A 144,179-nucleotide genomic window follows, 5' to 3' on the forward strand; every position below is an offset into this window, starting at 1 on the left:
AGATAAAGGTTTATCCCATAATTGAGCGTTTATTACAACAGGGAATTTTAGTCCGTACAGCAAGTGTAGCCAACAGTCCCATCTTTCCTGTGAAAAAGAGTGGTGGGAGGGGATAAAGGCTGGTACAAGACCTTAAAGGGGTTAATAAGGTAGCAGAGAGCCAAATTCCCGTAGTGCCAAATCCAGCTGTCATTCTTATGCAGATCCCACCAAATGCAACCCATTTCACTGTAATTGACCTATGTTCTGCTTTCTTCTCTGTACCTCTTCATCCTGACTGCCAGTACCTATTCGCTTTTACATACAGGGGTGTACAATACACATGGACACGATTGCCCCAGGGTTTCATAGACAGCCCCAGTATCTTCTCACAGGCCTTACACAACTGTTTACAATCTTTTCAACCTGCCAATGGATCTGTTCTACTACAATATGTGGGTTAAATACTTGGGACATTGCCTAACCCAGCGGTTACGACATCTTACAAATGACAGAATTCAAGCCATACAGACCATGACACTGCCGCAGAACCACCAGCAAATCTGTACCTTCCTAGGAATGTGTGGATACTGCAGAATGTGGATCCCAGGTTTTTCTATTTTGGCCTTGCCATTACAGGACTTAGGACCTCATTCAGAGGCGGTCGCAAGAAGCGATCGCTCTCTCTGAATGAGGGCGGGCGCTTCTTTTTTTTTGGTGCGGCTGCCTGGTCGCAAGCTAAGCTGTGGGTTACCACCCATAGCTTAGCTAGCGACCAGGGTGATGGTCGCGATGGTGATCACCATCGCGACCATCGGGGCTTGCGACCAGACCCTAAGGTTGGGTCTGGTCACTCGAAAGCCCCAGGGAGCTTTCTGCTCTGATGGAGATCACTGATGATGTCAGTGTGGCTGCCCACAAAACGGTAGGCGTTTTGGAAACCACCACCCCGGCCCGCCTACAAAAATGGGCGAACTGTCGATCAACTTCGACAGCCACCCCTTTTGTAGCCAGCTCCGAGGCGAGAGAGTTTCTCTCTCGCTCCGGGGCTTACGCACGCGCAGTGCAGCCGCTGGGCGTGCATAAGCCCCGGAGCAAGAGATGGGAGTTGCCATAATGCGGCCGCTGCGCGTGCGCAGGGCTACCCATTGACCCGGTTGTGAATGACCCCCTTACTCTCTTCCTCAAAGCCTGATCGTGTCATACACACAGAGGAAACAGAGCAGGCTTTCCTTAACTTTAAGGATAGTCTGACAAGAGCACCTGCATTGAGAATACCTGATTATGAAAAACCTTTTGATTTGTATTGTATGGAAGCTATTGGTTGTGCAGCAGGTGTCCTCACACAAAAACATGGTGATGCCAGTAGGCCCGTAGCATACTGCAGTGCACAATTGGACACTGTGGCAAGATCACTCCCAACGTGTTTAAGAAGTGGAGCAGCAACGGCTCTATTGGTCAGTAAGAGTGAGGATGTGGTATTAGGCCATGATATGATTGTCTATACTCCCCATGCTGTATCTGCTTTGCTAAACTCTGCCCAAACCAGGGAACTAGCCCTAATAGCACCTGCAAACATCACCATCAAACGGTGCAGTACATTAAATCCAGCAACGTATTTACCATATGTGCAACAGGATGCACAAAGGGTGGAGAGAGGTGAGTCGCTTGTGGAAGGTGAGTTCAGCAGGTATATTGATGCACATGATTGTATGGAATATCTTAATCAGACCTTTACTGCAAGACCTGACATACGGGATACACCTTTAGAAAATGTAGATGTGACATTTTACACGGATGGGAGTTGTCATGGACAAACTGACACTGGAGAGTTATGTACAGGTTATGCTGTGGTAAATGACGAAGACATCATAGACGCCGAACCTTTAGGTCCACCTCACTCGGCCCAAGTGGCGGAACTGGTGGCATTAAGGAGAGCGTGTGAGTTTGCAGAAGGTAAATCTGCTAATATCTACACTGACTCTAGGTACGCCTTCGGGGTGGTACATGATTTCGGTGTTCTATGGTGTCTGAGAAATTTTATGACAGCAGCAGGCACATCAATCGCACATTCCAGACATATAAAAGGACTACTGACAGCGATCCAATTGCCTAAGACAGTGGCGGTAATTAAGTGTAAAGCCCATACATGTGAGGATGATCCGGTGTCACTGGGCAACAACAGGGCAGACGAAGCTGCCAAGTGGGCGGCAGGGTTAAAAGTGAATGTGCCAATTAACCAAATGATGTTTCAAATGATTGACATGCTGAAATTAATTGAGATGCTAAATTTGTGTTCCATCCAGGAAAAGGCAGTCTGGAGGTCCAAGGGATGTGGGCAAGAGTCTTCTGGAGAGATGGACAAGGTAAACCAGTGGCTCCCAAGACATACTACCCAAGCCTGGCAGAGGCAGTGCATGGTCACTTGGGAAAGCAAGGTATATGCAATTTGGTGAGAACATACTGGTGTGCACCGGGTTTTTCTTCTCAAGCGGAAAAGAGAACAATGTCCTGTCTGACCTGCTTGAGAAAAAACATTCAAAAAACAATCCCTTCCAAACCATCCCACATTCCACTGACCGACGGACCTTTTAAGGTAATACAAATTGATTTCATCCAATTACCACCCTGCAGGAATCTCAAGTATGTATTAGTGTGCACTGATGTGTTTTCTAATTGGGTTAAGGCATACCCAGCTGCCACTAATACTGCTGCGTTTACTGCTAAGAAAATTGTTCAGGAGTTTGTATGTAGATACGGTATCCCTAGAATTATTGAAAGTTATAGGAGTACTCATTTCACAGGTGATGTGTTCCAAAACATCTGTAAGTTGATGGGTATTAATAGTAGACTTCACACCCAACTACCGACCGCAAGCCAGTGCCAAGGTGGAGAGGATGAACTGTGCTATTAAATATAAATTAAGTAAAATCATGGCGGAAACTGGACTAGGTTAGCCAGAAGCACTACCACTTGTCCTTCATAGTATCAGGACAACTCCTAGACCTCCTCTCAATCTGTCCCCCTTTGAAATACTGTTTGGTAGACAACCTCATTTGATTATAAGTCCGCAGGAAGATTTGAAAAGTAACAACGAGGTAACTGTAAGATATTTTATAACAATGAGTAAACAGTTAAAACAGCAACAGCAGAAACTGAAATTGTTGTCGTATGATATGCCAGAAACAAACTGTCATGATGTTGAACCTGGAAAATTTGTTATGATCAGAAATTTCTTGCATTCAGGTTGTTTGACAGATCGGTGGGAAGGTCCGTATCAGGTGTTGCTGAGGAGTACAACTTCATTGAAGGTGGCAGAGAGAGATACTTGGGTCCATTCCACTCACTGTAAGAAGGTCAACCAACCGGCGGAGAGACAAGGCGGAATTGAGGCAGATAATGTAGACCTGTCAATTGCAAACCTGTTCCGGGAGGGTTAAAGGTTACAGTGAGATACCTGAGCTAAAGAAATCTGTAGATCCTTGTTTTCAGCAATGGATTGGTCTGCTTTAGTTATCTTTGTGTTTTCTCCCAGAGACACATTATTGATGGTTAAGCCTAAATTAAATTAATTGTAAAATCAGAGTGTGATAGCATGTTGTTTGCTATCAAAGGGTGGACTGTCGAAGCCGGATAATTGGCTGAGACAGAGGGCCTAATTCAGACCCGCTCACGAGCGCTGAGCGCTCGCAAGCTGGTCGATGTTGCCCAAGTGCGCATGCGCAAGATGGAGGCGGCTCCGTCGTGCGCATGTGCGAGACCCGAATAACGACGGCCAAGCCGTCATTATGGGTCTCGCACCAAAGGGGGCGTGCTGTCAATGGTGATTGACAGCACGCCCCCTTTGGAGGGCGTGCCGGGGGTGTGGCTGCCCAGACGGAGGCGTTCCCATGGGAACGCCTACCGTCTGGGGCCGGCCCCACTGACATCACTAATGATGTCAGTGGGAGTGCTTTTGGCTCTGATAGAGCCAAAAGCACTCCAGGGCTTGCGGCAGCGAGACCCTACCGCAAGGGTCTCGTCGCAAGCCCGATGGTCGCGATGGTTTTGACCATCACTTTGGCCGCTCGCTATAGCTGTGGGTGGTCACCAAAAAGGAGGAGGGACGGCCCCGATTCAGAGCGAGCGCTCTGTCAGAGCGTCCGGCTCTGGATCAGGGCCAGAATCTGTTTAAAATTAAATCTGTATGACCCCATTTTGCGAATGGCAACAAGACGCCATTTTGCGACTGGCCGCCCAGCGCCATTTTAGCGAATCTCACACATTATAAGTACATACGGCGATGCTATTATTTAGCGTCGTGCGATTCCCATGCAATAGAAAGATGTTAAAAGTCCTCATTATATAAATACAGACAGTTACTAAAACATATAATATGATCAACCCTGCAAAACACGTACCACGGTGTACTCCACAAAACACGTAGTCGCACATCGCTAACTAGCGTCTTTTCTCAATACCCCAATACTTACACACTGCACACTTACATAAAAAGATTCCCTAGCATTAAGGTTAATATTTAAGATTTTATTCATTATCAGTAATGTTGTGAAACACATGTTAGTTGATATCTAAGGTTTAGTATATGATAAGCAGACCGTGTTCGGTGTCATTCTAAACCACTGTGTCTTTGCAGATTTCCGGTTTCATCGGTGAGGAGATCGCAACATGTGTCTGCAAATTATGGATCATAGAGAGTTAGGCATTAAAATGTATCCTGTAATGCAGCCAGTTTAGATTTGTTATGCAGTGGGAAAATGGACACTAAGAGCTGTTGGAGGCTGGATTGTGACCATACAAATTGACCTATGAACTGTACTGTAACAGAAGAACCAGGAAGAAGAACCAATGGAATCATGCCAACCTATTGTATTGTATTGCCTATCCCTGTAAGAGTATATATGCAGGCTCTCTGAAACTAGATGCTAGTCATCCTTTCTTTGCTGTTGACAGAGGTTTCATCTTTGATGCCGGGATCTGGAACCAGAGCGCGTGCGTATGTAACGACTGTACCTTGTGACTGTATAATTTGTTTGCGCTCATTGTATTTAGATCACAGTGTGTAACTATCTGCTTTTATGTTGAATAATAACTTTTTGTGCTTTGGAACCACAATCAAAGTCTGAAAGCAATTATTTCTTGTGCGACTCATAATGCTAAATAGCAACAATTTTAGAGTGTATAGATAGGTAGGAATCGATAATACAGTCACATACACATTAATACAGTCATCACATAGTCTCACACACACACATACTGTCATCACATAGTCTCATACATACATACAGTCACACACTTGTCACAAATATACATACAGGCCTGATTCAGCAGTGCACGCAGGACCCATTCTGCGAGTGCGCAGAATGGGTCCTGCTAACTTGCTCGCAGACTAGCAGCAGACTGTCAATGATTGACAGTCTACTGCTGTTCGTGGGCGGGGAGGGGGTGACGATGCCCTCCATTTCCCAAAACGGAGACGCGACGCTGCCATTGCGGGGGAGGGAAGAAGCCAGGATCTCCGTCAGTTGACGGAGCTTTTCTGGCCTCTTCCTCTAAACTGCGGCGGCCGGCTGCAGGTCCCCATGGGTTACCGCAGCCGGCCGATGTCACGCAGATTGGACAACGCAGCTCGGCTAAGTAATGCACAGGAGGAGTGATGCCTCCTGCTGCATTACCATATCTGCAAGGCCTGCAATTGCAAAGCTGCACGCAGGCAGCTTTGCAATTACGATCCTTGCAGAATCAGGCCCACAGACAATTGTGTCCTCCCTTCTACTTACCTAACTCTGCAGCTGCTGCTCTTCCCTTCAGTTCTCCCATCCATGCTGCTCCTGGCCCTGATTTCTGGCAGTGCCATGTAGCCCCGCCCAGGGGCGTAACTAGAACTTTTTGGGCCCCATAGCAACATTTTTAAGGCCCCCCCCTAACTTAGGTCTTACACAATAACCACAGTAGTTCCCCTAAAACATTAAATGCCCACTGTAATGGTGCCTCTTATGCAATGCCCACTGTAACGGTGCCCCTTACGCAGTGCCCCCAGTAGTGAGCCCCCAGTAGTTGCCCCCAGTAGTGAGCCCCCTGTAATGTCCCCAGTAGTGAGCCCCCTGTAGTTGCCCCCAGTAGTGAGCCCCCTGTAATGCCCCCAGTAGAGAGCCCCTTGTAATTGCCCCCAGTAGTGAGCCCCCTGTAATGTCCCCAGTAGTGAGCCCCCTGTAGTTGCCCCCAGTAGTGAGCCCCCTGTAATGCCCCCAGTAGAGAGCCCCTTGTAATTGCCCCCAGTAGTGAGCCCCCTGTAATGCCCCCAATAGTGAGCCCCTTGTAGCTGCCCCCAGTAGTGAGCCCCCTGTAGCTGCCCCCAGTAGTGACCCCCTGTAGCTGCCCCCAGTAACTGCCCCTTGTAGTGACCCCCTGTAGCTGCCCCCAGTAATGAGCCCCCAGTAGTGAGCCCCCAGTAGTGAGCCCCCTGTAATGCCCCCAGTAGTGAGCCCCTGTAGCTGCCCCCAGTAGTGAGCCCCCAGTAGCGACCCCCTGTAGCTGCCCCAGTAGTGAAGCCCTGTAGCTTCCCCTGTAGTGAGCCCCCTGTAGTGAGCCCCCTGTAGTGAGCCCCCAGTAGTGAGATCCCAGTAACTTCCCCCCACATGCGCGCGGGCGCGTGCGCACACACAAAACAAAAAAAAAAACTTACCTTATCCCCGCTCCTGTGAAGCCGCCGACCGCCCCGTCGCCCGCTCCTCGGCACTATGAGAGTGACGTCATGACGTCACTCCCATAGTGCACTGCGGGACCCGGAAGACGAAGCTCATTCCTGAGCTCCGTCCCCGGCGTCCGCTCCTCGGCACTATGGGAGTGACGTCATGACGTCACTCCCATAGTGCATTGCGGGACCCGGAAGACGGAGTGAGCTCCGTCCTCCGGCTGCCGCCGGGGGTTTGAGTAGGAGTCGGGCGTCCACTGGTAACACAATCTCAGCGGGCGCCCGGCATATGGAAAATGCAGGGGGTGCGATCGCTGGGCCGGCGGGCCCCTTAAGCCGCCGGGCCCCATAGCAACCGCACCCCCTGCACCCTCCATAGTTACGCCACTGGCCCCGCCCCTACTCGGACTCCGCCTCCATCGTTTCTCTCTTTTTCAGATGACAGCACTTTACTAAATACTGTAGCTGCGATCAAAGGCTTGAAGGGGGCTTCTGAGAGAGGGGTCCCCGGGGACACTTACCCCCTGTGCCCTTCCTTAATCCGGCTCTGGGGATAACGCTATAGCAGGGAGACACACAGTGTGGGGTCCCGCTGCCATAACATTAACCAGCCCCTATCTGGTCAGCCCAGGGCTGGAATCCTTAGCGGTGTTGGGACTTCCCAGGGCTGGATCTAGGGGTGTTCGACCAATGCGGTCGAACATGGGCGCCACCCATAGATGGCGCACCCCTCCCCAACATCCTGATTTCAGCGGGACAGTACCACTTCGGTCCACGGGTGGTGAAATCGGGAGGTTGAGGACCCCCACCGCCGCAGCATTTTGGTGGTGCCGGACACCGGAGTCTGAATGGATGCTGCGCACATGCGCGTGGCATACATTCAGTGATGGGAGAGGGCTGGGGGAAGCCCAACTAGTGAGGTTCCCCCCCGCCTGACGTTATTTGGAGGCGTGCCATGCGGGCACGCCTCCAAATAACGCCACATAAGGGGTGTGGCGTATGGTAATTAGGCCATGCCCCCATTTTTTGTCATGTGCGATGTTAGGGTGCACTTTGAATAGCTGGCACAGGGTGCTCAGAAGCCTGGAGCCGGACCTGGGACTTCCCCATCACAACCAGAAAAATATTGGGTCCCAGGGATGACTAGCCCTGGGCTGAAAGCCCAGTTCCCTTCACCATATGCTCCTTTCATGGAATAGACAGTACGTTATTGACCTGCTTCAATATTGAAAGCAAGTTGGCCAAAAATACAGCAGCCACATTGCATGCTCTGAAAAAAATGTGTATCTTTGCCTCTACGCAGAGTTGCTGCATCTATGCGGTTACAAGGTTATTATTAGCAGATTTAATTGCGCTAAGTGCTTTACCATCTAAGTTTGCTCAGTATGTTATAATTTGCTGATCCTTCTGCATAATTTTCACATCACTTAATATGAAGTTGAAATTGCTTCACTACAGGCAACACTAAGACAGGGAAATTACAATTACAATTTGATCTGTGTATTTCTAATATAATACATGGATTTATTGTCACATTAGTAGACATCAGTAATAAGTTGATATACACAGTACTAAAGAAATGGCTACTGTGATTTCTTATACAATATATGGATATGATGTTACATTGTCAGAGATCAGTATTTATTTAATGCTACCTCATATATCATGGCTGCAAAAACCTCTGGGTGGTATTCAATAAGAGCCTTTTAATGTTGTTTGTTAACAGTTATTCATACAGCATAGACATATTCCACAGCGCTTCACAGAGAATATTTTGGTAATTCACATCAATCCCTGCCCCAGTGGAATTTACAATCTATTTACTAAGCCTTGGATGGAGATAAAGGGAATTAATTTAAAGTATCAGCCATCAGCTCCTAACTACTTCCCTTCCCCTGTCGGGATTGTAGCCATCGGATGGCATGGGGTTCCCCCCCAAAAGCATAACCAAACAGTGCTGTCTTGGGTATTCACAGAGAGAAACAATGTCTGGTGACTGCGGCTCTTGGTGACCTGTGGGCTATCCACTGCTAATGCCTCCACCCCGGTCATTACATTTTTTCTCCTCATGTTGGACTACATCTACAACACTTACAAACCCCTTTGTGATGATATCTGTGGCTGGGGGATGACCAGTACAGTGGGGCTTTATAATGGGTGTGACTGTGATATAGGGTGGTGAAACCATAGCTGCCTTCTTTGTCTGACATAGCATCTCCGCTGCTGTCTTTGGAATTGATCCCTGCACATTATACATTTGGGAAGGGGAGCTTTGGATGAAATTGCATTGAAGACTTAAGTTTTCTTTAAATTATGCAAATATTTTTTATAATGTTTTGTAATGTGCAGAATGAATTTGAGGGTGATTGTGGCCAATGTGATTATAAATAACTCTACAATGTTCAGTTCTAGAGTACTATTGATATAAGGAAATAGTCATACTAAGAGCTCCATTTAACAACGAGACATAACCCCTTTATCACTCAGCATAGCCGTTATGTCCACCTTTCAATATTTAACAAACAGTAGTGAACTATGATTACCGCTGTTCAGGGCCGGATTGGCCATCTGGCATTTGCCAGAAGGGCCGATTGTCTCAGGGCCGGTTCGAGGAGGGCGGAAGTACCCCCGTCCTCCACCCAACAAAGCCGGATACAGGGTAATAGCTCCGGGATAGGGAAGGGGTGGCTTCAGTGGGCCGGGAAGAGAGGGGGGTGTGCCATGAGGACAGGCCCCCGTGACTCATGGCACGCCCCCTTGAAACTAAACCACACCCCCTCCGCGAGCACGCGCACACAGAGATGATGTACAGAGCTGATGTACAGCCCCAGTCCATCCCTGCTGCTGTTTGTCACTGTACCACTTACACCATCTATAGAAGGCGGTAGTGATATGGTCCATAGACAAACATAGGGGTCATTTCCGGTTGCCTGGAAATTAGCCCACACCATGATGACCAGAATTGAAATAGCATATAATTCTAGAGTTGCATGTTTTTAAGATCCCCTCAGTGTCACAAATGAAATAATTAGCACCATGAGCAAGCCAGTAATGAATTTATTTGTGCACCAACTAGGTGATCTGGAAAACATGCACTGTTATGAGTGCACTGATATAGACCATCTATAGGGTAAATTATTAATACTGTATGATAATACATCCAGTATCCAGTACATAAGGAGACCAATCTGTATATCTATGACCAGGGCACTGCAAGATTCTTTTTCTGCCCCCACAGATTCCCAAACTTATGCCAACGATCTGGAATGGAGCCCACATCTTAAATAAAAACATTCAGCTCAGACAGGATGGCCGTACTCCCGCATATAATGGTCCTGTGATCGCTGGTCCTGTATATGTCAGAATTTTTTATACCTTCATATGACATATAGCTGGTTAAGTGCTGATTATACCCTATTCATGGACTGGCCACACTTGCTTTAAAATTAAGCATTTGGAATCCCCTCTCTAGAAATCCTGCATTTTCCACTGAGGCCCCATCCATCAACAGCTTTTCCGGCTTAAGCAAAGTCTTCCAGGCAATGCCGAGTGCCCGCTGGGTGAAACTCTTATGAACATGCGCAGACTGGCTGTCGCGAATGTGCAAGACACAGCAGCCCATTGCTGCCAGTAATAAGCTTCCAGCAACAGAGCGGAGAATGTCGCTGAGGAGGGTCATGTCACTGGACCTCGTCGGAGGGGAAAGTAATGTTGAATACCAGTGACATATTTTTTAATATCAATGCAATAGATCCGGGGAGATGTACTAAGCCTTAAAAGTGATAAAGTAGAGAGTGATAAAATGCCAACCAATCAGTTCCTGTCACTTTACAGGCTGTGTTTGAAAAATTACAGTTAGGAGCTGATTGTTTGGCACTTTATCACTCCACTTTGTCACTTTTCAAAGCTTAGTACATAGACCCCTGTATGAAATATGCAGCTGATAATAAAATTTGTTGTTAAATGTGGCTCTAAATGTTGTAGTCTTTGCTTTCGCTTATTTTGGGAGTTTTGAAAGAAACAAACCTAAAAGTCTGCCTGAGTGGGACTAGACTACAACCACTGCATTATTAAATATTTACAGCTAACCTTTAAATGTTTAGATTGAAAAGATGTTTTAAAAACAGTGAGTCACCGAGACACATGACATGAGACATTTGCAGTTGTCATTCCATTTAACCCATGACTTACAAAAACATTTATTTACATAAAACAAAGCTTAATTAATAGCCACACATTTTTTCATCCGAACATTTTAAGTGACCATTGCAGGGGGTGCAGCCGCAATGCCGGGTCTCTCACCCCTCTAAGGCCCATCGCACCGCTTTGCGAAAACAGCAAACTAGAGGCCTCTTCTGAGTGACTCGTGCCATCCAAGCATGCCCAGAAGAGGCCTCTTCTCTTTTTTTTCTCTTCTTTCTAGAGCAGAATTGGGTTCCTGAGAGCCCATTGCCACGTCCTCCCCTAAATTTTGCTATGGGACCTAGCTATGCACAGTTCTGTCTCTTATAGTTATAGATCTTGCAATTTTACACACTGTTTTAGGGAAACTTGAACTAGTACATAAACAACTGTGACTTAGGGGTTTATTTGCCTTGGATGGAGATAACGTACCAACCAACCAGCCTGTCACATGGCAGTTAGGAGCTGATTGGCTGGTACTTTATTTCCATCCAAGGCTTAGTAAATAGATCTGTAAATACTGAATCACACTGTGTGTAATATTTGACATTCTATGGTTCTTGTTGGTTCTCTTTAACTACTGTGAACTGCACTAGAGATTTATTCCTCACACATTCCTCTTAATTTGTCTCTGAAAACATTTTAAGGAATAGTTTAAGTAGAGACACAATGAATTTCTTTTTTTTAATCACTTTCTCACCTTTGTACATTTGCTTTATTTTAAATATTTAGCTTTTTGCAATCCAATCTTCCTTGGATTCTTATTTAATAAATGTTGTTATTAATATAATTTACTCCAAACTAGGAGCATCACTGACCATAATAAGACCAAGGATGAAGTACTAAAGAATTACCATTAATAGGTTTCGCTGTGTCTGTATACTGTATTGTGCAACATAAAACTCTTGTTTTCCCTGTTTTATAAAAATTGGAAAGTGACCGTCCCATGACCATATATAAATATCCCAAGTTAAAAATGAAAGAAATTAAAGTTTGGTAAAAAAATAATAAAATAAAAATAGTGTGACACATATTGCAGAGAGATATCCGTAAAGCTGGGTACTACACACTATGCAATATGTTGTTCATACAGCCGGCGGGTGACATATCGCATAGTGCATCTGTCCATTTGTACAGATGAAATGTCTGTGAGCGACATCATTCACAGACATCTCAGGTGGGCCCTGCAGCACAGCTGATGCCGATATATCTTGCAGATATATCGGTACTCTGCCTCTGTGTGTACGGGCGACCCGCTGACCACCCGTACAGTGGCTGCAGCAACCGTTAACACTGACATCACAACTGGGTGGACAAATGTAAAGGGCAGTTGTGATATCTGGCCAGACATATCGTGTGGCTGATTGGTAAGTGTGCATAGCTTACCAATCAGATGGCAGGACAGTCGGTTGGTCAGCTGGTGGGTCAGTCAGGTGTGTAGCCAGCTTAACTCCCAGCCACCTTTTACACAGAAACCTCGCATTAGCCAGTCATGCCGTATAGCATACCTCCCAACATGACCCTCTCTAGGAGGGACACAATGCTCTGGTCCTGGACTTCCATGGTAAGAGGTGGGGCTGCAGCGCAGTTCAAAATTCAAATAGGGGAGTCACACCAACTGTCATTTCACACACTGCCAAACATCACTGGCTGGGACTCACTTGCAGTTGGTGTGACTCCCCTATTTGAATGTTGGACTGTACTACAGACCCAGCTCTGGAGCTGCCACCAATCATAAGTTACCAGGGAAGTCCAGGACCAGAACATTGTGTCCCTCCTGGAGAGGGTCATGTTGGGAGGTATGGTATAGAAACGCCCAAACTGTCTGCCCCCTGTTGCACAGAGACCGTTACAGGTATTGTGGATGCATGACAGTACTACTACCATGCCTACTGCAGGGTCTCTGAAACCTATGGGTCTGAGGTAGACTTAGAAGTAAATTGCGGGGTACATTGCTCAAAGGAACCATGCACAGAACTAATATGTATACATACAGAGTTGGGCAGAAGATCTCAGGGCGCTCCCGCTTGTATGTGTATGGTACATACTGTACACCTGGTTTGTTATACTGGGTGCAGAATATACGCCTATGAGCCGTGGGATTAGCATACATCTCTGAATCAGGTCTTAAGTACATAATAATAAGAATTGTGACAAAAGGCCGCCCATTGTTCTTTTGCCAAATTTTGTCTCTTAGTGTTCTTTCAAAAGCTATTAAATAAGCTCAAACATCACCCTCTGTCATATTTTGCAAGAAAAATAGCACATATTGAGCTGGAGCATTCCCAGTGGAAACATTTCCAGTCACTGCTGTCGCAATTGTGCACCAATTGTTTTAGGGTTTTGCGGTCTTGGTGCAGTTGTCTCCAGTTCTCCTCAACGTCTCATTCTTGTTTCCTTCAGAGTTCCTCAATGTCCAATTGCAGTTGCCTCCAGAGTTCATCAAAGGCTAATTGATGTTGCTTCCAGGTCTCCTTGATGGCCTCCTGCTGCACCCTGATGGTTTGTAGCAAGGCCTTAAGTGGGTCCTCCATGTTATCTCTTTGGCAATGTGGGTAGCGCAATCCAGCTCTCCTAAGCATCCCACAATGACACCACTGGTGAAATGGATACATTGATAATGTATATCTCAGATTGGCACTCATAATGAACAAGTTCCAAATTGCTTTGGATTCATTAATTCAGTCCAGGTTAAGAAAATGTCAAAAAAGCGAATAAGGAGCATATTTTGCTACTGCTATCACTTTGTTTCCAAGTTCGGACCTGGCGAGCATATTGCGGATGTGCGCCCATCGGTAATGTGATCACTTTACTTACTGCTTTGGGGGCCACCATGCTATAGCGCATATATGGCCATTGCTAGGGAGGGATCCTAAGAATCCCTCTCCCGGAAAATTGGGCAGAGACTTTCCCAGAGGCTACAATGGCTAAAGTCATCTGAAGATGGCATTAGCTGCATGGGCCAAACTCCTCAATGCGCCTGGTAAATCTCACAAATAGCAGCACCCATAGGTTTGTGCTATCAAAAACGGAACACTGCAGCAGATATCTCTGGTATATGCTGCAGTCCCACACTAGATACATCTGGGGATATCATCTAAAAATGGGTATTTTCTGGGTATATCCCAAAAGTTTCTTTTGATAAATAGGCCCCATAGAAATGAATAAAGACACATAATTAGCGATTGTGGAGTGTATAAATACTAGTAAAAAAAATCTCAAAATAGTGATAGCAACTCACTGCAACTTTGCTTGTTTAGATGACACAATGTTATATTTAAAAGTGGAGCACACAACAATTTGCATGAACAGAGAGACTATAGTCATAGGGCGGGATGCACTATGCGCAGTGGCGTAAGTATAATTTGGTGCCCCCGTCACAACCGCCAACACTATAATGTACCGTTTTGCAAGCAGATACATCCGCAGTTGCAGACAGCATATAGGCATGCCATGGAGGAGAGAAACAGAGAGTTGTGGGTGAGGGGGGCGTTGGACGTGTCGTACTGACAAAAAAAGCTGCTGAGGAGTATCAACACCAATTAGTAGGGACAGGTTATAGACAGACGGAGGCGGCAGCTGATGGTCTGAGACTGAGCGCTCCACTAGTGTTTAGTGGCTTCTCAGGTGTTGGGAAGGATTCCATGTATTGGGCGGCCATGACGGTACACTCTGGGCACATAGTTACAGCCCTAAGTGGGGTGAATATATTGTGGGCAATAGAGGAGGTGCCCCTTCAGTGCTGGAGCCTGGTGGCAGGTGTCTCCCATTGTTCTGCCCCTGACTATGCGGAGAAATGTGGTTAAACCTCCGAAAATACAGTTTTTGAAAGTTTAACTGCATATCCCTCATGCACTAAACTCCGGAATGTTAAACTTTCCAGAGCTTGGTCCTGATAGGCATCTTTAGATAGTGTTGGCTAATAGAAACCTTTGGGCTTCTTTTCTGAGTTTTTCCAGAGAGGGATCCAAAATGATCCCTCCCAGAGTGCCCAGCAGCTCTCGCATGCGCTGGCCATGGGAGACTCTGGGAGGGATCATAAACCTGGAAATCCCAACACCGCATAGGACACCTCTTATAGGGAGAGCTGTAATTTGCTTAAATGACCATGCATATGGCGTTACTAAATGCTGGTACGCATCTGATCATTGGTTGAATGCATCGTATCCAAAAGGCGATGCTTGATGCACCTCGACCCATAGTAACATTGTTTACTCATCATTGGCATTAACAGGTATGCATGATCATTTAAGCAAAGACTCATTTTGCTTAAATGATCATTTCTGACTCCTTTTCACAGTGTGAGAATAGCAATACTTCTGCTTTCATTATTTTCCGATTGGATCAAGTTCGCTCTACACTGAAATTCAATTCATTTTAACATTTCACATTGGACTGTCCCTCCTCTCCCAGGTTAGCGGAAGTTGACTGACTGTTAGGACACTACAGAAAGGAGTCTGCTTCTGGCAGCAATACAGCTGCTTTACTAAACGTGGGAATGCTGGTGGATATTCTTTGCCAAAGTCTACTCAGGCCGTTATTATGAGCTATGACGGCAACGAAGCTCAGTAACTTGCCATGTGTATATACTAGTAGGTCAGCATGCACAGACGTCTTTTGTCTTGTTCACGTTTGCACATGTTGAGACACATGTAGATATACATTGAGCTTACAGTGAGTTTAGTTATCTTCTGTGCATCTGCTTCCTGTACTTGTGACCCACCCACCATTCACATTGAACGCTCTATTATGACAGACAACTTGAGTTATTATAGTTACTGTGCGAGTTATACAACCACCGCTAGGTGGCGCCAGTTTGTGTGTGCGTTTTGTGAAGGGACAACTTGAACTGTGTCTGTGTGCTTATGAAGAGAAAACTTTACACAGGAGACACACTCCTAATTGTCTCTTCTTAGTGGTGTGAACCAGAGGCATCACCGCTGACAACGGGAGAAAACGAGTATCTTGTATTACCAACAACCTCGGTGCCTGCCTGTGATCACGGAAAGTTTGTGGACAAGTTTCTCTATAACTACTAAGGACAATGCACTGGGTAATGGAAAAGGCTGTGTTGACATATTTACATTATATATAACTATTTGTCACTTCTGACTTTCTATGATGTTTGATAGATAGATAGATAGATAGATAGATAGATAGATAGATAGATAGATAGATAGATAGATAGATAGATAGATAGATAGATAGATAGATTAGATAATATATGTATATAATGATTTTACTTATACGTAATATTTGTTCACCTAATCTTGTTTTATTGTATACTCTTATACCACATTTTAATATTTATGAATCATATAATATATACAGATTTGTTGTAGAAATGTATGATTAATATGTGATCTGACATAACTCTCTCTTTGTTATTATATAGTATTATATTGGAATTCTCTTTAATGTTGTGTGCATTAAATGGTGTGTGTGTGTGTGTGTGGGGGGGGGGGGGATGCCTTTCTCTAAGTTTATCACAGGTACTTTCTTCCAATGGGTGCAGCTCCAGAATTCTAACCTCAAATAGACGTGGCTACTTCTCTGATTGTAGCTAGACCAAATATGTGTACATTAAGCTGCCTACGTATTCACTTATTTTGTTAGTCTGAACCTTTAGAGCCAAACAAGTCTATGTATATTTAAAAAATATTTTGTAAAATAAATATAGACTTGTTTGGCTCTAAACGTCCTGAGTGCGCGGCCTTATCCTATCCTTACTTTTATTTTTGGGAGGATTGCACACCTCTCTTTGCAGACAGCTGCACCAATTTTTGTTTCTACCTGAGATATGGAAACTAGTGCCATCACATCTTTCTCTTTTATTTGTACTGCTGCTTTACTCAAGGTCTGACTCAATTAAACGGCACTGAAATAAACATTTACATTTATATATCTCATTATTTTTATTTATTTCAATTTATTTAATTTATTTTACAGTTGTTGTTATATTCGCTATTTTAAACTTTTGAAACAAGGGGAGATAAGGATCAGTGACAAGACAATTAGACACAATGTAATCTCATCAAAACAGTTTGACACAATGTATTATTATCAGCACTTGGTGTGACTGGTGTCTAATAGCAGTTGACTTGTGATGTAATCGTGACCATACACTGGCAGATCCGGCTGCCCAATATGTGTGTAGCCTTTTACAAGTGCTCATCCTTTATGTGCATGTTCCCGTGTGGCCCAATCAAGGCAATTGGATACAGACTGTAGTCATAGTCTAGACCTGGGGTCTTCAATCTTGGCCCTCCAGCTGCTGTGGAACTACACATCCCAGCATGCACTGCCACCTTTTTGATATAACGGCATGCTAAAACTATGTGCAGTGCATGCTGGGATGTGTAGTTCCACAGCATCTGGAGGGCCAAGTTTGAAGACCCCTGGTAGACTCCAGCCACATTTAACAGCCTCAGATAGTTTTTTTACATAAACATGCGGAAGCTATCATTTCCACATTTTTTATGTAGTCCACTATTCAGCAATGGGTTAATGGAGAAGATAACGCCATTATCTTCTCCGTTCATTCCCATCTCGCCAGGTACCGCACTGTAGGGATCAGCCATTGATCTCTACAGTACTTTAACACTTTTGCTATTTAGTGAAGCGCAAAACGTTAAATTACTCCAAAAATATTTACTTTATATAACGCCATCTCAGAATGGCGTTCTATGAAGAAAATCCTTAAATATCCCAAAATCTGCAGGGACATAGGGAATTTTTCCCATAAGTCCCTGCAGAATCTTGAAACTCCACCCAGTCTCCGTCCCTGGTTTAAGGTGACTGCCGACTGGTAAGTACATGTCCAGCCTGTCTAAACTGCCTAAATTGATTAACATGTGTTCACATACTTCATATTATGTATACATTTATATTTCTCTGTTTTTACATTTCAAAAGTATATATACATTTTAATTATAAAAGCACATAAATATAAATGTATATAATATAAAGCCCGTGTACACATGTCAATCAATTTGGACAGTTTTAACAGGCTGTAGAGTGACTTACCTGTTGGCGGGCACCAGGAAGTAGGGATGGAGACTGTTCGCAAGCGCATGACTGAGCATTTGCAGAAGCAGGAACAGAAGGTATTGTTTTCTGAATTCCGAAAACAGTGCCTTCTGTAACATCGCAGGGACAGCGTATTAACGCAACCACTATTCCTGCATAAATGTAATAATTGATAAAAAATCATGACGATGTTGGCAGGTAATATTCTGGGCAACATCGTCACTGTTGCTGAATAGACCCCTTAGTGCTATAAGTTGATACTGCACATTAATTACCTTTTCTTAAACACAATCAAACTACCCATTTATTTTTAAATGTAAACTATTTATAAAAATGTACTAAAACAAAATACTTTATGGGAATGAAATGCAATGAAAGCTTCTCAATTCTCTATCAAACAGGTGATCATGTCCTGTATGTGTCTGGGAGGGCTTCATCTCTCCATTCAAAGTCTAGATTTTTCATATCACAACTCTCAACAAATGGAAAAGGTTTTAAAGGACTTCAACACAAATTACCCAGCAATAACCTATCTCCACAGCATCGGGAAGTCAGTGAAAGGTAAGAGCCCTAACACAACTTTTCTGTAGTTTTTTATGTGGAAAAATTAATTAAGCATCATAGGATGACCATGCACTGCACAATAATCCTCCAAACCAGCCATCTACATGACTGGTTTGAAGGATAATTGCTCTGTGTATGTGTCACACAACAGACTCTGCCTCCCTGGAACGCTCCTGCTGGCCATTACAGTAAACAGAAACAGCTTGAGCCCAGGTAGCTGCTGATGTTTTGGCACCTATTCCTGGGCTCTGTGCTGCATGGGTGCCGCCATGTTGGACTAATGAGCTGACTTTGGTTTGTCCCAATCACAGAAGGGTTAGCCTCCACCTGATCAGAGTCACCAATGACTGATTAGGGTATCCTATTTAAACCCCTCAGTTGCATCTGCTCATTGCCAGCACAACTTGTACCTTACCAGTTCCTGGCTCCAGTGTCAGCAGCTCCACTTCCTGCAATCAGCTGTATCTGCTGTCTGGTGCACACTCCATTGTGCACGCTCAAGTTCTGAGCTCATCAGTTTCTGTTCCAGCTTCAGCTTCTCCTAGCTTCTGTCATTTGCAGTTTTTAGACTGCTAATCATTTCCACCCTGCTGTACAGTTATTCACTGCTACCCAAGGCAGTGCCCAGGCTGCTATTCATCTCCAGGTTGCAAAACCTGTACAGGTATCCACTGCTGTCCTGAACAGTTCCCAGACTGCTATTTATCTATGTTTCCGAAACAAATAGACTTCAAGTATGACAGGGTATTTTTGTGGTCTCCAATCCCAGTAAGCTAATTTGAAGTTCTGATCTCCAGCTTTACATTAGAGTTCTGTTGCAAGCCAACACAATTTCTGTACATATGGTGCTAAATGTAATAGGTAACAGGTTTCTGAGAGTGCTGAGCTGTCAGCGAGTTTGCAGCCTGATTAATTTCCCTTAATAAACATTTTTGGAAGAGGGGTTTTTTTTGTCTTCTAATTTTGTATTTGTTTAAATGCTTTTTAATTTACACTAGCAAGATCCGTGCTGACGGTCATTATCATAAGCAGCTCAGATCTTGCACCTGTCCTTCAGTGGCTGCAATAGATATGGCTTCAGACAGGCATAAATGTGTCTGTGTCCAGACACAGCTGCATTTGTGTCAACACTTTACTGTACTTGGCCTTTGCTTGTCTGCTCCATTCATCCTCCTTCTTGCCTCTGTAAAAGAGGAGTGTTAGATGCATATGTGTTTGACCTGTTTTCTGGTGCAAATTTTACATTTGTTTTTAATTATAAGATTTTTTTTTCCATTACTGAAAACAATTATTCTATCATTTCAATTCTATTTAATGAGCCCCTTACCTAAGACCTATTACTGAAACGTTATTCTGATCATCCCATGCTGATATCTTCATAATATCCATTCTCATCTATGGAATAAATGGTGAAACTGTCTTATGTGTTATCATTAGTTAAAGTGAGTTTTAATTAAATCATGTTAGTAAAGTGTCTGCAGAAACATAAGCTGCACCTTGAGGTTAATTATTAATACTACAGTAGAAGGAAGTACAGTAGCGCTATGTGAAGGCATACTGTCTGTTGTTCTTTCCAATGTGTTCTAAACTAGTTTGAAACCATCCTCTCTCTCAAATACCGTGGTTGTTTTATACGTGATCATAAAAAAAGAAAATCTAACCTATATAGCTTTTAACGCTATTTTAACAATTATACACTATTTATGTTACTTATGTATTTATTTAAATTATGATCTTGCTATAGTTTGTATGTGTATTGTCAGGCAACAATATTCTGGGTGTGGATAGCTAGCTCACTTTTTTCTTTTCTTTTTAAGTGTCTATTGAAGAATTGTTGAAAATTTGAACCACAAGAAATGTTGATCCACATATGATTTTGGCCCTCATTCAGACCCACTCGCAAGCGGGTCAATGGTGGGGCTGCACGCGCGCGCTGCGCCACGCGCAAGCCCAGTAGCGAGTGAGAAATTCACTCGCTTCGGGGCTCGCTACAAACGGGGCGGCTGTCCATGTTGATCGACAGCTCGCCCCGTTTTGTAGGCGGAGGGGGGGTGGCTGGACAAACGGAGGCGTTCCTGAAGAAATGCCTACCGTTTGTGGGCGGCCCTACTGACATCACTCGTGATGTCAGTAGTGAGCTTTCTTTGTCTATTTGAGCAGGAAGCTCACTGGGGCTTGCGGCAGATGAGACCCTACCATAAGGGTCTCGTCGCAAGCCCTATGGTTGCGATAATCGCGACCATCACCTGGCCGTTCGCAAAAGCTGTGGGTGGTCGCTTTTTGCGAGCACCTCTGAATGAGGTCCTTTGTGTACAAACCATATAGCACTGCAACCAAGGAGTGGTATAACTTACAATCAACATATCATTATATAAATTATGGAAATGAAGAGTAGAGGGCAATCTATTTTTGAGGGGTTAAGGTGGGGGTCGGGTAGAGGACAGGGAAAGGTAGAGGACAGGGAAAGATGAAGAGAAGAAAATAAATGGGTGGGAGGGGAGTGGAGTAGTTGGGAAAGTGTGGTTAAGGTGAGGGAAGGCTCCAAGTCTGACAGTAGAATTGAGCATGTCATTGTGCTGTGAATGCCAATCTCAAGTTACTATGCATTGTCCAGAGTTCCCAAATTTGATATAATGACACTGAGGAGTTCATAATAAAACATGTCACATACATGCAATGGTAGTTACATTAGTCTTTTGAGGACTGCTTGTAAAGAGGGAGGAGAGGGGGGACTTCCAGTCTGCCACAGCAAGTATGTCTGATTAGTTTGCTTTGATGATGGAAGATGTCAGGACATTGGACCTCATTCAGAGCCGCTCGCTATTTGCGGTCGTTCGTTCAAAAAAAAGGGGTGGCTATTCAAATGAACCGTTCGCTCTTTGCGGTCGAAATTTTGAAAAATACGCCCCCCTTGCCGCTCGCACCATACGTCATGTCCGCTATTTATTAGATTAATCGAGTACTTCGAACAGCGTATGAACTGCTCGCTATTCTTGTGGTTGGTTTTTCCTACCACTATATTGCGAGCAGTTCTGACTATAAAACAACCAGGTGACGTGGTCAATGACGCTGCTGTTTTAATTATGCACACCCATAAAACGCCCGTTTTGACCTTTAAGCACGCCTGCGTTCTTAATTCCACTCCCCGTTTTCAAGCTCCTTCTCCTGTGACCACCCACATACGCCTCCTCCTGTCACTCAAAGTAGCAGGCATTCGCTATATAGCGAACAAACGATTTTCGGCCGCTCTGACTGGTTCGCGCATGCGTATTACAATCCGTACGCATGCGCAGATGAGCGAACATCGGTCAGAACGAACGAGCGGCCGCTTACGAGCGGCTCTGAATCAGGCCCATTGCCCCCATTATTCCGCGGTATCCGATCATTAGGTCTACAGTAAAAATGTAAACAATGTTTGGGTAGACAATGGAAGTTAGACAGGCAATAGGTCGACGGGGTCTGAAGGTCAACACACTAAGAGTAAGAAAGTCGACAGAGTCATTAAGTTGACACACAAATGGTCAACACAATTTTTTTTTTAAGGGTTAAGCACTTACTCCGATGGTACGTGCATACCTTACCATACCGATGTACATGCATACCTTATCATACCGATGTATGTGCATACCTTACCATACCGATGTACGTGCATACCTTACCATACCGATGTACGTGCATACCTTACCATACCGATGTACGTGCATACCTAAGCGAAAGTTCACAATGCATTCGCTCGCTGCGCATAGACAGCCAAGCAGAGTGAGTGACAGGAGAAACCGTTTGTAGGTGGTAACGGGCTGGCAAACACAGGCGTGCCTGAGCATCTCAACCGCATTTTAGAGGTGTGCATAATTAAAAGACAGCATCATAGTACCCGTCACCTGACTTGTTTTTACACTGAAGTGCTCGCAGTGCTTGCGGCAGGGTATGGTCAACCTCAAGCGCTGTGATAGCATCCGATGTACCGATAGTTGCATACACTTCCTGGACATGACGTGCACAAGTGGGCGTCTTAAAACAGGCTGGTGGGTGTCTGCATACACTTTGTGATCGCTCTCTAAGAAATACTGGGCCTACGCAATTTGCATACACATCGTGCGAACGATTGCATCTAGCGAGCGCTTCTGAATCAGGCCCACAGTGCCAATGTATGTCTTTGTGCCCTACTGAACCCTATTTTGCTACACGGTGCCCAAATTATGCACGCTGTGACCAGTGGCGTAACTAGGGCAGAGCGAGCGTGGTGCTTGCCCTGGGCGCCGTGGGACCGGCGGCGCGCGGGGGGGCGCCGCCGGCCACGGTCCGGCCCGCCCTAGTTAGCCACCAGTGTAGCGCCGACCGCAATGAGTGCGGTCAGCGCTACACATTTACACAGGACCGGCGCTAGGCTTCCAGTGCCGGTCCTGTGCTGCACACCTGAGCCCGTTCCCTCCCCCTGAGCGCTTGCCCAATAGCGCCAGGAGGCGGGCTCAGGCTGTGCATAACACACGTATCGCCGCCAGCGCTGGCGGCGATGCGTGTGTTAAACAGCAGCCAATGAGAGTCAGATAGACTCTCATTGACTGCTGCAGCACCCACTGCAAGAGCCGGACTTCCGTCCGGCTCCTGCAGCGGGTAATGGGACAGACGTCATGACGTCTGTCCCATTATGCTGAGCGCGCCAGCCCGGGAGGACTGGCGGGCGGCGGCGGGAGCGGTGTTGCGGACTGGAGGAGCAGCAGCAGTAGCGTGGATTCAGGTAAGTATGTTTTTATATATATATTTTTAAAAACCTGTCAGCACTACTGGGGGCACAACGGGGGTGGCTACCACTGGGGGGACCTCTACTGGGGTGGGGGCACAACGGGGGGGGTTGGCTACTACTGGGGGCACCATTATTAGGAGGACCTCTACTGGGGGGGCTATTACTGGGGGCACCATTATTGGGAGGACCTTTACTGGGGGCACCATTATTAGGAGGACCTCTACTGGGGGGGCTATTACTGGGGGCACCATTATTAGGAGGACCTCTACTGGGGGGGGGCTATTACTGGGGGCACCATTATTGGGAGCACTTAATCGGGAGGGGGAACCTCAACTGGGGACCACTACTTGGGGGGGGGAACTACTACTGGGGGCATTATAAAAGGGGCCTACTACTAGGGGCACTGCACTGGGGGGACTACAACTGGGGGCAATAACAGGAAGGACCACTACAGGGACCACTGGATAGGGGGGTCACTACTGGGAGCCTGCATCAGGGGGACCACTCCTGGGGGCACTGCATGGGAGGGGGGGGACTACTGCTGGGGGCACTATATAAGGGGCTTACTGCTAGGAGCACTGCGGGAACCACTACAGGGGGCACTAGATAGGGGGGATCACTACTGGGTGCCTGCATAAGGGGGACCACTACTGGGAAACCTGCATGGGAGGGGACTACTGCTGGGGGCACTATATAAAGGGCACTGCATAGGGGAGGGGGGACTACTACTGGGGGCACTATATAAAAAGCACTGCATAAGGGGATACCACTACTGGGTGCACTGCATTGTGGGGACTGCTACTGGTGGCACTGCATAAGGGGGAACACTACATAGGGCACTGCATTTGGGGGGACCACTACTGCGGGCACTGAGTAAGGGGAACTAATTGGGGGCTGTATAAGGGGGACCACTACTGGGGATACTGTATAAGGGGCACTACTATAGGCCTGCATAAGAGGGACCACAACTACATACTTGGGGTACTGTATAAGGGGTACTACTGGGGTTAAGGTGCATATGGATAGGAATGTTCAGCATGAAAATAAAGGGGTGTGTCATGTTGACACGCCCCATTTTTAAGTGACCACGCCCATTTTTTTTTCCGCATGCGCCGAAGGCACGCGCACATATCGGGATGTGGGGGGGGGGCCCTCCCTTTTCAAATTTGCCCTGGGCTCCAAATACCCTAGTTACGCCACTGGCTGTGACATTATGCCACAAACAGGTGTCCAGGTATGCCACACTGTGCCCCCATTATGCAACACACAGTATAGTCACAGTGTCTAGGTATATCACGCAGTGCCCACCCCTCTCTTTAGTTAATCCGGCACTGGCTCCTGCATTACAAAGTATGTGAAATTCAAAGGCACTCCACTAAAATCATAACGGTAAGTTACTTGAAGTGTCCTCTGATTAAACAAAAATGTTCTGAAATTGCTTTCCAAAGATGATATCCCACTTTCTTTACCAGATTATTATTAATTACCAGTTATTTATATAGCGCACACATATTCTGCAGCGCTTTACAGAAATATTTGGCCATTCACACCAGTCCCTGCCCCAGTGGAGCTTACAATCTATATTCCCTACCACATGCGCACACACTTACACATTAGGGTTCATTTGTGTTGGGAGCCAATTAACCTACCAGTATATTTTTGGAGTGTGGGAGGAAACCGGAGCACACCCACGCAAACACAGGGAGAATATACAAACTCCACACAGTTAGAGCCGTGGTGGGAATCAAACCCACAACCTCAGTGCTGTGAGGTAGTGATGCTAACCATTACACCGTCTGTGCTGTCCGATGCACTTTTCCTCAATGATGTGTGGTCATAAGAAGAAAAAAGGGAAACCAAGAATGTGTAGTAATTCTTTCATTATATGAAAGATCTGCTGGTTCGCTGTGTGAGTATGGTATGCTGACATTTAAAGAAACTGCTATAAGATTTCTACCACATATATACTAGTGAGTTGGATACGCCTCTTGCTACCTAATTGTTTGTGTGCTGCTAACACTATGGTGCTAATTGCCTGTTACCACTGCGAGGAGATTGCAAGAGATAACTTTGTGCATAAATATTTCTCTCTCTATAAGTGAGCACGGTATGTTTTGGCCATCAGAAAATTAATCCTATTATAAATAATATCAAAGAATTACTACATATTCTTGGTTTCCCTTTTTTTCCTCTTATGAGAAAAAGTGCATCAGGTGAAGAAAGTGGGATGTCATCTTTGGAAAACAATTTCAGAACATATTCGTTTATCCAAACAGAGGACACTTCAAGTGACTTACTGTTATGATTTTAGTGCAGCGCCTTTGAACTTCATATATTCACTTTGTATTGCTATTTATTTGTACTCTTTTTAGGGGCAGGTTATTGTTGTTGTTTGGGCTGCTATATTGCACTTCTTTTTGACTTCATCTAATTTTTTTTTAAATATTACCTGCTTCCGCATGCTTATGCTCCAAGCCCAGCCTGCCCATGGACGCCCCTTCTGGAGCTAGGTGCCTATACGCTGAGCCGTCCTTGCATTAGGATGAGGTCCTTTATTCTCTGCCAGAAGTTTGTGACATGTGTTGAAAGGAGCCAAGGTCATTGCATTTCCTTCAGCATCTGCCCATTATATGGGATAGATACCAGTGAGACAAGAATGTGTGTTTTCTTTTATTTTTTGTGTAAATCAAGTTATTAGAGATGTGTGCCGACCCCCGTGTTTTTGTTTTGGTTCTAAATCATCATCTTGTTTTGTTTTTGGCAAAACCACCCCTTAAGTGTTTTTTTTCGGTTTTGGATTTCTTTAAAAATTGACAGACAAAATCATGTAACTTGGACTTGTTTTGTATACTATAGTATCATTAACATCAATAGCATTCATTTACAGTCAATTTTGACGACCTCACAGCACCTGAAATCACAAGGGAAAGATTTAAATTAAATCCAAAACACGCAAGATCCGTTTTTTAGATTCGAGTTCTGAACTTGGCGAGAAGACCCAAGTTGGGACTCTGTTGTACTCTGAACCCCAAATTGATCCGAGCTGGGACTTGGTTCGACTCGAAACCCCAAAGTTCAGGTTGTTCGGTTTTCAGCAAAACCGAACCGCTCATTTCTATTGGAAATATCCCCCTATATCTCAGCCATTTCCAGATTTGCAGTATATATTTCTAAATAAACAGTGGAGATAAGGCAAGGAAGTGCTGTGCAGGCAACAGGATTCAGATGTTAATATAATGAATAGGTCTAGCTATTTGAAAGAGCTGTAAGAATTGATAAAATATTTTCATTGGGATAAAGACTTATGCTGGCCAAATATCAGCAATTAATTGGGGCAATTCACCGTTCTGCTGATACCTAGGTCATGTGATCGGCAAAATCCAACACGTTGGACAATCTCGATTTGCCAATTCCGACCCAAAAAAGATTGGAGTCGGGGATTTTTAACATGTTCTATTTTGTCCATCGGCGATCATCGGATTCAGAATTGGCATTGTGGAAACGGGGATTGGCCTGCTAGATGTATGGCACGCATTATTCTTGGAGCTCCAACAATTGAAAAAAGCACAAACATACTGGAAGCCATGTAAAAGTTGCACTCTACCTGCCACGAGGTGAGAAAGGGATGAAACCTTCCAGTCCCTCTGCATCTTCAACCTTCCCCCACGTGCATGCCATGATACTAGGGGAGGGGCAGCATGGCAGTACCCCCATCCAGCAGCTGCAGAGAGGAGCAGACGACAAGGGAATGGAAAAAAAGTAGCCCGCAGCCCCCCAGTGTATACCTGAGGCTGCTCAGAGGAGCAACCGCTGGGGAAATGTAAAGTCGTGATGTTGTGATTATCCGATCATCGATAGTCCAATATATCGATAACCGATATGATCAAAAGTGATATTAATGTTATGTGTTTCAAAAAAGAAAATTACATGTTTTTTAATAAAATTGTGTTGAATGAGTTCAATCATAAAAAAAAAATGACAATGTTGGAAAAAATATTAGCCAGTTAAGTGGTTACATGAGGTAGGTCAATGTTGCCTTGGGAGCCAGAGGAAAGATGAGAGGGTTGTGACTTGATAATATTTTGACCGAAGAAGGAGCCAGCACTGTACAAAATAGGAAAGCTGAGTGGAAAAATAATAACCCTAATATGTTATAAAAGACAGAATATTGTACCTTCCAAAATCAATGCAAAGTGTAGTTATGGAGGAATTTTAAGGCATTGGAGGGGTAGAGTTTGACATAAGTAGAGCAGCCTGGATAACACGTTCATCTTGATCATTTGATTCTTCCAATCTTGAAGAGATCTGTTTTTATTTTGGGTAATAACCAGCTGCAGCTCCTTACAGACTTGGCTGGTTCTGTAATTGTGTGTAATTGTGTGATTCAGTGCATGCAGACAAATTAACAAGCTGGCCTCTAGGGACTGCATTGGCTACAGCACCTGGAAGCCACCTACGGCTACCGTCCTAGCAGGGTAGTAACCTACCTTGGGTAGCACTCTCTGGTATCGCAGTCCGGACTGGCAGTCCCAGGGGGTGAAAACACCTCCCCCTGGGACTCCCTGTCCATCATGTGATAAACAGGGAGCTCTTCCAATGGGAAGTCACTGCCCCTGCTAGGCAGTCCCTGTGGGTGACGGATGTTACTGGGGACCATAGGTAAAATCTGCCATTGGAATAAGGTCAGATACCTCACAAAAGATGGTGATAGTGTTTTGTTAAGTATATCCGAGTCAGGTTGTCAGTATACTATTTAAAAGGATAATATTGTTTTGGTGTACATTGTATGTTCTGTGAGCTGAAGCAATTGATAACTTCATCTTTCTACTTCAGGGTCCATAGGGTATCCACAGGATACCTTGGGGTATAGGTGTGACGTCAGTCGCAGGGCACCAAAGAGTTAAGCTTTCAGCCTCCCAGGATGCACTAGGTCCCCCTCCTATACCCCGCCCCCGGGCCAAGGCACCTCAGTTTAGTTTGGTGCCCGGCCGGAGTCGGGTGCACCTGTTGGAGTGGGGGCTAGAAGAGCCCCTGAAGCTTATTCTTCATGCAGCTGTGGCTGCACATCTGGATGAACAGCATGGACAGTCAGTCCTGACGTCCATGCTGTCTTCCCTACACCCCGCCGGTACCAGAACGCCGGTACTGATCCGGGGATGCTGGTGGGCGTCTGGGGTCACAGCTAGCGGTGACCCCAGATGCTCCGGACCATGGCCGGATTCAAGGGGGACAGAGGTAAGCAGCGGGGTCCCGCGGTGGGTCCCCGCTGATCACATGGTCCTAAGTCCCCAGGCAGGGGGCTCCCTGGGGACTGGCTGCAGCGTGGAGCCAGGCGACCAACCTGCGCTTCCACTACCCCCTGGGACAGCGGACCGCAGCAGAGCGGTAGCGCTGCGGCGTCCCAGGGGTTAAATGCATGCCAGGGGAGCGCGCCTTCCCTGTCTCACAGCCGGCGCCTCCCCCGCTGCACACAGCCCTCTCTGCATGCTGCCGACTGGTCCTGTGGCAGCGCTCCTCCCCCAGGCCAGCCTCCTCTCTGCTCCTCGGCGGCCATCTTCTCCAGAACGCATGGTGAACGCTGCTGGAAGCGCTGGACGGAAGCATCGTGATCTGGGTCCCCCCGCATACCTCTCCTCCGCTGTGGTCAGGTCTGTGTATGCAGCGCTGTGTCCTACCAGGCCCTGTGTCTGTGTAGTTGAGTGATCAGCGCTGTTAGTGCAGGAATTGTTATTTTTCTGCATTGTATGTGACTGTGCTAGCGCTGCTGCCTGTAATCTTTTCTTCTCTAAACTGTCAGCTTTATTACTGTCCCTGTTCTTTCTGCTAAAGCCCTTGCGGTGCGGTGCTGCAGGGTGGTCTCTCGCCTATTTAATACTTAATTGGTGAGAGAGGTCACATACGTGGGGCCATCATGTCTGAAAGTGATTTTCCCCTCCGGCTACAGTGTACCACGTGCAAAGTACCGTTAGCGGAGGGGGAGGGTAGCGCGGAGGGCCTTTGCCGGCAGTGTTTGTCCATGGCGCGGCCTATTACGGTTACAGCACCGGTACAGGAGCCGCCCTGGGCTTGTTTCGCTCAGGCGTTAACAGCGTTAGTGGGCCAGTTAGCTCCGCAGCCCGCGTTTACTCCGATGGGTTTGTCCCAGCAGTCTGTGGTGTCGTCACCCATGCAGGGGTTCCCACGACAATTGGTGGTACCCCACAGTCTCCCTATTTCCCCGCTCCCGGGTTCTCAGGAGCCAGCGTGGGTTAACTCCCTGACGAGTTCTGTACAGCACTTGTCGGATGTGTTGCAAGGGGAGTCTGTGATGCGGTCTCATAAAAGGCCGGTGGCGTCTCTGTCCGCTCCTTATGAGGATGACGAAGGGACGTCTGATGATGGGGAGATTCTAGATCCTTACGATCAGGAACCTCTCCATACTAAGGACGCTGATGCTAAGTCCAAAGTATATATTCCTGGACTTATTCGGGCGGTCCGCACAGCCTTGGTGATTGAGGACGAAGTTCCCCCAGCGGCTAAATCTAAGTATGCCTTTTTCAAAGATGTGAAGGGCGATGCCACAGTCTTTCCTCTTTCGGGTCAGTTGGTGGACCATTTAGAGGAGGCGTGGAAACAACCTGGCAAAAGATACCAGCCGCAGAGACGCCTGGCGGTGGCTTATCCGTTCGCGGATAATTATTTTGCGAAGTGGGAATCCCCTCCACAGGTGGATTCTCACGTGACCCGTCTTGTCCGTAGTGCCACATTGCCGATGCCATCCATGTCCTCCCTTAAGGATGCTACGGACCGCAAGGTAGAAATCTGCCTGAAGTCCGCTTATTCCCTTGCTGGGGGGGCAGCACGGCCGGCTATGGCCATTTGCTGGGTTGCCAGAGCGATGGAGCGCTGGGCGGATTCATTAGAGGCTTCTTTTGAATCCGACTGTCCGGCCGATCAGGCGGAGTTGATTGGCAATCTCCGTGATTCGGCCACCTACATCAACGAGGCGGCTCTAGACATTAGTACTCTGGTGTCTAGAATTTCTTCAGCAGCGGTAGCTGCTCGTCGCACCTTGTGGCTGCGATCCTGGAAGGCGGACGCAGATTCCAAGAAAGGTCTGGAAGCGTTGCCGTTTACTGGAGAAGTTCTCTTCGGTCCGGATCTGGATAAGATTGTGGCCACGCTGGCGGCAGCCAAATCTGCCTGTCTCCCGTCGGCCGCTGCTCCTTCTGGTTCGGGACCATCGTCCTTTCGGTCATCTAGGGCCCAGGGCAGGCCCAAACCACAGTCGTTTCCTCGACAGGCTGGCCCTAAGAAATCGGTCAAGCCCCGGAAGCAGGCATGGAGTACCAGACGTCCGGCCCCCAAGCCAGATGGCAAGCCTGCGGCCTGACGGTCCGGGCCTCCCTTTGGGGGATCCCAGGGTGGGAGGCCGCCTGCTACAGTTCGCCCAGTGTTGGTCGACCACTACGACAGACACTTGGGTTCTGGAGGTGGTTTCCCACGGATACGCCCTCTCCTTCCGGCACAGACCCCCGGCTCGCTTCTTCACCACGGGTCTCCCATCAGACCGGAACAAGGCTACGGAGCTGCGGAAGGTATTGCACACTATGCTCCAGGCTGGAGTTATAGTGGCGGTTCCATTCTCCCAGAGGGGCCAGGGTTTCTATTCAAATCTATTTTTGGTACAGAAACCCAATGGGTCATATCGTCCGATTCTCAACCTCAAAGCACTCAACAAGTCTTTGCGGGTCCCGAAGTTTCGGATGGAGACCCTACGGTCCATCATTCTGGCGCTGGAACCTGGGGACTACTTGGTGTCATTGGACATACAGGACGCTTACCTGCATGTCCCTATTCTTTGGCGCCATCAACAGTTCCTCAGGTTTGCAATCAGCAGCGACCACTTCCAGTTTCGGGCGTTACCTTTTGGCCTGGCAACAGCACCACGTGTTTTCACCAAGGTGATGGCGGTCATGGCGGCTTCTCTGCGGCTGCAGGGAGTCCGCATGTTGCCGTATTTGGACGACCTGTTATTGGTGGCAGGATCTCCAGAGCTCCTGTTACGCCACTTGGACCTGACCATTGCACTGCTGCAACGGCACGGCTGGCTAATCAACTGGCAGAAGTCCACTCTAATCCCGTCTCGGAGGATTCTGCATCTTGGAGCCTTATTGGACTCGGGACAGCAAAGGATCTTCGTGACGGAGGACAAGATCTCTGCTTTACAGTCAAGGGTGCGCAGTTGTCTGCACAGCCGCCGGGTGTCCTTACACTCGGCGATGAGGTTACTGGGCTCCATGGTGTCGGTGTTCGACATGGTGGAATACGCCCAGTTTCACTCCAGACCTCTGCAGCACCTGATCCTGTCCAAGTGGAACGGGCTGACTCAGTCTCTGAAGTCCCAGACGATTGTGCTCACCCAGGAGGTTCGCCTGTCCCTTACGTGGTGGTTACAGACGACCCACCTCAACAAGGGACGTCCGTTCTGGGTTCCAAATTGGGTCCTGTTGACAACGGACGCCAGTCTTCGGGGCTGGGGAGCAGTTTCGGGTCCACACTTGTTCCAGGGCAGGTGGACGCCGACAGAAGCGGAGTTTCCAATAAATATCTTGGAACTCCGTGCGGTCTTCAATGCTCTCCAGCAGGCACAGCGGTTTCTCCAGGGTCGCCCGGTGCAGGTCCAGTCGGACAACGCTACCACCGTGGCCTACATAAACAGGCAAGGAGGAACTCGCAGTCGGGCGGCTCTCGTAGAGGTCTCTCGGATCCTGGTTTGGGCGGAGCGCAATCTTCCGGCCATATCAGCGGTCTTCATCCCGGGAGTGCTCAATTGGGAGGCGGACTTTCTAAGTCGCCAGGACGTTTATCCGGGGGAATGGTCCCTGCACCCGGACGTTTTTCAACTACTGGTGGACAGGTGGGGTCTTCCAGAAATCGACCTCATGGCGTCCCGGCACAACAACAAGTTGCCGGTGTACGGGTCTCGCACAAGAGACGAAGGGGCGTCTCTGGTGGATGCTCTGTCCGTCCGGTGGACGTTCCGGTTCGCATACCTGTTCCCTCCGGTCTCCCTTCTTCCACGGGTAATCCGGAAATTCAAACAGGAAGGAGGGACGCTCCTGTTGATAGCTCCCGCGTGGCCCAGACGGCACTGGTTCTCAGACCTTCAGGGTCTGTCCGTGGACATTCCTCTGCGGTTGCCGCTACGACCGGACCTTCTGTCTCAGGGTCCTTGCCTTCACCCAGACCTGACTCGGCTGTCTTTGACGGCGTGGCTGTTGAGACGGCCATGCTGAGGTCCCGGGGGTTTTCCAGCTCTGTGGTGCGTACCATGTTACGAGCTCGGAAACCGTCTTCCGCGAGGATATACCATCGCGTGTGGCATACGTTCTTCCAGTGGTGTCGACCGAGAGGTTATGCACCGCGGGAGTTTCGTCTGTCTCGGATTCTCGCCTTCCTGCAAGCGGGACTAGATCATGGGCTTCGCCTTGCTTCTTTGAAGGTACAGGTTTCGGCCCTATCTGTCTGGTTTCACCGTAGGATTGCTACAATCCCGGATGTGCGCACCTTTATGCAGGGTGTTCTCCGCATTCAGCCGCCCTTTGTTCCACCTGTGGCGCCTTGGGATTTGGCTGTGGTCCTGAGGGCTCTCCAAGGACCGCCGTTTGAACCACTGGGCTCAGTGGATCTTAAATGGCTAACAGCTAAGACTGTTTTCCTTCTGGCCATTGCTTCGGCCAGACGTGTTTCTGAGTTAGGGGCTCTTTCTTGTAGACCCCCTTTCTTGGTTTTTTATGGGAACAGGGCAGTGCTCCGCACTCGGCCCGAGTTTCTTCCCAAAGTTATTTCCCAGTTTCATATTAACGAGGAAATAGTTGTTCCGGCCTTTAACTCACCGGGTCTTTCCGTGGGTGAGGCCTCTTTGGATGTTGTGCGGGCCTTAAGGACTTATGTTGACCGCACTTCTTCGTTTAGGAAGTCGGACGCTTTGTTTGTCCTCTTTGGCTTCCGTAAAAAGGGTTGGCCTGCTTCAAAGCAAACTTTGGCAGCCTGGATCCGTATGGCTATTTCTGAAGCTTATCTTCATGAAGGCCTACCGGTCCCTCCTTCTCTGAAGGCTCATTCCACTAGGTCTGTGGGTCCTTCGTGGGCAGCTCGACGTGGTGCCTCGGCAGTTCAGATCTGCAAGGCTGCTACGTGGTCTTCTGTCCATACCTTCGTGAGGTATTACAGGTTTGACACCTTCGCCTCTCAGGATGCTTCCTTCGGGCGGCGGATTCTCCTTTCTGCACAGGAGCGTCCCCACCCTTAAAGGATACTGCTTTGGGACATCCCCAAGGTATCCTGTGGATACCCTATGGACCCTGAAGTAGAAAATATGAGATATGGTAAGAACTTACCCTTGTTATCTCTATTTCTACGAAGTCCATAGGGTTCCACAGGACTCCCGCCCTGTCGCACCTGTGCTGCAGATGGGCTTTGCTCTGGTCACCGGTTTTCCGTCTCCCTCTGGTGAGAATGTGATTCTTGTATGTGTCCAGATCTTTGTTCTCTCTCTTCCTTCTCCTCCTCCGGCCTATGGCTTGGTAACTAACTGAGGTGCCTTGGCCCGGGGGCGGGGTATAGGAGGGGGACCTAGTGCATCCTGGGAGGCTGAAAGCTTAACTCTTTGGTGCCCTGCGACTGACGTCACACCTATACCCCAAGGTATCCTGTGGAACCCTATGGACTTCGTAGAAATAGAGATAACAAGGGTAAGTTCTTACCATATCTCATATTTTTTCTGGGTTGCTTTTGTAGCCTGAAAGTGAGCCTAGGAATTTAACCCCTTGATTTGGAAGGGAAGATTATGGATTCTGATTGAGAATAAAATGTAATCTGCATATATGGAGATTGTGTTCTGTTTATTCCAGACATGCCAGGGCTCATGCAAATTTTATTATAAGTGGTTTTATAACTACTGTTAAAAACTTCTACCATGTGTGGTTCAGCCTAATATCCCTTACAATTATGAAAATTACCTGTAACATTGTAAACTGTTTACAAGCTTCTTGCTGGCTGCCATATACATCAAGGAAGAAGCCTATCAAACTGAGCTTATTACCTCCTGTCAGACTACTCAATCTACAAACACAAATCCTTTGTACTGACATTGTGAGTTGCTGTGTCGTTCATCTAGTGTCTATGACTTTGTGTATGCATGAACAGGTCTATGTTTTAGTGGGATGTAGTTGGCATCCTGGCGGTCAGGATGCCGGTGCCGGAATCCTGACAACATACAGAATCCCAGCTCCAGGATTCTGACCGCTGACATCTTGACGTTAAGTATTAGGATTAGGGTTAGGTTTAGAGTTAGGCACTAAGGGAAGGGTTATGATGTGGGCAGGGCCGTAACTAGGGTATTGCGTCCACTACCATGACACAGGGCACCGCAGAGCAGGGGGCACTGCTTGGGCCTGTCAATTTTCCTGTTTATTATCATTCTCACTTGTAGCTTCCTCTTCTTTTATCCCCAGCATCTCCTGGCCTCCCCTATATCTTCCCTGGCTCTTCCCCATGAAACCATGGCCCTTTTTCAGGTGTACTATCTTATGTCCATATATAAAAATTTGCGGAGGGGGGCGCCAATGCTCTCTCTGGCACAGGGCACCAAAAAGTCTAGTTACGGCTGTGGCTGTGGGAGGAAGAAGGTTAGGGATGGGCTGCGGGGGAGAGGGAGGGGGAGACTTAGGTGTAGACTGCGGGAGGGGAGAGTTAGGATTAGGCTGCAGTGGGGGGAGGAGGGTTAGGTTTAGGCGTAGGGTTAGAGTACTTACCTACAGGTGTCGGTATTTCAAACTAGTCGTGGTTCCGGCGTCGGTAATGTGTGCACCAGGATCCCGTACCCAACCTGTTTTAGCAGATGCATATTTCACAGTAATCACAATTTGACGAGTATGTTCTAATCATTAGACCTGAAACGGTCAGGGCTTATCATAAAATGTGTGTTGCTTGACCAGACTATGGGTACTGTATAGCAGATCTGGATAGCATTTCAGCAGATTTAGCATGCTTAAATGTTAGTAGAAAGGCGTTTGCTTTCCTAATGTATGATGTGGCCCATTGCAACCAGTGAGAAATATTATAATAATTTTGGCTGTAAAAGTATAAAAAAATAGAAATGAGAAAAAAATACTGGCACCAGCATACCATGCAGACTCCCATTGTGTTGGACAGCATACACTCACCTACGCTTCTGAAAATGAGCATTTCTGTTCTTTATGTTGGTTGTCTTTGTGCTGTTTATTTTCTTGCACTGATCTTCGGATGCCAGATACACAGGGGCAAAACCTCTGATTTGGCATTGACTTAGTTTCTTTAGTCGCTTCAAGGCAAAGTAGTGCAGATTGACAATGGAGCCATTGCATGGTTACTTTTAATCCACGTGAACAAGAGCATTGACTAATAACTATTCATTCTGTAATATTGATAATAGCCATAAAGAACAAAAGTGACACTTACCAGAAGCAACTGATTTCAAATACCTGGAATGAATGATCTGTTGTACACAGGTTCTGGCATAAACAGCCTTTCACTGGCTTCATTTCTTATGAAAATAGAAACTAATGTTAAACGTATTTAAGTTAGTCACTTGTGATAATTTTCTATGAAAAGGAGAAACTTTTGCACATGTCTGTGTGACCGTACCGCCCCTATCTCTCTGTTTGTGGAAGTACCTGGTGCCAGAGATTCGTACACATGGCCTGATTCAGACCCGGACGCTATTTGTGGCCGCTCGCTGGCTAAAAGGGTCCGGCTATTTAAATCATGTGTTCGCACTGCGTCGCGTCCACTAACTAATAGCGAGCGGCCGCACTATGCGCTCGCACCTGTATAAAGACGCTCCTTTGCCACTCGCAACACACCTCATCTACTGGCAATTGTAGGATTAATCGGGAACATCGAGAGCCATCGGAGTTGCTCGCAGCGCTTGTGGCAGCCTTTTCCCACCACAACATTGCGAGCAGTTCAGGCTAAAATACAACCCAGTCGCGTGTGTAATAACGCTACTTTGCTAATTATGCACACCCATTAAACTCCGTTCTGACGGTCGGGCACGCCTGCGTTCGCACATCCACACTCCTGTTTACAAGCACCTTCCCCTGTTACCACCCACAAACGGCACTATCTGTCACTCAAAATAGCGGCCCGACTGCGGGCTACGGGACTAGCGCTTTCACATCGCAATGACTGGTTCATGCACGCGCATTGCAACTCATACGCATGCGCAGATTGCGAAAAATCACTCAATTCGAGTGAGTGCAGCATAACGTTCAGGTCTGAATCAGGCCCACAATCAGATGGATCTATGCATACATGACACTTTGTGTAGCCCACACCCACAACATGCCCTCACTCAACTTAGGGCAAGATTCAGAAATGGACTCAAAGCTGATGTTTACACAGTTGAGCGATTATCTGTGCATGCATCTGAGTCACACTGCGCATGCATCTGAGTCACACTGCGCATGCATCTGAGTCACACTGCGAATGCCTCTGAGTCACACTGCGCATGCATCTGAGTCACACTGCGCATGCATCTGAGTCACACTGCGAATGCCTCTGAAGGTGCCCACACACATACCGATGTGTTCCCGATCAGCCGATGTACACGATGTCCCCCTGAACTCTCCCCGGGAGCTCCCCGGCAGTCCTGCACACGATTTGGTATGAAAAAGCTGCCAATGTGACACAAGATCTATCGTGGCTCCTAACTACTCCAATGCATCCTGACTCGAGATTGTCAGATCTGCCCTACAGCATGGCACATTTGAAGATGCGATGTGTGACCTGCGGGGACGTGCATCGCATCGTGATCGTGAGTGGGGACTCAGGATTTTGGCCATATTTTACACGATCTGTTGTTCCAATGCGTCGGAATCGGCCAGATCGGGTAAAATATCGCTATGTGTGTGGGCAGTTTTAGTCACACTGCGCATGCGTCTGAGTCACACTGTGCATACATCCGAGTCACACTGCGCATGCATCCGAGTCACACTGCGCATGCGTCTGAGTCACACTGTGCATACATCCGAGTCACACTGTGCATACATCCGAGTCACACTGCGCATGCGTCCGAGTCACACTGCGCATGCGTCTGAGTCACACTGCGCATGCATCTGAGTCACACTGCGCATACATCTGAGTCAGAATGCGCATACATCTGAGTCACACTGCGCATGCCTCCTAGTCACACTGCGCATGCCTCCGAGTCACACTGCGCATGCATCCGAGTCACACTGGGCATGCGTCCGAGTCACACTGCGCATGCGTCCGAGTCACACTGTGCATGCCTCCGAGTCACACTGCGCATGCGTCCGAGTCACACTGCGCATGCCTCTGCATCACACTGCTCATGCATCACATTTCATTACCATTGTCGCTCACTGTGATGATTTATTTGCAAAGTGAATATTGACAGGCAGGAACTGTTTTTGGGTAGCAACGAGGAGGTGGGGCAGTAAAAATGGCTCTGGCATCTCAGTTCCCGCTGCCATTTTGTGCAACTATAGGGTTACTCAGAAGTCTGATAGCAGTCACTTGAATTTGCGCAGCTGCTGGTGGGCGTCTCAATACAGTTCCGAGTGGCTGTGAGATTTGCAGATTTTCGCACAACCGCCCTGTACAAATTTGCAGCTGCAATGGCATTGCTGTATATCTTTGGACTAGGCCCCTAGCCTCCGTACAAATGCCTATAGCCATCCAATTACACCCCTACAGCTGCAAGTGGAGATGCGATTGACGTGTATATGGCTCAGAATCGCCAATTGCGTACACTTAGCTATAGAGCAGTGGTCGGGGAACAGGGGTAAATTACCCCACATGGTGTAAAATAAAATTCCTGGGGGTAATGGATGGACAGTCGGGCATGCATATGAATCATTGCATGCCCATCTGTCCGTCCATTATCCCCAGGAATGGAGGTCACTGGCGCCGGGTGCAGCGGCGCACCCACTGCTCCCGGCGTCAGTGACCTCCAGCCCGGCGCCGCAGGGAGGCTCTAAGCCGGACGCCGGCTGAGATGTTATTACCAGCGGGCGCCCGGCTCCTTCCCTGCAGCGCCGCGTTAGCTGGATGCTGGAGTTCTCTTCTAAACTCCAGCTTCCGGCTCTCTCCATGTGCACTATGGGAGAGACGTCATGATGCCTCTCCCATAGTTCCGAGAAGCAGCCGGGCAGACAGGACGGCGGCGGGAGCGGGGATTAAGGTAAGTGTTTTTATTTTTTACAAGCGGCACTATAGGGGCATAACTATGGGGGCACTACTACAGGGGCATTATATGGGGGCAAAACTATGGGGGCACTACTATGGGGGCACTACTACAGGAGCATAACTATGAGGGCACTACTACCGGGGCATAACTATGGGGGCACTGCTACAGGGGCATAACTATGGGGGCACTGCTACAGGGGCATAACTATGAGGGCACTACTACAGGGGCATAACTATGGGGGCACTGCTACAGGGGCATAACTATGGGGGCACTGCTACAGGGGCATTACTATGGGGGCACTGCTACAGGGGCCAACTATGAGGGCGAGGGCACTACTATAGGGCCATAACTATGGGGGCACTGCTACAGGGACATAACTATGGGGGCACTGCTACAGGGGCATTACTATGGGGGCACTGCTACAGGGGCATAACTATGAGGGCACTAATATAGGGGCATAACTATGGGGGCACTGCTACAGGGGCATAACTATGGGGGCACTGCTACAGGGGCATTATATGGGGGCACTACTACAGTTGCATTATATGGGGGCACTGCTACAGGGACATTACTATGGGGGCACTGCTACAGGGGCATAACTATGAGGGCATAACATCGGCGTATCTAAATATATTTTGGGGTAAAAGGTAAAAAAGTTCCCTGACCCCTGCTATAGAGCATGCGTAGTGCTAAAATTGCTGCAAGTCTACCTTAGCCTCTAACTGAGCATTAAACATTCCTTTTCACACTGGGGGCCTGATGTATTAAATCGTGGAGAGAGATAAAGTACCAAGTTACCAACCAATCAGCTCCTAACTGTAATTTTTTCAAACACAGCCTGTGACATGGCAGCAAGGAGCTGATTGGCTGGTACTTTATCTCTATCCAAGGCTTAGTAAATAGATCCCTTTATCTCTCTCCACTTTATCTCTCTCCTACACTTAGTACATCTCCCCCTGGAAGAGAGACTGTATACAGTAGACTTATTATTCCTATAGGCATTTAGTGTAGCTATAGTGGGTGCAGGGGGTGCCATTGCAGTGGGGCCTAGAGGCTTAGGTGGCCCCAGATCCTGCTCAAATACTTGTCTACCAAATTCTCTGCTAAGAAATTGGGTCCGGCGTATTGCCCTGGTCTGAAAAGAGGAACTCATCAGTGGAGATCTCTGTCTCTCCCTTTCAGTACAGCACCACACTGATATGATCCATCTCCCACAATCCTGTTTGATGCTCATAGAACATATTTGCCTACTTTTAAATTCTCCTCTCCAGGAGAAGCCCAGAAAGGTGATGCATCTGACCACTTTGGGGGCTGGGTCGGGCTCTTTATGTAATTACGTGGCTTTGCAGGTCCATGGTGAGGGGGTGGGGTTACACAACCCCACCCCCTCCCTATGGACCAGTGATTCCTAGTATTATATCCCCATCCTGTCCACATCACTAGGAAGTGGGCGGGATGCAGAAGAGCCACCCATATTTCCAGGAGTGCGGGGCACGACCTGAAAAATCGGGAGTCTCCCGCACCTTCCAGGAGAGTAGGTAACTGCGTCACAGACACAGCTGAGCTAATCAGTAAGCCCAGCACTATTGGAGAGCAGGCTTCTACTTGCTTACAGGCTTTATGAAGCTGGGGGGCTGGTATTGAGCTCCGAGATTATAACTGTCCCGGAAAGGGGACAGTGTGTCTAAATTAAGAAGATCTCCACTCAAAATGGAATGTCCTGCTTTAGGAAGTATTCCCCTTAGGTAGAAGCAGGTTGGTCCTGCCCCCCGTGCGGCATAATGTGAACTTGAGGCCCTGTGTGGCATAATGTGGCCTGGCACCACTACAATGTGGCATATTGTGAACTGGGGGAATATGAACTGGTGGCACTGTGTGGTATAATGTGACCTAGGGCACTACTATGGGGCATAAACTGAACTAAGGAACTATTGTGTGGTGCATAAAATGAACAACCAATGTAGCATTGTCTCTGTAGAAGCATTGGGGAGGGGCCTACAAAGTTCTGGCTACGCCCCTGCCTATAGGTCTTCTTTTGTAGTGTGTGGGTTTATATTTAATATTACACATTTATCGAAAATTGGTTTAATAATCTGTGCACATCTCTACAGAATATTATTCTATGAGCCTGATGCACAAAAGTCCCAAATGGTCTGTGACTTATTTTTTGAGCTTTGTCCTGATTCCTACTCCTAATAAAAAGTCCCCAGCTATATCTAGAAGAAATAAGTCTCTGTATCAATCTATTCCAGTCTATAAAACTGTTATGCTAGTTTTAACAAATTGTGGTTTATTGTGAACAGCGGCAATAGCTTAGATTTTACATTGTTTCAGAAGTGTGTAAATTTATTTCTTCAGAGGACCTGTCAGGTTTGGGTAAGTACATTTTACATGGTACTTTATGCATGTAGGGGCCTATTTATCATCACTAATGGCCCCTTTATATGTTTTTAGTAACGGCCCATTCATTATTAGGTGCAGGCAGATATGAATGAAAACGTGCGCTTGTTACTGAATATTGTGGATGTGTGTAAGATACTGTTTTTATGCAATAATTTATAGGTATCAGGTGGGAGATAAAAATGAATGTAAAAATAAATAAATAAATAAAGAATATACATGAGGCAGGATAAAATGAAGAAAAAAAGTATATAAAGTAAGATTAAAATGATGAATGGGGTTTTCTTGCGGTGCGGGTATGAGCTTGCCAATGCCGATACACAGAAGGCATGTAGGTCCTGAGGGCTAAACATAGCTGTCCTTAACTGTCCTACCTTGTCTTCCTGGCTTCAGGCAGTTTCTCCTCACTAGCGTGCCGCTTGTGACTGCTCGCGTTGCCGTTACCGGTGGCCGCTGATGTCACTTCCCTCTCCTGAACGCGTTTCGTATGTGGTACTTTGTCAAAACCCTCAGGACCTACATGCCTTCCTTGTATTGGCATCGGCAAGCTCACACCCGCACCGCAAGAAAACCCCAACCAGCAACCCACATGGTCTTAAAAGACTATAAACATTACTTTTATCCATTTACTTTTCATTTTTCATTCATCATTTTAATCTTACTTTATATCCTTTTTTTCTACATTTTATCCTGTATATACTTTATTTATTTATTTTTGTTTGACGCTCATTTTTATCTCCCATCTGCTACCTATAAGATCTACTATATAAAAATGAAAATTTGTCATTCTGGCTTTCTATACAAATCCACAGTGTACAAGTCAAGATCGTGAAATTTTACATACGAGCATATTAAAACACGGCAGAGGCAACTAAAAAAATGTGAAATCGAAATTAATTACTGTTAATTTTTAAATAATTAAAAAACACAATTTTTGCATAGCATTCACCCTCTACAGGTCAGGTACGGAATTAGAAAAGGATTTAGCCGATAGTTTACAAGCCAAGTTCTCTCATGGTTCTACACCTAAAACACCAAAGAAGAATAAAAGCATTGTCCTGTTTGGTTTATTGTTAGATGCAGATTTGGACACCATTCTTCTTAGGCCATCTGCAAGGTCAATAATAAAAATATTAAAATTTTCTTTTTGTTTAATTTCATAATGATTTTATAACATGTATTTTGCTACATACTAAGGAATTATGGAATTTTATTCTGTAGCATATAATCTAAGTCTCTGAACATCATTTACTATGGCTCTCGCATGGAGTTTACAGTATCTTTTTAAATGCTGTATGAATTTATTAGGGATGAGCGGGTTCGGTTTTCAGAGAACCGAACCCACCCGAATTTCGGGGATCCGGGGTGATCCGAGCCAAACTCGGATCTCCCTGCCTGCCCTGGATCCCTCACCCGAGGCAAAACCTTGCAATGCTGCTGTCGGGTCGCGAGGTTTTGTATTGAGCGGGCTTAACGCTGATTGGCTGAGAGAGTCGTCTGTCACGGCTCTCAGCCAATCAGCGTTAAGCCCATTTAATATGCACACAGGAAGCAAAAGAAGATGGCGCCCGCCATCCCTCGCTGCCTGACACCGCCGGCACCCCCCACTGCCGACACCGCCAGCACCTCCACTGGCAGCATCCCCCGCTGCCGACACCACCGCTGCCGACACTGCAGGCACCCCTGCAATGCTGTCCCACATATTCAGGACACCCTTAGCGACCCCGACACTGCCGGCACTCCCACACTGAGGACACCACCAGCACCCCTGCACTGCCGACACTGTCAGCACACATGCACTGAGGACATCGCTGGCACCCCCGCTCTGCCGACACTGCCGGCACCCTGCATTGAGAACCACCCTTGCACTGCCAACACAGTCAGCAAACCTGCACTGAGGACACCGCTGGCACCCCCACACTGCCAACACAGTCAGCAAACCTGCACTGAGGAACCACTATTGATATTAAGCCAGTCTTATTATGAGTCTGAATATGATCAAAATTGATATCTGCATCCATTAGGAGAGATCCATCTGATTTACAGTCAGGCCCATAAAGATGGCAACTATACTGGGATGCAAAAACACAGCTCAAATTTTTATTTATACTTGCTCATGCATTAGCTTACACAACTAGATGGTGTCAACAGTGGCGACCAAACTTTTTCGTCTGCCTCCTTGGTTGCTGGACCGCACTATGGAACGCACAGAGGCTACTTCTGGTTCATTCCTTTGTCAGCCCCTGAAGCTGATTGGATGAATCTTATACACCGTGGAGACCCTGAATGGTCAATGTGTTTTTTTAATGTTTTTTTCAACATTAAGGTTAGAGTGAGGGAGAGGGTTAAGGTTAGACACTTGGGGAAGGATTAGGGTTAGGCTGTCAAAAGGGACGGTTAGGGTTAGGCACTAGGGGGAGGGTTAGACTAGCGTTAGGTTTAGGCACTAGTGGGAGGGTTAAGGTCAGGCATTAGGGAGAGGGTTAGGGTTAAATTACAACCATTTTTATGTCGACCATCTGTATGTCAACTATTGAAACCTATTCATCTTTTTACCCTGTCAAAAATTTTAAAATGCCAAACTTTTGTCTCAGTCAACCTATTTTGTGTTGAACATTTGGTGTCGACCTATTGACTGTCAACCTTTGTACTGTAAATTCTTTATACAACACCCATCAGCTGACCCCTTGAGCCCATTCAACTAAATGTCAGTAATATTTTTTGCTATTCATGTGTTATTCCAATATACTGGTTTTTTTTCAGCTATATTTAAAGTGCATTTTCAGAACACACACACACGAGCTTAGGAAGTAGCTGACAAGGAGCACGCATGATTTTGAAACTGAAGCCATCATACAGTATTTGCATATAGGCGGATTGCGTTTTTAATACTTTTTTTTTATAAACCAGAAAAATCCTATTTATGAGACTTTATATGGTGTGTTTGTGTGTGTGTGCCACTATAGCATATAGTGTTGATCATATTGCCAGCTACAAGTCATAGCATGTTAGATTACAGTGGGTCATAAAGATTCACGTTCTGTAGAAGTACATAACTTTTTTAAAGGATTTTCTAGTCTGTGGAGGTAACTATACAGTAATACCTTGTACAGTAGTTAAAACCCCTACTCTGCTTTCACACTGCGGTATAAGTTACCCTTTAATCACTGAGAGGTGAATTCTAGCCCATTGTTTATTCAGTATAGGAGATATTAATCTGACCTGTACCATTAACTTGATCAATGTATCAAAGTGAGCTTTGTAGTGTAACCCACTTCTGGGCTGCCTGTACTGGGAGAAGAGAAAATAAATACAAGCTTTGTTGCTGGGACCTTTTAGTGTCCTCTTGGAACACAGTTTTCTGGTATGAGTAAGTTAGTATTTTTAATTTCCAAAAAGTAATTTTGTTATATTAATTTTTCTATCTGTACACCCAAATACCTGTATAACAAATAAGGTATTTTTTTTTGGATAGTGGGTGTGATATATATGGATTGTACCTATGGACTCCTGGGCCATCATGTAACTGCAGAGGCACACTATGCAAAAATGTAAATGTCAGGTCAAAGTCCAACCTTCTAATACTGTAGATCCCGAAAATACCTGCTTCATTTAGTGTCATTTGTAGCTGAAGTTAATAAGAATGAGGGGACACAAGGACTGCTTGTATTACTTGTGGCAACTCTGTGAGGGGTATTCAATATGAAACGTAAACTTCGCTGTCGAAGTTTACAAGTTTACGTTTCATATTGGAGCTTTTACCTGGGATAAAGTATCGGGCGCGTGCCCGCTTATCCCCGTATTCAATATGAAACTAACGAGAACGGGAGCCTGCGAAGTGGGATTTGGGTAAAGTTACGAAATTTTCCTTAAAAAAATTGTAGGACCTCCCTAAAGTTGTAAAAACATGGGGGATCACTATGGGTACCCCCGTTTTAGCCTTTAAATGAAAGTTGGGGATTTAAATAGCCGCAGCAGGTGTTTTTTCCCCACATTGAAGAAGTGTTGCAGAAGAGCACTTAGGTTATTTTTTTTCGTTTTTTTAAGTGGTCCCATCAAATTTGGGGTACATGAAAATGGGTACTAGCATATTTTGATGTCCCTAAAGTAAGTTTTTAAAAATTCTGCAATTGTGCACCTGCCGCTATAATTCTATTCTAGAAAACATCTGCCGCATACTTGCAGAATAGCCCTGAACCTATTTCCCAATTTTTTTTTTTCACCCCAGTGGGTAATGGGAGAGACGTCATGACGTCTCTCCCATAATATAGTTTCAATGAACTGCGCTCAGTATTTTTAATGGAAACAAAAGCAGCTCAGTTATAAAAAAGGGGTAATTATACATATGGAACGAGCGCTAATAAAAGGACAGGGACAACCAAATAAACGGACAAACATATAAACAAACAGACAATACACACCACTGAACACATAGGTAATGTTTAAGCTCTTTTGGGGACGTTAGAAGCAGGTCCAGGGAAGTGCACAATAGTAAAGTCAAGTCCAGAGCAAACTAACTGTCCCTACCTTTATCTTCAATCTTGAGCACTGGCAACGTGTGCTTTTCCTGCTGGTGCAACGCCGGGAGGCGTGCAATGTGTTCGTGGGGCAGCAGCGGATGTGCGTAGCGGCACAAAGTGACGTCAGCGGTTCAGTCAGCAAAAGCTCTGCTCCTCTTCCTACACCCAGATAGTGGGGCCAACGCATTTCATACCTGCCGTGGTACTTTTTGAAGGATTGAAAGTCTCTCCCATAATGCAGAGCGCGCCAGCCCGGGAGAACTGACGTGTGGACGGCGGCGGGAGCCGGAGCGTGGATTCAGGTAAGTTTTTTCTTTTATTTATTGTGTCACTTTCAGTGTGTATTTGTCGGGGGGGGACATTTATACTGGGGCACTGCATTGGGGGGGGCGACTACTGAGAGGAGACTACTACTGGGGGCACTGCTTCGGGGGGATACTACTGGGGGCACTGCAGTGTGGGGGCACTACTATGGGGGCACTGCATCGTGGGGGACCACTACTGGGGACTACTACTGGGGGGGACTACTACTGGGGGCATTGCATCAAGTTGGACTCCTACTGGGGGCACTATATAAAGGGCACTGTACAGGGGGGACTACTACTGGGAGCACTGCACTGGGGGCACTGAAAAGGGAGAACCACTACAGGGGGCACTGCATAGGGGGGATAACTACTGGGGGCCTGTATAAGGAGGACAACTACTGGGGGCACTGTATAAGGGGCACTGCATATGGGGGATCACTACTGGGGGCTTACATATGGGGATCACTATTGGGGGCACTGCATATGGGGGATCACTACTGGGGGCACTGCATATGGGGATCACTACTGGGGGCCTCCATATGGGGGATCACTACTGGGGGCACTTTATAAGAGGAACTAAAGGTGGGCTGCATAAGGGGCACTACTACAGGGGGAACTGTGTAAGGGGCACTGCATATGGGGGATCACTACTGGGGGCACGGTATAAGGGGCACTGCATATGGGGGATCACTACTGGGGGCACTGTATAAGGGGATCTAATTGGGGGGCTGCATAAGGGGGAGCACTACAGGGGGCACTGTGTAAGAGGCACTGCATTTGGTGGACCATTACTGGGGCCTGTGTAAGGGGAACTAATCGGGGGCTGCATAAGGGGGACCAATACTGGGGGTACTGTATAAGGGGCACTACTGGGGGCCTGCATAAGAGGGATTACTACTGGGGGCATTGTATACTGGGGGTACTATATAAATGGTACTACTGGGGGCCTGCATAAGAGGGACCACTACTAGGGGCACTACATAAGGGGGACTACATTAGGGGTGCATATGGAAAGAAATGTTCCCAGTGACAAGAAAGGGTTGTGTGTCACGTTGACACGCCCCATTTTTCAATGACCACGCCCCTTGTGACCAAACCCATTTTTTTGTGGCGCACACATGGGGGGGCTCCATTTTAAAATTTGCCCTGGGCTCCAAATACCCTAGTTACACCACTGGTGCATCTGCATGTGTGTACGGGCGAACCCACCAACCTGGCTTCAGGGACCACCGACACAGATATCACAACTGGGTGGGTAAATTTAAAAGCACACCCAGTTGTGATGTCTGACCCGGCATATCAAGCATCCAATTGGTAAGTGTGTATAGCGTTGCTAATTGGCTGTGTGGTCAGCGCTACAGCCGGTCGGTCAGTCTGTCTTTAGTGTGTACCCAGCTTAAGCCTAGCTGAGATCTCAGCTGTATAGCACAACATAGAGCATGGTTTTGGATACAGTGGGGCAGATGTATGAAGCTGTAACATGACAGTTGTGAGCTGATTGGTTGGTCGTTTATCACTCTGCACTTTATCACTTTCCAGAGCTTCATACATCTGCCCCATTGTGTTAAAGAAATACACATGGGTTACTCTCTCAATGCAAATAATGTGGAAGAATTGATATTTACACTCCATAAGTACAGAGTTGTAACAGGACACATCCACACTAAGATATATATTCTAATAAGCTGGGAGAGGTAAGAAAAGAGAGACAGAGAGAAGAGCTATACAATAGGAGTAAATGCTGGGATAAGAGAGAAAAGGGAAATCAGAATAGGATTCTCGCACTTTGGGGAGAGCCATTACAGGATAGCTAGAGCACTCCACCATGCCCAAGGAAGCATATTGCTTTACCAGGATGTAGTAATGCAAAATCTTGCTGCTAGGGTGATGTGTTGGTCAGTGGATATATCAGCATTGTACATACTGCTAGGTTTTCATTTAAACAATGTTAGCCAAAGGTCTAGGATTAAGTTAAGGCTGGGGATTGTGTTCATAAGGACAAATACATCTTTCCAAATGACTTGCATCATGGTGTTGGATGTTCACGCCATGACTGGCCAAGAAGACACTCCATGATTGGCCAAGCCGCTGAGGGGACAAGTTCTTAGTTGTCAGGCCACTTCAGGGGTAGGCTGGGCTGGGTTGCAGGGGGGCAAGCAGCTAGACGCCTGCCTATTGTGATTTAGTAATTCTGTGGGAGCCTCATTTTCAGTAGGAGGCAACCATTAGTAAACATAGTGGGGGTGACATTAAACAAAAATGGAGAAAGAGAAAATATAAAAACACAAAGAGAGGAATAAAAATAAATAAATACTTTCATTGATTAAAAATCTAAATAAATATGATTGCTGGTAGTAACACTAATAATACATAGGGTGAAGCAAAAACAAGCACTTTCAATTTTTTCCAGTAATAAAAAGATTTTCACCCTTGATAAATCAGTCTATGTTATACCCTTTTTTTTTACTTATCAATCGCTATTCATGTGCCAGTATTGTGTACTTGTACACTTTTTAAAAAAATTACCAGCCAGCCCCTGGGTCAGTTACTTTTAGTAGACCTGTCTGCAGGCTGAGATGAAGGAGAAATGGTCTGGAACGAATATCCAGCTTTATTAAATTGTAACAGCACTTCACATGCACAAGTTGTTGGCAGAAGCTTATGGTCTTGATCCCTGCCTCCTAGCACTATAGAGGAGGAGCAGATGTAGGTGATTGGCTTTGCTTGTGAGAGCACACCACACTATTCTTCAGTCATCCTGTGTACTGATATCAGCTTAATGGCTAGTGTACTGTAGCTCTTAGGTTTACCACAATGGACATACAGTAGGAAGAATCTTTAATGATGTGCTGCGGTCACACAAACAATCCACGAACATTCATAATTTTTTTGCTAATCTGAAGTTCTTGCAGTTCAAGAATTGCATGTCAGACACTTAATTATAATGCTTTGTGTATTACCTTTTTTAGCTAGAAGTACGAGGGTTGTCCAAAAAGTAATGCCTAAATGCTCATAACTCTGAAATAATATGCAATATTTATTTGAAACTTTGTCAGTTTATAGTTTAATATGTCTGCTAGCTATATATGTATTTTTCTTTAGGTAGTCCAAGAAATACCATGGAATCCAAGATGAAACAAAGAGCCGTCATTGAATTTCTGGAAAAAGAAGGCTGCAGTGCTACAGAAATCCACAGAAGACTGAAAAAAGTGTATGGTGAGCGTACAATTGACTATAGCAATGTCAGAAGGTGGATGAAGCGTTTTCAATCGGGAGAATCATCCATGTGTGACAAAAATGGTGGTGGCAGACCATCAACTGCAGTGACAGCAGAGAACCGACACAAAGTCGATGCCATGATTCAGAAAGACCGTTGTGTGACCATTAGAGATGTCTGGATGAACTTGAATGTAGCCATGGCACTGTAAAAACACTAATCAATGATTTGGGATATCGTAAAGTGTGTGCTAAATGGGTATCAATTATCAAAGCAATTAACCATGGATTATAAGGCCCAGAGGGTGGAAGTGTGCAATGACCTTTTCACCAACTTTGAAGCCAACCCTGAGACGTTTTTGGAAAATGTCATTACAGGAGATGAGACCTGGGTATTTTATGACCCAGAAACAAAGGCCCAATCAAAGCAATGGAAACACCCAAGTTCACCTAGGCCAAAGGAGTTTAAATCACAGCGATCCATAAACAAAGTCATGGCCACATTCTTCTGGGATTGCTGAGGTGTTATTCTCATCGATTACTTGGAACCAAACCAATCAATCATCAGTGATCGATACATTATTATACTTAAGTAGCTGAAACAAGCCATCCGCAAAAAAAGGTCAACAATTCCACTGTCAAATGTCATCTTACACCACGACAATGCCAGACCTCACACTTCGATGGCAACATCTGCGTCCATTGCCAAAATGGGGTGGGCAATAATGCCACATCCACCATACAGTCCTGATTTGGCCCCTTCTGACTTTCATCTGTTTGGCCCTCTCAAATACTGTCTCCGGGGTGAACATTTTGAAGACATAGAGGTTGTTAAAAACGCCATACGTTCCTGGGTCAAACACCAGCCACTGGAATTTTTCCAAAGTGGATTCACAGCTTGGGTTGAGAGGTGGAGAAAATGTTTGAGGGCAGATGGTGAATTTTATGAGTAGAGTCATTCTGTTACTAAGACTTCAAAGTATTTTACTGCAAATTTTCAAATCTGTATCTATAATAAAATTTGAGTTGTGAGCATTTAGGCATTACTTTTTGAACAACCCTCGTATATGAGAGATGGATGTGTTTAAAGTGTTTTTCTAATACATATGTCATTTAACAATCGGCTGGAAAATGAGATAGTACTTGTTAGTAACTATGAGCTCATTGTGTAAATATTGTTTTAAGAATAAGGAGTGGTGGGCCCAACACACCACAGTGCAAGTTTGCAAATCCATGGTGATGCTTATTAAAATACATTCACACACCTATTAAAAAAAGAAGAAAAAAAAAACATAGGGCCTGATTCAGCAAGGATCACAGTTGCTAATATGCATGCAATCTGCCGATTGTTGCGTTCTGCGAATCGGCCACTGTGATCGGGACTGTGATAGCAGAGGCTATGCAGGCAGGAAGTGCCTTTTGTGGGTGGTAACGAGGGGGAGGTCGGCCAAACGCAGACATGCCAGTGCAGTTCAAAGCCATTGCAGGGGCGTGCATAAATTATCCGCTGCAATGCCCTGTGCAGCCTGAGGCTGAACTTAGCAATTCCTCAGTAAGGTCAGAACTTATGCAAGTGTGCATGAGGCTGCGATGGTACTCGATTGTATCAATGGTTTTGCAGTCTTTCTGAACATTACGGATGTGTGTAAGGTAAAGTGGGCGTCCTTATGTAGTGCTGCTGCAGCATAGTGATTGCAATGAATTAGCATACCATCACAGTTGAACTGCGTGCGTAATCGCTATGGCATTCACAGTTGCGATCTGTAATGAATCAGGCCCTTAGTTAAAAATTTGAAATGCATTAGGACAAATTCCAAATCTGGTGTGTGCAGAATAAATATGAACAACATATTCACAGAAAAAAATGCCAGACAGAAAGTTTCATTCATCACAGAGCGGCGTAAAAAATATGGATTTATATGGGAAATATGCAATTATTTAGTTTAAAGTAGATTGTAACCAGGGCCGCAACTAGGGGGGGGCTGAGGGGTCATGTGCAACGGGCGCCATCCTCCAGCGGCACCGGCCACACACTTCTCTGTGCCGGAGGTCTGCAGATAGAGACCTCCGGCAGTGGTGCGCGCCGGACAGTGGACACTGAAAAATCGGCGGAAGATCCCGCCCTCCCTCCTCCCCTCGGAAGTTAGGGTAAGAGCTCAGGGGGTGGGAGGAGGGGGCCGAGAGGGAGTGAGAGGGGCGGCAGTGCTGCACAGGGCGCACTGCCATCTAGCTATGACGCTGCCATGCAACAGCATTGAAATGCATTGGCATCTGCGTTTTTCTGACCACCATCCCCATCACCACCCACAAACGGCACTAAATGTCATTCACTCTGCAGTCCCGATCGCAATGACTGGTTTGCGCAGGAGCACTGCGATGCATACGCATGCACAGAACGTAACAATCGGCCTATTGCATGTGTATTAGAAACACATATATATATTTATATATATATGTATAATATATATATATATATATATAAAAACACTGTTACTATATAAGCTGTTGCACACAGCGGGGGATTGAAAAGACAAAGGCCCTGATTCAGACCCACTCGCGAGCGGCTGTCCGCTCGCAAGTGGGTCGATGGTCTGCAATGCGCACGACGGAGGGAGCTCCGTCGTGCGCATGCTCGAGACGCGATGAGCGAAGGACTTTCCTTCGCTCATAGTGTCTGATCAAAGGGGGCGTGCTGTCGATGTTGATTGACAGCACGCCCCCTTTGGTGGGCGTGCCTGCCAGACGGAGGCGTTCCCAAGGGAACGCCTACCGTCAGAAGCCGGCCCACTGACATCACTAGTGATGTCAGTGGGAGTGATTTTGGCTCTGATAGAGCCAAAATCACTCCTGGCCTTGCGGTTGAGAAACTCAACCGCAGGCTTCTACTCGCAGTGGCGATGGTCGCGATGGTCAATACCATCGCGACCATCATCCTGCACGCTTGTATATGCTGTGGGTGGTGACCCACAGCTATACGAGCGTCCAGGAGGACACTCCATATTAATGGAGGTGGGCCCTGATTCAGAGCGAGCGCTCTGGTCAGAGCGTCCGGCTCTGAATCAAGGCCAAAGTCTATAGTTATGTAGTTATGGTAGGGGGGCACCAAATTGCTGCTTGCCCGGGTGACAAAAATCCTAGTTTCGGCCCTGTTGTAACTCACGTGAGCCTTTAGACGCACTGTGGTAGAGAAAAATTTTGACAATTATGGTGCTAGTACAGAGTTACATGCAAGTCCATTTTGCAGAAAGATCTTGCGATTTTCTTTAGCATCTTGCATGCTCTTAGCCACTATAAGACACTAAAGGCCATTCTGAGTCATAATCATCTAAGTCGCATCTCCAGTTGCGGCTGAAGGGGCATAACTGGGGGGAAAAGGGGGCATTCACATGTAAGTCAATGTCGGAGTCCCATGTTGAGTTATACCTCTGCAGATTAATATCTTGCACCATTTTTTTGCATGTTCAACTCGCGTAGAGAATTCAGTTTTGTTCTGACAGGCTGGGGATGTGCCACATTATGACAGAAGGTCCACATGCTCTAAGTTTTCCTGTTGTAGTGTGACCGGCCCAACCTCCCATAGTCTGGTACTACTGGTGTATATGCGATTATGTCCAGGTCTATCAAGAACGCACCCTTACTGCCCTTGGCTAACGCTTACCTGACTTTTCCCTCATCTCTCAGAGTAAGGAGTTGCAGGTGTAACCGTGTAAGTAGCAGATGTATCTGCCTATGGAAGCATGCTTGTGCATTTTTGTGTATACAGAAATGCATGTTTTGCAACAAAGAAAAAACTTGTAGATTCAATTTGGCATTGGGCTGTCCATGCCCAGTAGTGAATAAGGATTGTATTGCCTGCTGCACCGTTCTGTAGGAAAACTGAAATATGCTGTGCTGGCACTTAAACTCAACTTGTTATCTGAACAGTACTACAAGTTGGATTGGAAATTCATTAACAAACATTTGGCAGGCTTCACCAAACCAAGGCAGATGTGAGCATTTTAGTTAGTTTATGTAAGCAGGATGGATAGGTGCTGGTGCATTTTGAATACAGTTGACGATACATATTTATTTGTGAGCACACAATGTGGCCAACTTGAATGCGACTCTGAATCAGCAATAAACTTTAATTAAACCTTTTAAAATCTTATTTTAACTTAATGTTTCAGTTTGCCAACAAATAAGCAATAATACACTTGCAAGTAAATTTACACTTTATAAGATTACATGTTTGCCCTGTTATTTATTGGAACATTAAAGGGTATTTGAGAAAGTGCAAAACATGCTGACTTGCAGAGGTTTTCTTTTTGTACAAATGCACCTACAGTATGTGTCTGATTGCACATGGCAAATGAACGCTCTTTTCCACTGCTTGTGGGAGCTACCACAGGAAAATCTTGTGCAACTACGTTCTTGACTGAAAATGGGCGCGGTGTAGTGGAAAGGGTGGAAAATCAATTCAAAGTCCTGCCTACACCCTCTTCAGAACTGGAACCTTCATTTTCTTCTTAAGGGTCCATAGTACTCCACAGGGAGACAATGGGGTGTAGGTGGTACTTGGAGGACCGGACACCAACAGAAAAGCTTTTTTCTATCCCAGGATGCTCCAGTCATTCCCCCTATACCCCGCCCTCAGCCTGAAGGCAACTCAGTTTCGTTGCTGTCCGGCAGGAGTTGAATCACCGGCTGCTTTTAAGCAGCCAAAGCTTTATGTTATTATTTGTTTTATTTTTTACTACAGAGCAAGCAGCGCTAGACAGTCCCCTGGGCATCTGCACTGCTGCTTCATCATCCCTCCGCGGTGCCGCAACTCCAGCCATCGGCTAGGTACTCTCGGCTGGACTCCGGGGGGACTTTGCTAGCAGGGCTCCTCGGACCCCAGACTGCAGCTGGGACTCAAGGGGACAGATAAGGCATCTATGCACAGTATTACCTCTGGTCTCAGGAGAAAGACAAGAAGCGTTTATGTGGACACCGTTTCGTCCGGGACTCCACTAGACCACCAGGGCATAACTTATACTGGCGCAGGGGACAGCTAAGGCCAGGGACCTGGTGGTTGATGTCAGCATAGGGGATAAGGTCCTCTCCCTACGGCCCCTCCCCCATCTCAGGGCGACAATCCACTGTGGTCCTGCCACCCCTGAGCTGCTCCTCCCTCACCCTCCGCCCCCTCAGAGACTCACGGTAGCCATTTTCTGCAACAGCCTCATGTCTCCGGGAATGCTGGGTCTGGTTTCCCTGTATACCTCTCCCAGGATCCAGGTTATACAGCGTTATTTCCTACCAGCCACTGCGGTAGAGTAGTTGAATTTAGTGCCCACTGTAGTTAACTTGTATGCTCTGCATTGTATGTGACTTGTGCTAGCGCTGCTGTCTGTTTCTTTTTCTCAACTGTCAGCTTATACCTTTCCCTTTCCTTTCATTATAACCCTGGAATACTGAGGTATAGGGGGTTCACTGTACCTCACATCTACCTGTATTTGTGAGGGTTGTCACATACTGTATATCTGTGTTGCGCAGTACACTGTGCCATATTGTACCTATATCTGGGTTGCTCACTGCACTGTGCCAGACTGTGTGCTATATTATCCTTGCAGCTATGTCTAGCAAAGGCAAGAATAACAAGCAACCTGCTGCTCTTACTCTGATTTCTTGTAAGTCCTATTTAGCAGGCTTAGCTTCAGAGGATTTCATTCAAGATGGTCTATGTGCATCTTGTTATACGGCAGCTGTTCCATCAGCCCCTGCATCATCTCCTCAGGTCCCCCCCTGGGCTTCCTTTTCACAGGTGTTGGCAAACATTGTGGACCACCTAGCAGTCCCTGTGGTAGCTCCCCCTATGGGATGGCCACAGCAGGGACTCCCTGCAAACCCTTTGCCTCCCCCATGGGTAGACAAAGTGCAGAGTCTGGCGGCTACCTTTAGAGCCTTTGAACAAATGTTGCAAAAGGAGAAACCCTTACCTAGTAAACCTACTAAGCGTGCTGTGTTATCTTCCCAGTCCACCCAGCTATCAGATTCTGAGTTATCATCTGGGGAGGCAGAAGACTCAGACCTCTCTCACTCTGACTCCCCCTCGGGGGAGAAGGAGCCCCACTCTAAATAGAATATACCTACACTTGTGAGAGCTGTAAAACCTATTCTTCAAATAGAAGAGGAAGAACCCACTCCTAAGGCAAAAAGAGATACTATTTAAGCGACAGAAGGTAGTTTTGCCAGAGTTTCCTCACTCTGATCAGCTATCTGATTTACCTAAATGCTTGATTTCTTTTTACCCTCTAGCAGCTACTGATTGCACTAAATGGGAAGTTCCCCCTGCAGTGGATTCCCACCTGACACACCTGGTTAATAAAGCTACTGTACCTTACCTATCCATACATTAACCTGCTTAAAGGAGACTACAGATTGAATGATTGAAACTTGCCTGAAGTCTGTATACTCTCTTATAGGAACTATTACTCTTCTTTGCCAGGGCTACGGCCTGGGTGGCAAAAGCCATTGAGAGTTGGGCAGAGGCTCTAGAAGATACATTTCCCTCTGATGCTTTGAGGGAACTGCTGTCCTACATCTCTCACATTAGGGATGCAGCCTCCTATTTAGGAAAAGCAGCTTTAGATACTGGTCTCCTAGCTTCCAAGGCATCTGCTACTTCTGTCGTAGCCCGCCGTATCGTTTCGCTTCGCTCATGGAAGGCAGACTCATACTCTAAAAAGGTTTTGGAGTCTTGGCCTAACTCTGGGGAGATCCTGTTTGGCCCAGAATTGGACAAGATTGTGACTACCTTGGCAGCTTCTAAGATGGCGTTCTTGCCCACTGCATCTACTACGAAGCCTCGGATGTCATCCTTTTGGTCCTTTCCTCCCCAGGGGAAAGCAAAAGGTCAGTCCTCTCCACAGCAGTCGGCATCCACAAAGGCCTCCAAGCCTAGGACCAAACAGGCCTTGGCTACTAGACGTCCACTTACCAAATCGGAGGACAAGCCTGCAGCCTGATGGGATGGGCCTCTTCCTGGGGGCTCCCAGGGTGGGAAGCCGACTTCTTCAGTTCGCCCAGTTCTGGCATCAGACCACAGATGCCTGGGTACAAGAAGTGGTCTCCACGGATATGCCCTCTCATTCTTGAGGCGGCCCCCCCAGCAGTTCTTTTGCATAAGACCATCGGACCCAAGCAAAGCCCTGCTGCTCCAGAAGGCCATTTAGTCCTTGCTGCTCTTGGGGGTAATAATTCCGGTCCCCTCATCACAGCGAGGGAAAGGTTATTATTCTACCCTTCTCTTGGTTCAGAAGCCCAATGGGTCTCATCGACCTATCCTCAATCTCGGGTCTCTGAGCAAGTTTGTCCTATTGTCCTGGCTATGGAGCCTGGGGACTTTATGGTGTCTCTGGACATTCAGGACGCTTACCTACATGTATCTATAGTGCCCTCTCATCAGCAGTATCTCCGATTTGCTATCCTATAGCAACATTACCAATTTCAAGCAGTGCCTTTTGGGCTTTCTACAGCTCCACGGGTCTTTACCAAGATCATGGCAGTTATGGCAGCCTATCTTCATTGTCAGGGGATCAGACTGCTCCCGTACTTGGATGAACTCTTGCAAGCTCCCCAGAGATCCCTCACCACCATCTACAAGTAACCATTGCCTTTCTACAAAAGCACGGTTGGCTGATCAACTGGAAAATGTCTTCCCTGACCCCTTCTCAAAGAATGGTACATCTGGGAGCCTTCCTGGACTCTCAGGCTCAGAGAATCTTCCTGACAGCAGACAAAATATCTGCACTACAGCACTGAGTGCGCAGGTTACTCCACAGTCGCCGAGTTTCTATTCACTGTGCTATGCAGACCTTGGGATCCATTTTTATTATTATTATTACATTTTATTTATAGGGCTCCACAAGTGGTCCACAGCACCATACTTACAGTACAGAGTGCACAGAACATAACATTACAATACAGTAACCAAAATATAAACAGAGCACAAGTAACAATTAGCAACACAATTCTCCATACACAATACAGCTGGGAAGCTGAAGGCTGTTGTTTTTGAAGTGCTAGAAAAGATGACTGTGAGACAGTAGGGAGGAGGTCCCTGCTCTAGGAGCTTACAATCTAGGGTAGACAGACAGATAACATGAAACATGAGTATGTAGATGGGGACCTGAGTGCAGAAAGTAGGCATGGTAGAGAGAGCGACCTGGTGACACGGTTATGTGATGGAAGGGCATGCTTTGGTGAACAGGTGGATTTTCAGTGCATGTTTTAAGCTCTGCAAGGTAGGGGAGAGCCTGATAAAGTGAGGGAGCCCATTCCAATGAAGGGGTGCTGCACGGGCAAAATCTTGGATATGAGCATGAGATGAGGAACCAGGGTAGAGGAGAGGCAACAGTCATTGGCAGACCGGAGTGAGCGGAAGGGAGTATGTAAGGAGATGAGATTGGAGATGTAGGGAGCAGTAGATTTAGAGAGGGCCTTGTATGTGAAGGTGAGGAGTTTGAAGAGAATTCTTGAGGGGAATGGGAGCCAGTGTGTTTGGACAGAGGGGAACAGCGAAAGTGGAGTGGCGGGGGAGGAAGAAAGTCTAGCTGCAGCATTGAGAACAGTTTGGAGGGGAGCTAGATGTAGTCAAGCTGAGAATTGATTAGTGAATGAATAATCAGTTTGGTAGCATTCTGGGAGAGGAAAGGCCGAGCGAGCGATGTTGCATAGCTGGAACTGACAGGAGTGAGCCAGAGATTGAATGTGGGCTATGAAGGAGAGTGTGGAGTCAAGGGCGACACCAAAGCAGCAAAGTTGGGGGACAGGGGAGATGATGGTGTTGTCAACAGTGATGGTGGAGATGCAGCTGGATACCTGAGAGAGATTAGAAGAGGAGAGTTAAGGAGATGAGAGGTATAGTTGCATATCATCGGCATAGAGGTGGTATTGGAGGCCGAAGGAACTCATGAGATCTCCTAGTGTAGTGAAGTATTTCAGTGGAGTGAAGCGAGCGAAAACCAGATTGGAGAGAATCAAGGATGGAGTTGTCAGAGAGATAGCTGGTGAGGCGGCTGTAGACAAGTTGCTCAAGTAGTTTAGAGGCGAAAGGGAGAAGAGAAATGGGGCGGGAGTTGGCGGATGAGGACAGGTCAAGGTTGTTTTTCTTTAGAATAGGTGTGACAAGAGCATGTTTGAATGATGAGGGAAAGATGCCGGTGGAGAGAGATAAGTTGAAAAGGTGAGCAAGGTGGGAGCAGGCAGTGGAGGAGAGGGAGCGTAGAAAGTGAGAAGGGAGGGGGTCAAGGGGGCAGGTGGAGGGGGGGGAGGACAAGATGAGGGAGTGGACCTCGTCACCCGTGGTAGGGCTGAAGGAGCACAAGGTGGGGTGGCCAGGTGGTGCAGATGGTAGGGGAGGTGAGGTTGCAGTAGGGAGATTGGAGGAAATGTAACGGATTGCCTCAATATTGGAAGAGAAGAAGGAGGCAAAGTCAATTGCAGTGAGAGAGGATGGGAGGGGTGGAGGGGCGAAGGAGAGTGTTGAAAGTACCAAAGAGGCGGCGCAGATAGGAGGACAGAGGAGATGATTGACTGGAAGAAGGGTTGCTTGGCAAGGGAGAGGGTCGAGCTGTAGGAAGAGATAACAAACTTGAAGTGAAGGAAGTCCGCCAGAGAGTGAGATTTCCTCCGGAGGCACTTGGCGGTGTGCGTTCTACCTTCAACATGGTGGAGTCCACCCAGTTCCTCTCCAGGACCCTACAAAACCTGATCCTTTCCAGGTGGATTGGGCTGCCCCATCTGCTCAGATCCCAGATGATGGACCTCTCTCCAGAGGTTCGCCTTTTCCTATCCTGGTGGCTACAGACGTCCCACTTAAACAAGGGTCATCCCTTTTGGATCCCAGACTGGGGACTCCTCACCACGGACACAAGCCTCTGCAGGTGGGGCGCAGTGACCGGCCAGCACTACTTCCAAGGACGCTGGACTCCAGTCCTGGTGATCTTACCAATAAACGTCCTGTAACTCTGAGCCATCTACAAAGTCCTCACTCTGGCTCAGGATATTCTTCAGGGCATGCCAGTACAAGTACAGTCCAACAACGTCACGGCAGTGGCCTACCTCAATCACCAAGGACAACTATGCAAGGTGGCCACATGGTCTTCTGTCCACACCTTTCTTAGGTTCTATGTCTTTGATACATTTGCCTCTCAGGATGCTTCCTTCGGGCACTGGGTTCTCCTCTCAGCTCAGGAGCATCTCCGCCCTTCAACAACTGCTTTGGGACATCCCCATTGTCTCCCTGTGGAGCCCTATGGACCCTGAAGAAGAAAAGGAGAGTTGTGGTAAAACTTTACCCTTGTTAACTTTCTTTATTCGAAGTCCATAGGGTCCACAGGGCTCTGACGCACCTGGCTTCTATGGGTTTCTTTTCTTGGTTACTTGTTTCCCTCCCTGTGTGAGAGTGTGATTCTTCAGTGTACCAATCTTCCTTCTCCCCTAACCTGCACCTGCCTTGGGCTTGTTAACAAAACTGAGTTGCCCTCAGGCTATTGGCGGGGTATAGGGGGAAGGACCGGAGCATCTTGGGATAGAAGCTTTGCTGTTGATGTCCAGTCCTACCACCTACACCCCATTGTCTCTCTGTGGACCCTATGGACTTCGGAGAAAGAGAGTTAAAAGGGGAAGTTTTAAACTCTACAGTAGTACAGTGTATATACTAATTTATGTCTTATATCACTATTAACTATGAAAGGGGACATCGGAGTTCTTTTTTTTTTTTATATGTACATAGGTCAAAATGTGCAAAAAAAAGCGCTTTCCCATGTGAAGCGAACTTAAGAAAAAGCAAATACACTCCTTTTGAAACTGTAGGCAGCCTCCCACTACCCTTGAAAAATGTGCCTTGTCTATCTTTTCAGTCTACCTTAATAAAGTTTTTTAAACATTATTTTATTTTTAATTTGGGATCATAACTATGGAACTCTTTCCTTTAGATGCAGAAGTTTGCACCACTTCACACACAGCAATATTGGCCCAAAAAGATATCTCTTTAATATTGTACCTCTACCATGATGCTTCCCCGGTCAGGATAATGGCATTGAATAACAGAAACAGATAACTGTCTACTGTTCTCATACACAGGAACTTTTTGTCCAGTTCTGTGATATTATTATGCTCTCCAAATTTACAGCACTTACGAAAGAGCAGTTTATAAATAAACATTATTACAATTGATGTAGCCATAAGTACTGCAATTGTGGATTGAATGTGAATTTGCATCCTGCTCCAATTAGGATACACAAAGACAAATTCAGAATATGGCTGCAGGCACTAAGTCATAAATAACTGGCACGCAAGCTGACTTAAGTGTGTGTTTTTGCTACAGCTTTCATATCCTGTTTTCTATACTGATTGTTCTACTAGTTCCGTGTAGAGGAAATAATTACATATTGTATTAAATACTGCAGTAGGAACTCTAAATGTATGTATGGATATATACATATATAGATGACACTCACAAAGTAAATATCTTACAGTAACAAAGGATACATAACTAATGGATGTTATATTGCTAAAAATGAGGATCCAAATAGAAGTATCTAAAACTGTTGGTAATACTATAAAGTAGCAGTTCATGTATATCCAAAAACGAAGAATATGGAAACAAAGTCCCACACAGGGAATCAGAATGAAAGACTAATGTCGCAGCCCAAGGGATTTGTATTGAGATGCCCCCTCCGGCGGCTTCGCGAATCCAAGAGACTGCATACAAAGACGTAACATTGGTGGCAGATCACTCGATTATCGGACTTCTGAGTAAACCCTATGGTTGAGCAGAACGGCCGCGTGAATTGAGCCATTTTTACTGCGTACAGGATCGCAATAGTGGGCTGAGATATTGCTCCATTGCCATCCACTAATGGCCCCTGCCTATCAATCACTTTGCAAATAACTCCTCACTACGAGCGACAATGGTAATGAAACTTGACACATGTGCAGTGAGACACAGACGCATGTACAGATCACTGATAATCACTTAACTGCGTAATCATCAGCATTTCGTCCATCTCCGTATCAGGCCCAGAGTCTGTATCCTGTGTAGCCTGTGTGTAGTACGTGTAATCACTGAGTAGAACGTGAAGCTCTAATAAATAATTGTCCCTTCTACAATATTTCACTCCAGCGTCTGCAGACCCATGTCAGTGTGACCTGCCAGGATTATTCCAATTTTTAAAGATGTAACCTTTTAATCATATGGGAGGTATCTGCCTAGGTCTAAAAAGACAGCAATTGAGACCACAATGTCTTCTATTAGAGACTTTTTCAAAGAAAAAAGTGTCATACGAGACCAAACCTGGTCTGACTTGCTGCTGTGGCACTGCAATGTCCCCCAAAAAAATGCACTTTAACATTTGCGTGTATTCTTTTTCTTTAAGGCAGAGATTTGTGGGTATTCGTTGTGGGAAAAAACCCAACCAAACACACTGTTGGCATTCCTGAATTCAAGTATGTGGCAAATATGCATGGGAACGAGGTATGTATCTGTTGAAAAGTATTGAACATTCTATAATACATCCGCTATACACAGAATTATTGTTAAACAGTTGCCCCTTATTTATGGTGCACTATACTGCTAATATACATCACAAAATCATCCTAGTGGTGTTGCACAACTTGACTTGTGCTGGTGTGGCCAGATTTCCTCCAGAGTACATTGCTTTGTAGAGTAAGATAGTGGTATGGGGTTGGGTATGAAATGCAGACGGCCGGGAAACCGTCTGACTAAATACCGACTTTGCAAGCCCACTGAAGATCCAGACTGGGTCTGGTAAGTACCCTAACACTCCCTTCTCCCCTCCTAACCCTCCCTTAGTGGTGCCTAACCCTAATCTCCCACCGGTGGTGCCTAACCTCCCCCCGGGGTGTCTAAACCTAGCCCCCCCTCCCCGTACCATAAACCTAACCCTCCCTGGGTGGTGCCTAAGCTCCCCCCTGTGGTGCCTAACCCTAACCTCCCCCCGGAGGTGTCTAAACCTACCCCCCCCTCCCCACACCCTAAAACTAACCCTCCCTGGGTGATGCCTAACCCTAACCCCTCTCCCCACGGAATCTGTATGAAATACCGCCGGCCGCACGGCCGGCGGTTCGATTCCCGGCAGTACCTGCCCGACAAAAGCAGAGTTCCCGGCAGCGGAAGCCCGACAGCGCTGGAAATCCCGATCATCGCTAAGGTAACTATGAACTAACCTAACCCCCTAACCCTCCTTAGGGGTGCCTAACCCTAACCTCCCCCACAAGTGCCTAACCCTAATCCCCCCTCTAAGTACCTAACCCTAACCCCCCCTTCCCCGCTGCCTAAACCTAAGTCCCCCGGGGGGTGCCTAACCCTAAATCCCCCCCGGGGGTGCCTAACCCTAACTCTCCCTCCCCCTAGCCTAACCCTAAAACTCCCAGGGGGTGCCTAACCCTAAGTCCCCCCCGGGTGCCCTAAACCTAACCCCCCCCCCGCGGCTGTCCGCTTGCGGCACCCGGCATCACTTCGATCGGGATGCCGGGCGCCTGTCTCCCGGCGTCAGGGAAATGACAGGCGTCTAGATATAGACGCCCGGCATTTCATCCTCGCTGGGATATGACAGTCGGGAAGCCAGCTGTCTGTATTAAGGCAGCCTGTTTCCCGATTGTATACCCTCCCCACACCCTTAACCTAACCCTCCTGGGATGGTGTCTAACCCTAAGTCCCCCCGGGGGTTCCCTTAAAGTGGCTAAGCGCTAACACTGCCCAGCTTACCTTCGTTCAGGAAGCCGTCTGTCTAGATTCCAGCGTCGGGATCTAGATGGGTATCGTGATTTTGACGCCTGTCTATAGTCCTACATCGGGATTTAGATGCCGGGATTTTGTCAGACGGCTTCCCAGACGTCGTCATTTTGACCGCATCCCAGTGGTATGTGGTATGCAGAAGCAGAGAAGTTTCCACAAGCCAGTTGGTGGATTTTGGTGGCACAGTGGCATTCCAAATCCTTGCTTAGTAAAACGTAGGCAACATGCATGTCTTTTTTGCAGAGCAACATTATTGAAAGGGAGAGGAGAGGACACATTTAGGGGTGCTATTGGTTTGTGAATAGTAGTTTTATTTTTAATTCAATAATTTTTTATTGATATTTACAATAAAATAAACAATACAATTGACCATATATTAATTACATTGCAAATTATGCCTGACAAAACCATCAATATAGAACTAAGACACAAAACAGATTTAGCACACTGTTAGTAAGGTACATTACACACAGTATATATCAGAAAAAAACATTAAGAAAATATCACATTAAAATAGCTATTTAGCTCACCTACAAATATGAGATAACAAACGATTAGAATATACATATAGAGTAAATGTACTCTGGTGAACAGATTAAAGTCATAATCTCACAAAGTAATATTCAACAATATCTTAAATGGCATAATTCCCAATGGAAAAAAAACTAAAATGCAGCGGGTATAATAAGTATTGAACACATCAACATTTTTCTCAGTAAATATATTTGTAATGGGGCTATTGTAATGAAATTTTCACCAAATGTCAGCAACACCCCATGCAATCCACACATGCCAAGAAATCAAACCATAGATGTCCATAAACTAAGTTATGTGTACTAATGTGAAATGACACAGGGAAACAGTATTGAACACACTTACTGAAATGTATTTAATACTTTGTACAAAAGCCTTTGTTGTTAATGGCAGCTTCAAGACGCCTTCTGTTTGGAGAAACTAGTCGCATGCATTGCTCAGGTGTGATTTTGGCCGATTCTTACAAACAGTTTTCAAATCTTGAAGGTTCCATGGGCCTCTTCTATGAACTCTGGGCCTGATTCAGACCCGGTCGCAAGCACTGAGTGCTCGCAACCGGGTTGATGTTTGCCCACTGGGCATGCGCACGACGGAGCCGGGTCCGTCGTGCGTATGCGCGAGACCCGGCTAGCGACGGTTGCTCCGTCGCTCCGGGTCTCGCACCAAAGGAGGCGAGCTGTCGATGGTGATTGACAGCTCGCCCCGTTTGGAAGGCGTGGCCGGGGGGTGGCTTCACAAACGGAGGTGTTCCCATGCGAACGCCTGCCGTTTGTTGGGCGGCCTCACTGACATCACCAGTGATGTCAGTGGGAGAGCTTCCGGCTCTATTAGAGCCAGAAGCTCTCTGGGGCTTGCGGCCACGAGACCCTACCACAAGGGTCTCGTCGCAAGCCCGATGGTCGTGATGGTCTTGACCATCGCGACCATCAACCTGGCCGCTTGCTATAGCTATGGGTGATTACCCACAGCTATGCGAGCGGCCAGGAGGCGCTCCAAAACAAAAAAAACGCCCTGATTCAGAGCGAGCGCTCTTTCAGAGCGTCCGTCTCTGAATCAGGCCCTCTGATCTTTAGTTCTTTCCATAGATTTTCAATTGGATTCAAGTCAGGTGATTGGCTGGGCCATTCTAGCAGCTTTATTTTCTTTCTCTGAAACCAATTGAGAGTGTCCTTGGCTGTGTGTTTGGGATCATTGTCTTGCTGTTAGCAGAGTGCAATGCACACAGCGTTCCTGGAAGTGCCGGGAACGCTGGCGCTGACGGGAGAAGATGCTGAAAGCTGCATCTTCTCCCGTGAAATCCCCTGGCAACGAGCATATACCCCGAGGCAACGAGCATAAACCCCCCTGGAAATGAACATGAAGCCCCATGGCAAGGAGTATGAAACCCCTGGCAACGAGCATAAACCCCATGACGAGCATAAACCCCATGGCAACGAGCATGGAACCCCTGGCAACGAGCATGGAACACCCTCGCAACGAGCATGGAACCCCTGGTAATGAGCATAAACCCCCTGAGAACAAGAATGAAACCCCCTGGCAACGAGCATGTAACCCCTGGCAACAAGCATAAACCCCCATGGCAACGAGCATGAAACCCCATGGCAACAAGCAGGTAATTTTAAAGTAATTAGAAGCCTTACTGTGGGGCATAAAATGGTGTCAGGCAAATATGTAAGTGGCACTTTGGTAATGGGCATTACAGTGTGTGGCATAATGTGTAATGGGCATTCTGGTGTGTGGCACTGCCTTATGGAGGAGCAAGGACAAAATCCAGGTACGGGAAGGGAGGGGGCGCAAAATTGCTGCCTTTCACCGGGTGACAGATATCCTAGTTTCGGCCCTGCCCACACCATGATGTTCCCATCTCCAAACTTCACTGTTGGTATGGTGTTTTTGGGGTGATGTGCAGTGCCATTTCTCCTCCAAACATGGTGTGTATTATGGCATCCAAAGAGTTAAATTTTAGTCTCATCTGACCAGACTATATTCTCCCAGTATTTCACAGGCTTGTTCAAATGTTGTGCAGCAAACTTTAAACGAGCTTCAACATGCTTTTTCTTCAGCAATGGAGTTTTACGTGGTAAGCGTGCATAAAGGCCATGGTGATTGAGTGCATTGCTTATTGTTTTCTTGGAAACAATTGCATCTGTTAATTCTTTCTGAAGCTCTCCACAAGTGGTCCTTGGCTCTAACTCTTCTGATAATTCTTTTCACTTCTCTGTCAGAAATCTTGCGAGGAGCACCTGGTCGTGGCCGGTTTATGGTGAAATGATGTTCTTTCCACTTCCGGATTATGGCCCCAACAGTGCTCACTGGAATATTCAGAAGTTTAGAAATCCTTCTGTAACCAATGCCATCAGTATGTTTTGCAACAATAAGGTTGCGATGGTCTTGAAAGAGCTCTTTACTTTTACCCATCATGAGATGTTTTTTATATGACACCTTGGTAATGAGACACCTTTTTATAGGCCATGAGTTGGGACTGAACCAGCTTATATTAATTTGCACTGACAAGGGGCAGGATTGCTTTCTAATTACTGATAGATTTCAGTTGGTGTCTTGGATTTCCATGCCTTTTTGCACCTCCCATTCTTTGTGTGTTCAATACTTTTTCCCTGTGTCATTTCACATTATTACACATAACTTAATGTATGTACATCTATGGTTTGATTTCTTTGCATGTGTAGATTGTATGGGTTGTTGCTGACATTTGGTGAAAATTTCATTACAATAGCCCCATTACAAATATATTTACTGAGAAGAATGTTGATGTGTTCAATTCTTATTTTATCCACTGTATACATTCAACATCAAATAACAATGGCAGACATAAGAAAGCAAATCATATACAAATAGAAAATACAGTCAGGCGATAAATACAAGTGAAAGACAAATAGTCATTATAGCAAGATATAGAAAACCCCTCACAGTATATTGATAAGCAGGTGTCAAATGAGCTTGCACACAGACTATTAAATAGAAATTACTAGTACTAGAGGCACAGAAGGGTACAGGACTATCCCGCATCTTAAGACTGTTATAAAGGAATTACAACATAATACACAATAAAACTAACAATTCTAATAATCTGCCAAAAATCAAAAGAAAACAAAACAAAAGCAAAACCCTCCAAAACAAACCACCCCATGGGTGTGGTATAAGAGATAGACAGTAATTAGATAGACGATGTCTAGATAGACCCCAGATGTTAGACAGTCAAAAGGTCAACAGGTACAAAAGGTCGACACACTAAAGATCGACATGTAAGAAGTTCGACAGGTACAAATGGTTGACAGGGTCAAAAGGTCAACATGAAAATGGCCGACACAAAAAATGGTCGACACATGAATTTTTTTTGTTTTTTAGCCCTAATCTTAACCCTAACTCTAACCCTAACCCTCCCCTTGGTGCCTAACCCTCCCTCCTGGTGCCTAACCCTAACCATCTTGGTAAGTGCCTAACCCTAACCGTGGGGATAAGTGCCTAACCCTAACCCTACAGTAAGTGCCTAACCCTAAACCTAACCCTAAAAAAACAAAAAAAGCATGTGTCGATCATTTTTGAGTGGCCAGTTTCATGTCGTCCTTTTGACCATGTCAACCATTTGTAACGGTCGACCTTCTTACATGTCGACCTTTAGCGTGTCGACCATTTGACCCTGTCAACCTATTGACTGTCTAACATCTGGGGTCTTTCTAGACATTGTCTAACTAATTACTGTTTATCTACAGTCCGAAACTCCTAAAGGAAAGCTGCTTACTCCTTGCTACTCCAGGCCACGCCCCGTCCACAAATACACTTGATTTTTGCACTAGCTCAATGCTGTCAGTAATCAGGTCTTGCCCAATAGTTTTAAAGGGGAGGAAGTTTGAATTCCAGTTGCGTTAAATCTAAGAACGTCATTACTAGATACACTTCCAGCAATGTAAATGGAATAACAAACCTTCAAACACACAAGAGATGTATAGTGTCAGTGAAGCAAAAGGACCTGCCGCTACTTTGTTAAACATAGGGTACCTGATTCTGAGTCAGGTGCAGTGCTGATATTCATGCAAATTGTCTATGGTTTTCAACTCTGCATGCATCTAAGTCGCTAAAAAGTCGCAGTGCGCATGTGTCGCATGAGCGTACAAAGTTGCAGGACCAATTAAGATACACAGTCCCAGTAATGTACTATTGCTGGGAGGTGGCTCTGTCTTATGGGAATGTAACAGGCATTTTTGCATAAGTGGTTGTCAACTCAGGGTCTGATCCAGCATTGCACTACTGAACTCAGATCCCGATTATCTGGAATCTGCGCGTGCGCAGGACCCATTCTGTGCATGTGCAGAACATATCCTCCGTAATCGCACGCAGACCTTGCTATGTTTCTGCCTGGTTGGCAGACAGAGACATTTAAGGGGTGGTGCCGGGACCGGGAAGGCCACTGTTCCCAGAAACGTGAAACTCCTGTTTCCCGGAGTAGCAAAGCCGGAATCTGCATCCACACATGCAGTTTCCTTGCCTCACAAGCCGGCCATCCTGCTAAGCAGAAACTTACTCAGTTGGCCAGCGCTGATGGTCATGATGGATATCCCAGTTTATTGGGATCGCAAATGCGGCAGGGGTTGTCAGACACCTCCTGCTGCATTTGTATAGTTGCAAGGATGGAATTGCAAAGCTTTGCAATTCCTTCCTCTGCTGAATCAGTCCCTCAGATGCTTAATCGTATACATTGGAGGCCATACTCTGACAGACATTCGGCACCTAGCATGGGGCAGATGCAAGTTTCGATGGTACGTCCGATTGTTGAGGATGCACCAAGAGAAATTGTTGAAAGACTGTTAAGGCAGGGACAGAACTATGGGAGACAATGGAGGTGCCTGCCGCCGGGCCCCAGCTCTGAAAGGGCACCTCCTCCATTGTCCACAACATATTCACCCCACTTAGGGCTGTAACTGTGTACCCGGGATGTTCCGTCACGGCTGTCCAATATATGGCATCCCTTCCTGGCACCTGAGAAGCCACCATACACTAGTGGATAGCTCCATGTCAGACCAATAGCTGCTGCCTTCGTCTATCTGTAGACTGCATGCAAATTGCTACATTACAGTGTCAGCGGCTGTGATGGGGGGGGGAGGGGCTGTACCCAAATTATAACTTGCCTTCGGGCGTCTGGGATGAACTTACGCCACTGTGTTAAAGACACTTTAAAGACTGCTAAAGTGGGCATCCCAGTCCTAGCACGTTCAGATGCAAGGATATACTGTACACCAGGGAAGGGCTTATAGTATACAATGCATCCAGAAAGCATTCACAGCGCTTCACTTTTTCCACATTTTGTTATGCTACAGCCTTATTCCAAAATGGAATAAATTCATTTTTGTACTCAAAATTCTACACACAATACCCCATAATGACAACGTGTAAAAAGTTTTTTTGAGATTTTTGCAATTTATTTAATATAAAAAAAAAACAACTTAAGAAATCACATGTACATAAGTATTCACAGCCTTTGCCATGAAGCTCAAAATTTAGCTCAGATGCATCCTGTTTCCACTGATCATCCTTGAGATGTTCCTACAGCTTAATTGGAGTCCACCTGTGGTAAAATCAGTTGATTGGACATGATTTTGAAAGGCATAAACCTGTCTATATAAGGTCCCACACTTGACAGTGCATGTCAGAGCACAAACCAAGCATGAAGTCCAAGGAATTGTCTGTAGACCTCCGAGACAGGATTGTCTCGAGGCACAAATCTGGGGAAGGGTACAGAAAAATATCTGCTGCTTTGAAGGTCCCAATGAGCACAGTGGCCTCCATCATCCGTAAGTGGAAGAAGTTCGGAACCAGAGTTGGCCGATCGTCTGAACTGAGTGAGAACTGACCAAGAACCTGATGGTCACTCTGTCAGAGCTACAGCATTCCTTTGTGGAGAGAGGAGAACCTTCCAGAAGGACAACCATCTCTGCAGTAATCCACCAATCAGGCCTGTATGGTAGAGTGGCCAGACGGAAGCCACTCCTTAGTAAAAAGCACATGGCAGCCCGCCTGGAGTTTGCCAAAATGCACCTGAAGGACTCTCAGACCATGAGAAACAAAATTCTCTGGACTGATGAGACAAAGATTGAACTGTTTGGCGTGAATGCCAGGCGTTATGTTTGGAGGAAACCAGGCACCGCTCATTACCAGGCCACTACCATCCCTACATTGAAGAATGGTGGTGGCAGCATTAGGGGCAGAACTATGGGAGACAATGGAGGTGCCTGCTGCCGGGCTCCAGCTCTGAAGGGGCACCTCCTCCATTGTCCACAACATATTCACCCCACTTAGGGCTGTAACTATGTACCCGGAGTGTACTGTCATGGATGCCAATACATGGCACCCCTACCCGGCACCTGAGAGGCCACCATACACTAGTGGAGAGCTCCATGTCAGACCATCAGCTGTTGCCTTTATCTTTCTATAGCCTGTCTGCATGTGAATTGCTACATTACAATTTCAGTGGCTGTGATGGGGGGGGGAGGCACCAAATTATAACTTGCCTCCGGGCGTCTGGGATGAACTAACGCCACTGGGCAGCATCATGCTGTGGGGATGTTTTTCAGCGACAGGAACTAGGAGACTAGTCAGGATAGAGGGAAAGATGAATGTAGCCATGTACAGAGACATCCTGGATGAAAACCTGCTCCAGAGCGCTCTTTACCTCAGACTGGGGCGACGGTTCATCTTTCAGCAGGACAACGACCATAAGCACAAAGCCAAGATATCAAAGGAGTGGCTTCAGGACAACTCTGTGAATGTCCTTGAGTGGCCCAGCCAGAGCCCAGACTTGAATCTGATTGAACCTCTCTGGAGAGATCTGAAAATGGCTGTGCACCGACGCTTCCCATCCAACCTGATGGAGCTTGAGAGGTGCTGCAAAGAGGAATGGGTGAAACTGACTAAAGATAGGTGTGCCAAGCTTTTGGCATCATATTCAAAATGACTTGAGGCTGTAATTGCTGCCAAAGGTGCATCAACAAAGTATTGAGCAAAGGCTGTGAATACTTATGTACATGTGATTTCTTAGGGGTTTTTTTTTTTCATTAAATTTGCAACAACAAAAAAAAACTTGTTACACGTTGTCATTATGGGGCATTGTGTGTAGAATTTTGAGGACAAAAGTTAATTTATTCCATTTTGGAATAAGGCTGTAACATAACGAAATGTAGAGAAAGTGAAGCGCTGGGAATACTGTCCGGATGGACTGTAAACATAAAGCCAGGGCCGCAACTTGGGGGGGGCTGGAGGTGCATGTGCACCGGGTGCGCTGCTGCACCCGCCGCCAGTGTCCTTCAGCCCGGCACCGCAGGGGGGCTCCAAGCCGGACGCCCGATGAGACTTTATTACCAGCAGGCGCCCGGCTCCTTTTCTGCAGCACCACGGTAGCCGGAGGCTGGAATTCTCTCCTGAACTACAGCTTCCAGCTCTCCCCACGGGCACTATGAGAGAGATGTCATGACGTCTCTCCCATAGTTCCGAGGAGCAGCCGGGCGGACCGGACAGCGGCGGACGCTGGAGCGGGGTTTAAGGTAAGTATTGGTTTTATTTTTTTGTGTAAGCGGCACTACAGGGGCATTACTATGGGAGCATTAACATATGGGCACTACGACAGGGGCATTACTATGGGGGGATTACCATATGGGCACTACTCCAGGGGCATTACTATATGGACACTACTACAGGGGCATTACTGTGGGTGCATTACCATATGGGCACTACTACAAGGGCACTACTACATGGGCACTACTACAGGGACATTACTATGTACTATTACAGGGGCTTTACCTCAGGGGGCATTACTATAGGTGCAGTGCTGAAGGGGGCATTACTATTGGGGCACTGCTGTAGGGGGGCATTACTATGGGGGAATTACCGGGGGGGGCCATTTACTGTCTTGCCCTGGGTGACAAAAATCCTAATTTCGGCCCTGATAAACCACAGATGCGACTGCGGCAAAAGATGCAAATGCTGCTGCTTCTGATTCAGATTCAGACCCAGGGTGAGATTTTTGTGTGAGGCGTTCCAAACAGGACACAGCCAATTACTCCAATCAATATTTATCATTTATAATATTTATAATTTGAAGCAAACACGGTGATCAGGTCACATTCATTTCTGTCATTTCTTTTGTGCAACGTTCTTGTGCAACTCTCATGTGCTGAAAGAAGTCGGCAGATACTGTCTGTTTTTCTGCAGACTAACAGGTTAAAGTCAATTAAGTAACATCTGATTGCAACATTGGTGGTAAAAGAGGAATTTCAGACCGCACAACTTGACATACCTGGTCACAAATTAGGCATGGCAGCCAAATACCATTAAGTTCTATGCCAGTAGCAAAAACAAGGATGTGCCGTTTGCAGTGAGCTAAAGGACACACACATTGAACACTGGAATATTGGAAAACCTCACCCATTGTGGTATAACCTATGAAGTTCCATGTTAACAGGAGGGGAGGCAATCGGGAAGCCGACTGCCTAAATACCGGCAGCCGGCTTCCCGACTGTCTTATCCCGGCAAGCGTGAAATGCCGGACGTCTAGATGTGGACGCCCGCATTTCCCCGACGCCGGGAGACTGGCACCTGGCATCACGATCGTAGTGATGCCGGGCGCTGCGAGCGGACAGCCGCAGGGGGGGAGGGTTAGGGCTCCCGGGTGGGGACTTAGGGTTAGGCACCCCCCCGGGAGGGTTAGGGTTAGGCTAGGGGGAGGGAGGGTTAGGGTTAGGCACCCCCGGGGGGGACTTAGGGTTAGGCACCCCCCCGGGGGACTTAGGTTTAGGCAGCGGGGAAGGGGGTGGTTAGGGTTAGGCACTTAGAGGGGGGATTAGGGTTAGGCACTTGGGGGGGAAGTTAGGGTTAGGCACCCCTAAGGAGGGTTAGGGTTAGGAGGGTTAGGTTAGTGGATACTTACCTATCCACGATCGGGATTTCCAGCGCTGTCGGGCTTCCGCTGCGTCGCACTCTGCTCCTGTCGGGCTGCCGCTGACGGGAATCGAACCGCCGGCGGTATTTCATACCAATTCCAACAGGAGGACTATCCGATAGAGAAATGCAGACTGGTCAGAGTGTGCAGTTGCCCAGGGCCCCACGATTCTAGGGTCCCCGACTCCCCTTCAAGCAGGGCTGGGCCGGGGGGTATCTACATTGAGTGTGTGGTTGTTTGCGCCGTGCATAGGGCACCTGGCTGTGAGGCAGACATGAAAAGATTCTCCCCAGCTGAACGACCAGGCAGGATTCTCTACCTGCCTCCCAGCCTGCAGCAACAGAGTTGGAATTAGGGGGATGGTCGCAGAGGACACATCCCCTGGGCCCCCCTCTCTCAGGGAGTCCTCCATATTTCATCCTACTAATCACAGCTGCAGTGCAGAGCAAGAACTGCACTGTGAACTGGAGAAGAGGGAGGTGAAGTCAGTAATCCTCGCTTTGTTTAAAGTACCAATAACTCTAAAGCTTTCATTTTATTAACCATTTACATTTGTATTCACGTAGGAGGGGAGGGGCCCAAGTGCATTGTTTTGCCGAGGACCTACAAATGCTGTTAAGACTGCCCTGAGACTGGTAATTGTGTAATGGTGTGAAGGGTGTTTGTGTGCCACACATTGCATCCTATGATATTCACAGTAGCGGCTCCAGGCACGGGCAGGCCGGTCTGTCGCCCGGAGCGCCACTGTATCCGGAGGGCTCCTGGATAAGGGACTACAATTATTCCAGGAACAGTGAATTATTAATATTCAGCTAAATACATTAGTTTCCTTAATCACCATATTGGCCAGGTATGGGATAAGATGAAAGTATAGTTGTGCAGTGTCGGACTGTGGGGCATCAAGGGCGCATTCTGAGCGTGGAATCCCTGCGGTCGATATTATGACCGCTCCCGATAGGGACAGGCTGTAAGTGTATTGCTGGTATTTATGCATCCGGCTTAACATTTTATTGAAATAATTTATGATAAGTAATTATGATTATGAATCTAATTTTACATAGATGCAACTGATTTTATGTACTCTCCTTTTTATTTCTTTAATAGCTATGTGAATGAAGGTATTGGATGTGTTTGGTCATTTTAATCAATACGGACAAGCGTTATATTGTTATTATTATGAAATACTGTCTTCCCTGGTAAATTGAATATCACTATATATATACTACATGGACTGTATACACTGAAGTTACAAAAAAATAGGATAGATACCTAGTATTGGGTAGGACCCCCTCTAGTCCAGCGAGGTGCAACAATTTGACATGGCTTCGACCCCACAAGTGGACGGAAGACCTCTGGAGAGTTGTTGACCTACAGTATGTTGTTTGGATAGTGTCAGGTTCCGGCATAGGATCGACCGTTACTCACCTCAGCGCCGACTTCCCCTGACTTCTTGCGCGTTCAGACGTCTGGTGCAGCGGCGAGTTACGCACTGAGGATTATGCCTTAGGTGCGCTTGTCTTCCAGTTGTTGCTCCATGATTTGGTTACCAAGGTTTCCATCATGGGCGCAGCCATGACAGTATTCATTACCTGCCTGACCCTCCATCCAATGGTAGCATGATCTTTGTCAGCTGACGCTGCCTTCCAATGGACTGCTACATTTGGATATTTAACAGGCTCTGGACAACAGGAAGTTGCCTGTACAACGTCGTTACTACTAGTGTTTGCTTGCTGTCACTACATTCCAGGTTCCCTTGTTGTTCTACTCTCGTCTATTCTAAGATCCTCCTGTGCCAGCGTTGCGTCTGTAACACCTTGCTCGCGTACTCAGTACATCCTGCGAGTACAATCACAGTGACATCCTCCTGTGCCAGCGGTGCGTCTGATACACCTTGCCCATGTATTCAGTACATCCTGCGTGTACAATCACAGCGTCATCCTCCTGTGCCAGCGGTGTGTCTGAAACACCTTGCCCAACATACTCTGTAGTGGTGCACCTGAACACCTAGTCCACGTAACGCTATCGACACAGTTTCCTTTTCTACCTTGTTTGACTCACTTCTCTCCCCTATCATCTCTCTCTCCTGCCCTGATCAAGCCACTTCCCTATACAAAGTCTCCCTTACTTCTGATATGGACTCTGTTGCTCCGGCGATTACTACTCACACTCGCAGATCTACTCCCTAACCCTGGCATTCCAAATGCACCAGATACCTGCAAAAGTATTCACAACCGCCGAGCGACAGTGGAGAAGATCACGCTCTAAGGCAGATTTTCTCCATTTCAAATTTATGCTCTCATCCTATAGTGCTGATCTCTCCCTCTCTAAACAGTCATATTTCAAGATTCTCATCTCCTCTTAGTCCTCTAATCCCCAGTGTCTCTTCACCACTTTCAACTCCCTCCTTCGCCCACCCCCTCCTCGTCTCCCCTCCTTGCTCTCTGGCCTTGACTTTGCTACCTACTTTACATCTAAAATTGATTCCATACGTGAGGACATCATATCCAACCAGTCCCCCAGCTCTCCACCTCCTCCTTTCCCAGATCACCCCTCCCCATCAACTTTACCAACTCTAACATCCTTCTCCCATGTATATGGAGAGGAAGTCATGGCCCTCATCCGGTCCTCCCCCCTTCCACCTCCCCTCTTGATCCTATCCCCTCCCGCCTCCTCCGCTTCCTCTCTCTTTCTGCCTGCTCCCATCTTGCCCACCTCATTAACCTCTCCCTCTTATCAGGCGCGGTTCCGTCTGCATTCAAGCATGCCCTTGTCTCCCCCATTCTTAAAAAAACCTACCCTTGATCCTAACCTTCTTTCTAACTACAGACCCATCTCTCTCCTCCCTTTTGCCTCCAAACTCCTTGAGCGGATTGTCTACAAACGCCTTACCACTTTTCTTTCCTCCCACTCCCTCCTTGACCCTTTTCAGTCTGGCTTCCGTTCTCTCCACTCCACTGAAACTGCCCTCACGAAAGTCAGCAATGACCTCCTTGCTGCCAAATCCAAAGGCCACTACTCTCTTCTCATTCTCCTTGATCTCTCTGCTGCTTTTGACACTGTGGACCACCCTCTCCTGCTGCATATCCTTCACTCCCTTGGTCTACATGACACTGCCCTCTCCTGGCTGTCATCCTACATCTCTGACCAATCTTTTTCAGTTTAATCTCATGACTCCTCTTCCCCCCCACAGCCTCTTATAGTAGGTGTTCCCCAAGGTTCTGTTCTTGGACCTCTCCTATTCTCCCTCTATACTTCCTCTCTAGGTGAACTCATCAGCTCTTTTGACCTCCATTATCATCTCTATGCTGATGATACTCAAATATACCTTTCCTCCCCTGATCTCTCCCCCTCTCTTCTGACTCGTATCTCCAACTGTCTCTCTACTTTTCTTCCTGGATGTCCCAGCGATTTCTTAAACTTAATATGTCTAAGACAGAGCTGATCGTCTTCCCACCCTCCAACATAACCTCACTTCCCACTATTTCTTTATCAATTGATGGAATAACTATCTCATCTAGTCCCAAGGTGCCCTGTCTTGGAGTTATCCTGGACTCATCTCTCTCCTTCAAACCATATATCCAGAACCTTTCACAGTCCTGTCGTTTCCATCTCAAAAATATTTCTAAGATCAGACCCTATCTCACCCAGGATGCTACTAAAACCCTCATACACTCACTAGTCATCTCCAGATTGGACTACTGTAACCTCCTCCTATCTGGCCTCCCCAAATCCCATCTCTCTCCAGTCTATCCTTAATGCTGCTGCACGGCTTATCTTCCTCTCCAAACGCTCTACATCTGCCTCCCCTCTCCTACAAGCCCTCCACTGGCTCCCCTTCCCTTTTAGAACCCAATTTAAGGTTCTCACTCTCACTTACAAAGCCCTCACCCAATCTTCTCCCTTATATATCTCTGATCTCATCTCCCTTCACTCTCCTCTCCGCTCTCTTCGTTCAACTAATGCACGCCGCCTCTCATGCCAGCTGATTACTTCCTCCCACTCCCACCTCTAAGACTTTGCCCGCGCTGCTCCCCACCTCTGGAACTCTCTCCCACTCCCCATCAGACTCTCCACCTCTTTGCAATCCTTCAAACGGGCTCTTAAGACCCACTACTTCATCAAAGCCTTCCAGCTATCATTCTAACTCCCTGCTACATGCTCCTTCCTCCCCATCTACCCCATCTGTGTCACCCCTGTTTGTCTTTCCCTCCCTTTTAGAATGTAAGCTCTTATGAGCAGGGCCCTCTACCCTCTTGTGCTTCTCCCTACTTTAGTTTCATCTATTTCTTCACCACTAGGGCACCTAACACATGGTTGCTTATGCTCTGTTGCTTATCTGGGTGTTATGGTCGCTAATGTAGCAATATATATTATCTATGTCCTGGTCCTGTATTGTATTGTTCTGTAAGTCGCTTGTCTACAACTTGTTTATGTACTTTGTAAGGCGCTGCAGAACATTTGTGGCACCATGTAAATAAATGATAATAATAATAATAATTCTTTGAGTGCAACTGCCGTGTATACCTCTTGTGTTAGCGGTCATCTGATACCTTGCCTGTATACTTGGTTCTACATCCTCGTATAGTGAACTCACTAGTGCTTCTTTCTGAAGTACAAACCTCCTAGGCCTCAGCGGTGTCCTAATCTCCATTCCCCACGTGTATCGGATACCTGATCAAAGGGCAGTGACCTGCTTGCTGGGTGCAGCTTGGAGGGGTCACTGATGAACACCTCACAGCAGGTTAGACTCTGCGCCATTATATACCACCACCCAGTGGCATCACAAAGTGGGTGCGGTCAACACCCGGGTGTCACCTGCCGAGGGGTGACACCAAGGTGCAGACTCCCCTCACTGATAGGAGCCGGGTGCTGCACTGTAGCATTAAGTACAGCACTCGGCTCCTGTCACTGAGGGAGCCGGCCAGCACTCTACACAGGGACCTCCTGCACCACCCCCTTCCCCCCAAGTAATAGGCACAGGGGTTCGGGCCTCGAGGCCATGCCACCTTCCCGCATAGCCACAACACCTTTTTGGCGACCGCGCACATCGTCCCTCCCCCACCGGGTGACACCATGGAGAGGGACGCCACTGCCACCACCAGCCTGCATGGTGCCTTGTTGATAACTTGGGTCCATGGGGTGTGCGCCACACCCGAACCCTACCATCAGTATGAAACAGCTGGAACCGTGACTCATAGGACTACGCCACATTTGTTAGCAATGTTATGAGCCCAGGTGAGGCGCTGTGTCCGGTGTCGTAGTGTTAACAGGAGCACACTGGTGGGTCTTTTGCTCCGAACGCTGCACTGACCTGCTGGATATATGTCTGGTACAGCAAGGAGTTGTCTGACACGTCTTTCTGCATTTGCAGTGTGCACTGCCCGGCCATCGACCCGCTTGCGAACGGGTCTGAATCAGGCCCAATATGTACCCAGCTTTACACTTCTAAAAATTACAAATGCATTCACAGTAAAAACAATACTATAATTTGTTTAATGTAGGTGCACATCACCTTCAAAGGTCCACAAAACATATTATGGAAAAGGGTTTCAGAGATATTTTTATATGCAAACTAAACTTCCTATTAGTAAACACTGTAAGAAATGAATAAGTGGCGATAACAAGGTTTAATGTATTTAAAAAAATCACAACTCAAGACTTGGCACCTGATTCAGCTTGGATCGCAGTTGCTAATACGCACGCAATTGGCCAATTGTTGCTTACTGCACATGCGTATGCATTGCAGTGCGATTGGGACTGCGATCGCAATGTCCACACAGACCCATCACAGAGTGATTGACAGGAAGTGCCATTTGTGGGTGGTGACGGGGGAGTGGTCAGGGAAACTGAGGCGCGCCAGTGCATTTGAACGCCGTTGCAGGGGCATATATAAATTATCCACTGCCATGCCCTATGCAGCCTGAGGACACATAGCGTGCGATGAAATGAGCAATTTCTGAGTAAGGTCAGAGCTTATGCAAGTGTGCATGAGGCTGCAATGGTACTCGATTGTACCAATGGTTTTGCAGTCTTGCTAAACATTACGGATGTGTGTAAGGGAAAGTGGGCGTCCTTATGTTGTGCTGCGGCGGCATAGCAATCGCAATGGATTGGCATACTATCGCAGCTGAACTGCGTGCGTAATCGCTATTGCAATCGCAGTTGTGATCGGTAGTGAATCGGGCCCTTAGTTGGAACCCTTCAGTGCTATTGTTATAAAGCTTTAATCCTATCCTGCTCAAAACTGGAAAAACCTCTACTTACATGGGAAACTACCATCTTTCTTTCCCTGCATGGGGAAAGTGTGTCGTGTTTTATTCTGATTTATTCACTGGTGGTGGTTCTCAGCATTGGAAAGAAACTCTTGGAGATAGTATGAAACTGACCAAGGGGGTGATTCAGTACTGGACAGAATTGCAAAGCTGCTTTTGCAAGTCCTTGCAAACATGCAAATGCAGCAGTAAGTGTATGCCACTCCCTGCTGAATTTGCGATCCAAGAGGTGGCAGGCTGGGATAACCATCGCTATTATCAGCTTACTGAGGCAATGCTGCCCTTAGCCTTGCTACTCCCGGAAAACGTGTCCGGAAAGCCGGCCGTCCCCGCACCTCCCCTTTACACATGGTGCAATTTAATGAACGACGGAGCAAAATCTTGTGCCTCCCTACATTAAACTTCATCACCTTGTACACAATATCTTTTGATTGACCCTGTAGCACAGCCAACCAAAAGATATTGTGTACGACCCGCAGGAGCACGCAATTGTGCATACACAGTACTTTTCATGGAATAAATACAAATTGGGACTTACCAAGAATCGTTATTAGAATTACGTGTGTAATTTCAGCAAACTTGGACCTAAATAGAAGTTTCAAATAGACTACCCCCTGAGCTGCGAGTTTTGCAGAAACATACACAGATCAGTGTGATCTGTGTATGTTTCTGCCTGTAATAGGTATCTAAATGGTTAATGTAAAAAAATGTTACACACCTAACACACTCTCACTGACCTGCGCCAAGAGGTATGTGATTATTGGATTTTTTATCACAGGTAAACCCGTGGGAATTCTACTTGGACAAGGGGACGTGAACTTCTGACAAAAAAGTGTATTTGTGAGTGTGTTAGGTGTGTAATAAACTTTAGGTTTATGTGTTAGGTGTGTAAAATCTACAATGTGTGTGTACTGTATTTGTATGGGTGTGTTATGGTCTCCTAGGACTCACCTTGTAAGACTTCTAGAAACACTGAGACGAGGTCTTCACCAATAACAGCCACCCGCTGTTCCCTTTAGAACTGGACACGTTCACCAGTACTTAGGTAGCCGTCTGGACTTAACTCGAGATAGTAGAGGCTTACACGGTTATCCTAGGGCCACAAGATGTTATGCAACTGTAGACCACAGGAGGGAGTGAGATATGCAAGGGAGGAGTTGACAGAGTGTGGCTAAAGAGCTGATGGAAATTCCAACGGCTATGTGGCCTTGAGGGCCAGGAATTTTCTTTAAAAGCTGAGGTGCAGTTTGAACAGCTGATAGGAATACAGACTGAGATGCAGCTTTTAGAGCTGAGGTGCGACTGTGAGAACCGAGGTTTCCGGCAGAGATGCGGCCCTGACGGCCGAGGTGTGACAACAAAAGTGAAGGTGAGGCTTGCGAGCTGAGGTGTGGCTTGACAGCCGGGGTGCGGCTTGACTGCCGGGGTGCGGCTGGAGAGCCGAGATGTTAATTGTAGAGATGCAGCCTTAAGGGCCGAAGTGTGACTATGAAAGCCGAGGTGTGGCTTGACAGCTGGGGTGCAGCTAAGAGAGCCAGTGTACAGCTGGATAGCCGAGATTTAAAATAGAGATGCGGTCTTGAGGGCTGAGGTGCGACTTGGTAGCCGGGATGCGGCTTTGAGAGCCAGGGTGTGGCTGGAAAGCTGAGATGTTAAATGCAGAGATGTGGCCTTGAGGACCGAGGTGGGGCTTGTGAGCCGAGGTGCTGCTTTGAGAGCCGGTTGTGGCTGGAAAGCCGAGATGTTAAATGCAGAGATACGGCCTGGCGGGCCGTGATGACAAAGACCCAGAGAATACCACAACTTGCAGAGAAACAGAACTCTAGATAATGAAATGAGAACAATTGCTGCGATTCTCCGAAGCACAGCCAGAAGCAGGCACAGACGGACAGATACACGACTGGCAGGAACCAGCAGCACATGTCAGAAAACCTATTGCCGGCAAGCCGGCGATGTACCAACAGGCTTAAGAAAGGTGTTGAACCAATGGATACGAGGCAGGTGATTAACAGGTGAGGAGGAACGTCATCCAGTATCAGGTGCTGTAGACCGGCGTTCCAATCTCCTAGCAACTGCAGATGCCGTCCCAGTACGGTATGTACGTTGTCCAGGAGCAGGATTCCCGGACTGTGATTGGCAACCTGGAGGAGAGACACAGAGTGCATGAGCAAGTAACAAGGCGCGCTGGCGACTTGTAACAGGGTGCCTATTGGCACTTATAGTTCCACAAGTGTCATAAGATAGGCACGCTGGCACCTGTAGTTCCACTGTACAATGGTATTCATATATTATTAGCTCTACTACCGCCCAGGGTGCAGGGAAGAGCCCCGGGCTTCAGCGTAAGCCTGGGGTGCTCAGGAGAAGGGGGACCCCTTTATTGGGCCCACCTCCCCTAAGGTCCCCGACTTGGGCTGACTAGTTTGGGGTGTTAATGCTTTGGCCGGGGTGACCCGACTAGAATTGAATGCTGGTATTAAAAATAGGGTATACCCCACATATTTTTTTCCCCTATTTTTAAAACCAGGACTGGATCTGGCAGCCCAGTGCTGGTTCATAAAATAGGGGGGAACCCTACTTGTTTTTTCCCTCGTATTTTAAGAACCAGGACTGTCTCAGGAGCTTGGGGCTGGTTTCGCTTTTGGCTGGTTTAGCTTTTTTACATAATTCTTCTTTTACATTAATCATTTAGATACTTTTACAACATCTCAGTGATATGTGCGAGTTGGTTGTTCGGGAGAGTTTGGCTGTGATTAGACTCAGGGATCTCTGGTGAAAAATCTCGGTCACATACCCCATCAGAGAACACAATCTCAGCTAAGCACAATTCTTGGTATATTTGAGAGTCTCAGCAGCCTAAAATCACCTGATTTTCAGCAATGCATATCGAGTTTCTAATCAGGCAATCTCGATCAGACACGATTCTTTGTAAATTTACCCCCTAGTGTCACCATGATTATATATATTATTATTCATATAATAGTCAATTTTAAATAAACAACATTTCCTTTAATGGACCTGCCAGTGTTCAATTGTAACCTGCCTTTGTTCTCTAAATAAAACAACTTTAGTCAGACCAGGAGACGTTATTTCGGACTTCAGCTGCCTCGTTTTGGTGAGCCTGTGCTCGCTGTAGCCTCAGTTTGCTGTTTATAGCTGATCAAAGCGGAACCTGATGTGATCAGATGCTGCATGGATTCATTTGTTGATTAAGTAGGGTGTATAGATAAAACAGATTTTTTTACTTCTATTGAAAGACTTAAAAATGACCATTATAAAAATATTCCCTAGTATTATATAAATATTATCATTAGATAAAAATGTATTCTAAAAATCCTCCTTTTTATTTTAACAAAGAAAAATCAATATAGTAAGACCCATAATAGTTATTGTTTTAGTATGGGAATCCAAAACTCTTTTCTTTTGATAGCTTATATTGCCTATCCCCACCTCTCTCATCTGACCCATTTTATTTCTAACACCCGATGTTGACCTTTAACACACCATCACTGCATTTTATTTTCTAATAAGACACTAGTCTCCCTGCTCTCTCATCTCCTGTCATATACCTTTAATATTGTATAACGGGCGAAAGCAGAAGCAGGGGACACTTATGTGCCTTACTTTACTTATTGTTTACTCATATTATTGACCTGCCTGTTTATAAGGAACAAGTATCAGAGTCTATTCACGTGTGTATTAATGAAACTAAATAAGCATGTATTACAATCTGCTTAGTGTACAATTAATTGCATCAATATTATTCCAAGTGTTGCTGTAAGATTTTGTAACAATATAGCAATTGAATGATGTATTATTTTCACAACATTGTTTCTTCCTTTTCTTAAAAAGCAACTATCACTGCAGAATCTAATCTGCTCAAAGGGATAATATAGTGCTGATATAGAGGAAGTGTGAATATCCCTCAAAAGACGGCATTACTGGCATTGGATATATTTGGAGATGGTGCTATTGTATAAACTGTGTGATACATCAGATTATTATGATTAGCATGACCCAGACATTGTGCAAGTGCCTTATGAACAACTAACATTTGGAACATATATTGTTTTTGATGAAAGACAACTAATTTTGTATAGGATGCATACAGATTGATGAATACTACCTGATTTAAATTAATACCATACGTGCTAATTCATTTATTTCTAATAGATTTGTGCTGGTGCACAATATAGATGTAATTTGTTATTAGAATTCTCTCTCCATAGACATAATTACTTTTTTACTGAATGGATACTAATATATAGTGTGGTCGAAGGTGAATTGGGGTACTAAGACAGATATCCTAATCTGAAGTTTGACCATTTATTCATAGTTATATGTTTCTCCAATAACCATTTTTTTTTCTTGGATATCTTCACCTTTAAAAAGGTATCGTGCATTTTAATAATACACTTGATACTGTTCATTTTAAAAGGGTACACATTAAAAGTTAAATTTTAATAGAGATAATCATATCACATCACTTTTATGTGAATCAACATACCAAAAGAGTGCCCCCACTAAGGAATTTCTTTTTTTTCTGCCTGTGCAGAATTCTATTGTATTTTGACTAGTTTTCTATTCTGGGGAGCACCACCAACATGGATATATGATACAGGATAATATCCTAGCTTTATTAAAAAATAGTTGGTTTTAACAGATACTTACACCACATTTTTTCTACACCTCAAACCTCAAAAAAAATTGTTTTGAGATGTTAAGGTTAATGCATCATACGGATAAAACTAATGCGTATATTCATCCGTATGCAGAGTTGTACACATTATGCAGGTGGGACGCCCCTATCCATACATGTAGTTTGGTAGACATAATCACCATGCAAATGGTAAGCCTGGTAACAGGTGTCTTGACACTTATGTGCAACTCTGCATAGCCTGCAATTCCATTATCAAGTCTTCTATGGAGTTTGCCATTGTGAGAATGCCCAGTTACAGTCATGCCCCATCAGTTGTAAGCAGTGACGGAATTTACCTAGGCGCTGCCCTCCAAGTAATATCCACCACCGCCAGGAAATGTTATCTGCCACTGGCAGTGGCTTCCTATTAGGAATCACAGCCAGACAGGCAGTCCCAGGGGAGGTGTTTTCTCCCCATGAGACTGCCAGTCCAGACTGCGATTAGCAATGTAAACCCATTCCTCTGCCTTGTCGTGAGCGCTATCTGGCATCTAGGGGCTTTAGCTGATGCAGTCCCTAGAAGTCGGTGCACCTGTGCTGGTTTCGGACACTGGCAGATGCATTGCGCACACGCAATGTACCTGGCAGGAACCGTAGAAAACAGGAGCCGGCCGGGCCACTGACTGGGTTGCTGCATGGACAGCACCCCTGCCAGAAAAATGTAGGAGCTATCTCTGATTGTAAGTGAAGATGCAACTGAAATGCATAAGATTCTGCATTTATTTGCACTTGCATATGCCAGGGTACGTATGCGCAGTGCAAAATGCGCAACATATGCTCTGCAAACAGGCACTCTGCATTGACCACTCTGTGTAGAAGATGAATCTTTCAATGTGTAAACGTTGTTTCCATTTCCTAAACTTTTAGAAAGATTTAGAAGTCTTGTCTATATTTTGGAGTCCAAAAATTTTTTGCACAAATTCTAGAATTGCACAAATTCTATGAATAGGTTCAAGAAATGATAAACAGCCGTTTCAAACATCTCTTATAAATAATAAATAACAAGCTTGTATTACATGTTATATTACTGATCATTTGTATTTTTTAAAAAAACAATAAAAGAGCTGAAAATAGTTGTTTCACTAACAAAATTATAGGTCCCAATAGCAATACATGGTAAATAATATTTTTTTCTTGTCAACCAAGATTTATTTTAAATTTGTTATTAGATACCATTAATTGTTAATGGTATTTTTTGAATGTGTTTTAATAAAACGGAGCAGTTTTTGTTTTTTTGTTTGTTTTGTTTTCACTTATCTTGAACTGTAAAAACAGTAATAAAATGGATCACAACATAGTCATTAAATCTTCTTTCTAAAATAAAAAGACGGATGAAATGTTTTGCATGTAGTTTAATAAATGTAAATGATGACCAATTGTTATACTATGTTATCTTGTTATTAGATTTAATTTGTTACATAGCATCCTCAGGGGAGATAGACCTTTCTCTTCTTGCACCCCCCTGCCCCTTCGGCTGGGAGGTCTGTCCCGGCACCTCAAAAAATACAAATATAAAGGTAAAAGGAAAGCGAAAAGTGTGGATGTGGGCGTATTGATGTAGTGGGGCTATGCAGTGTTGGAAATAAGTGTAAATACTCCTGATTCTAGGCTTATATTTAGCACCTAGTACTACGTGCAACAGCCCATTGATGATGATGATTAGGAGCAAACCAAGCGTACACATAGGCGGCAGACACATATCATGAAAACTTTTTCTTGGGTACGTCTGGGTACAACATACACCGCATTTATTTCCAATCCTGTATCAGAACCAAGGTATGTATGGGAGATCTAAACATGAGAGTAGATCCAATAGTGGACAGACTAACCGCTCTTTGTATACTGACGCAGGCACTTCTTCCCCATCTCCTTTTGGAGCTGCTGTTTGATCTGAGGTGGCTAGATGAGAGGAGACGTAAGTAACCATTGGAAACGGTGAACATTTGCTTGACACACCTTTATAATGCTTTTAGTACATTGAAATGTACCCTGCTATACACTAGAGGCCTCAAATCTGCCCTTAAGCCATATCAGAACATTCTCCAGTATATTTGTCACTTGAACTTGAAATGAGAGTTGCTGAAACGTAATGGAAATCGGATGCTTTTTGTCTTTCACTGTTCTCACTTCCAGGTAGCATACCTGATTAACTGGTTATGTATAGTCACATAGTGACTCAGCAGGCCTTATATTATTTTATGACGCATTCAGAGCACACATAAGAGGGAAGGTAGTCACGTTATCTAGGCTTTATGTCAAAAGTATGAGCAGGCAAATGTAATCGGATGCATATTGCCTTCTCAACTGACCCCACAAACCAAAGTAAGCAGCGTTATCAGACTTTGCGCAGTGGAAATACCCTTCTGTCGCATGTAATGGCTGAAATGAAATTTCATTTTTCTGAAGCAGACCTATTATAAGGCACAGAAGCCAATACCCCATATCACTGAAAAATGGCATGCATACACACGGGTGATGGCAGCACAACCACTGGCTTCTGTGCTATAAGGCAGATAACCAATCAATGCAATGATTCAAAAACACAATACTGTATGGCAGAATAGTGGCTCACTGTGCACCTAATCATTACGACATTAATAAGATCACATTGGCGGTAGGAAAATTATTTCCAACTCTCGTTTCACAGCTGCCCTTTTATCGGTGGTAGCAGCTGTAATACCCATTGCCGTTTTTATGGATAGGTGATGTTTCAGGTAAAGAGTTGTCGCAGGGCACTACTTCACTTTGCTTTTATTAATCTGTTATTATTCCAATATCAGGGGGAAAGTGACATAGGTTTACAACTAATTTCAGGATAACTAGCACTGTGTTTTGCCAGCCTTGGCTGTTGGAACCATAGAGGGGGTTTCCGCAGTGAGTGGGTTCCCCCACCATGAATTCAACCAGTACCAATTCAGTTGACAGTTTGCCCAGAGAGTCGGGCCTGCAAAAATGAATGTGGGCCCACTCTTAAGTATAACCAGCCCTGGAGCCAGGCTCTTACGCCAACTTCTGTGACAACAAAAAATCGTTCAAATGGATATAAAAGTTTTTAGATGGCTTATTATTTTATGATTATTTAGTTGATCAGAAAATTGTTCAGTTGGCTAGTTGGATGAAAACTTTCATTGCCTTGTATGGAAAGCGTATGGCGACTAGCATGACTTGTTGAGGTATATTGACATAATTCTGCAACATTTTGAGCGGTGGTGCCTTATGCAATATTGGTTGATCTATGTGGTTATCTGATCAAGCAAAATGGCAATGTACTGTATGCTGGCAGTTGTATACTTTTAAATGCTTAAACTCTGCGCGAATAACATTCTGAATATGTATTAGAAAGCCCAATGTTTTTATGTGCATTTTTAAGCATTATTTTGATATCATACTTATTTTATTTCTGTGTGTACATTTTAACATATATTTTATTGTTATTTATTTATTACCTGTTATTTATATAGCGCACACATATTCTGTAGCACCTTACAGAGAATATTTGACCATTCCCATCAGTCCCTGCCCCAGTGGAGCTTACAATCAATATTCCCTACCACATGTACACACACACAAATATACACTTCATTTTTGTTGAGAGCCAATTAACCTCCTAGTATATTTTTGGAGTGCGGGAGGAAAACAGAAGTACCAAGAGGAAACCCACGCAAGCACAAGGAGAATGTGCAAACTCCACACAGTTAGGGCTGTGGTGGGAATCGAACCCACAACCTCAGTGCTGTGAGGCAGTAATACAGTACATTAGACATCATTTGATTCTATTTGACTCTTATATGTTATTTTTGTAAAAAATCAATGCTACTTGATGTAGGTATATAACATGCAACAAGATATCTATGTTTCATACACAATACGTTAGCTGTCATTGTATTCCACATCATGAACACATAACAGTATATGCCTATGCATGCAAATGCTTAGAGGATAATGGGCCTGATTGAGAGTTGTACGCTATTAGCATCTATGCTGCGTTTTTGGTAAATGCTAAAATATGCTAATACTGCAGGAGCAAAACGCGCCCCCCGGACAGCATGATAGATCCAAGTGCTGTGTCTGAAAATGCAGCATGGATCACCAGCGTGACCATTGGTCGTGGCATCGGCCATCTGAGTGAGCCTAAAGCTACTTAGAATGGCCACCGCAGCTCAGTAGCTGTGTCAGAAGATGCAGACACTGACCTCGCCACTCCCAGAAAATGGGGACGACACAACCCCATTTTCGGGAACGCTGTCTGACACAGCCCATTCCCCATCGCCAAACCATTGCTGCTTAGGGGCACTGCGACTGTAGTCACAGAAAGAGGCCTGCACATGCGCAGATCTCCAACAATTATAGTTGTATGCAAAACCATCAGGTTCACATGCAGCTCTGAATCAGGCCCAATGCTACATAAAAGTCTTATAGAATACTGCTATGTGGACTACCTAAATACATATTTTATTGTTTTGTTTAATCCAGGCAGTTGGGAGGGAATTAATGCTCCACCTGATAGAGTACCTGCTAGCCGGTTATCAGAATGACTTTGTTATTACACAACTGATCACTAAAACCCGGATACATATAATGCCTTCTATGAACCCAGATGGCTTTGAAGCTTCAGTCACACCAGACTGTGTCTCTTCAGAAGGCAGGTAAGTAGCCAAACATTTCATCAGCTTATATATATATATATATATATAACTTGTATAACTGCATAGTGGTACTTGATTAGCTTGCAGTGGTGGATTAGGCCACAGGGAGAACTGGTCTCTTCCCCCTGGGTCAAGCCCCCTCTCTCACCAGTGCAGTGCCAGATTACAGGGGAGGCATCAGGGTCACGTGCTTGGGACCACCTCTTCAAAAAGCCGGCCGCCGCCAATCAGATCGGCGATCACTGCCACACAGATGCTTGTCACTGCCATCACCGGTCTCTGAGCTGTGTCTGTGGTGTATCGTCACAGCAGTGCCAAGCAACCTGTTCGGGTTCAGTGCACTAAACAAACTGGCTGTGCATGCTGTAGAGCAGAAGGGGTGGGCATAGAGGCATGTGGGGAGCGGCTGCAACACAGCATACCTGCACACTTACTGAGCTGTGTCTGTCATTAAGGAGTGTGATGGAGGATAACATGGAGTGGGGGTGTAAGGGAAGGAGCAGGGTAATGGAAGAGAGGATTAGCCCATGGTGTGAGGGAAGAGGAGAGGATGCTAGAGCAGATGATGAAGGAGAGGATGGGACCAGAGTGTGAGGGAAGGAGGATGATGGAGAAAAGGAAGGGCTGAAGTTTGAGGGGAGGAGGAGAGGATGTAAGGGAAGGAGGATATGGCCGGGGTGTGAGGAAAGAGGATGATGGAAAAGAGAATGGGGACAGGTGTGAATGAAGCAGGAGGATGATGGAGGAGAGGAGAGGTTGGAGTGTGAGGGGAGGATGTGGCTGGGGTGTGAGGGAAGCAGGAGGATGATGGAGGAGAGGAGAGGCTGGAGTCGGAGGGGAGGATGTGGCTGGGGTGTGAGGGAAGGAGGAGGATGATGGAGGAGAGGATGGGGACAGGTGTGAGGGAAGCAGGAGGATGATGGAGGAGAGGAGAGGCTGGAGTGTAAGGGGAGGATGTGGCTGGGGTGTGAGGGAAGGAGGAGGATGATGGAGGAGAAGAGAGGCTGGAGTGTGAGGGGTGGATGTGGCTGGGGTGTGAGGGAAGGAGGAGGTTGATGAAGGAGAGAAGGGCTGGAGTGTGAGGGGTGGATGTGGCTGGGGTGTGAGGGAAGGAGGAGGATGATGGAGGAGAAGAGAGGCTGGAGTGTGAGGGGTGGATGTGGCTGGGGTGTGAGGGAAGGAGGAGGTTGATGAAGGAGAGAAGGGCTGGAGTGTGAGGGAAGGAGGAGGGAGGATGTGGCCGGGATGTGAAGGAAAGAGGAGGAGGGTGATGGAGGAGAGGATGGGGCCAGGGTGTGTGGGAAGAGGATGATCACATACTCATTAACTATTAGGCAAATCAGACTGCGGCCCAGGGTGCCAGAACATGGGAGGGCACCAACCCTTCCTATTGGGGCATAGCATGAGCAATCATGGACACTTTTGAGATGCACCCAGCTCCTCCCAGTACTTTCAACATTGTGACACTGCAACATTGGCAGATGCCAGTGTAGAAGAACTGGAAGGGTTTTGTCCCCAGAACTGTAAAGAAGATGGGCAGATAGAACAGATTTTTATGTTAATTAGTTAATACTGATAATAATAAGTATGGTGCTGCATTGGTTCCAAGAGCTTGTGTTTTAGGTTAGATGCGAGTGGAGGGGGGTGTATGGGGGTCACAGGGCTATAAGGTTCCATCTGGAAGCTGCTCTCTGCTAATAGCAGACCGGTCTGGCAGTCCCAGGGGGAGGAGACACCTCCCCCTGGGGCTGCCTATTGTATATGTGACTGGCAGCTGGAGCTTCCAATAGGAAGCCACTGCCAGTCGCAGTGTAGCCAGTGCAGTCACTGACTGCACTGAGGTGGTGGATTTTGCTGAGGGGGCTGCAGCCTCGCAGCCCCTAGGCAAAATCAGCTACTGATTCCAACTCAAATAGAAGATTTAGCAACGAACTCTCTGATTCTAACCCATTTTTCTGGCTCCAGAGTCTCTCCCATGTCTCTCTCCCAGGCCAGCTCATGAGGCTCTTTGGAAGGTTAGTTGTGGGAAATCAGAAGACTATAAAAGGTATATATGAGACCCTTGGAGTCAGATCTTGTGAGACAAAATGTTTCTAAAGGGGTATAAATCGGACAGGGATGGGACCCCATAAGCAATGTACAGAGGTGACGGAGTTGAAGGTATTTGAAAGCATTTGGCAGGAATGCCAAATCTATCCTGGGGAGCAGAGAACTCTGGAAAGACTCGTAGAGAGGCGATATCTTGCAGAAATTTTATATTGTGATTGGTCCAGGGAGCGAAAGGTTTAGGTTCAAGGCCCGGTAGAAACTCTTATTCCATAAAGGAGTCATATAAAGGCGGTTTTGCACCAGTGCAAAAGTTCTACTACAGTAATCCCATATCGACAGGGAGAAGCAGAGAGTAGAGAGAGGTTGGGCAAGGAGGGTCTGTGTCTAGGGCTCATTCAAAAGAGCAAGTAGGGAGAGAGGAGGTGGGCAAGTTGTGCCTCTAGGTCTACCCAGTCTCTAGCCCTTAGTATTCTTTTACAATCAGCATTTTTAAACCCAGGGGTGACCCTATGCTTCTGTCACCCAGGTTAAAGACTCTGCTTGGTGCCCCATCCACTTTCCTTCCTTTTTAACATGTTTATTCTTTTTTGCTGTAGCTTCAGTTATTATGATAATCTGCTTAATTTCTGATTTAGTCTATGAAGCTGGACACATGTGTGAATGTCTGGCCACTCAACTTGGTGTTTTCAACCAATTTAGTCCAATGTGTGTTTTACCATGTTCTATACTTTTGCCACATCGAGCAATGTTAGGTGATTAATTTCAGCAGATCAACAATATAAAATTCCAGTGGTTGGGTACAGTGAAGACCAATATAATGCTACAAATTATTTGTTATTTAATGTGTGTATATCATAACTAAACTACAATGTCATGCAGTTAATATGGAAAACAATTTGAACTTTAATAACTTGTAATGTAAATATGTAACCTGATATTTTTAAGGACCAATGCAAATGGTTATGACCTGAACAGAAATTTCCCTGATGCCTTTGAGGAAAACACTGCGGAGACCCAGCCAGAAACACAGGCAGTGATGGACTGGATTAAGAGTGAGAGCTTTGTACTATCCGCTAATTTTCATGGTGGAGCCATGGTTGCCAGCTACCCATATGATAACTCTTATAGCAGTAAGTTTATAGAGCACTTCTCCATTCATTCTCAGTGATAATTCTAAGTCCAGTAAGATTGTAAAGTAGTTAATCTCTCTTACATTATATTAGAACTAGATTGTCTGCATTATGTACATATTATATATATAGGCTGCCTGTCCATATTATAAATTACTAAGCAAAATACATCTTCCTAATGTTATATACACTGAAAAAAGTCTCAGTTAGTTCCCACCTGTTAATTTCTAGTCTGTGTACAGGATTTCCAGGGGAGGGGGTTTCCAACATAAGCTTTAATACAATGCGCGGTTATAGAAACTCACACATACATTTTTGAAAGTCATTAATTCTTAAATCAGTAAGAGCACAAGTCAGTAATACATAAAAAACACACATACACTGTAATCTATGTTTCATACATTGATGTTACTTTATATATTCTTGACATATTCGATGAGTGCTAATGTTCATGTTAGGGTTGAATATGTTTGTTTTATTTCTTTTCATTACATTTTTACTACTTTATGCAAGGAAATAGGATATAGAGAAAAAAACTTAAAGGAAAGAAGGGACTGCAGGGAAGAAGTCATATTAAGTCAGATTGGTGTTTGCAAACATCATATAAAAGAAAAACTTCTTGTGTATATCAGGCATATTGACTCCCTCTTGTAGATCACCTAAAACTTGGTTTTTATTTTGGACAAGTGAGGAATAGCAGGAGTTCTTCATACTTGTGAGATGTCTGCTCTGGTTGATATGGATATGTTTCCAATGAGGTTTTAACTGTTTTAAAAATATGAGGTCTGTGGTCTATGGCAATGATAGATTTACAGCTTGGTGGATCAGGGAGAACATATAGATCTGCATGCTACCTATTACTGAGAAGGCTCTGAAAATATATTAAATAATCTCACCTAATTACATTTTGGCGATTTGAAAGAACATGTGTTATGTAATCTGACCATAGTGAGATAGATATTATGGATTCGTTTAAACCCCTAATCTTCCATTGGAATGTTATAACAATGTATGCTGTGTATTGAATTATTGTGATAGGTTTCACCAATTATTGAAGATATTAAGTTCCAGTATCAAAATCCAGTACTAAAATATTATACTCCCTTTGTTTCTCAAAGAAGTTAGCCAATTCACAGTGTGTCTATCAGGTGTCTCTGGTGATGGTGGAGGGGATATGATTTAAGAGGCAAGACCTTTGTATAACCAATGTCTTACCAGAAAATATGCCTATGGCCAGTCATCTTTAATTCGGATTGAATTTGGGAAAACAACAAGTAGAGAGGATTCTAGAAATAGATGATTTAGAGTAATGAGTCCTTTGGTGTGTGCCATGCGCCTGATCCCAGGTCCGGCGGTGTCTTACGCTGCCTCTAGCATCTCCCCAGACCTTACTTGCACTGTCTAATACATGCTAGGCGTCTCCTTCAGTGTATCCCACTGCTCTGTCCTATGGGAGCTGCCATCTTGCTATGACATCATCCAGTAATCCGGCCAACCAGCAACAGGCCGCTCCCGGTCACGTGGGTGAATGCCCAAACCATCTGTAAAGGGACCCTATGTGAATCTGCAAGTGCTGGCAGTTAGTTGCGAGTACAAACTCTCTCCCTAGTGGACAGAGTACTTGGCTCCAGTGTTTCTAGTGCAGTTTTCTACTCCTGTTACTGAACAGTCCCAATCTGAAATCCTCTGCAGCTCCAGCCCACAAACCCTGTGCCTAACCACTGCTGTCCTGTGCAGTTCCCAGACTGCTAATCAACTCCAGTTCCAGTGTGCAAGTCTGTGCAGTTACCACTATTGTCCTGTGCAGTTCCCATCCTGATCTTCTTCTCCAGCTTCAGCCTGTGCAGTTACCACTGCTACCCTGAACAGATCTCTGTTACACCTGTAGTTCCCAGCTTTCTTCCACATTTTTTTCCAGTCAGCTACTTCACTGCATTTGTAGTACCACGATTGGTGTAGAAAGGGAAAGCGGAAATATTTTTCACTCTTACCAAGGTGGGTGGAATACACTTCCTTGATTCGTGCTTCCCTTGTTAAGCTGAGTACACACTGGGGGTCACTCAGACACGCTCGCGAGCGCAGGACTCTCGCAAGCGGGTCGATGTTCCCCCACTGCGCATGTGCACGACGGAGGGAGCTCCGTCGTGCGCATGCGCGAGACCCGGCAAGCAACAGGCTCTCCATCGCTCCGGGTCTTGCACCAAAGGGGGCGTGCTGTCGATGTTGATTGACAGCACGCCCCTTTGGTGGGCGTGCCGGGGGCGTGCCTGCCAGATGGAGGCGTTCCCATGGGAACGCCTACCGTCTGAAGCCGGCCCCACTGACATCACTAGTGATGTCAGTGGGAGTGATTCACTAGTGATGTCAGTGGGAGTGATTTTGGCACTGATAGAGTCAAAATCACTCCAGGGCTTGCGGCAGCGAGACCCTACCGCAGGGTCTCCGTCGCAAGTCCGATGGTCAAGATGGTCAAGACCATCGCGACCATCATCATGGACGCTCGCATATGGTGTGGGTGGTCACCCACAGCTATGCGAGCGGCCAGGAGGCCGCTCCATTTTCATGGAGGAGGGCCCTGATTCAGAGCGAGCGCTCTGGTCAGAGCGTTCGGCTCTGAATCAGGTCCACTGAGCGATGTGTACGTAGCCAACATGTCGGCCCGAGGGGCTGAGATATCGCGTTATGGGTACACATTAGAGCGAGGTAATGAATGATGGAACGATACCTTGTTCCGTCCTTCATTACTTGCAGTGGAGCTGCTTGCGATATCGTCCGGTTGGACGTGCAGCATGGCTGACCGGATGATGTCGCAAGCTTCCAAGAGAGCTCGTATATTGGCCGTACACACTGAGCGATGCGGCCGATATGTCATTCTGAATCGTCCGGAAACAACGTATCATGCTGGCATCGCTCCAGTGTGTACCCAGCTTTAGGTCAGAGAGGCAAGGAGGGTGACACAGGAAGTCACCACTTCGGTTGCAATTAGAGTTACAATTTATTGCAAAACAAGCTAATAAAGGTTTGACAATGCTATAACAATGTACAATGTTACCACTAATACGTACACAAGTAAATTACATTTTCAACAAAATTAATATTTTATTATACTGGAACGGCTTTATACTCCTTGTGTCTGAGGGAACAGCAAACAAACACCCCAGGGACCAAATAATACTTAATTTGTACAAGTTGTAAAATTCCTCGGAAATTTACTAAAATATCATAAAATATCATCTCACTAAGAAATTCCCTGACTTGTCCCTACCACTTATACTAGTACTTAATAACACATATTACTGTAATAATTATTTCTCAAAGATGCTTTACACTATCTGGCCAGACACCCGTGAGTTGGTGCACATATGGATGGTTTATGCTTTTCTGGTGTATAGCTGAAGGAACAAGGCAGTTATAATGATCCTGAGTCTCAATGCATTGCTGTAAATGACACTTAAATGGTGCAAACCCAGGTTTGTTGTTTATGAAGAATTGGGTGATCATCACTGCACTTCACAATGAAACTGTCCATTATTTGATAAGGGAATGTCAGCTTTCATAGAATAATGCTGGGTACACACGGGACGATCTGTTCAGCGAACAATATTGCTGAACGATCGCCCTCAAAATTCCCGATGTGTTGGATGAACGATATTGTTTATCCACACACCAAAGATATCATCAACAACCAACCATCGTTCTTCTATATGGAAAATGAACGATATCGTCCAGGTTGGCCTGCATGCATGGACGATATCGTTATCGTCCAGCGGGAGAGTGCATCGTTGGTCGTTCATTGCATATACACCGAACGATATGAACGATATATCGTTGAACAGTATCATTATAGTTAATATCGTTCAAAGATATCGTCTCGAATGTATGCACCTTAAGCCTGGTCAGTTTCTAACTTAGAGCAAAGGTCTATGCACTACAGCTGTCCCACAGGGATGGAAATAAATCAGCTGCTCCTTGGCTACTAAAGAATGTACCTATTCAGATAGCTGCATGATGTGTGCTGATGTAAGCTGTATGCTGTCAGATCTGTTCAGGGGCGTAACTAGACCTGATGGGCCCCATAGCAAACTTTTGTCTGGCCCCCCCTAGGTCCGCGCCCCCCTCCTCCCCCTCTGCACACCCCTCCCCCCTACACTCTCTCCCCGCGACTTACCTCTGCTACATGGTTGCATCCTTCTTCAGCAGTGTGCTGCGCAGAGCAGGCACATGTCCTCTCCCGAACAGCTCCATCTCTCCTCACTGACTGATGCTGGGAGGAGCCATGTTGAGCCGGGATATGACTCATTGCTGGGACATTCCCGGATCACGGCCATGCCTCCTACCAGTATCAGTCAGTGAGGAGAGATGGAGGTGGTGGCGACCGGGAGGGCAGATGTGCCTGCTCTGTGCTGCGCAGCACACTGGCACTGCTGCTGAAGGAGGACGTGCTGGCCTGGCCCCGTCGGTGCAGGGGGAGGGCTGGATGACCCGGGCCCCATAGCAGTATCTCAGCTGTCACAGGGCCGGGGCGGCACCAGAGCTCTTCTCCAATGGAGCTCACTGATAGCTCTCCTGCAGTACATTACAGGAAGTCCTGGTCTCCTGAAGCAGGATGTTGGCTTCTCTGCAGGGCACACATACTGGCACTGGCTCCCCCTGACAAGATATGGCTGCCTCAGTAAGTTAGCACTGGCGCAGACCTGCCTTCTCAGGCTGATACCTCGGGAGACTCTGCCTAACTGTCAGTGCTGGTCTCCTATTTATACCCTGCAGTCACATGACGGTCAGTTTCCCACTGGCTGCACACACTGCTATAACTGACAACTGCCCTCTGCACACACAGCACAGGCAGGACTCCCTGTTCCTATCAGAGATGGGAGAGTCCCTGCCACGAGCCCCAGCAGGTCATCACATTCCCAGCTGGCTGGGATATACCAACCTCCCCTCTGTGAGGGGGTTCACATACATGTATAAAGTACTAGCAATATGTATGTATACCTAACACACTGGTGTAGCTATAAGCTGTATTTAGGTAAATAAATGAATTTGAACACATCCAACAGTTGTATAACATATATAGAGTGATGACACAAACATGTATGTATGTATGTATGCATGTAAATAAATAGGTAGCGACACTCATGCTGTAGTGCGGTACCACACATTACCAGGGCTACATAGCTTCTGCTAGTGCTCTTCCACCATAGTGTCCCACTCCATTTCACCAGGCCCGCATAAAGAGCTATGTATTATGACTTGCTAGCTCCACAGTACTCCAGGTACCAATACGCTCACACCTTCTAGTGCTGTGACAGTTTGTACTGGCCAAATAGATTCACCAGGGAAACCGAACACAAAATTGCACCCAGACCAGTATCTGGCTAATAAACTAGAGAAACAGGAAGCCAGCTAAGGTCAACTTATATAATGTGTGCAGGATCTCTTCAATCGTATGGATGCTCTCCATGTGTTTGTATACAATCAGGCTACACCAGTGTCCCAGGTTTAGGTGAGGATCAAGTGGACTAGTGCTAAAAGTGAAAGCTGTATGGATTGGAGAAGAGTACTTTGAGGCATCTCCTGGTTTCTTTCCAGTCTTGATCCAGAATGCATGTTTTTTATGCTACAAAGTGAAAGGTCCCAAAGGTTTTGCTGTAAATAGCTGGGAGGGAGATTAGCGAACATATATGGTTAAATTGAAGTGCCTTTGCATTGCGTCTTTAGTGACCATTAACCGTGAAACACTGGGGAAATTATTTGTCCAACAAAGCACAACTGTTTGTTTTTCTGTATTAAGGCGCACATCCACATGCCGATATTACCGAGCGATTGTACGACTACGACATCGTAATCGTGCAATCGCACAGTAATCGTGCACAAATCGTGCACTTTTATGTCGGAAACGACCAGCGATGCAAGCTCCCGCTGGTCGTTTCCAACATCTATCATCGGGTGAATATGCCGGTCAATCTGTCGATAACGACAGATTGGGCATGTTCACAGATGATGGAGGGTGCCTACACTGAACGATCAATCTATGCTGACTATTTTCCCACTGCACTATGAGAAACAGGGTTTCATTTTAATTTTGACCCTATTGAACCTGGCAGAGTTTATAATAGAATTGCATTTTATGTGCTGCAGACAGTTGTAAAGTGTAGAGGAAGCAGATCAGTGAGAGAAAACTATCAAGTGAAGTTATTAGCTTGAGAACATGCTTATTTACTCTCTCCTTGGCCAATAGGGATATTGAGGAACCCATTTTCTTTACAAAGTGCATAGGGTAACATATAATAAGAAATAGGAGGCAGATGTAGAACCTGGTATAATATTGGGTGGCACAGAGACCAGTCTAGTGTGTTTGTTAAAGCTGCAGTTAAACTTAAAGTGTCTTACTGTAGATAACAGGATTTATGTGCATTTTTCTAGCATTAACATCTTTCTCATACAGTGCCTCCGGACAAGGATGTGTTGCAATATATAGCTACACTGTACTCTAAAAACAATACCCACATGTACCAAGGTGTATCTTGTGATGGTGCAAGCGGTTTTCAGAATGGCATCACCAATGGCGCTTCATGGTATCTAGTCAAAGGTGAGATCTTACAAGCTCATCCTCCTCCACCTCCTCATCCCTGATTATGTGAATACATTTCTATATTTAAATGTATAATGTTAACAATAAATGTAATTCTTTTGATTGTGATTGTAAAGTTTCAAAGTTGCTGCAAAGATCTTGAGGGCACAAGATGGAAATGGTATGTAAGTCATTGTTGTAGTTATTATTATAATTATTATTTATAAACTTCCAACAGCTTTAGTGCTCTTCAGACACTGTAATTACATTTTAAAATGGTGCGTGATTGACTGCTAAGGTAATGCCCATCCGCTGTTGCTGGGATATAAATCTCTTCCGTACCTCCTCTCTTCACAGAATGCTGGATGTGATTACATCACACCACGCACGCCACCCGGCATTAGTTCGTGAGGAGTGCGGTAAGGAAGAGCTGTCTGACAACTCTTGAGCAGTTATTGTTAAGGCCCCCACACACGGTACAATATTAGGCATGATCTGGCAGTTTTCGATGCATCAGAACGACAGATAGTGCATAATATATGAACATTGTGAGTGTCCACTCATGATGACAATGCACGTACCCGCGGGTCGTTCATCATCTTGTCAGATCTTTCCTGATGCAGAAGAGATCTGTTGATCTCGTCCACGATTCGGCGGCATATCGTTCAGGGTGTATACCTGAACGATATGTCATTCGGATCTGAATGATGCTGCATGCTCGGATTAGGTAGATGCATGCATCAAGACAAAGATGCCTGCACAGATCAGTGCGATCCGTGCGGCAAGCACCTATGATAAAAGACACAGATGCATGGACGGATCAGTAAAAATACAGAGGACAAAACATGTAGGGGTCCCCTGTATTTATCGCAACCAGCACTGGGCTCTGAGCTTGTCCTGGTTATGGAAATACAGGAGACAAAAAGCGTAGGGGTCCCCTGCATTATCCAGAACCATCACCAAACTCTTTCTAGCGGGAGAGTAATGCCACAGCCAGGGGAACCCTTTCACCGGGTACCCTGGCCAAAGCATTACCCCTGACCGCTAGTGAGCCCAGGCCGGAGGTCCCTGGGGAGTTGGGTACCCTCCAACAAAGGAGTCCTCCTCTCCAGGGCACCCCAGGCTTAGACTGATAGTCCGGGTGTTATGCCCAGCACCCCTGGGGAGGTGGGTGCCAGGTTGATAGTGTAGTGTAATTGAAAGAGTTAAATATATTGTATTTTGCAGTAGAACTACAGGTCCAAGCAAGCCTCCCCCACATGCTGGTACTTGGAGAACCACAAGTACCAGCATACGGGGCATTATGGGCCCACTAGTACCTGTAGTTCCATAGTAAAATAAATATTAAAATAAACACAGTACACACAGTCCATGTAAGTACAAGTTTATTAACACATACATGCACACTCACTATCTCACATACTCACCTAGTATCCCTGAAGCCATTCATGTCCCCTATACCAAGTAGTAATCCACGTGTACCCAGGTGCAGAACTATGGGAGACAATGGAGGCGCCAGCCGCCGGGTGCCAACACTGAAGGGGCACCTCCTCCGTTGCCCACAATATATTCACCCCACTTAGGGCTGTAAATATGTACCCGGAGTGTACCGTCACAGCCGCTCAATACATGGCACCTCTTCCCGACACCTGAGAAGCTGTCATAACCATATACTAGTGGAGGTCTCCGTATCAGACCATCAGATGCCGCTTCCTCTATCTATAGCCTGTCCCTGCTCATTGATGTCGCTGCTCCTCAGCAGCTTCTCATGCCAGTGTGACTCTGGCGCCCCTCCCTCACCCACCGCTCCCCGTCCCACTCCTCCCTGGTGGCAGATCTAGCCGCGGACTTGTGCTGGAGCTAGATGTCAACAAGGGTGCACCAGACGGAGCTGCGGGTAATGGTGCGTACACACTGGGCGATTAAAGTGGACGACTGAACGATAACGATATCGTTATCGTTCAGTCGTCCACTTTATCGTCCATTTTTAACACAAAAAAGATGAACGATGACGACGACGCGCGTTCCCGCGGGTCGTTCGTCATCCTCGTTCATCGGGCTGACATGCAGGCCAACCTGACGACCTCGTCAGGTTGCTGCATGTCAGGGAATGGGTGAGAGAGCCCGGCGCTGAACGATATCGCTAATGATATCGTTCAGCGGCTGTGCTCAATGTCATGAACGACATTGAGCACAGCCTGCCGGGGACACACTAGACGATATCGCTCAGGGAGCATATCGTCTAGTGTGTATGCACCTTAAGAGGGCATGGGAGGCGGGTGCCTGGGGCACCAGTGACTAAGTCTGGGGGCAGATCTTTGGTAGACTGGGCATTTAGTGATTTGTAGTTCCACCACAGTAGCAGTCTTACAGTATATTCACTCAAACTCAGTCCTCAAAGCCCCCACATCAGGTGATTAACCCCTCTATCTGGGGTATCAGGAGGGCTCCCCACCCACATCAGTTGGTTTTCCCCTCCATCAGGAGGGCTCCCCACCCTACATCAGGTGGCTTTCATCTCCATCAGGAGGACTCTGAGCCTCATGCTAATTGCACTATACAGGTCATTATCTTATCTGTGACTAACACATAGCTGTATATACCTGAAAAAGGATGTTTTTGGGCGGATATCCTACAAATTTACTTTAGTAAATTGGCCTAATAGAAACAAATTCACATATTCTATATTCGTGTTTTTGTGAGGATAGATAGATAGATAGATAGATAGATAGATAGATAGATAGAATAGATAGATAGATAGATAGATAGATAGATAGATAGATAGATAGATAGATAGATAGATAGATAGATAGATAGATAGATAGATAGATAGATAGATAGATAGATATGCACCATATTTAATTTCCCCGTTTATTTTTTAGGGGGGGGCACCAAATTATAACTTGCCTCCAGGCGTCTGGGATGAACCTACACCACTGAATGTACCTGTAAAAAAATTCCATATTCACCTCTCCCTATGTATGGATCACGTTCTCCTCTTTCCATGTAGGCATCCACTGGCTTGGCAAAACAAAAAAACACAAAACATCCAGACCAGCGGACATTAGTACCGTCCTCTAAAGACAGTACTACCCAAATGATTGCTGAGCGGCAGGATTTCACTATAAAAATCCCGGTGCTGAGGGCTCATTGGCTGAGAGAGGCAAGCCTTCCGCCTCTTAGCCAATGAGCGGTTCCCACCATTGACGTCAATGGTGAGCACCGCTAAAGTAACTTAAGGTTATCTTTGCGGTGTTAACCAGCACCCAGGGGTGCCGTGGATAACCCCCGACTATAAGCCTAGGCCTGGGGTGCCCTGGAGAGTTGTACCCCTTTATGGGGGGGGGAGGCAACTCCACAGGGATCCTCGGCCTGGGCTGACGCGGTCAGGGGTAATGCTTTGGCAGGGGAACCCGGTGAAAGGGTTCCCCTGGCTGTGGCATTGCTCCCCCGCTAGAGTTTGGTGCTAGTTGTGGATAATACAGGGGACTCCTATGCTTTTTGTCCCTTGTATTCCCATAACCAGGACCGGCTCAGAGCCCGGTGTTGGTTGCCCTAAATTCAGGGGACCCCTACACTTTAAGTCCCCTGTATTTCCATAACCAGGACCGGCTCAGACCCCGGTGTTGGTTGTGCTAAATACAGGGGACCCTACGTCATTTGTCCCCTGTATTTAGCACAACCACTACTGGAGGGGGGGGGAATGGGGAGAAACACAGCTTTTTTTTTGTAACACTTTTATTCATTTTTTTACGTAGATGCACGGACGGATCTCACTGAGCCGTCCATGCATCTCTGTCTTATTTTTATTTTTTTTCACACAGATGCATACATCACGGATCTTCCTGATCCATGCATGCATCTGTCTGCTATCGTGCACAATCTGATGATATGCAAATCATTAGATCGTGCCAAAAAGATCTTGTGTAACATCGTGCAGATTTTGCTGCATATAGTATCTTGGAGTGCCGGGGAGAGTACAAGGTAAATTGCTCATGATATTGCATTGATGATGGGCATCAGGCTTTTGACAACCTGTCTTTAGTCCCGCATCAGGATTTAGACGCCGGGATTTAGTCAGACGGCTTCCCAGCCATTGGCATTTTGACCGCATCCTGACTGAGGGCACATTAATATGTATAGCTATACCAGTGACATTGGGGTCTATTTACTAAGCCTTGGATGGAGATCAAGTGAATGGAGATAAAGTCCCAACCAGTGGCGGCTCCAGAGGTGGGGCTGCAGAGCAGTCCAAAATTCAAATAGGGGAGCAACACAGAGTGCCTGAGAGTCCTGGCCGGCGATGTTTTCAAGGGCAGTTGGTGTGGCTCCACTATTTGAATTTTGGAGTGCGCTGCAGCCCCACCTCTGGAGCCACCACTTGTCCCAACCAATCAGCTCCTAAATGCCATGTCACAGGTTGTGTTTGAAAAATGACAGTTAGGAGCTGAGTGGTTGGTACTTTATCTCCGTTCACTTTATCTTCATCAAAGGCTTAGTAAATAGACCCCATTGTCACAGGGAGATTGTGTTTTTATAATAAATCCAGGATGTTAATGTATATTGATATCTTTAGGACCCTGCTGTCATTGCCTCCTGTGGGTGGAGGGTTGCAGAAGGAGGCTGGTTTGGCTTCTTTGTTATGTGCTTGTTTTTAAACTGAGATTTCTTCCCCTGGCCGGGATCTCATTGGATGTGTTAGTGGCTGACAGGTAGGCAGGTGTTTGTATGGAATTGGTATTAAATACCGCCAGACGTGAGCCCGACGGACCTAATACCGACACCGGAAGCTAGAAGATGAAGATCCCGACAAAGTAAGCTTTTTCCCTATAACTAACCCTTTTCCTCCCCTACCCCTAACCATCCCTTAGGGGTGCCTAACCCCCCTCTAAGTGCCTAAACCTAACCCCCCGTCCCCGCAGCCTAAACCTAATTATCCCGGGAGGGTGCCCAACCCTAACCTCCCCTTCGCCTAGCCTAACCCTCCCGGGGGGGTGCCTGACCCTAAGCCCCCCCCCCCCCGGGAGCCTCTAACCTAACTGTGTGTCCCCTCCCCCCCCGTGGCTGTCCACACCCGGTGCCCGGCTTACCTTCGTTCGGTGTGCCGGGCGTCGGGCTCCCGGCGTAGGTGTAGTGACAGGCGTAGGTGTAGTGACGGGATTTGAGAGTCGGGAAGCCGGCGGTCGGCATTTCGACCGCCGGCTTATTGACTGCATCCCGTCTGTATTACATGGCCCCACTGGTGTATGGTAGCTGGAGCTGGCATCCTACATACTTGTACTATGTAAGTTCAAAAACAAGCCTTAATTTATATATGCTGTTGTTATATGATATTTAGTTGGTATGAAGCTGCTGTGCATATCTGTAGATGGAAAAATATATTCAATGTTGAAGGAGTTCAGCAAACTGTTCATTTAGCACTTTCTTACTATTGCCAGTAGTCAGTGTTTTTATTTTAATCTGTTTCTGGTTTTTGAATGTGCTGATATGTAGCCCAATATCTTATGTTGGGTACATTCTATGCCCTGTCGTTCGTACAGATGACGAACGACATATTGCATAGTGCATTGCGGCTGCGTATAGACAATATGTCTGTGAACGACGTCACTCACAAACATATCAGGTCGGCCCTGCAGTGGGCAAGTTTAAATGCCCTCCCAGTTGTGATGTCTGGCCTATCATATTGAGCGGATGATTGGTAAGTGTGTATAGCTTACCAAATCAGCCGCTGGGTCGCCGGCACAGCTGGTTGGCCGCTGGATCGCTTAGTCTGTACCTGGCTTTTCTGTATTTATCCTTACATCTGCATTCTAAAATACACACAAGTCCTATGAATGCTAATTATTATTTATATTACAGCGTCTGTAGTGTATTTGTAGAATCAGGGATATTTTATTTGGCAGTGCCCGAAAAGGTGTCACGCTTCCATTTGGCTGGCGGAGTGTGATGCATGATTATAGGGCCTGATTCAGAGATGGATGTTAATGCGATCGCAGCTTCGTTTTCATACCACAACACAGCTGCGAAATATGCTAATGTGTGCAAAGATCACCCGAGCATAAAGTCGCCCACTGCTGCCTTCTTACCTGCGTGCGACGACGCATACCTACGTAATTATCGGTAGCATTGACGCACATCTTGCCCTTGAGGAAGGCAGACTCGGCAGCTCTCCTCGCACACAGAGCCTCTCATGTTAGTTATGCACGCCCATAAAACCGTGTTCTAACCTACAGACCTGCGTTTTTCTGACCACCTGTCCCATTGCGATGGATTTCTATGTGCATCCGTAATCGCAATACGATCGCTGTGCACGCACAGTGCGGGTTATACACATGCAAGATGGCAAGCAATTGCTAGATCTGTGTACATAGTCGCCATTGCATCCATCTCTGAATCAGGGCCTTAATTTGCCAACAGCACAACTGCTGTTTCGTGAAGCTTCAGTTCCACGTTTTCATTTGCTGCATGCAAGATTAACTATGTATTTATTAGTAAGGCATTAAACAGGGATTATGTGCTGAATCACACTTTTCCAGACTTTTCATATTTAGGGGGTATCCTATTATCGTGATAAAAGCCTGATGATCAGTATCGGGCTATCCAATTATAGCCCATTTTTTTTGTGCGGAAAATTACCATTTCTCAACCAAAAACTCACAGTCAAGCGGCTTTTCGCTGATCCTATGTACTTTCGCAGCTGTGATCGCCGAAAAAATCTTACTTATCGGGGATTTGGTTTTGCCTGCCTGAGGCAGACAAAACTAAATCCCAGTTAAGTGCCGGCATCAGGGTTAATTGGGTAGCCCCGTCTGCGGTAATTAGCCAAGGCAAATTATAATTTTAGTTTGACATGATGGTGTTACCTATTAATTGTCTTAGTGCAGTGGTTCACAAACTTTTTTGAATCATGGCGCCCTAGAGTATCAGCATTGTTTTCACTTTACCCTTAAGCCAAAAGTTTGTTATTGAGAAAAAAATTATTAAGTAAATTGCTCTTACCTGTCATCCTCAGGGTCAGGTATGTGGCGAAGGACAGGTTTGCACTTCTGTTTGTCCACATATTTACATTACAATGACCATAAATAATTTAATTTGGTGCTGGAACACCAACCTGAGGCACCCCTGCAAGTGTCCCGAGGCACCCCAGGGTGCCACGGCGCACAGTTTGGGAACCACTATCTTAGTGAACATAGCCAATGTCCTTTGTGATTCCAGGTGGCATGCAAGACTACAACTACATCTTCAGCCAGTGTATGGAAATTACTCTTGAGGTGTCATGCTGTAAATATCCAGACTCTTCCACACTTCAGCAATTTTGGAATGACAACAAAGTATCTGTTATTGAGTACATGAAGCAAGTACACATGGGTACGTGTACATCTGTTTGTCCAGTTCATTGCATTGTGATGTACAGTATACAGCTGTTGAAATATGTAACACAAAAAGAAAAGATAAAATGTAAAAATGCATAAATATGCTGTCAGCAGAAATAGCATTATGGGTGTAATGTATGACCTGGGGAGCAGTGTAGAATAGTGTGCCTCACCCTCTGTGCCGGCTTCTGTGCCTAGTATGCACTGCTCACGTGCAGAACTTTCTGCTTCTACATAACTAAGTGAACCCCTCTGCTGTTGAGTCTATTTTGACACTTTTGGTTTGGTCACATATCATTATGTAGTACTTACACCAATATATTTGTTTTTCTGTAACTCCAGAAAATAGCATTAGTATGTTGTTTTTCCTCACAAAGCAAAAACAATCTGACCATAATTTCCAAATTCCAAAAAGTTAATTGAAAAAAAACAAAAGCTAAAAGAAAATGTTTTTTTTCCTACCCCCAATATATACTTTGTGGTTCAAAATAGCAAAAAGAACCAGCTTCTGTCATTTCATAGACCATGCTAAATAAATACAGTACATTAGAAGCTGATGGGTTGTTTTTCGGCAACTTCTCCAATTTACCTCTAGCTTGATACGTCCCCACCATGATCACCAGAGAATAACTTTTCTGGGGTAACGCCCCTCTTTCAAAGGAGGCTACCATTAAGTCTGTGGGTGCCAGAATGGGTAGTTAGAGCACTATGTATTTTCTAGCTTTTGAAAAGTTCTGTAGGGAGTGGGGCTTAATGTTGTCACCATGACCAACTCCTCCTGTTGAACCCTTGCTGTGCTGAGGATTTTGTCCTACTTGTCTTTAGTATTGGATGGGTTAAGGCACTATGATCCTTTATCTTCCTCGTTTTCTTTCCTTTGAACTATATTATGTCATCTTTTTAATGAATTTGAGGAAATGAAGGGGTAATGAGTGTCTTATGTCTGCTGTCATACTGTATTTATTTCATATTAAATAGATTGGATTCTTTTGTTCGAATTGCATGATGTGCAAACAGTTATCAAATGAAAATAGCAACTGAATCCAACTCTGAACTGGCATTAAAATATACCCTTTTTCTTCCTGTGAACCACTATGCATAGTTGGTAACAGAATCGGTATGATATGCCGGCTGTCAGGATGCCTCCTGTCAGAATACCGACAGTGGCATCCCGATGGTTGGTATCCCGACAGGGATCAGGTTAGTATACTTATAAAAAAAAAAAAGAGGGCTGGCTGGAATGATACTGGGGGGCAGGAGAGAGCGAAGATGGCTGGTTGAAGCTGGAGAGACACTGGGGGACTGGGAGACAGAAGGTCCTGTCTCTCTGCAGAGTACAGGAGGTGAGCTGGGGAAAACTCCTGCAGTGTCAGCTCCGCAGATCTGGCTACCATGGTCGTGCGCAGAAGCTGGCACAAGGGGTGCCGCAATGGAATCTCCTTTTCCGCTGTGTCATGGACTACCCATTCCCCCGGAACATAGACTACTTACCTGGCTTCACATACTCCTGAGAGACTGGGCCAGTCTCCCGCATGCCTCCCACTTCCGGAGTGAAGTGGGAAAGCCTGAAGGTTGATGATGATGATCAACCGCACAGGGCAGTGAGATGCTGCCCAGCATCTCTAGAAGCACTGAGCAAGCCCCCAACATGACAAAAATGGAGTGTGGCCTTGTGTGTCATGAGACAATGCCCATTTTCCAAATGCACACACAAAAGTCCCAACCCTGTTCTCCCCAGTGCTTGGAGGCAAGATTGCAGCATCACAAGTCCCACACATCGGACATGGTTGCCCCATCCAAGTCTATCCAGGAGGATTTTTAAAAGTCTGCAACTATGAAATACTGTATAGGATGGATTATGTTATTCACAAGAGTAAAGTTCAGATCACGTGTCCTAGTTTTATATTTCAAATTTAGGGAATCATATTCATAGTTTCTTATATATACTGAGCCTTATAAAATAGAAGCAACATGCACTTTTTGTATGCAGTATGTTTACACCATCAGTATGTTATAATTTATCTCTGTTAATTAATTCACAGGAATAAAGGGACAGGTATTAGATGTTAATGGAAAACCTATCCCAAATGCTATAGTTGATGTCCAGGGAAGGCAACGTATTTGTCCATACAGATCTGATAGAAACGGGGAGTATTATCTCTTGCTTCTTCCTGGAACATATACACTTAATGTAAGTATATGAAGGTTACAGGCCTGATATAGTAATACATCTCTATAGAGCAGTAAGTTGCTGACCAAAACATGCTCTACGAGGTGTGATGCTGTTCTTCTCAAGCAGAAAAGTGGCTGACACCAGATTAGCTCTTTTTCAAATTTGTTAATTTTGTGTCTGATAAATCTTACACAATCTCTTATTCATTGTTTTGCACAATTTATACAGAACAATATACAGTATGGCAACAATTCTGCAATCCATATACAGTATGGCAACAATTCTGTGACAGTCTTACGATAATTCTACTCATATTTGGTTTATTTTATTTTTTCATCTTTTAGGTTACGGTGTTGAACTCCTCAATCATAAAGAACATAAATATACCGCAGAGTGCAAACTTCTCTGCATTGACTTATAATTTCCAATACACCATAGAGACAAGCAGTACATTACCAGTAACAACATTTTGTACTCCTAGTGGACCTAGCAGCAGTAGTAGCATGCTACAAACATGTTTACTGATGTGCATCCTGAGAACTGTGCTAGTGTTATTATCTAACGTCTGATAGAGCGCATATTCTAGAGACAGCCAGGTATGGAACTTGTAATTACTTAACAGAATTACAAATGGAACCGGAAGATGTGCCATAAAGTCTTCAATCAAGTGCAACCAATGCAGATTTTTTATTGTCTTTATTCTACATATCATTTAAGCATTCTAATATGACTTTTTGTATATTTACAAAACTGGTCTGTTAATAAGTTGCTGCTCTGAAGCCTAATATCTACCAACTATGTATACTAATACACGACAAATATGATTAAATAAACTGCTTACAGACTCTGTAAAAACAACACAAAACAAAATCGAGAAAAAATTTACATTTCATCACACTAATGGATTATTGATTATGGTTAATTGAACAGGATTGATTCATAATAATTATGTTGGCTGATTTTAAAGTTTTTGACAATCTGCTATGTGTTATGTGATGAATGGATAGCCCTTTGGATGGACTCACAAATAGGGAGTTAAACTAAACTGTACAGTTCATGTGGGTGGTGAGTATATGTTGGATATGTGCGTACAACCAGGGGCATATTCACTTGCACGCAAAAAATTACTCTGTCATCGCAACCAAGTTTGAATGACCTCATACCCACAATATTCAATTTAAAAAGATGGTCATAAAGTTTTTTGCACACAAGGGAGATGCGGCCAGTCACACCCGGGCGCTCACCTGTGTTCTGGCCGATTCTCTCTCTGCTGTGCCCGGCAACCGCATGCTCTGACTGACATGGGGGAGTCTTACACACATAGGGACTACACACTACAGGGAGTTTCCACACACAGGACGCACACACTGGGACGGGTTTCACACACACAGGACACACACCGTGAAAGGGGTCTCACACACACAGGACACACACCATGACGGGTCTCACACACACAGGACACACACACACCGTGACAGGGTTCTTACACACCGTGACAGGGGTCTCACACACAGAGGACACACACACACCGTGACAGGGGTCTCACACACAGAGGACACACACACCTTGACAGGGGTCTCACACACACAGGACACACACACACCGTGACAGGGTTCTTACACACCGTAACAGGGGTCTCACACAGAGGACACACACACCGTGACAGGGGTCTCACACACAGAGGACACACACAACGTGACAGGGGTCTCACACACCATGACAGGGGTCACACACACACAGGACACACACTGTGACAGTTCTCACACACACAGGATACACACATTACAGGGAGTCTCACACGCACAGGACACACACACCGTGACAGGGGTCTCACACACACACGCTCACACAAGACACACACACCATGACAGGGGTCTCACATACAGGGGACACACCGTGACAGGGGTCTCACACACACAGAGGGCACACTGTGACAGGGGTCTCACACACACAGGACACACACCATGACAGGGGTCTCACACACCGTGACAGGGGTCTCACACACCGTGACAGGGGTCTCACACACACAGGACACACACCGTGATGGGTCTCACACGCACAGGGGACACACACAATGACACGAGTCTCACACACACAGGATACACACACACCATGACAGGGTTCTCACACACAGGACACACACCGTGACAGGGGTCTCACACACACAGAACACACACCGTGACAGGGATCTCCCACACAGAGGACACACACCGTGACAGGGGTCTCACACACATAGGACACACACACTACATGGAGTCTCACACACACAGGACACACGCACCGTGACAGGGGTCTCACACACACAGGACACATACACCGTGACAGGGGTCTCACACACACAGGGGACACACACCATGACAGGGATCTCACACACAGGACACACACCATGACAGGGGTCTCACACACCATGACAGGGGTCACACACACACAGGACACACACTGTGACAGTTCTCACACACACAGGATACACACACTACAGGGAGTCTCACGCACCGGACACACATACCGTGACAGGGGTCTCACACACACACGCACACACAAGACACACACACCATGACAGGGGTCTCACATACAGGGGCCACACCGTGACAGGGGTCTCACACACACAGAGGGCACACTGTGACAGGGGTCTCACACACACAGGGGACACACCATGACTTCTCACAAACACAGGACACGTACAATGACAGGGGTCTCACACACACAGGACACACACCATGACAGGGGTCTCACACACACAGGACACACACACCGTGACAGGGGTCTCACACACCGTGACAGGGGTCTCACACACACAGGACACACACCGTGACGGGTCTCACACGCACAGGGGACACACACAATGACACGAGTCTCACACACACAGGATACACACACACCATGACAGGGTTCTCACACACAGGACACACACCGTGACAGGGGTCTCACACACACAGAACACACACCGTGACAGGGATCTCCCACACAGAGGACACACACCTTGACAGGGGTCTCACACACATAGGACACACACGCTACATGGAGTCTCACACACACAGGACACACACACCGTGACAGGGGTCTCACACACACAGGACACATACACCGTGACAGGGGTCTCACACACACAGGACACATACACCATGACAGGGATCTCACACACAGGACACACACCATGACAGGGGTCTCACACACACAGGATGCACACACACCATGACAGGGTTCTCACACACACAGGACACACACCATGACAGGGGTCTCACACACACAGGACACACACCATGACAGGGGTCTCACACACACAGGACACACCGTGACAGGGGTCTCACACACACAAGACACACACACCGTGACAGGGGTCTCTCACACACGGGGGACACACACTACAGGGACTCTCATGCACACAGGACGGACACACCATGATAGGGGGTCTCACACACACACAGGACACACACACTACAGAGAGTCTCACTCACACAGGACACACACCGTGACAGGGGTCTCATACACACAGGACATATACACCGTGACAGGGGTCTCACACACACAGGACACATACACTGTGACAGGGGTCTCACACACACAGGACACATACACCATGACAGGGGTCTCACCCACACTGGGGACACACACCGTGACAGGGTTCTCACACACACAGGGGACACACACTGTGACAGGGGTCTCACACACAGGGGAAACACACCATGACAGTGGTCTCACACACACAGGACACACACACACTGTAACAGGGTTCTCACACACACAGGACACGTACCATGACAGGGGTCTCACACACACAGGACACACACCATGACAGGGGTCTCACACACACAGGACACACACTACAGGGAGTCTCACACACACACACACCACGACAGGTCTCACACACACAGGACACACACCCTACAAGGAGTTTCACATACACAGGACACACACACCGTGACAGGGGTGTCACGCACACACACCGTGACAGGCGTCTCATACACACAGGGCACATACACCGTGACAGGGGTCTCATACACACAGGACACATACACCGTGACAGGGTTTTATACACATACACCGTGACAGGGTTCTCATACACACAGGAAACATACACCGTGACAGGGTTCTCACAAACACAGGACACATACACCGTGACAGGGGTCTCACACACACAGGACAATCATATTCATAGTTTCTTATATATACTGAACCTTATAAAATAGAACAGGAAGTCCACTCGGCCTTGCGGCAGCCTAGACCCTAGCTGTGGTCTCCCACAGCTTTGCGAGCGGCCGGAGATCAAAAAGTAAACGCCCACAATCCCAGCGTGCAGGTAGCAGCAGCAAGCGTCTCTGAATCAGGACCTAGGTGCATGTGCAGTCTGCAATGAGTGAGGACTAATGGCAGAGACAGGTACTGCACACATGTAACTGTAGATGGTAGCTGGAATAGCACCTGAAGTATAAGCAGAAATAGTTCACACATGGTAGTATGCAGACTGTAATGAATACTGCACAATGATAAGAAGTCTGGAGCTAGCAGCAAACAATGGTAATGCAAGTGGTAGTTTGACAGCACAGGATGGTAGATGCAGATGGCAGCTGATAGCACTCGATGACAATGCATGCTGGAAGCAGAGAACACACTGGTGTAAATGTAGTGGTGAAGGGTACATGACTGATGGCAGTGCTGGCTGATGATGAAGCACATTGCTTGTAAATAGAGTGATGCGGGCCATACAAGGGGTGATTTGGAAACGTACGACATCTCGGTATGTTTTCAAATTTAGCCCGATGCATCGCATGCTGTTGTGAATGATAAACGATGCATCTTACAAGATGCTTTGTTTACCTATTTGACAGCATGATGGATCGCAGATCTTATGGTTTTTTCATAAGATCTACGATGCCGATGTACGACGGCGGGGATGCGCATCGCCGTCGTACAGCATGCCAAACCACACACGATATGCGTGATTGATCGTTGCGATAGATTGAAATCGTGCACATCGTATAAAAAACCTTACCGTGTATGGCCGGCATAACACTGAGGACATGACTGATAGCAATGCTGACTGATGATGAAGCACATTGCTTGTAAATGGAGTAACACTCAGGACAGGACTGATAGCAATGGGAGACTAGAAATAGAGCACATTGCTTGTAACAGATTAATACTGAGCACAGGAATAATAGTGTATAATACGAGGCACACTAGTAGAGTGTAATAGGTACTGCAGGCTGGTAACGATGTGCACTAGGAAGACTTTAGATGAGACTGCAGACTGGTAATGCATAGTTGCCTGCCGGAATTCTCCTCATTCTGCCCACTTCACTAGGAAGTGGGAGGAATGTGGGAGAAATGCCTACCCTTGCGGGGGTGTGGGGGGTTACCCAAAAAATCAGGTGCCTCCCGCGAAAACCGGGAGGGTAGGCATGTTTGTGGTAATGAGGTGCACCTAGTAGGCTGTAGAGGAGACTGCAGGTTGGTGAAGATGTGCACCCATACATGCCTACCTTCCCGGAAGTCGCGGGAGGCTCACAATTTTTCAGGTAACCCCCCCACACCCCCGGAAGGTAGGCACTTCTCCCGCATTCTGCCCAATGCTTCTCCCCGGGCTTCTCCCAGGAAGGATAAATGAAATGTTGGTAAGTATGTGTGCACCTGGTAGTCTATAGCTGAGACTGCAGTGATATGCACTCTGGCGTAGCAGGGAAGCTCTGAGATCAGCGAGGACTGCTGGAAGCAGTAAGAGTCAGATACACTGATATGCACAATGGAGTGTGCATAGGATAGGCAGCACTTAGTGGCTGGAGACTATAGCCTGAGCTGCTGAGACTAATCACAATCGGGTTGAAACAAGCGTCTGACTGTACAGTAGAATTAGGAACTCTTTGAAGACAAGTTGAACTAACTGAGCAAATGCAAGTGATGTTTATATATGGCACTCTGAATGTTCATAATATGTTGACCAATTCATGTGAGTGCTGAAGCTGGAGTCTGGCCATACACCAGACCAACTTTCCTCCAGCCATCCAACTACCAGAAAACGTAAGAAGTTTGTTCAGGCAAGTTGGTTACATCTGTTTGATTTACAAAACTTTTCTGAACAACAGCTTTTGTCCATTTCCAGTGTTTGGTGGCTAGTGGCTGATTGTCATTTGCTCCCATGCATTACTGCATTTTCATTCCAACCAACCAACTAGTTGGATGGTTGTAGGAAAGTTGGTCTGGTGTATGAACAGATTAATTGTATGAGGCTGGACAACCAGATAAATCCAATATGGCCACACCCATGTTACTGGAAGATCTGTAGGAAGAGATGCTGCTGAGGAATATGCTGCAGGCGACTAGAATATGTGAGCGGTGGAGGGGCAGGGGAGGCTAAGAACCCGGATTTGTGACAAAATAGTTGTGCTACTTCTACGAGTAAAGGGCCTTATTCAGAGATGTACGCTAACCCAATGGTTAGCGCATATCTCCGATTTTCAGAAAACTGCACATGCTCAGAATGTTTACTGCGCATGTTCAGCCCTCCATCTGCGAGTCCATTCGCAGTGCCTCCCAGCCACAGCCTGATTGACAAGCTGTGGCGTTTGGGAGGCGTAGTGGGGGAGTTCCTGGGCAGCATTCCCGGAAAACGGGACGTGTTGCCCCCATTTTCCGGGAGGGACGAAGCTAGGACCTTCATGCTTCAGCTACCACTGCCTGGCCAAAGAGATTACCATTGTGACTTTGCAATGGTGATCACAGGCTGCGCCCTCGGTCACAGCGCTGTGATTGCAGATGCAGCAAGGAAGTGTCTGTTTCCTACAAACACTTCCTGCTGCGTTAGCATTTTAGATGGACGGAATTCCACAGCCACTTGTGTGTGGCTCTGCAATTCCGTCCATCTCTGAATCAGGCCCAAAATCACTGTGCGGTTATAGGTGGTGGAATCTTACATTATACAATGTCTTTAAGAGCAACATGTTACCCTGCTCTACGGACCTGTTTTTTTTTTATGCAGCTCTCTAAATGCTAATACAATAAACTTACTTTTCCTAAAAAACAGCATTGGCTTGCAATTTTAAAAATCCTAAATGTGGGTGGTGGTTTTCTGGTGGTGGTTGGCACTCTCCAATCTGAAATAGTAACACTTGTCTCTACTGATGCCATTAATCAGGGTAAGGGTTCTTTTTTCACCTTCTTTATTCAGATGGATTGAGCAAGTTGTGCAGAGCCACATTACTATTGGGGGGAGACTTTAATAAAACTCCGAACGGGTTGGGTACAGGATCCCGGCTGTCGGGATGCCGGCAGTCAGAATATCGACAGCAGCATCCCAACAGTCAGAATCCCAACAGAATTAGGTATGTAACCTAACCCTCCCCCAAACGCACCTTTCCCACAGCCTAACCCTCTCCTCCCCGCACCATAACCCTCCCCCTAGTGCCTAACCCTAACACCTAACCCTAATACTTACTGTTGGGATGCCAGTGGTCGGGATTCCGGTGCCTGTATTCTGAACGCCGACATCCCAACCGCCAGGATGCTGACTACATCCCTTCCTAACTTATCTGTAGACAAATTGTCCCCCACCCGAAGCAAAGCAGATATTGCACCCTCTAAGGATTTGCTGACTTTAATGTCCCTCTTAAAACAATCTGTACAACACCTGGCAGTTTAAAAATGTAACTGCTTGGAACTATACTTCTCTGCTCCCCAGCAATTCTACTCCCATATAGACATGACCAATATATCGCATTTGTTAACTCCTATGACCATTGGGTCGGGAATATCGCCCTTCTCTTGGACAGATCAAGTGTAAACATTATTCTAGACATATATTGTCCTTCCTCTGTCCCAGGTGGCAGTTAGATGACTTCCTGCTTATAAACACATCTGCCTACCCAGAAACTAAGATTACAATCACTGACTAGTTCACGAAAATTCCTCAAATTACATAGCACTGAGTGTGGTAAGGGAAGCCCTGAAACCTACTATAAATCTACATCCTCTGTAGAAAAGTTAGCGGCATGAGAAGTTCACTCATTTGAAGGATGAATATCCTGTCTTTCAGAGCAACACAAACTCCTATTAAAAACCTCTCTCAAACAGAGTCAGATTAATACCATTCTCTTTTGTAGAACAGCTGATATTCTGAAAATGCAAGCAGCAAGTAAGCTTAGGCAGAAGAGGACTCTTGGCTTGATATAAATTAACAAAAAAGAGAAAGCAGGTCGATAGTTTTTAGGAGATAACCTTCTAGCTCACTTCTTTAAATGGTGACATCACTCTAAAAGAGACATAAATTCTTGTCCACTCCTGATGGCTTCACAGCCTAATATTACAAAACCTTTTTAACAGTGTATTTGAGAGGGCTTCCATTGACTCGGTCACCACTTACTAGATGTCACTTCATAATTCCTAGATGGAATGTTGGTCTTGTATGGGTCACCTTTTGCAACAGTCTCAGCTTACTGGGTGTCAGTCTCAGCTTATTGTGTGCCATGGCACAGGTCACACTACCCTAGTTACGGCCCTGATTGGGATTCATTGTCCCCTTCAGGATCATTAAAGGTATAGGACAAGTGTCAGGATCCGGCCTGGGATCAGCCTTTACTCACCGCTGAACTGGTGTCTTTAGGCTCCTAGACATTTAAACATCAGTGGCAGTGGTGGGTTATGGCTGAGCATTCTCTCCGAGGTCCATTTGGACTTCCATGTGTGCGTCCGAACTCCTGTGTTAGCAGCCATGTTGGTTCATCTCACCTGACCAGTCTCTTCCATTGGCAGCCTTGCAAGTCTCCCAGCTGATCTCAGGATCCAATGACCAGCTGCTTAGGGGTATTTAGGACCGACTCAGAAAGTTGCTCTTCAACATTATTGTATGACTGCACGTAGTCATTCCTTGTGACAACCGTCTTAGCTCCAGAGGCTGTATTTCTTCCTTCAGTGTTTCCTGGTTTCCTGTTTGTTTTCTATGGTCTCCGTGTATCCAGTTCCTGTGTCCAGTACCACTCATCCAGTGTGTCTCAACTCGGATCTCCATGTATCTAGTCCCAGTGTCCACTACACGTCTCCAGTCACACTTGCGTGTATCCAGTTCCTGTGTTCAGTACAACTTCATTCAGTGTGCCTCAAACTTGGATCTCCATGTAGCCAGTCCCTGTGCCTAGTATAATTGTCCTGAGTCTCTCTCATTGCACCTCCGTGTATTCTAATCTTCGTGTTTAACTCTGAGTTCATCCTGCGTGTGCAGATACATACCACAGAACATCCTTTAAAGTCATCTGTCGTTGCATCCAGAGACGCACCTTAGTGTACAAATACACACCATTGAGTACACTTTTAGTTATCTATCGTTGCGTCCAGAGACGCACCTTAGTGTACAAATACACACCATTGAGTCCACTTTTAGTCATCTGTCATTGCGTCCGGAGACGTGCCTTAGTGTACAAATACATACCATTGTGTATAAAGTGCGCACAATATTGTATATTGTCCCTGTGCATCAGTACAAGTTGTCTATGTCTCCAGTACGCCCCGAGTAGCATCTTCATGTACTATATCCTGGAATTTCTGTATAACTCCATCTCTGTACTTCCAGGACCTTTCCGGAGCAACCCTCAGTATTCAGTCCTCGTGTTTCAGTGCAAGCCATTCCTCCATGTTGTTTCCACTGGTCCCTGTGTTAGTCGTGTTCAGTATATTGGCCTAGTCTTCCGTCACTCCCAGGTACCTGTCCAGAGGGCTGCGACCTGCTCACTTGGTGCGGCGAAAACCATATCCCAATTGGAGGGGTCACTGGAGAAAACCACCAAGTGAGTAAGACTCTGCGCCTCTGGGCAGGTCTCGCCAAACCTGGGTTTGACCGCAATTGGGAGACTTAGTCCGTCATCCTGTCATTCCTGTACAAGTATCCAAAACCCCTTGTTTCTTAACCTCATCAGAGGTAGTCCCTGTGCCCAGTTGTGACAACAAGTCTGAACCCTCTTGCCAACATTTTGCTCTAATTATGGAACTTCTTGCTATGAGAATATGAACCAATCTGGAGATAATAGGTGTAAATGTGGGACACAAAAAGTGTCTCTTTACACCAATGTTGTCATTCCCCTTTACACCAATGTTGTCATTCACCTGGTGATGGGAGGGGGGTGCGTCTAATGGGAGTGTTGTGGGCATGTAGCCTGACTTCCATGCTTGATTTAGGAGTTCAGATACAAATGGGATGACTGTGTCGGATGGATATTTTGTATCCAGCATGGGGCTGGTGCAAGTCCACAACAAATGATGACAGCTGATGCATGAACACAAAAAGAACTGTGGGTGGTGCAACCGGAATACATACAATCAAACAAATTAGCACATAGATGGACAGATTAGCATATTTTACCAACTGCATCTGACTCATTATCATCCCTATGGGGCATATTCAATTGGGGATGGAAAAGCACAAATCCAGCACCTGCAAGATGCAGGATTTTTCCTATTTTGAGCACCAGGAGGTTTTTATTTGCGCACCTCCAGAGCACAACCAATTTTTCCTAAAATCCACAATTTTAGGAAAAAAGGTTGGGAAATGCTTTTGGGCCACGGCGGCACCCCTCCTAATGACTGCTGTCTTCTTCATCCGGTGTTGGGACCCGGTCTCCTGCAGCAGTGGTGAGTATGTCAGTGTGTGTCAGTGTTTGTAAGTCTGTATCAGTGAGTGTGTGTGTATATGAGTGTTGTGTGTGAGCCCCCCCAGTGTCAGTGTATGAGAACAACATCTCTCAGCGCCCTTGTGCCTCCATGCAGCCCCAGGGACTCCCAGCAGCCCCTGTCTAGTGAGAAGATGGAGGGGATGCCATCGGGAGCTGCGGAGACCCCTGGCCAGGTAAGTGGAGAACACGTTTTTTTTCTTTTTTATGCGGAGCAGGGTTTTCAGAGCTATAAACTCTGCGACCACTTTTTTTAATTGGATACCGCGGGTATTGGGAGCGCACATGCCCACGGTTATCAAAAATTGGGCGCAAGGTTTTTTCTTCGCAAAACCTCGCTCCCAACTGAATATGCCCCTATATGTTTAAAATCTTTCAGCATCACACATACCATTTCATATGAGCAGGTCCTTCAAAATCCATTGCAGAGTGGAGGTCTGGTTATCCACCATGCATTCTTCAGTAGTGTCCCACTCTCTGCTGATATAGGATCAGGTTAACTGCATGTGAGTTATACCCTCATCCCTCACTGATAATTCTGCTCCATTCTAACCCTGCGTTTCCTCCAGGTTTCTTCCCAACCTCATTTAGTCCCAGGCTGATGAATGACATAACTTGAGATGAATCATTCTCTTTATTGATGGATATTCAGTCTAAAGTTTTCGATAACAACTATTACTAATTCCTTTAACTCAGGCACTTCCATATCAAAATTAAACAGTGGCTCTACCATACTCTCCTATTTGAATTGACACTTTAATTGCTTTGTTTCAACAAAAGGGTTGTTTTTCACTCTTTATTTGGAATTGGTAAGCCCAAGTTCTGTTCCCCAGAACTGGCTTGGGAGCCATGAGAATGAAATTTGGTTGAGATAAACTAGAATGCCTCCTCCAACACAATCTGTACAGATAAAATAATAGATCTACAAATTATTATACAGGTGGTACTATGTACCAACTAGAGATGTGCGCGAACCTCTGTGTTTTGCTTTTGGCTAAAAAGGTTTCAATTTTGGAAAAATCACCCTCAGGTATTTTAGTTCAGTTTTGGATTGTTTTATAAATTGATAAAAACAGGTAAAATCATGTAATTTGGGCCTCACAGTTCACAGTATTGTTTTCACCCATATTGGCCAAAGCCAGCAGTGAGCTGGATGGTTAAAGTAAGTTACAGAGCAGCAGCACAAACACTTCGCAGTTTAAAAAAGAATATAGCACATCTATGAAACATGGTGACACTGCAGTGGCAGACAGAATGACAGTTTAATATAAACTATATGATGCTATAGAATGTTTTCATTAATTAAGAACTAGATCAGAGGCCCGAGGCATGCACAGGTAAATGGAGGTGGAGTACTTAGGGAAATAAGGTAAAGAATTAATTGATTGACTGATTTATTACAGTACTAATACAAATATAAGAAAACAAAACAGACATGAAAAACACTATTAAAATAAATCCCACTTAAACTTAAAACTGAATCCAAAGTATATAAAACTACTGTATACATTATATATATATATATATATATATATATATTTATTTAGAACTGTGGGTTTATCGCTACAATGGTATGTATAGGATATTTCCTTTATGTATATTATGTGATTTACCTCTAGTTCATGTCTAAAACAACTGTTCTAGATAATGTTAAATGTTGACTTGTTACACCTTGCACTTTTTCACCCATGTATTTCTGTGTTTAAAGATGTACCCCTGATGAAGTTCCATTGAGGAATGAAACGCATTGGGTTCTTCATTGTTTGTATGCTTTCGTTGAATGTAAGCTCTTTTATAGACATAAAGGTCTTTTATGCTATTAAAATTATACATCTTTTAAATAAGAAAGTGTTCTTCATTTACTGATAGTGGCCATTGTGGCCCTTTTTCGGGTGTATTTTGGTGTGAGGGTATCTTTCAGTGAAAACTGCAAAGAATTGGTGTGTATCAGAAAAAGAACAGTGCATCTACAATTCCTATAAAGGACAGACAAGAGTTTTACAACAACAGTTCCTCAAAGTGAAAAAGGACATTTTACTCCATCTCTTGATATTGGACTGATCATTTGTATGGTTATCTATTACCTTCCAGTAGAGTGTACCAATTGGTGTTCTTTATATGTAAAAAGTCTGTTCTATTTAAATTATAAGCGCCCTTTATTCTCCTTTTGTCTTTTTGTAAATAAAAATATATATTTAATCACATAAAATATACACAAACAATACACAGTCTCAATAGTTATCAGATATACGTAATATACTTTGTTTCCTGTCGGGCTCACTACGGATGTTTCTGTCTCCACAGCGGTATTTTGTCTGACTGCAATCCGTCTTGTGACAACTGTGCTGTACTTTATTAGCATTCACTGTACGCCTCTCAGCTTGTCAGCAGAAAGCTGGTAAGTTTAATCACTGCAGGATCTTTATAATACCAGTGGGGAAAATGACATCCATATGCTAACAATGGTAGAATCTCCAGTGACTTCCGTTATATCTGTGTACTGGTCAGCAGTAAGCTGGTGAGTATAATCGCCACAGGACCTTTGTAATTCCAGTGGGGAATATTACATCCAAGGACTTGCAGTGGTAAATGTCCAATAACTGCTATTACACATGTGGATGTCCAGGATGCTATGACCATCAAGGGGGTCAATAATTCGGGGTCCGCTGTGCAGACGGAAACCTCCGTAGTGAGTATACACAAAAGCGGCTCACTTGTTTTAAGCCGGATTCTTAGCCAGACTGAATAAATTCAGCCAGGACAGGGTTAATATCATGGACATTACATAATAGTGTGTATACACTGCTCAATATAATCATATGGATCAATGTGGATTCAATTGAGTATGGCCATAGAGAGTAACACTCTCAATTACAAATCTTCTTGAACATTGATAATATTAAGTTTGTCTAGTCGCTATTCATTGATTGCTTTCTAATCCCACTAGTGTGGTTCCAAAAAAAAAGTGATTTAATAATAAAAGATAGCAGAGTAACAATTAACGCAATAAGTACAGCCAATACATATGCAGGCACTCTGAATCCAGCATACAGTCATTCAATCCTGAAGTCTGTGGTCAACAAAAGACTGTATGCTAGCCCCAGAGCTCAGATATATATACAGTTGATGTTACATAGAAAACAAAGGAGACGATTGGGCATGTTTCCATTGGTTCAGGTGTCAGGTCCATCTGATATAATGCAGGTCATAGGTCAGTTCAAATGATGCCCTCCAAGGGTGGGGGTCAGATCTCCAACTGTTGCATACGTATCTTCCCTCCGAAAAGCTAGTTCAAACTGGTCTATTTACATTACACACACAATACCATTCTGATCATTAATTCCCTATCATTCATAACTTGCATACGCAAGGTGCGATCTCTTGGCCGATAGGAATGGATCTCCGGCGAATAAATAGGGGATTAGAATGATACCGAACATGATATGTCCTCTGTATCCTGAACCTTACATCTCAATAAAGTATATTTTACATTATTGTTATATTAACTAAAAGCTATATTAACCCTGATTATAAACGACTGTGTGTTGGAACTATTTTATAAGTGACTGTGTATGTATACATGTGTGTATCGATGGATAATAATTGTAAACTACTTCATCCAATAATTTAACTTTAACAGTCCATGCTTTGATAGTTCACAAAACACTATCATACGTTCTTCTTATAACATTTAGTCAGACATAAACATTTTTTTTTATAGATATATATACGGTATAACACAAATCAGACATCGACCATTCAATTATGAAAACCTTTTTCCTCTTCAATTATGGGCTCATAATCTTTACAAACTCTCCATAGTGTTTCAAAATCCTAAAGTTTCATCAGGTCTATTTATTTTACTAAAACTGAGCAATGCGTTAAGCTGGACCGAATTTTTTCTATCAGCACCATCACCAAACCCAGTCTCTATCACCTGATTACCTTTGCAAAAATAGATTGTCCTGTGGAAAAAAACAAAATTTGGGAAATGAGAGAGAGAAAAAAGAAAATAGGAGACAATTCCAAAAGAACTGTGATGTTCAATGCTGTAGAAGTAGATATTTTGTTGGATCTTAATTTCAGGTGTTTAATGGCAATTGTCTCTTTAAGTCTCATGGAATCTTCTCAGTATTACTGACTTTCTTACAGTGGGTGGCATTATCCAAGTATCTCTTTCGGATACCTTCAAGGCTGTAGTGCTGGTCATCAAAACCTGGTACAGTCCTTCCCACCTGTCTACTAAACAACCTGAACATAAGAAGTTTTGGATCATAATAACATTCTCTAGGCTCAGTCTCATGGTATTTTGCTTCTGGCCTTTCAGGAGACAATAATTTCAAGTTCTTTTGTTGCTTCCTCAAGTGCTTACTCATTTTTTTATGAGATACTGGACAGTCACTTCACTGTTGCATTTTAGATCTTCTTGAGGATCTATCATCACATGGGGTTGTTTATAAAAAAAAAAGTATCACAAAAGGTGACCGGTTAAGAGGTGGTTTTGGAGTGGTCCTGATGCTGTGCAAGACTAGTGGCAATGCTTCTGGCCACGCTAACCCAGTTTCAACCATCACTTTGCTCAGTTTGTGCTTAATAGTCCCATTGACTCTCTCCCCACCTGTCCCCTAGCCTTGGGCATAGGGGGTGTGTGCAACCTGCTACCAATACCCCTGTATTTACACATGTTCTGGAAACCTTCACCAATAAAATGAGTACCTCAATCACTTTGGGAATACCAAATCTACACACAAATTCCTGAACAGTTTTCTTAGCAGTAAAAAGAGCAGTATTAGAGGCAGCTGGATAGGCTTCTGTCCAGTTAGAAAAAAATTCAATTTAAACTAATACATGTCAATTTAAATACCTGCAGGGTGGTAATTGGATGAAGTCAACTTGTATATTTTGTGCATGTGCCCCTGCTGTGCCTGCTGCTGTCATAGGCATAAAACATGATTCTTTTCTGTCATAGGACCCCAACTTTATATATATATATATATATATATATATATATATATATAAACAAACTGATATAAATGTTCCATGCAATCATGCGTATCTGTGTGACTGCTAAATCCTCGTCACTCTCCACCCTTTGTATCTTGTGAGATACATATAGTAAATATATTACAGGATTTAACATATTATATCTTTTGATGGTTATCATTTGATGATACCATAAGGGGCAACATCCATCTTGTGCTCGTCTGTATCAAATTTAGAATGTGCATATATTGCATAGTGTGCATATAACATTAGATCACGCCCTTATATTGTGTTTCCCTAAATCCTGTCAGGTGTCAAGTATCTTGTCCCCTGGGTCAGATATTTAATTCTTTTGAAGCCATTAAGAAATAAAAACATAAATATACTATGTAATACAAAATAAAGCAAAATAAACTATTTACAAGGTATGATGTTGTGACAATAAACAATGCACACTGGACTTGTATACAGGCATGTGATATGAAAGGTATACAGTACAATTGCAGTAATGAAAGGTGCACTGTAATTAGTATGGGTGGAAAGACAAGACAAATAATGATTTCTGTAATGAAAGGGTTAACGGAAACTGTCTATTTCTTGTGGTTCAGTATATTCAGAGAGGTATCAACTGTCGATCTTCTGCTATATTGACATTCCCTACATCATGGGTTAAGCAGGGAAGCTGAACTTGTAAACTAGAATTCAAACAAACAAAGAAACACAATGAATATCAAGGTGATTTAAGGAATGATTTTTTTTTTAGCGTTATTTGCTAAACGTTCTGTCTTGTCTTCTGCAAGCTATTGTACTGTTTCTGGCCTGAAGGTCTTTTCTATCATTGTAATGTTGTGTGTCATTGACAAAACAAACTTTGCTGCAGATTTTCTGCAGGTTGGATTTAATCACGAAATTAACGATTATTTTACCATGTGGGATGCCTATTGGGCAATATCTAATCTCAATCCCCATGGTGGCTGCATTTGGTGTAACAAGGAAAACAAGTAAAGAAGTGATAAAGAAGTCTTGACTTAAGATCATACTCCCTTGTGAATTAGTCAGGACCCAGCCGTTCTTCAGTCTGACTTCCTAGCATTGAAGAATCTAGGAGATCCTGGAAAATATTCTCATGTGGAGAAAAACTTGTTAGACTGGGCCATATATCTGTAGGTCCCAGTCTCTTTCAACAGTAAATTAACTTTCACTTTACAACCACACATTCCACATACATATACACCTTTGTTTTCTGCGCAGAAAAATACTGTCCCAAATGATTGTAATAACTGTTCAGAGGCTTTAACAAGTGATCACAAACTACAACAGGACTGTCTATCAAAATGATATATTAAACATGTGGCAACAAAACAGGAAGTACACATATGCTATGCAAAATGAATCACGTTAAATCACACAGTGACAATAAAATAAATATTTTTTTCTTTCTTGTCCCTAGGTTCTAATCCTCGCTCCTTGGATTGCACAAAAATGGACATTCAGTTTCACAACACAGAATGATAAACAGGTCTCGAACACATTGAGTTCCTACCCGTATATGACGTGTCTCCACCCTTTGTCGAGGAACCGAAATCCGTATGCTTTGCAAATCTTCCGGTAGCGTGATTTCCGCTGTGAGCCCCCAATTATTAAGTTTGTCTGGTCGCTATTCAATAGTGTGGTTCCAATGCACAAAGTTATTTAAGAATAAAAGATAGCAGAGTAACAATTAATGCAATAAGTACAGCCGATACTTATGCAGGTGCTCTGGATCCAGCTTACAGTCATTCAATCCTGAAGTCTGTGGTCAACAAAAGACTGTATGCTAGCCCCAGAGCTCAGATATAAATACAGTTAATGTTACATAGAAAACAAAGGAGACGATTGGGCATGTTTCCTTTGGTTCAGGCTTCAGGTCCATCTGATATAATGCAGGACATAGGTCAGTTCAAACGATGCCCCCCAAGTGTGGGGGTCAGATCTCCAACTGTTGCATACGTATCTTCCCTCCGAAAAGCTAGTTCAAACTGGTCTACTCTATTTACATTACACACACAATACCATTCTGATCATTAATTCCCTATCATTCATAACTTGCATACGCAAGGTGTGATCTCTTGGCCGATAGGAATGGATCTCTGCGAATAAATAGAGGATTAGAATGATACCAAACATGATATGTTCTCTGTATCCTGAACCTTAGATCTCCATAAAGTATATTTTACTTTATTGTTATATTAACTAAAAACTCTATTAACGCTAATTATAAATGACTGTGTGTAGGGACCATTTTATAAGTGAATGTGTATGTGTACATGTTTGTAAAAATGCTTTCGCATGTGATGTGGCTAAATACACTCTTCCACGCCGTAGCATGCTAGTCACATGTTTTCAGACAAAGACAACAGTATCGATGGATAATAATTGTAAACGACTTCATCCAATTATTTGACTTCAACAATAAAGACATAAATGTAATGGGGATGTGATGTTTTAATCAAATATTGCTGCACAGTTTATATTGGATATTATATGAGCCTGACAGGAAACAAAGTATATTACATATATCTGATAACTATTGAGACTGTGTATTTTTTGTGTATATTTTATGTGATTAAATATATATATTTATTTATTTATATTTAGTTCTGACTGAAAATTATTTTCTGCCATTTCTCAAATAAAATATTTTAATTAGCGCAGTAATGATACATTGAAAAGGGAATCCAAACAGCAAATCACAGGCCTTAGGATTCAAAGCAGAATAACAGCCTAGTCGGTCAATAAGTATTAATTACTAGCTGGGATACCCAGGATTGCCCAGGTTGCAGATTGGACCCTGAAGTGCACCTGCAGCCTTTATTTCCTTGCCTTTAACCTCATTCCATTGATCCTGAAAAGAACCCCACTGTTTGCTAACATGCATGCAAACAGTGCTTTAACTACCATGGGTACAAGGGGTGTGACTGCTATGGTGCCAGAGCTATCTCTGTTGCCCACCACTCCCCCTGCACCCAGTCAAGCACACAAGGGGGGCCGGTCCAGTTGGGGCCACCAAAGGGGGCCGGGTGCCATCGGTGTTGGTTTGGTGCTGTCCCGCCAGCTGATTACAGGTGGCGCACTGGCAGGCAGTCACGGAGAGATGGCGCCGTCGGTTGTGAGGCAACCAAATCTCATGGATTGGCAGCCAATCACCAGTGGTGGCTCCAGATTGGCTGTTGGTCTACGAGCTCCAATTGGCCCACGACCAGCACCAGATTCAGATTGCACCGGCTGTCCACATCTGCCGCTGTGCCAGCTGTAATTAGCTGGCAACCCAACCCCAAATTCACACTTTCTGACTGCTGATGGCACAGGGGGAGGTGAGAGGTTGCTGGAGGAACAAAGAGAGATGAGTTTCTGGGGGTGCATAATGTGTATAGGGTACTAGTATTATGTGGAATAATGTGTTATATGGGGCACTGCTACTATGTGGTATAATCTGTAAAGGGCATTACTATGTGGTATAATGTGTAAGGGGCACTACTGCTTGGCATAATGTGTATAAGGGGTACCACTGTGTGGCATAACCTGAATGGACTCTGTGTAGCATAACCTGAATGCACTCTGTGTGGGATAACATGAATGGGCTCTGTGTGGTGGCCCACAAATTCTAGTTACACCCAGCATGCAAACACAGCGGTTCTGGATTTAATATGAACTTGCATGTGTCATCAAGTTTGCTCAGACTGCGGTCAAAAGGATACTTTGTAGCTTTCTCACAGGTTTTTGGCAGATTGCCAATTTCCACTGGAGCCAGCCCCGGAACTTGTGCAATTTAACAGTGTCCCCATTTTTAGGGATTGTGCAACACAGTGTGTTGCCCTGACGTAGAATCTTGGTCAAATTACACCACCATACCAAATATGGTGGAGCTAGGTCCAAAACTCTGGCCTCACATAAAGGACAATCAGACAGACAGACATGCTTTCTCGCTTATATAGATATGATTTGATTATACTAGCCTGTATCTGTTAAGAAGCTGCAGGAGACAGGGCCTATATGACTTGATGAGAAGCTGGTGATAGATGACATTGCAAGATACAGAAGAATATGAACATCAAAGTTGGAAGATGTCATTATCATCCTCACCCATGTTAATATCATCATCATGCTATGGGCCTGATTCAGACCCATTCGTAAGCAGCTGCTCGCCCACAGCTAAAAGGGACCAGGTATGCAAATGCCGCGATTGTACTGTTTGGTAAATGGATGCCCTGTATGCCTTAGAGAGCACGGCAGTGAGCGCACGCCGGAGTATAAAGACGCCCACTTTTCTCTCAACACACGTCATCTCCAGGAAGTGTATGAACAATCAGAACCATTGAGAGCCATCGGAGCTGTACGCAGTGCTTGAGGTAGCCCTTACCCCGCCGCAAGCACTGTGAGCAGTGCTGGCTAAAAAACAACCAAGTGACGTGTACAATGACGCTTCTTTGCTAATTATGCACACCCTTAAAACGCTGTTTAGACACCCAGACACGCCTACGTCCGCACATCGACTTCCCCGTTCAAAAGCACCTTCCTCTGTTACCACCCACAAACGGCACTGTCACTCAAATTAGCGTCCAGTCTGTGTACTATGAGAGCACAATTCCCGGCCACAGTGACTGGTTCGCGCATGCGCATACGCATGTGCATATGTGCGATAATTGCCCCTAGAGTGCGTCTGCAGCTTAGTGAACGGTTCTGAATCAGGTCCTATATTAGTTCATCCCCACTTCAATCCACCATGTACTTTGTTGTAATTGGCGGCATAGGTCTTCCTCAGAATTTTTACTTTTTTTTTAATGAACATTTTTTCCACATTTTTAGCCAATTGCTCACAAAGTTCCCAGCTGTGCTTAATGCTCTGTACACACTGGAAGGTGGGCAGCTTGAGTGAAGCAAAGCTACTTTGTAAAATGGGCTTAAAATTGCCTTTTTTTCTCCCAGTATTCAAACGGACTGTGTGACATGCTAATTTGCACATTGTCATTAAAATAAACCTCCACAATTCTATTAATGCTCACTGTAACAGACTGAGTCATGGGGGGGATTGTGTGTGTGTGTGCAGGGGGGGGTACTCACTTACAGAGGAGAATGTGTGTGTTTGGGGAGGGGGGTCACTCACAGAGGGGAATGCATGTGTGTGGAATGGGGCTCAATGACTGAGGAATGTGTGTGTTAGGAGGGGGGCTCACTGACAGAGGGGAAGGTGTGTGTGGAGCAGGACTCATTGACAGAGAGGACTGTGTGGGGAAGCTCACTGAAGGGAATGTGTGTTGTGTGTGAGTGTGGGGAGGGGGCTCACTCATGGGGGAATGTGTGTGTGTGGGGAGGGGGGCTCACTGACAGAGAGAAATGTGTGGGGGGGAGGGGGCTCAGTCACGGAGGGGAATGTGTGTGGGGAGGGGGGATTACTGACAGAGAGGAAAGTGTGTGTGGGGCAGCTCACTGAGGGAAATATGTGTGTGTGGGGAGGGGGGCTCACTGACAGAATGGAATGTGTGGGGGGAGGGGGCTCAGTCACGGAGGGGAATGTGTGTGGGGAGGGGGGATTACTGACAGAGAGGAAAGTGTGTGTGGGAGGGGGGCTCACTGACTGAGGGGAATGTGTATGTGTAGGGAGGGGACCTCACTGACAGAGGGGTATGTGTGTGGGAGGGGGGCTTACTGACTGAGGGGAATGTGTGTGAGTGCGTGAGGAAGGGGGCTCACTGACAGAGGGGAATGTGTGTGTAGGGAGGGGACCTCACTGACAGAGGGGAATGTGTGTGTGTGTGTAGGGAGGGGACCTCACTGACAGAGGGGAATATGTGTGTGTAGGGAGGGGACTTCACTGACAGAGAGGAATGTGTGTGGAGATCACAGAGAGACAGAGGGAATGTGTGTGTGGGGAGGGAATCAGTGACACACAAAGAGCACAAAGGAGAAAGTGGGGAGAGTAGCCTGCCTGTGAATGAGCTAGCATTGTATGTTTGATACTGCTGCTGAAGGTAATATACCCACCCCATGGGCTGTCACAGTCATGTAATCTTTAGTTTGATGAGTACCACTTGTCCACATATCTGTAGTTAAGTGGATAGTGGGTACAATGGCATATTCTAGGCCAAGAATAAAGTTTTTTGTAATGTCTCAGCACAGGCGAGGATTTGCTGTTGTGGTAAAAATGAAATTGAAATGGAATTTGGTAGCAGGGACCCAGGACCGCATATATTGGGTGCAGATCTAATGCTAACATAGCCGTCATGGCTTCAGTGATCCACTGTGCAACTGAATGGCGGCTGTCTACTTGGTTCCTCTTGCAAATGACTGTTACACAGTTAATTGTTGTTTTAACAACTGTACTGGTCTTCCTTCTGTGATGAGGATTCACCCCTAGCAACAGCAGCCCTAGCGCACATTTATTCTTCTTGGGAATCCTGAATAGGGCTGGAGTCAGTTAGCCTCTGCAAATTGGATGCAGGATGACTACATCTGATCATTAATGAGGAGGTTGATGATAAAGGCATTTGGGGAGGAGTTTGCAAGTGCTGGGATCTATCCATTCTGCTGGTAGCTGATGCTAGACTGATTGTTATTATTTTACAAGATTTTTCAAATTTTGTTAAATATTTTGCATGAACTCACTGCAAATGACATAACAGGGAGAAGGTGCCTAGATAGTTAGCATCCTTACCTTGTGTCACAAATGGTACAGACGGCTTGACAATGTGGTCAGGATTTGGGAAAATATTATTCCACACTTAAGAGGTGGCTTTTGTGGTCTTATTCCTAGACATGACAATGGGCTTATTCTTCTTATCACTGGCAAGAACTGCTGCCACTGGTGGCTGACTTACTTTGACACAAACAATATCCTCCTCCTGAGTTTTAATAACTTTCTCTTGTCCAGCACATTCATCATCAACATCCTTATTAGCATCAGATATACAAAATATCACCCTGTTGCACTTTCACACTAGATTGCTCAATTTCTATGTTACCATCATTACTTTTTACTACTGCTCATTCTGACATTTACAGAGGGTGCAGAATTGGTGGAAGGAGGCATCTCTACAATTACAGTGTCAGAAATGTCAGACTCACACATAACATTAGTGGACACCCTTAGGCTCTACTCTGTTCTGTTAAGTCTGTGAACACAGTTTGTTCTTCAGCCTTAGTGTTGTTTTTGTGCTCTGATTTGCCTGTTTTAAACATGACAGCTCTAGACTGAAAGCAAGAAGGTGTTGCATGCCAGGTTACAAAAGATGTCTGACTGTGTTTGACCCCAGCTTCCACAGAAGGCATTCTAGGCATAATACAGTAGCAGTGAGTCTTTCCTTGCCACTGTGTGTGGTGTATGGTATGTTGGCAATTTTACATTTTTTGACACTATCATTTTCCTTTTACTGTTAGAGGTGATGTTTTAAGATTGTGAAATATTGTTTAGATTTCAGGTGCCCTTTCTTAAACCTTTTTTTCCCTTGACCAACTTTAGTAGATGTTGAAGTACTATGACTGGCAGCAGGCGCAGCACTAGTACTGGGTTGCCCCTGCTCTTCTATTGACTGACCCATGATTAGTTTTATTTTTAACACCAGGACAGAAGTAAAGCTACTGTTGTTCAGCTTAACTGCCATCATATCAGGTGAAAGTACAACAATGAGATAGGTAAAGGAGGGACTGTTACCTTTACCATACAGTTTTATTAAAAGACTGTTTTGCTTCGTTCTGGGTTCTGAACTTGGTAGGAAGACTCAAGCCGGCACTTAGGTTCTGTCATGAGCCCTAAGTTCAGGTGTGTTTAGTTTTCAGAAAAACTGAACTGCTCATCTCTAGTTATTAATTATGCATTTCACTAATTTTACAAAGTCATATGTTAGTGACATATTTTATCTGTTAACACGTCATAGAATACTATTTTAGACTTTTGAAGTGAAATTATTATTTTTTTAAAAAAATTTCCTCATTTTTTGCTCCCTCACAAAACCTGTTGGCTGAGATAGCAGCATCAGTCTGTCTAATGACATGCACACCTTTGCATACAGAATAAAAATAGCTGAGAATGGAATTTTGTTTTTGGTCGCATTTTACATCTACAGTAGAGTAGGTAATTCTTTAAACAGAAGTCAATCCTTTACCTTCTGGGTTAAGAGTACAGTATGTGAGTTCATGTCTTTTGTTAGATACTGTAGAAAAAAAAGAGTAATGGTGCATACACACGGTCAGATTTTCTGTCAGATTTGAATGATGATTTGAAAAATCGTTCTATTGTTCATATCTGACAGAAAATCTGACATGTGAGCCTGTAACGATGATCGATGCGCGTTTCTGATTGTCGGATAATGATATCTGACATCTGATGTGTTTGCATTCAGATTTGGTCGATTTCATTAATTTTAATATAGTCTGAAATCGTTCAATCGTTCAAATAGTTTGTAAAATCGTTCATCTGACATATCTGACCGCGTTTATGCACCATTAGTTGAATAATGTTGTCACTTTTGCCACATCTTCCTGTTAGTGAATTGTGTACCACAAGTTATACTAGACTGCATGAAATAATTTTACCGTCAATGCAACAAACCAACAGAGGCGGTATACGTGTCTGGAAAGTCCAAGACACTATAAGAGAGTAAGCTAGTTTGTTCCTTGTCGTTCCTGATTGCTCCATATTATCATCTCTAACAACCTGTTATCCCCTCTAATCTAAGTACACTCACATTAACCTTGAAACTTACTTTAATGACTTGACTAAAATCTAAAGCAGGGCATACACTATACAATTTTCTGTCAGATATCTGTCCAATCTGGCTGGTTGAAATGAAAACCTGGTAATATATGGGAGTAAATGACAGTCGATCATATGGTTTTAAACACTTAAAAAAGGACAAAAAAATTGTTCAATTTGGTTACATTTGTGTGTTTTACTTTTAACCAATATGTCTGAACGACCATTTCTGTCTGGTTTCCAGTGTTTGTGAGCAAATGGACGACTGTCATTTGCTCCCATACATTACCAGGTTTTCATTCCAACCAGCCAGATTGGACAGATATCTGACAGAAAATTGTATAGTGTATGCCCAGCTTACACTTTTATATTAAACTATTAACACATTCTTTCAATCTACAATAGGTCTTAACAGTAATCAAACAAAAAACAATCCATCTCTTTATAACTTAATTAGCTTGTTAGCATAATTCTTATCAATTAACCTATTTGTTATATATTAGAACAGTGCTATAAAAATATACCTTCCTCAAAAAGTTAAAGAATTTCATAACAAGATAAACCACTTAAAAATATATAGCCCAACAAAATAATGTACAAACAACTGGTTGGTAAACTTATTTATACACTGCTAATTAGTTATCTCAAAACAATATCCCGTCACTTCAACTTATCATGATCCATACTAAACTAATTTACACATACATAAGTTTACAAAAAAAGAATGGAAATCTGGCATTAAGTTTATAATGTCTGGTACCAGCATCACCACAGTATAAAGAAATAAAATATCAGATGGCTCTTCAGGAATATATTAATATATTAATATAACACCTGCAATACTTCAAGGCCTGAAATACTTTGCTTTTCACGAAAAGCAAAATGGGTTCTCTCCCTTGAAGACATTAAACTTGGTGCCAGAATCAACATAGTAATACAAAGAAAATATCTGACAGCAAATATTGAATTGCAAAAATAGGAAAGTGTTTCATTCCTTTACAGTAGTTACTGCAATGCAATAAAGTGTCTTCCTTTGATTACATATTATCTTACAAATGTATAGCTTACGCTACCTGTAGATATTTAGGGATGAGCACAACAATATTACCCCTTTTCCACTAGCTCCAATAACCCAGGTTTTTGCACGTGAGCACACAGCAACCCGGGTTATTGTGCAGTGTGAAAGGGCAGGGTTAAAATAAGCCTGGTCGAGTGATCTGGCATTTCAACCCTGGTCACGAGAAGGACTGAACGCGTGTTCAAACCTGCTCGTGATGCAGTGTGAACAGGTAACCTGGGACGATGCGATCCGGGTCCCATTTTCTGCATAGTAAGAGCCGGCACTTGGAGATCATCTCCAAGCACTGGCTCATCACGTGACGCCAATGGCGTCATCAACCTAGGATTAATGCTGGGTCGGCCCACCTGTCTGACAGGGGTCTCAGCCTGGTGGCGCCCAGGAAAAGGGGTATAAGTCACCTGCATTCAGCAAAAAAGGTTTCTCAATCATTTTCCATATGTAATTATGTAGCTTGCGCTGTCAGATGGCCATGTGGTCTAAATTATGTTGACAAGATCACACACCAATTTAAAGAGCATATCGAGTTACAATGTTTGGCCATTAAGTTAGTGCTGGAAGCAAAAGCAAGAACTAAATGAGTAACACCCCCCTTGAGACATGATCTTGCCACATTGAGCTGTAAATTATAGACCATGCACCACCTCTGAAAAGCGGTGGTGACAGCACTAGGGCTCTCTTAAAACGAGTCCTGAAGGGTACAGAATATTAATAGGGTGGCTCCATCAAGCTTAAATAAGACTCAATGGCTGAATTGTTACCTATAAAATATGTCAATTTACTTTTCATACATAATAGTGGAGGGAGTAGAAACTGTAGTAGATTCGGCCTTGAGTGTTTTACTATTTTCATGTTAGCGATGTCTCAACCTTCTCACCACTCCCAACTAAAACCCCACCAACCACCCCTCCCATATCAGACGTGAAATGGTATATTTGTTCTCAGCCAGAAACTTGCTCAAATTCCTCCCCTGAGCCCTCAGGCACATTCCCTTCATTTGATTCCAGAAATGAAGACGAAGTATCTACTTTCTTCTTATCTTCACCTTTACTCTTGATCCTATACCTGCACAAATCTTTGGAGCCCTGTATCATGTGCTGATTACAACATTACAACATTAACTAAAATCTGTCATCTCTCTCGCTACTGGTATTTTGCCATCCTTATTCATGCATGCAGTGATTAATTGTATTCTGAAAGAAAATGTTGATCCAAATTCTCAAATCACAGTCCCATCACTCCTGTCCTTCCAAGCTTCTTGAGAGATTTGCCTACTCTAGCATTACAATCTTTTTGTCCTCACATAATCCAACTGATCCTCTTCAATCAGGCTTTCCTTCTCAGCACTCCAGCGAGATTGCACTGACTAAGGTGGTCAATAAATTGATCATTGCTAAATCAAAAAGTCATTACTCACTTCTAATACTCTTGGATCTCTCTGTTACATATGACACTACATTGCTTAGGTTTTCAGGACCCTGTCCTTTCCTGGTTCCCATCCTTCACTTTTTGCTTCTCTGAATTCTTCTCCTTTACAAGTTGGCATACCTCAAGGCTTAATCCTAGGTCCTCTGCTTTTCTCTAGCTATACTACATCTCTTGGATAACTAATAAACTTATTTGGATGTCAGGATCATCTCTATGTGGATGATACTCAAATTTGCTTAACCTCTCAGGTTCTCTCACACTAATAGCTTTTGTTAATGATTGTCTTTTTGCAATTTCATCTTGGATGTCCTTTTGCTACCTAAAACTCAATCTTTTAAAATTAGAGCTAATAATAGTCTCACAGTCAGCAGAAATTACCTACCTGACATCTCTATCTCTATAACACAACAATCAACCCTACTCCTCAAGCCCACTGCCTGTCTTCCTTGACTCAGGAAAGTCTTTTGTGCCCCGCATTCAATCTGTTTCCAAATCCTGTTACATACATCAAATAAGTATTTCCAGAATATTCCCATATTTTACACAAGACACCACTAGCACTATAATACATGCACTCATTACTGTATCTCCTGCAATGACTATAGCAATAGCCGTCTTACTCTTCTTCCCCTAAACAGACTTTCAGCCCTGCAATCTAGTTTGAATGCAGCAGCTACAGCCATGGCCAAAAGTTTGCTGCTTCAGTGTTTTTAGACCTTTTTGTCAGATATTACCATGGTATACTGAAGTAAAATTACAAGCATTTCATGTCAAAGGCTTTTATTGACAATTACATTACGTTTATGCAAAGAGTCAATATTTGCAGTGTTGACTCTTCTATTTCAATACCTCTGCAATTCACCCTGGCATGCTGTCAGTCAACTTCTGGGCCACATACTGACTGATGGCCGCCCATTCTTGCCTAATCAATGCTTGGAGTTTGTCAGAATTTGTGGATTTTTGTTTGTCCACCCACCTCTTGATGATTGACCACAAGTTCTCAATGGGATTAAGGTCTGGGGAGTTGCCTGGCCATGGATCCAAAATTTCGATGTTTTGTTCCCCGAGCCACTTCATTATCACTTTTTCCTCATGGCAAGGTGCTCCATCATGCTGGAACAGGCATTGTTCATCACCAAACTGTTCTTGGATGGTTGGGAGAAGTTGCTCTTGGGTGATATTTTGGTACCATTTTTTATTCATGGCTGTGTTCTTAGGCAACATTGTGAGTGATCCCACTCCCTTGGCTGAGAAGCAACCCCACACATGAATGGTCTCATGAGGCTTTACTGTTGGCACCTCTTCAGTCAAGCTGATCATATTCCACAACTACCCACTTAACCTTTCTACCCAGTTACCTCCCCTTGGTTCAAACAAAATGTATATGTATTCTTCCATACTCAAAAAACCTTCTGACCCAAGGCCAAAAATGCTGCCAACATTGCTGCACGACTGGACCATACAGCCCTCTAAGCAATTTCTATATATATAGCACTTTACCAAAAATTGTATCCGATCTCCTGATAAAATATGGAGTCCATGGTTGTCCGTTACCTAAACCTTTGCTTGATTCTAGTGACATAGGGCCTGTTTCAACAGCAAACGCAACTGCAATTACACACGCAATCAGTTTGTTGTGTTTTTCGCATGCGTATGCATCGCAGTGCGCGAACACTTTATTGTGATCAGGACTGCGATCGCAGTGACTACGCAGACCCATCGCAGAGTGATTTTAGGAGGTACCGTTTAGGGGTGGTGATGGGTGGTGGTCGGTGAAACGCAGGCGTGCCAGTGCCTTTGAACGCCGTTACAGGGGCGTGCATTAATTAGCCACTGCTATGCTATACGCAGCTTGGGTTTTCACTGCGTGCGATGAAGTTAGCAATTTCTGCGTAAGGTCAGAGCTTGTGCAAGTGTGCGTGAGGCAGCAATTGTACTCAATGTTACCGATGGTTTCTCAGTCTTGCTATGTATTACGGATGATTGTAAGGTAAGGTGGGCATCCTTATGTCGTGCTGCGATGGCATAGCGATCGCAGACATTAGCATATCTTTGCAGTGAGACTGCGTGCGTAATCGCTATTACAATCACAGTTGCGATCCGTACTGAGGGCCTGATTCAGAGGTGGACGCTAATGCGTACGCAGCCACGCTTTCCCACGCTGGCAGCTGAGAAAATATGTTAATGTTAGCAAAGATCACCCGAGCATAAAGACGCCCACTGCTGCCTTCGTACTTGCATGCGCGATCGCGGCCATTTTACCTTTGTGGCAGGTCTGACCTGCCGCAGTGTAGGGAGCATTTCTGCCACGCAGGGCTGTGTATGCACTTGCAGTGGCTAATTTATGCACGCCCATGAAACGTCATTCAAACGCCCAGGCACGCCTGCGTTTCCTGAACCACCCCGTCAACACACCCCAAATCGTCACTTCCTGTCAATCAATCTGCAATGTGCCTCCGTGGTGTGTGAGCTCGCACAGCGAACGCTGCGGGTTCGCAAATCTGCCTTCGCACACACGCTTTGCGATGCATACGCAATGGCAAACAATCGCTCAGTCTGCGTGTAAATTGCAATAGCGTCCACCTCTGAATCAGGCCCTGAATCAGGCCCATTGTTCTAAGATGATACTTTTGGCAGACGTCCTCCCCTTCAAGCCCCACCTTTATAATCTGCCACCACCCCCAACTATTTTAAGTCCGTAGCAAACACTATTATCAATTTTCACTTTTCTCTTTTTAGATCTCTTTATTCAGAGAAATGTTTTTCTATGGTTTCCTTTTATTGTATCTCTCTGACTTTTCATAAATTAAATTGAACAGTGGCGTTCTATTGGAGAGGGACACACTGGTGCTGAGGTCAGTTTTCTCATACCTCTGGGCAGCTGAAAATATCCTTATTAAGGCTATACATCCATAGTTAAAATAATGTCTACCATTATAGACGCACGCACACAAGGTTGGGGCTGCCTTTCCACCCCATCTTCACAATGATAGAAATACAGCAAATGGAAATTTCTTCTCTGGCTTGGACATTACCTTAATTCTTACACAAGGCTCATTAGTGAATAAAAGGCGAAAACCATCCAACAAAGTGACTCTTAGGATAACTCTGAGTCAGCGCTGGAGACAGCCTTCTTCTCCAACTATTACCATTAAAGGCTTTGGGGAGACTTCTCTCCTATCTGCAGACACTAATGTATTCTCCCACTTTGGGTGCCAGCAATTACCATGTCTCTCCAAATATGAAAATCTGCCCAACTATGCCGATTATCTGTCCATGCCCATGAGGATGCCCAACCTGCCCACTGCTTTTCCGTCTGCAGCAATCATCATTAGTTTTGGAACTTGTCCCCACTGCATGATGGCTGCAAAATATCCGTCTGAAAAAGTCACCCCTTTTGCATCTGCATGCTCCGAAGGAGCAAGGAAGTCTGGCTGCATGCCCACAATACTCCCACGAGATGGTTCAGTTCCGTACGATGGCATAGTCACTGTCCAGGTGCTGCCCAGAAATGCCCATTTCATCATGTGGACAGTCAATGGATGGATCAATTTGTCCGCTGTTACAATATCCGCCCATGTGTATATGCCTGGTGCAGCGCATGCGCAGTCTGCTGGTGCTTTCTTCAATGCATGTACAGTGTGCAGATATCTGCGAGATGCATCCACATTTGGACTTGCGGCAGTATTAGCCCTATTATTGTCTATTGTCCTACACAAGGTATCCGGTCAGAAGGTGGACAGTAACCATGTCAACATTCATAATGTCGACACTACAATGTCAACATGGTTCAAACAGTCGACAGGCACCATGTTGACATCCTCAGAATGTTGACATCTGAAATGTCACCATGTGAAATGTCGACATTCTGAGGATGCCAATGGTTAGGTGCTGATGGAAGGGTTAGAGTTAGGCTGTGTGTGATAGGTTAGGCAATAGGGGGAAAGTTAGGGTTAGGGGAGACATACTTACTGGAACGCTGCTCCTCAGACGCCTGCGCTGGAACTGCTCCTCATGTGACTGCCAGACCCAGGAAGAAGAATCTGGAGCCGCCGCTGCTACCAATACAATATATGACATCGCTAGACTAACAGGAACAGTTTGTTGACAGTTCATCATGTCGACATATCATTCGTGTAGACATGATGAATGTAAACATGGTCATTGTCGTCATGCTGCATGTGGACAGTTCTGCCATGCCAACATTCTCATCTCAAACTGATGAGTGTTAATATGATAACTGTCAACAAGTCATACCACACTGGGGGCAGATTGGACCACGGGGAGAAAGGGGCACTTCCTGTTGGGCTCTTACCAGTTTCCTGGGCGCCCACCACCAATTGAAACAGCAGCTGCTATTATACAATGACAGATGGAGCGATGCCCTGCCCACCAAGCCCATAATTGTGCTACCCACCTGTGGTATAGGCGCGCCCATCTGTTGCAATATAGGACATACACGTGGTGCGACCCATTGTCTGCAGCTGCCCATACCCAGCTCCTTTCTCCACCTCTGGATGTGTAGTGCATGAGACAATGTCAATATGTCTCATCTCCGTCGCACGCAGTGAGTACTCAAGTTACGTATGCCGTCGCAGTGGTTCATTTATGCACACTCAGGAAACAGTGTTCAAATGGACAGACACGCCTGTGTTTCTCCGACCACTCCCCTGTCACCACCGCCAAACGCTGATGTCCTGTCCCTCCATCTGTGATGGCTTTCTTTCTGCATGATCGCAGAGTGATCGCAATGCTAACTCACGCATGCTCACTGCGATGCATACACATGCGCAGTATGCACCATCGGGCGTTCTGCATACGCTATTGCAGTTGCAATCCGTAATGAATCGGGCCCTTTGAACGCAGACTGTGCACATTGTACCGGTTTCTATAGCACCACATTGGGATCACAGGTGATCCAGAAGCCCCTGAATAGGGTATCCAGCATGTTTGCAGTGTAATATCACCACAATTTTTGTCTCATTCCAAGGTTCTGTCTGCTATATGTTTTTATATATGATCTTCATATTCCGCTAGAGCATTTTGCATTGCAGGACGTTAGTCCGGATCCACCCTTTCCCTGCCGAGTGCTCTATAGTAGCAGATACAAGCTGCCAGTTTAATCAAGACTTTTCTAATGGTCTACTAAGTTTTTTTCAGTATTACACATAATCACTGGATTTATCATAATCCTGGAAATTGAGACACATGTATCCAGCCACAGAATGATTTATGTGGAACAGCTATTATGTGATACTTCTTTAGATATTTGGGTTGATACATATGTATCTTTAAGAGATATCTGAGATTTTTTTATGTAACAATTTTTCATGCAATGTGATATATATATATATATATATATATATATGTGGTAATAAATGTTACACATTTTAACTAAATATATCCATTAGTTTGTAGAATTTGGATTACACAGCCACTTCCACTGTCTTTACCTATTTAGTATACTTACCTCTCAGGACTCCTACATAGTCACTGCACAAATCACTGGGAAAATGGAACGGCCGCCATTATGCACAGTACAAAAATGACCAGTAACATGGATATGCATAGCAGGCTCTTGCACAGTGCCTAAGTCTGCTTGCAACTGTGCGATGGAGAGAAGAGGGATGTCCCCTCCTCTCTCCATCCACCTCTGGTCATCAGCTAATCATATCTAATGCTGTGGTCAGCCTATGACTGCATGTTTATATCTTTGTGATTGCACCAAGTTCATAAATATGTAACAGAGACCCATCCATCTTTTTTAAAGTTTAGAGCCCTAACTAGTTATTTCTGTGTCCCATCAAAATTTATCTCACCACGTGCCCTCAGACCCCTCCACAAGCCTCTTGTGTGCAATAAAATAAGCAGCTTCCATTGAATGACATGTCCTAGCAGCTAATATTGTCCTAGTGCAGGTGACAGTCTGAGCATTAGTGCTGATTATAAGATATTTTTCCCTCACATGGAGGGCAGGATGTATCAATAAACAAAATGTGATAAAACCTCAGTAAACAGGAGTTTTTTACTTATGGTTCCCCGTATGTATTAAAGATGGTGTTGCCTATAGAAGCATATGGGCTTGTTTCCACAACGTTTCTCCGTCCCTCCGCTGTTTGCTCATGTGTGTAGGACGACGGCCATGCATGCATAGTAGTACTCCCGAGTCATAAACCTGGAAGTCCTCTCATCACAAGGGACAGCTCTTATCAGAAGAGCTGTACAAGTAGGTGTTAATGCAATACTTCATAAATTCAGTGAGGAGGAGCGGTTGCAACACTGCTGACCCGCTATAGCTGACATTTACTGAGCGCCGTGACTGTTATGTAAGGAGGGTGATGCAGAAGAGGAGTGGCCAAAGTGTAAGGGATAGAGCACAGTGATGGAGGAGAGGAGGGGCCAAGGTGTGAGGGATAGAGTAGGGTGATGGAAGAGAGGAGGGGCCAAGGTGTGAGGAAAGGAGCAGTGTGATGGAGGAGAGGAGGGGCCTGTGTGAGGAAAGCAGCAGTGTGATGGAGGAGAGACCTGTGTGAGGAAAGGAGCAGTGTGATGGAGGAGAGGAGGGGCCTGTGTGAGGAAAGGAGCAGTGTGATGGAAGAGAGGAGGGGCCTGTGTGAGGAAAGGAGCAGTGTGATGGAGGAGAGGAGGGGCCTGTGTGAGGAAAGGAGCAGTGTGATGGAGGAGAGGAGGGGCCTGTGTGAGGAAAGGAGCAGTGTGATGGAGGAGAGGAGGGGCCTGTGTGAGGAAAGGAGCAGTGTGATGGAGGAGAGGAGGGGCCTGTGTGAGGAAAGGAGCAGTGTGATGGAGGAGAGGAGGGGCCTGTGTGAGGAAAGGAGCAGTGTGATGGAGGAGAGGAGGGGCCTGTGTGAGGAAAGGAGCAGTGTGATGGAGGAGAGGAGGGGCCTGTGTGAGGAAAGGAGCAGTGTGATGGAGGAGAGGAGGGGCCTGTGTGAGGAAAGGAGCAGTGTGATGGAGGAGAGGAGGGGCCTGTGTGAGGAAAGGAGCAGTGTGATGGAGGAGAGGAGGGGCCTGTGTGAGGAAAGCAGCAGTGTGATGGAGGAGAGGAGGGGCCTGTGTGAGGAAAGCAGCAGTGTGATGGAGGAGAGGAGGGGCCTGTGTGAGGAAAGGAGTAGTGTGATGGAGGAGAGGAGGGGCCTGTGTGAGGAAAGGAGTAGTGTGATGGAGGAGAGGAGGGGCCTGTGTGAGGAAAGGAGTAGTGTGATAGAGGAGAGGAGGGGCCTGTGTGAGGAAAGGAGCAGTGTGATGGAGGAGAGGAGGGGCCTGTGTGAGGAAAGGAGCAGTGTGATGGAGGAGAGGAGGGGCCTGTGTGAGGAAAGGAGCAGTGTGATGGAGGAGAGGAGGGGCCTGTGTGTGGAAAGAAGCAGTGTGATGGAGGACAGGAGGGGCCTGTGTGAGGAAAGGAGCAGTGTGATGGAAGAGAGGAGGGGCCTGTGTGAGGAAAGAAGCAGTGTGATGGAGGAGAGGAGGAGCCTGTGTGAGGAAAGGAGCAGTGTGATGGAGGAGAGGAGGGGCCTGTGCGAGGAAAGGAGCAGTGTGATGGAGGAGAGGAGGGGCCTGTGCGAGGAAAGGAGCAGTGTGATGGAGGAGAGAAGGGGCCTGTGTGAGGAAAGGAGCAGTGTGATGGAGGAGAGGAGGGGCCTGTGTGCGGAAATAAGCAGTGTGATGGAGGAGAAGAGGGGCCTGTGTGAAGAAAGGAGCAGTGTGATGGAGGAGAGGAGGGGCCTGTGTGAGGAAAGGAGCAGTGTGATGGAGGAGAGGAGGGGCCTGTGTGAGGAAAGGAGCAGTGTGATGGAGGAGAGGAGGGGCCTGTGTGAGGAAAGGAGCAGTGTGATGGAGGAGAGGAGGGGCCTGTGTGAGGAAAGCAGCAGTGTGATGGAGGAGAGGAGGGGCCTGTGTGCGGAAAGAAGCAGTGTGATGGAGGAGAGGAGGGGCCTGTGTGCGGAAAGGAGCAGTGTGATGGAGGAGAGGAGGGACCTGTGTGAGGAAAGGAGCAGTGTGATGGAGGAGAGGAGGGGCCTGTGTGAGGAAAGGAGCAGTGTGATGGAGGAGAGGAGGGGCCTGTGTGAGGAAAGGAGCAGTGTGATGGAGGAGAGGAGGGGCCTGTGTGAGGAAAGGAGCAGTGTGATGGAGGAGAGGAGGGGCCTGTGTGAGGAAAGGAGCAGTGTGATGGAGGAGAGGAGGGGCCTGTGTGCGGAAAGAAGCAGTGTGATGGAGGAGAGGAGGGGCCTGTGTGAGGAAAGGAGCAGTGTGATGGAGGAGAGGAGGGGCCTGTGTGAGGAAAGGAGCAGTGTGATGGAGGAGAGGAGGGGCCTTTGTGAGGAAATAAGCAGTGTGATGGAGGAGAGGAGGGGCCTGTGTGAGGAAAGAAGCAGTGTGATGGAGGAGAGGAGGGACCTGTGTGAGGAAAGGAGCAGTGTAATGGAGGAGAGGAGGGGCCTGTGTGCAGAAAGAAGCAGTGTAATGGAGGAGAGGAGGGGCCTGTGTGAGGAAAGGAGCAGTGTAATGGAGGAGAGGAGGGGCCTGTGTGCAGAAAGAAGCAGTGTAATGGAGGAGAGGAGGGGCCTGTGTGAGGAAAGGAGCAGTGTAATGGAGGAGAGGAGGGGCCTGTGTGCGGAAAGAAGCAGTGTGATGGAGGAGAGGAGGGGCCTGTGTGAGGAAAGGAGCAGTGTAATGGAGGAGAGGAGGGGCCTGTGTGCAGAAAGAAGCAGTGTGATAGAGAAATATTTATGATTTGCACTTATTACTGGAAACTACATAATCATTTGACCAAAATGAAACCTAAATATAGATATATAGCTAAACCATGTAAATTAGTTCAGTTTTTTTATTGTACAGCACAACCAAGAATCATCTAGATTAGTGGTTCTCAACCCTGAAGTATCCCCAACAGGTCATGATTTGAGGGTTGTATGCTGTGCTACAGTTATTGTGCAGATTGTTCCTACAGTCCTCAAAATTTGTACAAAATACATACAATATGCTTGGACAAGTCATTACAGAATTTTATGTGAGTGACAAAATGTAGCACAAAACAAATTGGAATGTGAGCAATCTGAATGGAAAGGCCTAGACACTGCTACGTGTGATGGAGGGACAGCAATGGTAATTGAACTAGTGATAATTGGCATAGCACTATATATTATTGCCATTTAATGCCAACTTCAGTCAATGGCATTATTGTTTTGTTATTTACAGTTAGCTAAAAATCACCAAGTAAACAATGATATCCTTGTACATTTTATATATAATTTTGGGGAATTTCCCTGCTCTGTATTAACAACAAATGTCAGGTCCAAAAGTCTATTTTAAAACATTATATCAAATAAAAAAAATTATATAAATTATCTGTGTTTTATCATATAGACATTTGAGACTATGGGGTCTATGTACTAAGATACAGGTTCTCAAACTTGGTCTCCTCAAACTCAGTACATGTTTTACAGGTCTCCTCAAAGAATCGCAAGTGAAATAATTAGTTCCACATGTGGATCTTATAAAATGTGTCAGTGAGCAATGAATACACCTGTGCACCTGCTGGGTGACCTGGAAAACATGCCCTGTGTGGGGTCCCGAGGGCTGAGTTTGAGAACCACTGCACTAAACCTTGGAGAGAGAAGTAGAGAGAGATAAAGTACCAACCAATCAGCTCTTAAATGTCATTTTTCAAACACAGCCTGTAAAGTAACAATTGGAGCTGATTGGTTGTTACGTTCTATCTTTCCACTTTATCTTCCTACAAGGCTCAGTACATCTCCCCCAATATAATGTGACAATTTAAAATGTGACACAAAATGTATTTACTATTTCTGCCAATAATGTTAGCTACATTATATTTGTTATAATTAAGACATTTTACATTTTGTAAAATTCATATCTATAAAAAAAAAAACTTTCTAAAATGTGTTGTGTAATGTTTGTGATTATCCACAAGGTGGCAGTAAGAAAGCCAGTTCAGTAACTTCTACTTAAACACAAAACACTATCAGGTCCATTTATCAAAGTGTATTTGAGGTAAAATCCCGGTTTACCTCAAATACGAAGTATCCCCCCGTGTGTATGACGGAGGGACAACAGCAGGTACCCCTCCATTGCCGCTGGCAGCCGCCTCCCCCATAGGTTTCTATGGGAGATGTGATGCTGCCATATTTACCAATATCCGGAATGCAATGCATTCCTGATATTGGCCCCCGCAGCTAACGCCATCTGAAGATGACGTTAGCCGCTATAGCCTATGGGCTACACTGCGC

The 144,179-nt window shown here is 45.5% G+C and overlaps 1 protein-coding gene across 1 annotated transcript; it reads left to right on the top strand.

Moving 5' to 3' along the window:
• Nucleotides 1-15,711: 15,711 nt before the first annotated feature.
• CPM (carboxypeptidase M) lies at nt 15,712-107,995 on the top strand. The gene is made up of 9 exons (XM_088452460.1): nt 15,712-15,908; nt 18,286-18,445; nt 61,273-61,370; nt 87,577-87,749; nt 90,744-90,928; nt 97,374-97,517; nt 104,715-104,867; nt 106,915-107,063; nt 107,390-107,995. Exons 1-9 carry the CDS (start codon nt 15,900-15,902, stop codon nt 107,612-107,614), a joined length of 1,296 nt encoding a protein of 431 aa, XP_088308586.1. The 5' UTR covers nt 15,712-15,899; the 3' UTR covers nt 107,615-107,995.
• The last annotated feature ends 36,184 nt before the right edge of the window (nt 107,996-144,179 follow it).

Source organism: Taudactylus pleione, unplaced genomic scaffold (genome assembly GCF_031769625.1).
Source record: "Taudactylus pleione unplaced genomic scaffold, aTauple2 ptg000038l, whole genome shotgun sequence".
Taxonomy (NCBI): Eukaryota; Metazoa; Chordata; class Amphibia; order Anura; family Myobatrachidae; genus Taudactylus; species Taudactylus pleione.

What these genes read in the sequence shown, in the direction of transcription:
- CPM (XM_088452460.1), top strand. An exon ending in TGTGTCTCTTCAGAAGGCAG is followed by an intron (nt 87,750 to 90,743) that starts GTAAGTAGCCAA and finishes GATATTTTTAAG; the next exon opens with GACCAATGCAAATGGTTATG. An exon ending in CATGAAGCAAGTACACATGG is followed by an intron (nt 104,868 to 106,914) that starts GTACGTGTACAT and finishes ATTAATTCACAG; the next exon opens with GAATAAAGGGACAGGTATTA.